The 138,004-nt window shown below is 43.7% G+C and overlaps 1 protein-coding gene across 2 annotated transcripts; it reads right to left on the bottom strand.

The window, feature by feature from the left end:
* Nucleotides 1-45,792: 45,792 nt before the first annotated feature.
* Nucleotides 45,793-133,354, bottom strand: Trank1 (tetratricopeptide repeat and ankyrin repeat containing 1). 2 transcript variants are annotated; one of them, XM_076577217.1, is made up of 22 exons: nucleotides 132,975-133,354; nucleotides 101,801-101,927; nucleotides 98,396-98,546; nucleotides 97,483-97,601; nucleotides 94,696-94,779; nucleotides 94,339-94,477; nucleotides 92,363-92,494; nucleotides 89,620-89,790; nucleotides 79,480-79,734; nucleotides 77,810-77,986; nucleotides 74,345-77,218; nucleotides 70,301-70,500; nucleotides 69,873-70,010; nucleotides 65,480-65,623; nucleotides 64,160-64,316; nucleotides 60,041-60,129; nucleotides 56,705-56,808; nucleotides 56,470-56,602; nucleotides 53,125-53,270; nucleotides 49,045-52,094; nucleotides 48,173-48,271; nucleotides 45,793-47,238 (listed from the first exon to the last, which is right to left on the bottom strand). In XM_076577217.1, the coding sequence occupies exons 1-22, from the start codon at nucleotides 133,064-133,066 to the stop codon at nucleotides 47,138-47,140; spliced, it is 8,682 nt and encodes a 2,893-aa protein (XP_076433332.1). In that variant the 5' UTR covers nucleotides 133,067-133,354; the 3' UTR covers nucleotides 45,793-47,137. The 2 variants fall into 2 exon arrangements, with proteins under 2 accessions (XP_076433332.1, XP_076433331.1); XM_076577216.1 differs by having other exon boundaries at nucleotides 132,489-132,997.
* Nucleotides 133,355-138,004: the final 4,650 nt, after the last annotated feature.

Below are 138,004 nucleotides of genomic sequence, written 5' to 3'. Positions count from 1 at the left end.
GTAGGTGCCCACAGAGTTCAGCAGAGGGTGTCAGATGCCCTAGAGCTCAAGTTATAAGCATTTGTGAGCCATATCATGTGGTGTTGGGAACCAAATTGAAGTCCTCTACAGGAGAAGCAAGCACTCTTAACCACTGAGCCATCTCTCTAGCTCCCTGAGTTAACCACTTGAAATGGAGGGAATACTTGGCTTGCCTCACAGTCTCAGAGGTTTCAAATCATGCTTGCTTGGCCCTGGGGGGTGGCATGTATGTCATGACAAGAACACAAGGAAGAAAAGCTCTATTTCTATCATGATAGACAGGAAGCAAAGACAAGAAGGTGTGGGGCCCCAGTATCCCTTCAAGGATGTGATGCCCATGACCTAACTTCCTCCTACCAATTACCACACCCAAGTGGTCCCCCCACCTCCTAATAGCACCACAGACTAGAGAACAAGCCTTCAACTCCTAGACTTTTGAGGGAAATCCCAGATCCAAATGATAACAACATCCCTTGTCCTTCAAACTACAGCATTTCTCTGCATCTTGTCTTTAATTGTGGCCGTCTTATTTACATGGCCAATGGGATGCTATTGGATGTGGACCCTCCAGGATTCACTCCCTAGGATCTGTTCCTACCAATAGTTGAGTAGCTACTGCCCAAGGAGAATGTAGAGAAAGATGAACCAGACCTCATTGTTAGCTGGCAGCTAACATTTGACATGATATGGGACTCCACAAGGGACTGTAGACCCAGAAGTGACACCGATGGACAAATGCCTATAGTCATAAACAACTAAGTTCTGAGCTACTTTGTCCCTGAAGATCATTTCAGCAAAAGCTAGCTAATATGATGGACAATGATGGCTGAAGCTCCAGCAGCCTTCTTGAATTATATGGTAGCCTTAAAGTTTTAAGACAAGCCCGAAAAAATTACAGAGCAATAAAACAGAGGCCCAAGTCCCTTGTGACATAACAAAGCTATGTCAACTTTAAATTTCCCTTTTAAGAGAGAAGACATCTTGTCTGTTTAAGCCACTACAGTCTTATTACCTGAGAAATGGTATTTGTGTCAATACTTAAAGAAAAGAATTTCTTTTCGCACAAAGAGAAACACTGAATACAGACATAGGCAGTCATTTAAATGCAAACTAGAGGTCTAGGAAGGAACACCATGCTCATGGTGAGCCACTGAACTAGAAATTATTTAGTGTAGCTCAAGGGAGTGGAACAGTAACCGTGGAACCTGGCCAAGGCATAGTACTACTTTGGTCATAAGTGAGGAAAACTCACTCACAGAGCCAAATTAGATGGAAGAGTCAAAGGCATTGTGAAGGTGTCTAAGGAAAGTCCAAGGGGTGGAGAGAAAGGTCAGTGGTTAGAGCACTTGCCACTCAGGCTGAGGGCTGGAGTTTGGATCTCCAGAACCTCCCTAAGTGCCAGGCTAGTACAGCGCTTCAGAGACAGAGACAGGGGACCCCCAGAGCAGCTAGATAACAAGACTAGCCATATTGTCATTGTTGAGCTAAGTTCTAGGTTCAAGAGACTCCACCCCCAATGAATAATATGAAAGAGTGATCAAGAATGATTTCCTAATCAACATCCAGTCTCTACATGCATTTGAAGCCTCTCCCCCTCCCCATACACACATATGCCAACACATACACACACACACAAGAAAGTAAAAGTAAATCTCGAAATCATTCAAAAGCAGCACGGTGGGACTCCATGGCCTTACTCTGAAATGCCCCTCACAATTGCCATGTTTCAGGATCCACCTTCTCCAAGGAAAGAATACACTCACTGCAGCTCATTTATTCTAACTAGCCAGACTCTGGCTCACCTCCTTTAGAACAGAGAGGTCCCTCTCTGTCCAAAACATCCGTAGAAGAGTGGGAAAGAAGAGAGGAATAAAGGAGTGACCATCATACTGAAATTCTGGGGCACTTTAAGACCTGAGAGGAAGTTACATAAGTGAGAAAATCAATAATCAGATCCAGGACACACCCGTAGACTTTGCTGAGGAAGAACCTGGAAATGTGTCCAGAAAGGCTGCCCTGACTGGGATGCCACTGTGTGTTTAAGGGTGACTTGGAAGAGAGATTTTGATGGAGATCATGAAATCTCTGAGAGAAACTTCCCTATTTTTCCCAGAATCACATGGGGGGAGGGCCTAGGTCACAGTCTCTGTGAGCCCCTATGAGCCCGGGTTAGTTTATCTCATGAGCCTGCCTGTGGTGTCCTTGACCCACCCCTCTGGCTCCTACACTCCTTTCTCCTCCTCTTCCTGCAGGATTCCTGAACTCCACCTAAATGTTTGGCTGTGGGTCTCTGCATCTGCCTCTCTGATAATAATTGGGTCAGGCACCGATCTGGTCACGGGAAACAGCCAGTTCAGACTACTTATCCACTATTGCTAAGAGTCTAAGCTGGGATCTTCCCCATTGACTCCTGGGAGATTCCCCTGTGCCAGGCTTCCACCTGACCCAGAAACGCGCCCCCCAGCAGTCTCCCTCAGCATTCTCCTCCTCTGTTTCACCCCCATTCTGATTGCTCATGTTCCCATCCCCACCTCAAAATCTCTTCTGTTTCCCCTTCCCAGGGAGTTCTGGGATTGTAGCATAGTTATACTTTATTTTACAGCTCATATCCACTTATGAGTGTGTACATACCATGTTTGTCTTTCTCGGTCTGGGTTACCTCACTCAGGATGATTTTTTTCTAGTTCTATCCATTTGCTTTCAAATTTCCCGGTGTCCTTGTTTTTAACAGCGAGTAACACTCCACTGTGTAAATGTACCACATTTTCTTTATCTATTCCTCAGTATAGGGATATCTAGGTTGTTTCCAGGTTCTGGTTATTACAAATAAAGCTGCTATGAACATAGTTGAGCAAGTGTCCTTGTAGTATGCTTGAGCATCCTTTGTGTATATGCCCAAGAGTAAGTAGGTTGATTCCCAGGGGCTAGAAAATTCTTATATGCCTCCTTCCCCACAACTACCATCAACCTCTCCTCCCCAGGCAAACATCTTGAGATCTCTCTCTCTCTCTCTCTCTCTCTCTCTCTCTCTCTCTCTCTCTCTCTGCCTGAAACAAGGACTCATGCATATATCCCAGTCTGGCCTCAAACTCCCCATATAGCCATGGATTGCCGGTGGCCATGTCAGAGGAGCAGCAGATGGCAAATGAAGTTTGTGTGTCAGCCCACCAGGAGGAAAATCCCTGAAGGCTGAATCTCAGATCGGAAAGACCCCGAGACCATAGACTCCAGGATGCCTTTTGCCTCTGCTGTGCCTTCACGTGTTTGCTGCTGCTGTCTTTCTCTGGTGTCTGGCATGGTGTGAATGGGTGTGGGGAGACCCCCACTGCCTGTAATGTAGTGTGTTTATCTCATGGAAACATCCCATTCTATGGGGCATTTTTACCTGTGGATTACTACGAAGATGATTTCTTTCTAAGCTGTACTGTCTAGTTGATAATAATAATGTTAGTTTAAATAGATTTTTGAAGATAAAAAGTATAACAAGGAAGTGTCACACAGCTGGAACACATGAGTTTCTACTGAGGAGCCATACAGACTGTGGTTTGGTTAATGATTAAGGAAAACAACTGAGTTCCAGTAGCCCAGCTAGCTTAAATTCTTTTCATCTTAATGTTGGTAGATATGTTCACAGTTTTTAGAGTGCATCATAGGTGAAACAAAGCCTTAGAATAACTTCAAGTTAGGTCAGATGTTTTGATAATAGCTTTGAGATTTTAAAAAAAAAATCTAGACAACAATCTAAAGTTTACAAGGACACATAGCTGAGTTATAGATTCATTAGATTGGGGTTAAAAATACAAAGCAGCCCAATTGTTACTAGCTGATGTACTTTCCTTACTAGGGTTGGTTGATGATCAAAGATGATGATTAATCCTTATACCCATTTCTTCCCTCAATCTCCTGATATAAAAAACTATTAATGAGTGGATATTCACCCTAAAGATTTAAAGTAGACCTGACTCTTTTTCATGTAAAAGTTTAGAGTTGTGGTTCTTTTAAGATTTCTTATAAGATTACCTTTTGAGATAAGTAAAGAAGTGATTGGTCCTTTCTTTGTAACTGAGAAACACAACTTGCCAGTAAAAGACCTCACTGAGAAAAATATCTTGCTTGCCTACATGGTTAATCTATAACAAGTTGCTTGGGTATGGATGTACAAGGGTTTGTAGGGATAATTTGTTTTTCATCTGTAACACATAAAATGTTTAATCATGTAATAGATATGGATAACATGCTGTTTTTTACTTATATTCATTGTAATCATTCACTTGAAAAATAGAATGTAACCACATTGTAATTTTTATATTGCTTGAAAGATTTTGCTGAGGTATATAAGATGTAAGGGCAAAATAGAGAGAAGGAAAACATCAAGAATGAGAGAACTAGGAGGAAAACATCACGTTAGAATGAAAACACCAAGAAAGACAGAGGGGACATTTCTGGATAGAGATAAGAAAAGAGAATTTAGAACACAGAATAGAGAATATAGAAAGAGAATGCAAAAGAAGAATAAAGAAAAGGTCTGAAGGAAATCATTAAGAGAGTGTGTGAGTATCTTTTCCCCTAACCCCCTCAGATAAAAAAGTCATAGTACACTGCCAACTCCGTGGAATTCTTTGAGCCCTACACTGTTGGAAGCTGGTCCCCCAGGCAACAAAAATGGATGGCTTTGAACCTCTGATACTCCTGCCTCCACCTCCCAAGTACTTGGGATACAAGCATGCACTACATGGTACAGGAGGCTAGAGATATGACTCAGTTTATGCAGTGGTGGAAATGAAACCCAGGGCTTCCCACATGCTAGACAAGTGCTCAATCAACTCAGCTGCCTCAGCAGCCAGGCATCAGCCCAGGATCCTCCTCCTTCCCACTCACTCCTGTTATCTTCAGACTGGCTGGGATGGACTCTCTGTTCTGTCTCTCTGGGTTGCCCCGGGAAACCACTTCGGTCCCTGTTTTACTTCACCCCACAGCTCTGACCAGTCTCCTCTCATTCATAAAGCTCTCTTCTGTTCTCACCTTCTGAGACCTGTCAGTTTTGATCCCATCCATCTTAACCAAGCACAGTGGCTGAGACAGGATTTCTATAAGTTTGAAGCCAGACTAAGTTATAGGAGATCCTGTCCAAAAACTAAAGTAATAAACAAACAGGGCCTCAGTGGTTAAGAGCCTTTGCTGATCTTGCAGAGGACCCAGGTTATGTTCCCAGAACCCACATGATGACTCACAACTGTCCTTAACTCTAGTTCCAGGGGATCCAACACCCTATTTTGGCTCCTTGGGCATCAGGCACACACATATATAATAGGCAAGATGCAAAACATACATACACATAAAAGTAAAGCAATCTTTAAAAACAACAACAAATAAATTCATATCTTGGGTTATCTTCAGCCCCCTTCATGGTCATCCACTGTCCACCTCTGTGTCTGACCCAGAGTGCTTTTCATCATCAGACAAAACTGTTGGCATACATTAACTTAGCAGACCATAGCTTCCACCAACCCAAGAGTTAAGAATGTCGCCAGATGGCATCTGAAACCTGCAGCAGTCTCCTCTGCTTTGTGGTGACCGCCCACCTGATGTTCTTACTAATGTGTTTGGGAAATGCCTTGATTTATGACTTTCATCTGTGACTATAAAACTTTCATGTACCTGTTTTCCCATTGGCTCATGTCTATTGGGAGCAACATGAATCCGTGTCCCCAGGTCCTGGTCATTCATATTTGGTTCAGAAAAAAATTACCGTTTACTCCTTCTGAGGTGAAAGCAGTATTTTGAGTTGATGTTTCTGATCTAGAGGTTGCTAGATTTTTACCTCTTCCCTCATGAATCTGCTATTTTTCTTTAAAGAACAAACAGATAAATAAATCAAAAGGAAGACAATAACAAAAACAATACTGTGTGACTGGGTGAAATCACTAAGAGATCCTGGCATCATTTTCTTGTGCACAGTTGGATCTATTTTGCTACATCTAATTTTCTTCACAGTTTACATGTAGAACATTTGATTTGCCAATGTTTATAATCCATTTTCTTTACTTCACATAGCTGTAGAGATTCATGGAGAAATACAGGGGGAAAAAGCTCTCCCTTAAATAATCAGAGCCACCACTGGAAAATTCAGAGGCTTTACCAAGTTTACAGAGTTAGCATCCTCTTTTTAAAACATTGGGAGAATATTTTATTTTGAGCATAATGTCCAATTTAGAACCTATTGCTTTAAACCCAGACTAGATGGGACTGAGGCAGGAGGATGGAGAGATGGAGGATAGCCTGGACTATGCAGTGAGGTTGTCTCAAGAAAATTAACAGGACTGGGAGAAGGGTCAGTGGGTGAAGGTGCTCTCTGCACAGGCCTGGGGACCTGAGTTTATATCCCCTGAACACACATGAAGATCTGGATGTCAGGGCACACATCTATAATCCCAACACTGCTACTGTGAGATGGGAGACAGAGATAGGAGAATCACCTAGAAGTTCCTGGGCCTGCTATTCTGGAATCCACAGCATGGCAGAAACAAGAGAACCCCACCTCAAAAAAGGGGGGGGGAGAAAGAAAAGATGGATGTCAAGAACTGAATCCTGAAAGTTGTCTCTGCACACATTCTGTGGTCTGACCACACAGAAATAATCACACATACCTCATACACATATGCACATCACATCATACACACCACCACCACCACCAAAACCAAAGAACAAATGGATAAACAACAACAAAAACCTAGCAGCAGGTCGGACTTGGCTTTGAGGTGTAGGCAGTCTTCAGACCCGAAACCTAGCAGAGCAAGCCTCTTCAGCTACGTGACAGGCAGGAAAAGCTGTCCTCTCTCTCTTTATATTTGTGCAGCACACATAGCTTGGGAAGAACATGAAGAGTTTATCAAAAGCCAACTGAATCAAGGATAAATGTGTTAAGAGAGCTGGGGGGACTGTTAGCATTTGCAGCTCAGTGGATCTCATAGGTAGGGGTGAATTAGATACAAATGTCTTGTGTGTGTGTGTGTGTGTGTGTGTGTGTGTGTGTGTGTGTGTGTGTGTGTGTATGTCTGGTTTTGTATCCTACATACTTTATTATGGGATGTGGGACTGGCAGTCATTTTCTTGTGATCTTGTCACTTTTTGAGGATAGGCTTGGTAATTCAGTAGGATAAAATATATTATTGTACTAGTCCAGCTTTTTCAGGCTTACATCTAGTTTGTTTTTCAGCCACAATGTTCAACTGTAGGCAGTGTGTTTGTTTTTAGATGTGCAGACTAAGTTTCAAAAGTATGCCAGGAGCCTGAAATACCCAAAATCTTGCCATGAATCCATCACTACATGATAGAGACTTGAGACTGCTTCTACTTTCCTGTTGGCACTCCACGTCTCAATATTGGATAGCGGTTTTGAAAACTGCCTTTGTTTTTATTGCTATAATACAGTACTGTTGTAGCAAGTAGTGATTTGTACCTTGTGTCCAGCACTGTGTGTGTGTGTGTGTGTGTGTGTGTGTGTGTGTGTGTGTGTGTGTGTAAAATTGAATTACTTGCACTCATATTTGGACAAACCCCTGTAAGGCATGACCCAGCTCTTACCACATGTAACAGATGAATGAGGAGCCATGCTTAAGTGACTCTCATGCCCCTGCAGAAGAGACGGCATGGAGGATATGTAGAATAAACTGGAGAATAGATAGAATAGATGCTGAGGACAAAAGCTGATGGAACATCAGCCACACACCAAAACAAAGGAAGATATTTCCACCCACATAAGGGCCTGCTGCTACAAGCTAATTGATATGGAAGGAACCATGTTGGCAGAGAACAGTCAGAAGTTGGAGCTAGTGTGCCCTGTGGTCACTGTACCATACCTGAGGGAGCCATAAACATTATGACATTCATCAAATTGCAGCTAATGTCTCCTTTCCCAGCATGCTCCGAGGAGAAACAGGCAATAAGAATGACGCTGCTTTTCCCAGTCAGACACAGTTACAGTAATAGGTCCACTTACATAAGTAGAGCGATGAAGACACCTCCAGGGTCTGCATGTGGCTTAAACCAGTCACACTGGCATTGTTTTGTGTGTGCATCTTTAACAACCAAAACAAAACAATAAAAAGACACAATTCCAATCAAGGAGCATTTATTGATAAACTCTGACACTTACCGTCTGGACTCCGAGACCATGTGACTATCAACCCACTTTGTGTGGTCTCACACAAAGCCGCCTGCTCCATAAGTTCTGTGGAGTACTGTGGTGCCAGTACACAAACCAAATTCCGGCATCAGCTGACACCTGCTGGCACCCTGAGGACCCAGAGGACCTAGAATTGTGATTTAGTAACAATAAGCATGAAAGGGGATGGGAGGAAGCTTTGAGAGAAAGAGCTCCATTGCTCAAGTCAACAGACAGAGAAGCCAGGACCTACCTCTCCCACTCCACAGCCGAAGCTACTGTTGTTACTAGTGTTGAATTTTTCCTTTAGCATTGTACACTATGACATTTAACATTTGTGACTATTTCTTTGAAACGAAGGGTGGTAACGTTGATGGTCCAAAACTCCCACGAGTGATCTAAGTTTTTTAAAGAACAAATTTCTGAAGAAATGGGTTTTTAAAAGAAATGACAGCACATCTCCATTGCAAAGGATGCAGGCCAGTCAGCCAGGATGGGCAGGCATTCTGTGGTTTTACGAGTTCACATCTTTGTCTTTCGCACTTGCATAGAAATTCCTCCTTTAAAATTTCAAGAATTTGCAACTATGCACTGAGTGCTGAGAACATCCCACTAAGTGTGGTTGGAGCATGCCAGACCCAGTGTCAGAGAACACAGTACAGATCTTTTCTTTAAAAGACCCCCCGGCCCCCAACTTTTCTCTGTTTACTTATAATCATGCTGTTTCTTACAGCATTGTAGCACCAAGAAAAATCATGCCAAGAAAGAAAGAAAATTCAAATTACCCATAAGTCAGAGAAGGTAGCAAATGTAGACTTTTATTTTTAAAAAAAGTAAGAAGAAGAAGAAAGAAAGAAAGAGAGAGAGAAAAGCTATTTTGAGAAAAGCATTTAAAAGTACAATTATCTAGCAAGCAAAACTGATAATTATATAATTCCTCAGCTTTTGGCAGCTTAACTTTTGCTTAAAGGAACAGGTTGGGATTCATGTTGCAGCTTACTATCTGCAACACTTTGTGCTCCAGATCTCTGGAGATGGTCAATGAAGAAAGGGGTGTCGTCAGTCAAGTGTCCTGCAGGGACAAGCGCTATTTACCTTAGTCTTTAGGGGAAAAGAATAACTTAGAGAGCAGATGTAAAGTGAGGGTAATAAAGAGTCAAGAGAATGGTTAAAAGAATGTTTTCTCTTACAGAAAAGAATGTGTGACACGCAGTCAGTGACAAAAGACTAGCTTCCCAGAATAATGGCACCTCCTACACCTTGAACTTTGAGAAGGTGTCACCTTGGCTCTGAGACAGAGACCCAATTGTTGGGCATCTATGATGTGCTCGGCTGTGTGGCTGGCTGTAAGCGAATTGTCTTGTGTGCTCTAAATTAGCACAATAGATGAGTTCTGATACAAGTGAGGGATACTGCTTCAATAATCAGTTAGGGGGTGATCAAAGAAGACATGAGGTGCCAGCCTCTGGCCTTCACATGCATGCACACTTGCATACACACATAAGCTCACACATGTACAAACACACGTACATATGAGCATACCTAACCAACATGCACACCATAAACAACATGAACAAAACACTAACTCCAAGATCCAGTGTCATAAAATCACAGCCCATATTTAGTCCATTACTTCATGATGTGGTTAATGATGTAGGCTCAGATGAGCTCCCTCATGCTCTTACAGTTAGCTGATGTAGTGGCTAGATGCTGTCTGGTCCAGGGGAGCTCTGTCAGGCAGGCTTGTCTCTGCTGCTCCCTCAGCAGGTTGATCAAGGTTGGTATGCAGTGACTGGGCAGTGTCCTGAGAGAAGAGCTGGCAGTGTGCACAGGTTTTGGTGACACCGGCTCTAAAGTAATGTAACATCCTTCTTCTCACCACATTCTGTCACCCACAGCAAGCCGCAAGCCCAGCTCAGCTCCAACAGGGAAGGCTGAGACTTCACCTCCTAAAGAGAGGAGAAGCGAGCAAGCTGCACTATGCAGGGCATGGTCACATTGTATTGTGTATATGTATACAGTTGTCAAGAGTAATGAAAACTTACCTTAAAAAGAAACAATTGCCGGTTGTAGCGGAGCACACCTTGAATCCTGGGAGGCAGGCAGATCTCTATGAGTTCGAGGCCAGCCTGTTCTACATAGCAACTTCCAGACCAGTTAAGGCTACGTAGTGAGACTCAGTCTCAAAAAGAAAAGAAAACAAAGAATTTTTAAAGTGACTAAAATGATGGCAAATGGAAAAAAATAGTGAGCTGCAGTGACTATCAGAGTGATAAGGTGTAGTGAGAACAAACATGAACAGTGATGAGGACCTCTGGCTCATACACTCAGCACTGGTGAGCATGTGATGAGAAGGACACTCATGGTATTGCTTCACAGGGTCACAGTGAGGAGTGATGGGCTGTAAAGCTATTTACATATTTTCTCAATAATTGCCTTTCTAAGAGACTCTCTCCTAGGAAAACACTTTTAGATGCAAAAAGATGGGGGGAAAGATGTTTACTGAATTCCTGCTGCTAGAATTTATGTTGAGCACTCTGACCTCGGAAAGCTGTGGAAATGAGATAGACATAATTTATCCCATTTATACATTAGACACCTGTCCAAGAAACTTAGCCAGCATCATGCAGCTAGTCTAATAATGAAAACCATGTTCTCTGTCTTATGGCTCCTCATCTTTTCTTCCTCTTGCCTACAGCTATGTGTTAGCTACTTTTCCACAGCTGTGATCGAATACTCTGACAGAAAGCAAGTTAAGGATAAAGGTTGGGCTTACAGTTCCAGAGTGATACAGTCCACCATGCTGGGGAAGGTACAGGAGCAGGAGCATGAGTGATCACATATTATCTGCATACAGGAAGAAGAGCGAGAGAGAGAACAGGAAGTGGAAGCAGGCCACAAAACCTCAAAGCCCGCCCTTCAGTGATATACTTCTTCATTGATATTCCATTTCCTAAAGATTCAATAACTTTCCTAAACCAGCAACTGAGGATCAAATTTTCAAATGCATGAGCCAGTGGGGAACGTTTCTCCCTCAAACCACAAGTCACAATGGCCGTGATGGCTAATCTTCATTGTCAGCTTGACTAGAATCACCATGGAAACACACCTCCAGGGTGTCTGTGGAGGATTTTCTAGTGGGAAGATTCAGCCTAAATGTGAGTAGCACCATTTCATGGGCTGAGCTCCAAACTCCATGAAAAGATAAAGGCTAGCTGAGATCCAGCTTTCACCTCTCTGCTTGCTGACTGTAGATTGCTGACTGCAGATGCAAGGTGACCAAACGCCTCCCTTCCTGATGCTATGGCTTCCCTGCCGCGGTGGACCATATTTCCTCAAACTGTAAGCAAAAATGAACCTTTCCCAGCTTGAGTAACTTCTCTCAGGTATTTGGTCACAGCAATAAACCAAGTAATTAGTATAATGGCTATGAGGATTTTGAAGTGGATTTGAGGCCCCAAAAGATGTATCTTCAGCCCTCTGCTGAAGGATACGGGAGGATACAGACTAGATTTTAAGCAACTGTCATCAGATAAAATTCTGAGACCAGTTAGAAAATTCTGAGGAAGAACCTAAGAGTGAAATGATGAGAGCTCATGACACACTTCCAGTTCCCAGAGAACTTGTCCTCCATCAAGGGCATTAGAGACAGATGTGAAAGCATCACGGGAATTGTTCACAAGAAATCAGCTCAGTGGAAAAAAAATGTGTCCTGGAGACATAGAGTTGATGCTAATAGACCCCCAATAATTCCTCTGGGACCTAAGTCATGGGACTTCATGACCCAGAGACATTCTGAAGAACAGCTAATAAGACTCCCAAGGATGCCGCTTCCTGCTCAGTCCCCCTGAGCCCAAGGAAGCTCCATGGGGATCAGGAGCCCTTGGTAACCAGGGCAGCACAGCAAGGCACTCCCTCTAGGGAAAAGACTCAAGTCAAGGGCCTCTGGATCAGGCTACTGTCTTCAGTCTCTGGTCCAACCCAGAGGCTGAATAGAAGCACCATGAGTGACAGCTGATGTATGCCATTCATGTCGTTCTGGTGACCAAGGTGCATTCCGTATTAGAATGGTCAAAACAATGACCTACTTACCCGGTGAAACTGAACAATTTACAGTCACCACCTTTCTGAGGGCTCTCACCAACACCAGCATGAATGGAATTGGGTATCTGAGTGTGCACTGCAAAACTTCATTGATATAAAATACAAAGCAGCCAAGCATATGTATGTAGCTAGAGTTTTCCTGCCTTGCCCACAGTCAGGACAAATCTCTGTCACCCGCCAGTCCCACAGCTGCTCAGACCCAAACAAATAAACACAGAGACTTATATTGGTTACAAACTGTATGGCTGTGGCAGGCTTCTTGCTAACTGTTCTTATAGCTAAAATTAATCCATTTCCATAAATCTATACCTTGCCTCATGGCTTACCGGCATCTTCATATGCTGCTTGTCATGGTGGTGGCTGGCAGTGAGTCCTTCCGCCTTCCTGTTCTTTCTTTTCTCCTCTCTGTTAGTCCCACCTATACTTCCTGCCTAGCCACTGGCCAATCAGTGTTTTATTTATTGACCAATCAGAGTAATTTGTCATACAGACCATCCCACAGCATTTCCCCTTTTCTTTCTTTCTTTCTTTCTTTTTTTTTTTCTTTTTAAAGAGGAAGGTTTTAACTTTTACACATCTCCAAAGCCAGCTTGGTATATTTGGGAATTTGGGCGTAGCATCTCTTACTACTTCCTGCTGGAGGGGGGCACTGTATCTTAAGCTATAAGAACAGTTAGCAAGAAGCCTGCCACAGCCATACAGTTTGTAACCAATATAAGTTTCTGTGTTTACTTGGTTGGGTCTGAGCGGCTGTGGGACTGGCAGGTGACAGAGATTTGTCCTGACTGTGGGCCAGCCAGGAAAACTCTAGCTACATATGTATGTTCTAGAAATCAAAATAGTGCTTATTCTCAGAGCAAGGGTGCAGAGTAGTCCTCCTCCTAGCTATGATCTAGTTTCATGTGAAGCCTCTGGTTATTATTACAGATATATGGTTAGGAAAACTCAGCAAGCTGTGGGGTTGTCTTAGAGACCCTTTTCTCTATTTTTATAATTAAATTTTACTAAATATTGAAATTAAATTACCTGGCACATTTCCACCTCTTCATCCTTCAAGAGCTACAGTGGCCTGGAATCAACTCCCGGTGAAGTCCTCATTACATCTTCCCTTGGTGCCCTTACACCTAATGTTCCCTCAGCCTACAAACGTCAGTGGCTGCCAAAGTATAACCCACACACCAATCCCATTTGCCACTTGTTTTTGTAAATAAAGTTTTATTGGTGTTCAGACTATGCCTATTCATTGAAAAACTCTCTGTGGCTGCTCTCGTGCCCTAACATCAGCAGACATCACGTGGCCCACAAATCTGCACATGTTTACTATGGCCCTTTGCAGGGAAACACTGCCAAGCCCTGGCCTAGAACACTGTCAGATGCCTATTCCATCTACCCCATCTGCCTAACTCCTACTCACTTTGCAGAATTCAGGGAAATGCAAACAGCAAAACCTTTGTTTGTATCCTTTGTTTAAGAAAGCCTTGATCAGTACTCCTGAGCCTTCCCTCCAGGGCTGTCCTCTGCCTCCTCCTCCAAATGGCTTCCCCTGCATCTAGGATTGCATGCAAGCTTCCTCATGGCCCCCAGCTCCTACACAACTTGGTCTGCTGTGTTTCCTCTCTGGCCTTTTCCTCTGGCTTTGTTCACTGGAATCTGATCACTCTGACCTCGTCCCGAGGTTTAGCCCAGTTCGCCTGTGTCTCAGAGCCCTTGTACAGTCTATACCGGATGCCTGTTCCCATTTATTCTTCTCTCCACCATGTGCTGTCCTTCATGTGTCAACCACAGAAGAAGTCATTCTGTGAGTGGCTTTAACATAGTCACATCCCTGGAGGCTACTCCCCCAACTCGGGGTCTATAGGGCCCACACCTTTTGACTGGGGCCTTTATTAACACCGTCCATGTCGGTCCTTTAGGCTCCACACACACCTTCCCTTCCCAGAGGCTTCTTACTCCCCACGCTTCACGAAGAGTCCACTCACTCTCCCAGCAGATGGCTCCACCAGAGACAGAGTGCTGCCACCACACCAGGCCCTCCCCTCTTCCCCAGGCTTGGAGCTTAGCGCCCCTCCTCACTACGGAAGGAATGGACTTACATCAAGGAGATACTGCAAATCTTGCTGCTCCAGGCAGAGAGATCAGCCACCAAGAGCCACGCCAAGGAAGCTCTACCATCACTCTTCAGAAGCAACATCAGCTGCAGAGAGCTTTCTCAGGGAGGCCAGGCCCTCGCTAGAACTGCCCACGTCGAGGAAGGAGGGCGTGGAGGCCTTGCATTCAGTGAGCCTCAGACCAGCTCCAGATGATTCCACTCCAGAACACCCAGCCTGCCCCTCAGGACACTTCCCAGTGTGGTGGCATTGTGTTCCCTGAAATATTGTGCACCCTAATAAACTTATCTGGGGTCAGAGACAGAACAGCCACAATATTAAACATAGAGGATAGGCAGTGGTAGCACACGCCTTTAATCCTAGCATTCCACAGACAGAGATCTACCTGGATTTCTGTGTGTTCAAGGATACAGCCAAGCATGGTGACTCATGCCTTTAATCCCAGAAAGCGAGCCTTTAATCCCAGGGAGTGATGGTAGAAGGCAGAAAGATGTATAAGGCGTGAGGACCAGGAACCAGAAGCATTTGGCTGGTTAAGCATTTGGCTGGTTAAGGTTTTAGGTTTTGAGCAGCACAGTTCAACTGAGAGCCATTCCGATATGAGGACACAGAGGCTTCCAGTCTGAGGAAACAAGATCAGCTGAGAAGTTGGCCAGGTGAGGTTAGCTGTGACTTGTTCTGTTTCTCTGATCATTCAGAATTCACCCCAATAATTGGCTTCAGGTTTGATTTTATTGATAAGATTCTCTAAGATTCATGCTACATCCCAGCCTCTGCATCTCCTTTCCCTTAGTGGATTTTGATTCCTAGTGAACAGCTTGTCTGTTCCTCACATTCTGCCTCAGCATCTGCTTCCAAAGAAGCCAGCCTATAGCATTTGTTTATACAGTTTGAAGAGATGAACAGAGTTCCCAGTCAGACCTGGGCTAGCATTTCTCTCAAGCACTCATCAACCAGAGGCCTCAGTCAGACCTGGGCTAGCATTTCTCTCAAGCACTCACTGACCAGAGGCCTTGAAGGTATTTGTTAATTTCCCAGGTTCTGTCTCCTTATCAAATGGAGAGAGAAGGTCCTCACTACATGGCTGATTTTGGGGTTCACTGAAGGCACATTCTAGGACAGGATGTTCAAATGGGGTTAAATATAAATATATATTTATGTTTATATAAACTTAATTATATATGTGAACCACGTGACCTTGACTCCTTGTTTATGTCCATTTATAAGCAGCATACGGAAGCATGTGTCTCAAAGGAGAGTGACCTTGAGATGTTGACCTCACTTCCAGAGGCAGAGATGCCTCATTCTTTTCATCTGACTTCAAGAAAGACTGGCTTCAGGAAGCCGACAACCCCCGGTATTTGTTCTCTTCCTTGTCTCGCTGACCAAATGCCTGAGAAGAAGCAACTGTGGGGAGCAAGGGTTTATTTCAGACCGCTGTTGGGAAGCCATCAGTCTACGGACTTTGAGACTGTTGATTCAGGCCTCTGGTGGAGAATACAGAGAAGGCTCCCCGCCCTCTGACTGAGGCACCAGGCTGAACCTCAGCCTCTCTAACATGTCCCCAGGTGATGTGAATGCTGAACTCTCCCCCACTCAACAGAAGCCCACCTCATGGACCTTGTTTCATTGTGAGATCCATATCCCATGGACTTAAGGTGAAGGAGGGTTTGATCTTATCAAAATCAAATTTACCCAGATGCATGAGAATAACCAGCTGCTTCCGTCTGTCCGTCCTTGGAGATGGCTTGTCTACTCAGTCCTGGACCATCCTCCCAACTCACCTTTCCGCTCCTCAACCCACAGGCTTGCAGCCCTGCTGCTCTGCTGTTAGTTCCTCTGAAGGGCTCCAAGTGCTGTGTCCAGTTGGAATCATTGCCATCAATAGGCCTCATATTTTACTGAGCACTTAGGTCTACACCTGCTGCCTCGGTTTCCCCATGTTCCAAGACAAAATTAGAGAATAGAAATTGGTAAAGAAAAGTGAACTTATTTCTAGTTTTCAAAGGAGGGGGGCTCTCTAACATGCATGTGGTGGTTAAACTTTATAGAAAACCATGAGACATGGCTAGAGAGATGGCTCTGTGGCTAAAAGCCCTGGCTGTTGTTTCAAAGGACCCGGGTTTGGTTCAAAGAACCCACATTAGGTGGCTCACCCTCACCCATAACTGAAGTTTCAGGGAATTCAGCACCCTCTTCTGGTCTCCTCAAGCACCTCCATATACGTGATCGATATACCAGACACAGGGACATCTGCACACCGTGAGACAAAGGCCAACGGGTGTAAATACTCAGCTTTGAGGTAGTATAATGGGTGTTTTTCTAAGAGGTAAGGTCACTGGGCCCCAGGTTGCCTCCATTGTCTCAATTCTTGGCATGGAAGGGCACAAGGATCTTTCTTTAGAATACTTCCCATATCCTCTCCAGCTCTCCAGAGTATTCTTTCTTAGCATGGGGGTCATGATTATAACATTCTACTGTATGGACACCAGGCACTCTACCACCACCCAAACCCCTCCATATCTGTCAACAGTAGTTTGGTGAGGATGTTGACCTAGCCTCACACCATGCTGTGACTAGCAATAGCCAGGGGGCTTCTTTACAGAAACATCTGCTAAGGCAAAGGCAGGATTCATGCCTAGGCCAATGAAGAGAATTTCAGGGGGCTAGAGAGATGGCTCAGCAGCTAAGGGTGACTGCTTGCTGTTTTTGCAGGGGACCCAGTTCAGTCTCCAGCCAGGTCCAGTGTTTCACTTGTAACTCCAGTTCCAGGAGAGCCCCACTCCCTCTCCTGCCCCTGAAGGCACCTTCATGTACACAGTGCACAGACGTACTCTCAAGCATACATGCCTACACATACATTATTAAAGGAAAAAAAGAAAAGAATTTCAAGGGTAGCTGATATGGAGTTGGAATTTTTTTTAATGGAAAGCAAGGTGTTCCAGGAAAGAATAAATCACACTTCACAGCATGGATGTGAACTTAGCATGGACAAATTACACTCAGATGTCTTTACAACTGATGTCTCTCTCCTCTCTGTCTCTCTGTCTCTGTCTCTGTCTCTCCCTCTCTCTCTCTCTCTCTCTCTCTCTCTCTGTGTGTGTGTGTGTGTGTGTGTGTGTGTGTGTGTGTGTGATTAAATCTGTCTTTCTAAGTATCATTGTCACAAGAATGTAACTTACTACAAGGTTTAAAGACTAGAGAATTTTTCTCAAACAAGTTGGAAGGTAGATTTATGCATTACAGCTTTGTTTTGATTTAGGAATGGTTACACATCATTGGTCCTGAGTAAGCCCAGTCTATTTACAGTCCTTGACACTCTTGACTTAGGTATCTTTAGAAATGTGTCACTTGGCCCTATAGAGAATTTCTTTATTATCTTTGACAAGAATCCTTTTATAAAACACGTTTGGTCCCCATGGACAATAGAACTTTATCAATGCAATCTGAAGTTCCTGCCTTTCTCAGCAGAAAAGCAGGTCAAATCCTCAGCTGCAAGGCGTCTTTTCTTTCCATGTCGCTGTCGCTTCCCTGTCTTCATCCTGCCTCGTACCCTTGACATTTATAGTACTCACCTTTCTGGTCCTTCTTTCTTCTTTCAAAGAATGCACCTCCTCGCCTCCCCTTTAAGTACCATTGCTCCAGGGGTCTCCCTTTTGCTCACACTCTTCAGAGATCCTTCTGTGCCTATCCCTGCATGCCATCCCTTCCCCAAGCTGGATACCCACTGATCAATTTATCACCCACATAACTCCTATCTGGATACCGCAGAAGCATCCCAAATCCAACCTGTTCCTTCCCCAGCGTTCCCTGGCTCAGTAAATGATGCCAACATCAATTCAACATTTGGGAGACAACTGTGATCACCCACCTGCCTTTAGCTGCAGAGCCTGTCAGTTCCTGCCTATGGGCCTTTGCTGAGGTGGGTTTTATAAGGAATTCTCTTTTCTGCCTCAAACTCTTCACATGCTACTCCACCTTGAGTCTTAAAGCCTCATCGGGGGAAAAAAATGTAGTTCAGCCTACATTGATCTAGGCCCTCTGGAGTCATCAGTGAACAAAAGAGATGGGAACCTCTGCTTGTGTGCTCCTTGCATCCACAGCAACCCCATTCCCAGGGCCTAGTCCTCCATGGAACACTGGTTCAATAAACACTTTTTTTTAATGTCTTCATCTCGTGAAAGATAATACTCATCCTTTTCTAGAGCACAGTTACAGGAAGGAGATGAGCAACAGGGGTGTGTGGAAGTGGGGAGCCCCAGGAGACAGCAGAGGGGAGCAGATAGCTCCTGAATGGAATCACACAACAGTTTCCAAATTAAAACCTGGTTGAAGAGTCCTCGTGGAGCTCTGGCTCTCCCCAGGGGAGACTTCACACAGGCCGAAAGCCAGCTCTGTGTGTTATAGATGGCTTCTGTAAGTTTCCAAACAGCAAGATGAGACACAGACCCTGAGAAGCAGAGGGACAGAACCAGTCTGCATGCTTAGGCATCCAACCTCAGAAAGCAGAAGGTTAACCAAGAGCTGCAGCAATGGCACAGGCACCCACAAATGAGGATAACAGGGATACAGCTCTAGTATTAATTGAATTATTATCCTGGCAGGAAACATCAGTTTGGAAAGATAGACTGGTACTGAGACTGAGAAAGCAGTAGTGATTTTTCTTAATGCCTCTTCCCCATATTGATCAATGATTTTACTTCACTATATTTAATCTTACGTATCAACTCTGACAATATTGATTTTCCTTGATTGTTATGACCACCCCTAAACATGGAGGCCCCTTCTCACTGCCTCAATACCACCCACACCTCTTGTCAAGAGTAGACTAGAAACTGAAAGACAGTATTCTCCCTCTTTTGTTTTTGTTTTTGTTTTGTTTTGTTTTGTTTTGTTTTGTTTGAGACAGGGTTTCTCTGTGTAGTTTTGGTGCCTGTCCTGGATCTTGCTCTGTAGACCAGGCTGGCCTTGAACTCACAAAGATCCACCTGGCTCTACCTCCCAAGTGCTGAGATTAAAGGCATGCACCGCCACCCGGCCTATACTAGACTTTTCTATCTGTGGGAGGGGAGGTTAGGGAAAAGACACTAACACTCTCTCTTGATGGTTTCCTTCAGACCTTTTCTTTATTCTTCTTTTGCATTCTCTATTCTTTATTTTCCTGATGATTTCCTACTCTCATTCTGGATGTTTTCCTTCTAACTCTATCTTTATTCTCGATATTTCCCTTCTAGTCCTTTCTAACTCTCTCATTCTTGATTTTTTCCTTCTAGTCCATTTTAACTCTAACTCTATCTCTGTTCTTTCCCTTACAGCTTACATATCCCAGCAAAATCTTTCAGGAAATATAAAAATTACAATGTGGTTACATTCTATTTTTCAAGTGAATGATTACAATGAATATAAAACAAGCAGTAAAAAATAGCATATTTTCCATATCCCTTACATGATTAAACATTTTACATACTACAGGTGAAAAACAAATTATCCCAAGAATCCATGTACATTCATACCCAAGCAACTTGTTATAGATTAACAGAACATAAGCAAGCAGAAAGTATTTTTTCACAGCCAGCCCTTTTGTTGGCAGGCTGCATGTTGCAGTTACAAAGAAGGGGCCAATTACTTTACTACTTATCTTGGAAGGTAAAGGAATCACAAACATAAACTTTTATATATGAAAAAGAATCAGTCAGCTCTATTTTAAATCTTTAGGGTACATACCGACTCATTAATAGATTTTATATCAGGAGACTGAGGGCAGAAATGAATATAAGGAATTAATCATCACCTTTGATCATCAACCAACCTTAGCAAGGAAAGTATGTCAGTTAGTAACAACTGAGCTGCTTTGTATTTTTTGCCTCAGCTATGTGTCCTTGTGAACTTTAGATTGTTTTCTAGGGTTTTTCATCTTAAAGCTATTATCAAAACATCTGGTCTAACCTGAAGTTATTTTAAGGCTTTGTTTCAGCTAATGATGCACACCAAAACCTGTGACTGTGTCTTTCAGCATTAAGAGAATTAGAGCCAGCCTGGCTCCTGGGGACTCAACTGATTTTCTTAATCATTAGCTTGAGCTAAAGCCTATGCAGCTCCTTAGGTAAAACTCATAGGCCCTGACTGTGTAGCCTTTCCTTGTATTTATTTTTATTCACCAAAACTCTGTATAAGCTAAAATTAATGTTATCAATTAGACAGTACAGCTTAGGGAGGAATCATCCTCATGACAATCCACAGATAAAAATATCCAGTAGAGTAGGATGTTTCCATGAGATAAACACACTACATTACAGGCAGTGGGGGTCTCCTCACATCCATTCACACCATGCCAGATACGAGAGAAAGATGGCAGCAGCAAACACGTGAAGGTACAGCAGAAGCAAAAGAGATTCCAGGGTCTGTGGTCTCCGGCCTTGCCTAACTGAGATTAACCCATCAGAGAGTTTCTTCCTGGTGGGCTGACACCTTAAACTTCAATTGCCACCTGCTGTTTCTCTGACATGGCCACTGGCATTTATATATGTGAATGGATGCAGTCAGTTCTCACTGGTACTCTGTCCACCTTTACCGATCAAAAATAGCCCTGCTTGAGGCCCACCTGCTGCTGCACCACAATGATGTGCAAATATGGGGTGGAGAAGTGGGAGAGAAAGAGAAATGGAAGCTGTTTATGTGCTGTGGAGAACAGCAGAACTGGAGATGAGATGGCAGTGAAGAACAGGCTGATGTGAGTGGCCTGAGCAGCCACTTGAGGCCATGTGATGTCTAGGCCTCTGCTGCCTCCAAGAGCCATGTCTGGGTCCATGGCACTACCACAGCCAGAGTCTGTGTTGATGTTCATGGCCCCTTTTACTACCAAAGGCCACGCAGATGTCCTTGCTCTGGACTGTGTTGATGTCCAAGGGCTGTGTTGAGCGTGGCGGCACAGAAGAGCTGATCCCAATGGTGTGGGCTCAGGAGAGCTGGCTCTGCCCCTCACCTGAAGGGGGAGTTGTCCCGGTGGAGGCCTGGGCTAACCAACTCAGCTAACACCCAGGCTTTTGAGTTGGCCCACCCCAACATCTACCCCATCTATGGCCTGCTGGAGTTCATGTGGAATCCTGTGGAATCATAGCCATTACATCTCCATGACTCAGGGCAAGAGCAGGATATCAGAGAGGAGTTTTGGTGAGGGTCCAGAAATGATGGTGTAACAGAAGCCAGGGGCCTTGAACCAGATCAACAACTCATGCAATGAACATTTGCAAGTAAAGCTATTTGGGCAAAAGGTTATACTGCATGACAAACAGCAGTTCCCCATACCACCACGACAAGTGAAAATGTGATGGAGAGGTGGGTAAGATGGAGGAATGAGATGGGTTTTTTTTTTCAATAATTTTCTTTTAATTTTTTTTCTTTTTTGTTTTGAAGGGGAAGCTACAAGGGTGGAGGGTAGACATGGAAGAACTGGGAAATGAGTGGGATTGGGATACATGATGTGAAATTCCCCAAGAATCAATAAAAATGTATATTAAAGAAATAGTCCTGCTCACCTAAAGAGACAAGAAGAAAGTACAAGTTCACTGTCTCCTGCACATAGTGTCTGTTCTGCAAACTAGTTCTCCTTCCCTTGTCCTGATAGTTACTGACCACTCATCTTGACAGCCTCACAGTTAGGAGTCTGCATGTGGGACCAGAGGCAAAGAGACCTTCTTCCTCCAAGCTGAGTGCTTCCAGAACCCTTTGGTGTAACCAAACTGGATGTCCTTCATCCTGCCTTGAGCCACCCTGAATATCCAGCCCCACTCAGAGCAGACCTGTATCATCACACATCACACATCACACACGCATGAACACACACACACACACACACACACACACACACACACACACAGTGCACACACTGGGGTGAAGATATCAGCTTCCGTTGTGAATGCTGTGTAAAACACAGAACAATAGGATCTTGATGGAGATGCACAGGAGGGGCTGTATCTGGCAGGCATCTGGACTTGTCCAGGGAATGTCCATTGATGTGCTTCCCTATCTCACTTGGCCATTTTTCCTATTTCTTCATTCTTCCATATTTGCTATCTTCTAAAAGTCTCTAAACTCTGATGCTTCCAACTGCTGCCTCAGGTTGCCAGATTCCAAATGCGATGTTCACTGTGGCAAGCTGCAGAAAGAGGCTCTGGTCCTGGACCCAGCAGGGGCCAATCCTGAGCTGTCAGCCCTTGCGGGCATCTCAGCTGCACAGACTTGTCAGGACAGCCCACACTTTACTGACCCACTTGCTGGCAAGCCTGGCCATTCTCACCCGAAGCCATTGGGCATCTTTGGGGCTCTGGAGTTCCCCAGCAGGTCACTGAAGGCTTTCATTAGTTCTGCTCTGCAGCTCAGCTTTTCTTTGGCCCACTTCTGCATCCTCCCTCTCCCTTCCATCAGTGTTGATCCCAAGGGTTCTATTTAATAGACACACTGCAGGCTAAGCTCCTTCTCAACATGAGTTTCCCATGGAACCCAACCTACAAAGGACAGTAACGCCAAAAAACACTGGTATGTTCACAGGCAATTAATACACACATACTTGGTAATTCTTTATTTGGCCTCCTCCTGCCATCCAAAACAAAACCATCCAAAAGTATATTTTTACAGCTGAATTTTTTTTACATTCATTTGTGTGTGTGTGTGTGTGTGTGTGTGTGTGTGTGTGTGTGTGTGTGTGTGTGTGTTTGCATGTATACAGACACAGTCATGTATATGAAGATCAGAGGACAACTTATGAAGTTGATTCACTCCCTCTACCACATGGGTCCTAGAGTTTGATCTCAGGTCATTAAGCTTAGAAGCAAGCACCTTTACCTAATGCTCAGCCATCTTGCTGGTCCCTCAGATAATCCGTATTGTGGAAGCAGACCTGTGCACCCACTCAACGACCTCCCTACCCCAATTATCCCTGTGGTACGGCTGACCTGTGCATCCCACACTGTTCAGCGGTGCTGCTGACATCCACAAGCTAGTTTGCAGTAGTGTTCCTTCCTAGTTTTTGTTGACTTGACACAAACCTACACAGACCTGAAAAGGAGATCATCTCAATTGAGGAATTGCTTCCATGAGATCCTTCTGTGTGTATGCCTGTCTTCATTGCTGGTTGACATAGCAGGGCCACTCACGGTGGGCCATACCATTCCTTAAAGCTGCTGTGTAGCTGAAGCTGGCCTTCAACCTCTGAACCTCCTACTGAGTTGACAGGGACATGTCCTCATACCCAGCTATCCAAGTACATTACCTGCCAATGCTGTGTGCAGAGGCTTCACAAGTGAACCAGATAGGCACAGTCAGGGTTAGGATACAAACCAAAATACCCACTGTCAGCTTCCTCTTTTTTCTTCTTTTTCTTCTGTGAAGGAGAACCTGTCTGTGGATCTCTAACTTCCTAACAGACTACCCAGTGCCCAGACCAGGACTAGGCAAGTGTCATCCTCATGTCCCCAGGGAAGTTTTTAGACTTCAGTTTCCCAGACTCCAGGACATCAGAGGGCTACTGGTAGTGACACTTCCCTCATCTCTATAATGGGTCCACCTCAGCTAGTTGTATCCCTCCTCCTAATTCCCCCATGTCCTCAGAGTCACACATTCTAGACCCACCCTCCCTTCCCCTCGCTATCTTTAAGGGAACCAAGACACCCTGACTTCATGAAACATTCCTTTTCCCCTGAGACCTGTAAGGAAGGACACCCCTTCCACCCCCACCACTCCGCTTAGTGGGCTGGACTCTCCTGAGAGCCCCTCCCTCGGGGCTGCAATCTATTTGGGTATACATGGTGTCAATAACTCTTCTAAGAAACCTTCTACCCAAAAGAACAATCCACCTCAGTTTCCCCATTGACTCCCAAACCACCCCACACCTTTTCATCTCCAATATAGGGCACTGGAAAGTACAGTCTATTTTCTGGGCACAAACAAGTGCTCAGAGCTAGTGTTCAATTGGATAAACGGTGATCTCCCCCAAAGAGGCAAGATGGCAAATAGAATCAAAGAGCCAGAAAGGATGTGATATGAAATATTCATAACTACAGTTTCAAATGTGTTCCACATATTATCTGACCTAAGGGATGGTCAATGCTAAATAAATTCTAATACCAACTGGCATATCACTCTTTTTGGCTACAGCAATAATGCTTCCTTTAGAGATCTCTCTCCAGGGGCTATAGACTGAATATGTTCCCTCAATATTTGTATATTGAAATGATTTTGTTTGCTATAAGCCGTTTGGTCTCTGCCATTTTTGCTTTGGAAGCCACTAGGCATTGTTCAGCTCCCAATAAAGCAAATCCAACTTTTCCTTGCCTTGCCCATGGAGGCCATATAGGTGTTGGGCTAAAAATCCATCTTCCAATGTGACAAAGCAATATCCTGGGGATTTATCTGTACTGTCTCATAAACAGTTGCTATGGCAACAACAAAACACAGCCGTTACCAAATGTGCACATCTCGGCAGGCTTTTCCAGATCCATTTGCTCTGCACAGGCTCCCAAAAATGCTCTAGGGACTTGGTGTGTGGGATGTGGAAGAAGGAAAAAGAGAAGAACTCGGGATTTTTGAGTAAGTAACAAGCAATGAGAAATGATGGGCTTTCATCTCAAAGTAACAAGTTGAAGGGCTAAGGAAATGGCTCAGCAGTTAAGAAAGGGCACTGCTCTTACAAAGGGCGTGAGTTCAGTTCCCAGTACCCACGTCAGACAGCGCACAACAGCCTGCAACTCCAACTCCAGGGAATCGTTTGTCCTCTTCTGACCTCCATGGGCACCCAAACACTCTCGGCACTTGCACACATGAGTGTGCACACACACACACACACACACACACACACACACAAATAAGTCTTTTTTTTAAATTAAAAACAGTAAAGTTTAATGTTTCTGAGGAGTACTGCACAGAAGCCAGCACAAACTCTAGGCTTGCAGCTGTCCTTCCGAGTTTTGACAGTTCCACTGTTTTCCCTCCAACATTTGATAAAGGAGAGAAACCATATGAGCTGAAGATGGGAAGATGAAGACATATGTCTAGCTGCATTCCAGTGGGAGAAAACAGACAGTGAGGAAGAAAGTAAAGATTGGCATGGCTTCCCGTGCCTGTAATCCCAGGGTTCAAGAGGCCAAAAGCAGGAGAATTGTTTGAGGCCATCTAGGACTCTTAAGTGAGACCCTCCAGAGCTGCATAGGGAGGCCTGTCTCAAACAACTAACCAAGAAGGGGCTGGAGAGATGACTCGGCCATATAAGCATGAAGACCTGAGTTCAGATCCGCAGTGTCCACAGAAAAAGCCCAGGGCAGCAGTGTGCTTCTCTAACCCCAGTCCTGGGCACCGGGAATCAGGTTCTTATAGCTCATTGGCCAGCCAGACCAGCCAATCAGTGAGGTCCAGGTTCAGTAGAGACCCTGTCTCAAAAAAAAGTAAGGAGGACAACTGGTGGCAATTTTTGGCCTCCACCTGCGTGCGCGTGCGCACGCGCGCGCGCGCGCGCACACACACACACACACACACACACACACACACACACACACACATTAAATAAATAAATAATAAGCAAAAATAGTGGAATTGAGAGAATGACAGAGAGTAACCAGTAAGAGTTTCTCTCCTGACTGGTCTTACAACAGCCGCTCTCCAGGTAAAGGAGAGGACACACAAGGGGAGACAAGCAGAGGTGGGGTCCTCTATCAAGTCAGCAGACTGTTGTTGCCATCGGAACTAGGTTGCTAGGCAACACAGCCATGCCACAGGCAAACCTGACAGACAGCGTCCAACCCAGGTGGGCAAAACTGACTTTTACCAAGTAGGAGAGCTCTCTTCCAGGACGATCCCGTTTTGGTTGGTTGGTTGGTTGGTTGGTTGGTTTGTTTGTTTGTTTTAATTTGGTTTGTTTTTTTGTTTGTTTGGTTGGTTAAGTTTTTTGTTTGCTTGTTTTTATTTTTATTTTTGTTTGGTTTTTCTAGAGACAATGTTTCTCTGTGTAGCCCTGACTGTCCTGGAACTCGCTGTGCAGACCAGGCTAGCTGCCTGCTTCTGCCTCCCAAGTGCTGGGATTAAAGGCATGTGCCACCACCATCTAGCTAAGTTTTAGGATCTTAAAGGAGAGAAAAGACATGCACATGGGAAGAGGCAGCATCAGTGGTCCTCATGCCAGAAACAGAAGATAAGAATAAAACATCTTTTTTTTTTTTTCAAAGCTTGCCTTGACCTCACAATGTAGCCAAGGATGACCATGTACTTCTCTGAACGGTGGGCTTCTCTCTCCTGAACGCTGAGATTATGTGATAGCATCCAGTGTAAGCAGTGCTGCTGATAAAACCAGGGGCTTTGTGCATACTAGAGACTACTGACTGACCTCAGTGCCCAGCCACTGAAATGTCTCAACAACATCAAGAGCAGCAATGGTCAACACTGACTAGGGCCACTGTGTGTCTCTGTGTCCGTGCCCCTCTCACACTGGAGCTGGCCAATGGACCTTGTCCTTCCACTCCACTGATGGCCCAGTTCAGTGCTTGGAACTCAGCCTGCTCAGTCCTGGTGATCTGAGGTGCCTCTCCTTGGCTTGGGTAGAGAACAATGTATGAAAAAGTACTCAGAATCTGCTTCAACCTGTGATCAGTCATGTCCTGTGCCCTGCACTGTCCAATGCAGGGTAAATTTAATGACTGTGTTTGGGTCAAGGTCAGCAAATCTTTCTCTTCATATCTGAGAACTTTGGCTTTTTCTAGTATGTATAGAGGTGGGGCATGGCGCATGTGTGCCAAGGGTGTCAGAGGACTTTGCTTGAGACAGGGTCTCTTGTTCACCATGGCACATGCCAGGCTAGCCAGTCCTTGAGCCTCTGGGGATTCTCTGGTCTCCACCTCCTATCCTGCTATAGGAAACTGGCATTACAGGTACATACTACCATACGCCACTTAATATGGACTGTGAGGAACTGGGCTCAAGCATGACAAGCACTTTACCCACTGAGACGTATCTCCAACTCCCAAGACTGTTAGTTCTGATGTCATGTGGTCACCAGCCTTGGGTCCTTGTGTAGAGAACCAAGTCTGGCCCTCCTGGCTGCCTGTGTTAACATGTGAGAGCAGAAGGGAGCCAATGCGTCAGAGAACATGTGGAAACATTTGGAGAGATCTTAGAGCAAACAAGGGCACCCAGGGCCAGAGAAGTTTTTCTTCGGTAACCAATTCTGAGGCCAAAGGTCTGCTAGTAGAGTGAGTTATATTCTGGCCTTTTTGTGGGTTGTGGTAGTTTGAAAGAAAATGGCCCCCAAAGAGAGCAGCACTATTAGGAGGTGTGGCCTTGTTGGAGGAAGTGTTCACTGTAGGGGCAGGTTTTGAAGTCTCGTTTTCTCAAGATTCCTTCAGTGTGACACTCAGTCAACTTCCTGTTGCCTCTGAGTCAAGATGTAGGACTCTCAGCTCCAACACCATGTCTGCCTGCATGCTGCCATGCTCCCTGCCATGATGATTATGGACTGAACCTCTGAAACAGTAAGCCGCCACCTCAATTAATGTTTTTGTTGTAAGAGTTGCTGTGGTCATGGTGTGTCTTCACAGCAATAAAATCCCAAACTAAGACATTGGTCTAAAACACAGAGTCAAGAAGCCACCAAGGCTCAGAACTTTTATATCCCACAGTTAAAGACAAACTAGAAGTAAAACATTCCTTGCAAAGAAGCCATCTGGGTGGTCCAGAAAAATCTAATCTTTGACAGTGTCATGATGAATAATAAGGAGGTTCCTCAAAGAATTAAAAATCAATCTGCTGTATGCTCTAGCAATCCTGCTTCTGGGTAGATACTCACAGGAAATGACATCAATATGTCACAGACATTGATGCACTCATGTTCACTGCAACACTAGCCATAATAACACACACACACACACACACACACACACACACACACACACACACACACGGAAACAACTCTCATCCACCAGGTGATGAATATGTAAGAAAACGTGGTACATAACATACATAATGGTATATCATGCAGTCCTAAAAACCCTCTTGTGATATTAATTCCAAGAAGCATTTATAGAGATGGCAGCAGAGTTTGAAAGGGGAGGTGATATGCTGCTTGATTTGAGCCTGACAAAGCTTAGAACTTCCCATGCATGGCAGAGGACCTGTAGCCTGGATTTCCCAGGAAACCAGTTTGCTCTTGCTGCCTCTGTTTGAAGCTCAGGTTGACACATAGCTGAAGATTTCCCAGACTTGGGTGGGGAAAAACCTGGAGCCCATCTCTTTCCCCCATTGGCCATGTCTTATTATCTCAATAGAATACCAATATGCTTCCCTTTCAGCTCAACTCAGGGTGTGCTGGTCCCCCAGGAATCCAGCCATCTGGATGGGCAGGGCAGAGGAGCAGAGAGGAATAAGGAGCAAATGAGACAGCCTTCCTCAAACATTTTGACAGTCTCCCATGTACTCACTCAAGTGCACACTCTTGGCCCTGATCCCGTGTGAAGCTGTGAATGAAAATGTGTTTCATCTAGACAAGAAAATGTGTCTCAAATAGCAACTGTTCATCCCCAGCTCTCCATCAAACTTGTGGACATGATGAGCATCAGATGCTCTAATCCAGGACACTACTCCCCCTTCCACCCCTACCTCTGCCCTTTAGGGACAACTGTAACTTCACTTTGGAAGTCTTCACAGCAGGTCCAAGGACCCTGAGACTTTATTTTACAACTGGCCTCAGGATCTCTTACTTCTGAAATTTTAGTTCAACAAATATTCATTGGGAACTTATTGTGTGCCAGCTGTATGCTTAATGTGGGGTCAGGCAGCCAGGAGCTGGCCTTCAGGACTCTAGCAGTAAGAAGAATGTTATCTATTCTGTACCTGCATTGTCTGGCATGTGACCACCAGATACAAGTGTCTCCAGAGCACTTAAAATGTGGTTAATGCAACAGGGAAGCTGAGTTGTCCATTTGATTTAATTTCAATTTATGTTGCTGCATGCAGTCAGTGCTACTGTTGTGTTGGATAGTTCAGGGAAGGAATAAGCAAGCCATACTCTAGAACTCTATTCTACCTTCAGCTCCAAAGTCCTACAACAGAAGCCTGGGGACTCCGAGGCTGATGTCACAAAGCATAATCCCCAGGGCAGAAAGGATTGGGAAATTCCTCTTGGAGTTGGGTGCCTAGGAGAGGAGCATTCAAGGAGGGAAATAATGCTGCAGGTGAGTGGAGATGTTAATAGGGCAGGAATGGAAGGACAGACAGTGCTCTGTAGTCACAGTAGGCTTTGGAGTCCCCTTAGTATTTTAGGAACCTCAACCGGGGGAAAACTGGATCCTTGGCCATGCCATGGGAAAGTATTTCAGGACAAGCCAATATAAAGCAGGATTAGAGTTTACTAAAAGTATAATGACACTTAGGGAAATAATAATTCACACCAGAGTGTGTATGTGGACTTATCAAGAAGAATTGCATTTCAGTGTCTCAGCATTAGCCATTTGTGACATCTTGGTGGCTCTGAAGTTACATCTCACACTCTCACACGGTGTGAGAGAATCTCCTCCTCTGTCTGTCTAATAAGTAACTGTTGAGGGATATTTGATCTAACTGTGAAGCTCTGAGACTGTGTTAATAAACTTAACCTTGGATCAAGGGGCAGAGCCAGCAACAAGTTTACAAGAATTAACTACAGAGAGCATGGAGGACCCAGCAATACAGATAGAGAGACACAGGAAGGCGTAGGGAGGGACTTAGAGATTCTCAGTCTTTTTTATTTGGGATGGTGTGGAGAGCCTCTCTTTCTTGATGAATCTCCAGCCAAAAAGAAAGGTCAGTGGTTGCTTCTTGGCTTCTCTGATTCAGCAGGTTTTCACCCCAAAATCTGACTCTCAAGTCTTTATTGGCAAATAGAACAACTTAGATAAAAACAACATTTGGCAGACCAAGCTGGTGCTGGCAGGACAGAAATCCCACCAGGCTGCAGTCTGGGAAGCAGGGTGCTGACTGAAGGCCACAAAGTGCAGATGGTAGTTAAAATATCAGTAGCTCCAGGTGCAGCCACTAAGCAGACAGAAAAACAGTATTTGGCACCCAATATGGGGCTGTTTAACATTCCTTGTGGCAAGACCCTCCACTGGGATCTTCTAACAGGTTGAAAATTATTATAATGGGCATCATAAATATAAATTTTTCTCTATTCTGTTCTTGTAAAGATATAGTAAAAAAAAAGAAGTCTTTTAAATCAATCACTATAATAGATCATCCCTTTGGTAATAAAGAAGGCAAAGGAACCCCAATTGTAAAGAACCCATTGGCTGGATCACATTAATAGCTTTCAAATCTGTTTCCATTTTCTAATAACAAATATGGAATTCTGAGGACTAGTTGATTCTTCAATATGTTGAGCATTTAGCTGCTCCTGTACCAGCTGTTCTAGTGCCTATAATTTTTCTCATGTCAAAGGCCATTGTTCCACCCACACCGGTTTGTCAGTTAACCATTTTAAAGGTAGGGCTGTTGGTACCTTTGGAAGACCAACAGCTAGCTGTTGTGCCCTGCTTATGCACAACCTGAGTGGTAAGTGACTATTCTTGATAATATGTTTTTAATATTTCTCTCAGAAGTATTCTTTATTTTATAGTTTGTTTCTGAGATTGGGGGAATGCTAAGCTGTGTTTTCCACTGATGCAACAAATCATGTCCCCATAAATTCACTGCTATGTCAACCACATATGGCTTTAATTTTCCTATCTGTCCTTCTGTCCCTATATACATACTCAGTCCATCTTGGACTTTGTTTTAAATGAAATAAAGTTCCAATTCCTAGAAGTTGAACATTTATCTCCTGAAGAGGCCAATCCGGATGCCAAGATTTTGGTGAAATTATTCTTACATCCATGCCTGTGTTCAATAAACCTTCAATTCAATGCCACTTATATTTTTAGTTTTGGTCTCTGATCAGTTTAAATTTGTCAAAATATCTGTTTTATGGTCTCTCCTGAATTTTTTGTTCTATCTACTGAAGCTGTTCTGTTCTTGATCACATCCAGAGCAGTATGGTTTTTAACAATAGGCATTAATTCTTTTAATTGCTCTGTGTATTAGTTTCTCCAAATAACATTATAAGCAAGCCTTGTGGGATTATAACCTGAGATAAAACTATGGCTGCACAGAAGAGTTAGGAGATGTCTATTTAGGGCAACAGAGGTGAAAGACTTAGACAATTTATAGTTGGCAAAGAAGAAAGAGCTTCAGCAAGTGTTGTTAAAGTTATGTTGGAACTCTTTCTTTTTAAAAATGATATTTATTTTAATTGTACAAGTTTTTTGCCTGCACACATGTCTATGCACCACATGTGCCTTGCCCACAGAGGTCAGAAGAGGGCATCAGAACCCCTAGAACTGGAGTTATGGATGGTTGTGAGCCACCATGTAGGTGCTGGGAACTGAACCTCAGTCCTCCACAAGAGCAACAAATGCTCTTAACCACTGAGCCATCTCTCCAGAATCTGTGTTGGAATTCTTGATTCTTAGCAGGTGATATGATTTTAATGTGCCCATGGGGACTGCATCAGAGTCTCACCTTCAGTTAATTTTCCACTTCCTATATACACTAACACTCCTCCAAGACCAATTGTAGATTCAGGCTGCTTGGCCAGAATTGAGCCAAGTGTAAGGGCTGGGTCAAGCTATAGAACAGGACCAACAACATCAACAGCAACACAAAGCTGAACTGAAGTCCCTGGAGCAGCTGATAGTTCTCTGTTAATTCCTTCTCTCTCTCTCTCTCTTTCTCTCTCTCTCTCTCTCTCTCTCTCTCTCTCTCTCTCTCTCTCACACACACACACACACACACACACACACACACACACACACACACACACACCGTGTGTGGTGGTGGTCAGTGACAGGTAGGTAAGGCCATTGCCTTGCAGTGTGTCCTCTTTTTATGGGTCCAGGTGAGCATGTTGTACCTGTTCCTTGGGGTCTGATGTGTCTGATAACTTCTTGAACCTGACTGTAGATGTAACCAACCATCTTATTAAATAAGAAACACAGAACCAATGCAAAGAAGAAAGCCAAGAGATCAGAGCTAAGAGCCTTACTGCCTGCTGCAACTAGCCTCTTCAGCCAAGAGACCTCTCTGAAAAGGACCTACTTCCTGTGTTTGTCTTTATATAGTCTTTCTGTTCTGCCTTCTTTGGGTTTGGTTGTAAACCCAAACACATGACTGCCTCGTCACTGCCTGTCTGTAGAGACTTCCAGGTCTTCTATGGTTGGTATTGAAATTAAAGGTGTGTGTCTCCAATGCTGGCTGTATCCTTGAACACACAGAGATCTACCTAGCTCTGCCTACCAAGTGCTGGGATTAAAGGCATGCACCACCACGCTCTTGCTATGGCTCTAATAGCTCTGACCCCCCGGGCAACTTTATTTATTAACATACAATTAAAATCACATTTCAGCACAAATAAAATACCACCATACCCGACTTTTCTGATTTTAACATATCCATGTGCATAGAGTGCCAATTTAGTTTGGCAATGTATGGGGCAGCACCTTTTTACTTCCAGAACAGGTTATTTGATCTATCTGTGCCTTGTGGGTGGCGACAGACAGATGGTGCTGTTTACTTGGTCATCAAGGTGCAGTCATCCTAACATTTAAATTCAAAAATGGAGTCAAATGCTGTTTGTAAGATGGAGTCTCTTTGGGCAAGGCACAGCCTTAAAGCCAACTTTTACTCAATATGGAGTAACTGAGGGGAGTCCGTAGCTAGGTGGTAACATGGGAGAAGTTGCTTTATCCCAAACCATGCTTAAAGGGGCGTTGGTTATATATGATAGGGTAACTAACTGTTGGAGCAGTAAGCCCCCTATTCTTCCCCTTGATGCCAAGGACAGGCATCCCATCCAACACTGAGCAGAATGTCCCTCTCCCTGCATGACCCTCCCACGTACACCTACTCCCATCAGCACAAAGACGGCAAAAGGATTTTTAGATCCTTTCATATTGCATGCTCCCACTTCACTTTTTAAAATATCTCCAGTAGCGAGGGTAGACGAAACAGAGTTCGTTCCTTGGCCAAGACTGCTTCTCAGAAACATTCCTAGACTCTGGTTCATTTAATCTACAGTGGATTTAATTCCATCTGGACATCCTCAGGAAGCCTGTGCATTTTTGAACCTTTGAAAATAATGTAAAGAAGGAACAGAATGGGCAAGAAATTCACTTATATGCACCCCTCCTGCATGCCCCAGCTCCCTCACGTGTACGCGCACACGCGTGCGCGCGCGCACACACACGCACACACAGAATACAAGTACTGTGCCTTCTTCACAGCTTTGCCCAGGAGCCATTCCTGCCTCCTGCAGTGCATGTGTCCTATGAGCTTTAGCATCTTTAGAATCTATTTTCATTCTAAAAGAATTTATTTTGCTTTAAAATGTTTACATGTTGGTTTGGGGGTGGCTGGGGGATGCCTCATGGTTTAAGAACACTGCCCGCTCTTCCAGAAGACCTGGGTTCAGTTCCCAGCAGCCACATGGTGGCTTTACTGTCTGTAACTCCAGTCCCAAGGAGTTTGACACCTTCTTCTGGCCTCTATGGGTACCAGCCACATATATGGTTCATGAACATACATGCAACAAGATATGCGTGCATATAAAATAAAAATAATAAACTGCTTTTAAAATGTCAACTGGAAATCTCTATTAATTAATCTAATTAATTAGAGGCCACCTTCAATCTTACCTAGTGTAACTGAGGATAGCCTTGAATTTATCCTCCTGCCTCTACCTCCCAAGTGCTGGGGTTACAAGTGTACACCACCATATCTGGTTTTATGCAGCACTGGAGAGCAAACCCAGGGCTTCAGACATGCTAATCCAGCACTCTGACAACTGAGCTACTTTCCCAGCCTCTTGGAAAGCTCTTGATAGCAGAAATAATAGGATTCTGGGGAAGTGCAACTGTCGCAAGCCCAGGCCTCCCTGGAAGCACTAGCTAACCTGGGTTCTTCAGGGCAGTGTTGATAAGCCAGCACAGCAGATCAAGGGCATTACTTTGGGCTGCCAAGGAGGACTCTGATATTTGTCACCAAGACCACAAAGTCTCAGAATGACAGGCTGTGTCCTGCCTTCTATACAGCCATCTTCTGACACCATGTAGCTCCAGGAAGTCTTTTTGCCCAGCTCTGACTAAATTGAAAAGTCACCATCTATAGTTGCATATAGTTCTAAGTCCCCCTTGTAAAATCAGGAGCAGATCGTGTGAGTGATGCTTTCCACTCCTTGGAGGTGCCCAATGCTGTTATTCTGGGGTCTCGCTTCAGGGCCAACAAGACTATTAGATGACAGAATTCCATCACTGGGCTCATCTCTGAGCTCTTCTACGGGAAAATGGATTCTGTAAAGGGCTCAGCCTGCACCTGGGCAGGTAACCAGAACTCCTGGGCAGTGCCTATGGGAAAACAGGTCCTCCCACTCACATTAGCACCTGCAAGAACAGCATGAAAAAAGCCAAAGGAGGAGCTTGAGAAATGCCTTGGTGGTTAAGAGCATGTACTTGCAGAACACTCACGTTTGGCTCCCAACTCCCATGTCAGGTGGCTCACAATCACCTGTAACTCCAGCTCCCAGGGATCCTACACCTTATCCTGGACCCATCAAGCACCTGTATGTGTGTGTGCATACTAATACACACACACACAGAGAGAGAGAGAGAGAGAGAGAGAGAGAGAGAGAGAGAGAGAGAGAGAGAGAGAGAGAGAGAGAGAGAGAGAGAGAGAGAGAATGTGCTGGCATTGCTCAAAGGAGACTGGAGGAAGGAAGAAGCAGATGGTGGAGTGGAAGATGGAAGAAAGGCATGCTTAAAACTTCAAGAACACACCCATCCTGCGTCCACACTGTCCCAAGTTATATGGAGTATGGCTAGAGAGGGAATGCTGAGCATCAAGGCTCCATAGAGTTCTCTGAACCCCCATCTCCACCTGCACAATGGATACAGTAGTGACATTCCTCTTGGATTTGTTGTAATATTCACTAGGAAGAGACTGTGTGAGCCAGTATGAGGGGCTCAGTTCATAAAGGGCAGTTATTACTGAAGGAAACCTAGGGGAGGTAGAAGGAGGAACTGGCAGCTGTGAGACTCAAGGGCAAGGATGCTCTCAGGCAGGAAGGTAGAAAGGAGAGTCAAGATTACCCAGAGCGGGACATAAGAGGATCCGGCGATGAAGAAGGGTTGTAGACACAACCTTAGTGGTAAGGCTCCTTCTTCTTCACCAGAAGCTGCGGATGCATGCCAACTGGATCAACTGGGTGAGAATCCAGTTCTGTGTGGAACTCAAGGGTGTCCCCAAGAGTCGCTTTTCCTACTAGTTTGTCAATGCCATAGAACACATGACAACCTCTTCCAAGGCTTTGCTAACACCCTTAGGGTCTCTTTATAAGCATCACAATGAATTCTCTCCTGACCATCTCTTTGAACAACAAGCATTTACTTTCTTGAACCTCTCTCCAGTTTGACTCCCAGAAACATTTCCATTGCTCTGTGTCAACAAATATAATACAAACTATTTTATAAAATCCACCTCTTACAGAATTCTCAAGGTCAACAACATCAACAATTCTGGACTGTGCTTTTACTTATTTTTTGACAAAAGTGTGTTGAACTACCAAGTCTTTCGTTCAGCTTAAATTTCAGTGAGTGATTGATCTTTGCCAACACCCCGTAACCTTATAAAAGGTGGTTCAAATTTTGCATTCTCCAAGATGACCTTGAAGTAAGCATCTGTTCATCAGTTGTAAAAGTGTTTCTCTGACATGAATCCCTGAGAATGAAGCTGATAAGTACTTACGTGTCACAGAACTATAACCCGAAGAAGGGAGGGCATCCTGGCACATGTCACAATGTGTATAAACCATGAAGACATAAAACCAAGTGAAATAAATCAGACACACACAGACAGAAACTGAAGGGTCCCACTTGTGTGAAGCATCTAGAGTAGGCTTCCAGGGCCTGGGGAGATGGGAAAAGGGGAGTTGGTGTCAATGGGTGATTCCAGTTATAGGTCTGTAAGTTCTGGAGGTAGGTTGTATGGCAATGTGCATATACTCAACACTACTGAACTGCATGCTTAAAACAAAACAGTAAATCTTAGGGTTATATGAATTTTGCCACAATCAAAACTTTATTTTGAGTTGGAGAGATGACTCAATAAGTGCTTGTCTCTTAACAAATGCAAAGATCTGAGTTTGATCCCCAGAATTTATATGAAATTAAACCTGGGCATGGCACACATTTGTAATCCCACCATCAGGGAGGCAATGACAGGTAAATTCCTGGGGCTCAATGGCTAGCCAGCCTAGCTGAATAGGGAAACCAGTGAGCTTCAGGTAAAAGTGAGAAACCTTGTCCCAAAAAGACAAAGTGGATGGCTCCTGAGAAATGATAGCTGAGGTTTCCATTTGGCCTACATGTGCATTCACATATACACAAACATATGTATACACATGTACATATATAAAGATGAAACCACACATACATACATACACACACACACACACACACACACAGGTACCTGCACACACACATACATAAAAAATTAATTTCTTGCAAAGAACAAAAAGAGTGCTGGGTCTGAAAGTAAATCCATGTTTATTTTGGTAGATACTTTCACAGTTTTCATTCCCGTGCAGTGGATAAGAGGGCCCTTCTCCCACAGCCTCCCAACATGGGCCTGGTCAGTCTTCTCCCAGTTATGGCTTGGTGATGGCAAATGAAGGGGAAAAGAACAGAAACCAACATACTTCACTCGAAGTGGAACAAAAGAATATTCCTCCTCCAGGCCCCATGCAGATCCTCCAGACGGTGCATCTGGGTGGTGGCTTTCCGCAGGGTGGGTGGAGATCTCCATGGACGCCTCCAGAACTCCAGAATTACTTGTGTTCTCTTCCCCCATCTCACTCCCTAACCTTAAAAATGATGACTCCCAAAAATCACAGACTGACCTACATATCTTCCTGAAACAGCTGGCCTGCAGAATCACTAAAACTAAAGTTAAAAATAGTCTCTGGCTCTAAAAGAAGGATGGGCCCTTGGTAACAAAGCCATCTTACAAATGTTCCCCTCTCAACAAAGGGCACACAAAAGCTGACCCAGCTTTGTCCTTCGAGCTCGTCCTTGCTTGTGAGCGCCCCTCCCTGCTCTGGAGACAAATCCCTACTTGGAACCATTTCAGATTCTTGGTTCATCTATGGAAGGTGGGCAAGGAGGAAAAGGCATTTACAGCCAGACTAGAAGCTGGGTCACTATTTCCATGTTACAATACCCATCTGGACTCGAGAGTTAAAATGAGTTGTCTGGATTCACACAGAGTACAGAAAGCCACGTTTTCATTGTAGGTGTCACTCCACATACTGCAGTGGCTGCAACCCACTCCTCTGCTGCAGCCAAGGTCCCAACAGAGACTCAGGTCACAAGTGTGCATGCCCCAAGCAGAGAGCAGAATTCTAAACAAGGTTGGAGTCCTGCAGGACCCAGATGCACCTCTAAATAGCTCACCTAAAGAATGTCCAGCAGGATGGTAGAGCTGAAGCAGGGGTGGAGTGGGAGAGCAATGAAAGAGATATCTTGATAGAGGGAGACTTCATGGGGATAGGGAGAAACCAGGTGCTGGGAAGTTCCCAGGAATCCACAAGGATGACTCCAGCTTAGACGACTAGCAATAGTGGAGAGAGTGCCTGAACTGGCTTACTCCAGTAATCAGATCAGTGAATACCCTAACTGTCATCATAGATCCTTCATCCAGTGACTGATGGAAGCAGATGCAGAGATCCACAGCCAAGCACCCGGTCAAGCTCCCAGGAGTCAAGTTGAAGAGAGAGAAGAGGGATTCTGTGAGCAAGGGGCATCAAGATCATGATGGGGAAACCTATAGAGACAAGCAAACCAAACTAGTGGGACTCATGAACTTTAGCTGTGGAGCCTCCGTGGGACTGGACTAGGCCTTCTGCATAAGCAAGACAGTTGTGTAGCTTGATCTGCTTAAGGGGCCCCCTGACAGTAGGATCAGGATCCATCCCTGGTGCATGAGCCGGCTTTTTGGAGCCCACTACCTATGGTGGGACACCTTGCACAGCCTTGAGACAGGGGGAGGGGCTTGGACCTGCCTCTACTGAATGTACCAGGCTCTGCTGACTCCCCATGGGAGGCCTTACCTTCTTATAGGAGGTAATGGGAGTGGGTTGGAGGGGAAGAGGCTGGAGGGACGAGAGGAGGGAAGAGGGGGATCTGTGATTGGTATGTAAAATGAATAAAAAAATTTCTTAATAAAAAAAAAAGAATGCTTTGTATTGCTGGGGAGATGGCTCAGCAGGTAAAGCACTGTGTGAGGACCTGAGTTCTCAATTCCAAAACCTACAGAAAAATATGGGTGCAGTAGCACACACATCTGTAATCTACATAGAGCTCCTATGAAAAGTCAGGAGGCAAAGGAGAATCCCTGGAAACTTGAGGGCCAGACAGCCTACAGAATGTAGCAGGTAAGAATGACCCTGTCTCAAACAAGGTGGATGATGAGTACAGGCAACCGTCATTGTCCTCCACACACTTGCTGGCACAAAGGTGCACACACACACACACACACACACACACACACACACACACACACACACACACACATCCTAGGTGCCTTGCTGCCTGATGGCTTCTCCTTCCACCTGAGTTAAGAAGAGCCTTTTTGAAAGCATCTTCAACAAATGGTGCTGGCATAACTGGATATCAACGTGTAGAATGCTGCAAATAGATCCATATCTGTCACTGTGCACAAAACTTAAGTCCAAGTGGATCAAGGACCTCAACATAAATCCAGCTACTCTGAACCTGCTAGAAGAGAAAGTAGGAAGTAGTCTTGAACGTATTGGCATAGGAGATCACTTCCTAAATATAACACCAGTGGCACAGACACTGAGACAAACAATCAATCAATGGGACCTCTTGAAACTGAGAAGCTTTTGTAGAGCAAAGGATACGGTCAACAAGGCAAAGCAACAGCCTACAGAATGGGAAAAGATCTTCACCAACCCCACATGTGACAAAGGACTGATATCCAGAATATATAAGGAACTCAAGAAATTAGACATCAAAACGAACAACAGTCTAATTGAGAAATGGGCTTTAGAACTAAACAGAGAATTCTCAATAGAGGAAACTCAAATGGCTGAAAGACATTTAAGGAATTGCTCAACATCCCTAATCATCAGGGAAATGCAAATCAAAACAACTCTGAGATACCACCTTACGCCTGTCAGAATGGCTAAGATAAAAAACACTGAAGACACTTTATGCTGGAGAGGATGTGGAACTAGGGGAACTCTCCTCCACTGCTGGTGGGAATGCAAGCTTGTACAACCACTTTGGAAATCAATATGGCACTTTCTTAGAAAATTGGGAATCAATCTCCCCCAAGATCCAGCTATACCACTCCTGGGCATATACCCAAGAAATGCTCAATCATACCACAAGAGCACTTGCTCAGCTATGTTCATATCAGCATTGTTTGTAATAGCCAAAACCTGGAAACAACCTAGATGCCCTTCAACTGAAGAATGGATGAATAAATTGTGGCACATATACACAATGGAATACTACTCAGCAGAGAAAAACAATGACATCATGAGGTTTGTAGGCAAATGGATGGATCTAGAAAAAATCATCCTGAGTGAGGTAACCCAGACTCAGAAAGACAAATATGGTATGTATAAACTCATAGGAAGATGCTAGATGTGGAACAAGGATGACTGGACTGCTACTCACATCACCAGTGAGGCTACCTGGAAAACGGGACCCCAATAAAGACACGGAGAAATGGATGAGATCTACATGAACAGCCTGGACATGAGTGGGAGCAATGAATGGCATGGGTGGAGGGAAAGAGAGCGGGAGATCCTAGCTGGATCAAGAAAAGAGAGGGAGAACAAGGAATAGGAGACCATGGTAAATGAAGACCACATGAGAAAAGGAAGAAACAAAGAGCTAAAGAGGCCCACAGAAATCCACAAAGATACCCCCACAAAAGACTGCTGGCAATGGTCGAGAGACAGCCGGAACTGACCTACTCTGGTGATGGGATGGCCAAACACCCTAATAGTTGTGCCATAAACCCCATCCAAGGACTGAGGAATCTGGATGCAGACATCCACGGCTAGGCCCCTGGTGGAGCGCTGGGAGTCTAATTAGTGAGAAAGAGGAGGGTCTATATGAGCGAGAATTGTTGAAACCAAGGTTGGATAAAGCACAGGGACAAATAACAAAATGAATGGAAACACATGAACTATGAACCAAAGGCTGAGGGGCCCCCAACTGGATCAGGCCCTCTGAATAGGTGAGACAGTCGATTGGCTTGATCTGTTTGGGAGGCATCTAGGCAGTGGTACCAGGTCCTGGGCTCGTTGCATGAGTTAGCTGTTTGAAACCTGGGACTTATGCAGGGACGCTTGGCTCAATCTGGGAGGAGGGGACTGGATCTGCCTGGACTGAGTCTATCAGGTTGATCCCAGTCCTCCGGGGAGACCTTGATCTGGAGGAGGTGGGAATGGGGGGTGGGCTGGGGGGAAGAGAAGGGGGGCAGGAAGGGAGAGAACAAGGGAATCTGTGGCTATTATGTAGAACTGAATAGTAATGTAAAAATAAATTTAAAAAATAAGTAAAAAAAAAAGAAAAAGAAAAAGAATAAAACTAAATCAAAAAAAAAAAAAAGCCTTTTCCTAGGGAGGGTGAGTGAGTGGGTGGCCAGGAGGGAGGACCTACTATCTCACTGCCAAAGACCTAGTTTCTCCCTGCAGTGTGGAGTCAAAGTTATCGATGAACTCTTCATCTCTGTGCTGATGGGAATAGGGGCTGCTGAGTGGGAAGATGGCACCTCACCACCCAGCTGGCATTTTGTTCCAGAGGCATAATCTCTGAGGTAGATTTATAGTGACAAGATCAGGCTAAAACCAGTTTCAGCCACCTAGAAAAAAATTCGTATCAGAGACAGGTATCTGCTGCATTAACTTATCCACCCTCCAAATCCTGAACTTGAGGATGACCCCAGGGGACAGAGAACTGTGACAATTATAGATATGGATCCTGGCACACATTAAGGTAGCCTAGGCCCAGATAAGCCTGCTGGGAACAGCTTTGAAAGATGTCTTTCATTTTGAGAGGTGGAGAGGTTAGGGAGAAGAGGAGGGAACTGAGAAAATTTTTGACAATTTCATGACTGAAGAACCTGTGGATTCTGACTCCTCTGGCACAAAAACCCTAAGGAGACTATGCCTGGGGAGAAATGACCCAGAAGAGGGGACACTAGTGCAGCACTGTGCCCCACATCCACAAAAAGAAAACATCCATTGTACTGGCTAGTTTTATGTCTACTTAACACAGCTTGTCATTTGGGAAGAGGAACTCTCAACTGAAAGGAAAATGTCCCCATAAGAATGAACAATAGGCAAGTCTGTAGTACATTTTCTTGACTAATGACTGATGTGGGTGGGCTCAGCTCACTATGGGCAGTGCCACCCCTGAGAAGATCCTAGATGGTATAAGAAAACAGGATGAACAAGCCATAAGAGCAAGCCACTAAGCAGCACTCCACTGTGGCTTCTGCTTCAGTTCCTGCCTGCCTTCAGGTTCCTGCCCTTACTTCTTTCTGTGATGGAGTGTGACCTGAGAGTTCTAAGATGAAATAAATACTTTCCTCCCCCAAGTTGCCTTTGGTCACTGCAATAGAAACACTAAGACACCAGGCACATTCTAGTTTCCAGGAGCCCCTGCCTGCACAGCTTTGAGTCTCTTTCCCTCTGATGTCCTGGGTTGGGGACAGGAGGCAGTAAGTCTGGCTGTTTGGAGAAGAGAGTGCACAGCCAGCCAATGGGTTTGGATGCATGACTGCAATACACACACACACACACACACACACACACACACACACACACACACACACGTGAGGTCTTTCATAATATAGTATGAAGTAGAACAAGGTGAGAGTGGTAGGGGTAGGAAGCCTTCATCTATATTGTTTTCTTTTTAAAATGTTTCAGGGACATGATCTATGTAATTCTGACTGGACTGAAACTTACTATTTAGAACAGGCTGGCCTTGAACTTGTGGCCATCCTCCTGCCTGTGGCTCCCATGTGCTGGGATTACAGGCATGCACTACCACATCCAGCCTCCATCCATACTCTTCCCCAAGCTTCCCCAAATGTTAAGCCTTATGCTGGCTGCCAGAACCAGATCTCCAGAACTAAATGGAAAGGACTGGTGACATTGGTCGAAGGGGCTCACCCATATTTCAAGATGCCCTGCAACTGAGTCTCTGCCTGCACAGCCATCTAGTTGCCAAGAGCCAAGACAGCGAACACTTGACTCCAAGGGAATGTTCTGGGTCCTTCAGTCCCAGGGCCTTAGGGCCTAAGGTGCTGTAGTCCCCAGCAGGCCAGGAAGATATGGGGGAAAGTTAGCCTTCTAACAGCAGGCTGAGTATATAGGTTCCAGTTGGGAGCTCTGTTCTGCCAACCTCTCCTGCTTGGCCTTGAGCACCCCTTTCTTTACATATAAAAAAGCGGGTGTCACTCTGGACTTGAGAGATGTAAGGTTTGGAGTTGGTAGAATAACATTCCTCACAGTATCTTACATGGAACAGGCCCTCACTTTAATTCCCTATTTCTGTATAACAAACTGGCTACTTTAAGCCAGGAGGGACTAATTCTATGATCTGGTGGTGAGGATGGGGGTGCATACATTCAGGCAGAAGGTTCTTCTCTATTCAACTCAGCCAAGGGCACTGACCTAGTCATGCTCAGCAGGCATCTCAACACAAAGAACTTTTTATTCACATGAAAGCATGTGGGACTGACTCCCCTTGGCTTCCACAGGCTCTCCTCATGCTAACCTGGGTCCATCACAGCATGTGTCTCAAGAAATTGAGTCTTCATGAGGTGGCTGAGTTGCCCCAAAGCTGTCAGGCCTTTAACAGGTAAGAGTAGAGGAGTAGAGTTGGCACACTGCTACCTCTGCCATCTTGGCTAAAATTAAATCCTAGATGAGGGGGAATAGACTCCATCTTCAGCTGAGTAGAGTGGTACATGCATACAGAGAAGGAATGAAGGAGAGTGACTATCCTTGGGAGTCTACTTGGCCCTCAACTCTATTCATCTGTCAATATGTGCTTATTCAACTTCTCTCCCCATTCCAGGAAAATAGCTAGGACTTCAGTTCAGGGGCCAAGAGGGTGCCACGGTGTGCTGTGACCAGTACAGCAGACCTATGCTCATATTCAAAGCAATAGAGTGGGTCATGAGAAAACCTCAAGGTTAGGACATGATAGTTCAGCTACAGAGCCTGGAACACAAATGCTCCCACGGCTCCCAGCCTCACATGTGCTCAGCTCCAAAGGAAGATGGTCACCAACTGTCTCAAGACTGTGCCATCTCAGACAGACCTTGTGTCAAGGCAGATGTGACATACTGAAGAGGGTCTTCCTCACTTCTACATTACAGAAGCTGCCTAGTCCTTAAAGTCTCCAGAAGTAAGAAGGGGGCTTCTCAATAAGGACTTGTGTTGAATTTCCACAAGAGGAATGGGGCACAGAACATGATCTGAGTCAAGTTAAGTAAAAGAGACATTTCACACACAAGCAAGATCCATGTGCATACCCTATTATCAGGCCATTAAACCCAAGGATTATGAGAGACTTAGTGCTATAAGCTGGAAACAAAGGAAGTCACAGTCAAAGCCAGTAATGTTTAAAAATATAAACTGAATGCTTCATATAAGGATTGCATAAAATGCAGAAGTTGCTTTGTTAAGATTTTGAGAGAGTGAAGGTTTGGGTCATTTTCCTGGGCAGTAGGATAACCCAGCTGTTTGGCCTGAAGGTCACTTCTGTGAGGGAGGAGTGTAAACCCTACCCACCCATAATCGTCATCCCTTTCATCAGCCCTAGCCCATATGCCCATGCAACAGCAATGACTACAGTGGCCCAGGAAAGCTTACTTTGTCACACTAGAGAAACTGATAGCTGATGTACTCTAGTCACCAATGGGGAACTTCATGACAATCAGGACCTAGGAGGGCAATCATTCTCTCTTTGCACACTACTGATAGCAAGTATACCATGAGCTGTTACCAAGTGAGCTGTGAGCTATGCTCTTGCGGCAGCCACTCTAGACCAGAGTGCCTAGCAAATCTGGGGTTCCTTTTGAACCAAAAGCTTCCACTTGGGAAGCTTAGGCAGGCTGGCTAGGAAAAGGCACCTTCAGTCCTTGTTGAAGAGTTGGATACATCCTTAGAGACTCTTGCACCTGACACCCCTAACTTTGCTCCACCTGCCTTTCCTGTTATAGGATATTCTTGGGTTGCCTTTGTGAAGTAAATTATCATCGTAACTACTGTTTCATGCTGGATCCTTGTGCCCTCCAAGTGTTTGGATTTGGATGTGGGGGGGGGGGATGTTTTGTTTTGTATCCTACAATGGTCTTGGGACCTTGATAAATGCCCACATCCTGTTTTTCCAGGCACACCTGGGACAGCAAAGCTCCTGCCACAGGACTGGGCTCTTGAGCTCAGGTCACTGTTGGTATTCCTGACCCTCCTGCTGACTTCCATTCTCTTCTGGGGACTTTAAAAGTCGTGGAGAAGGACTGTTGGGGAAGGGCTTTTGGTACATACCAGATGCTACAGGTAGAAAAGGCAGTGGGATTATCTGTCCCTGTGCTGAGACCCTTGATCCTAAATCCCAGGATGAAACACTTGGCATGCTCCAGCTCAGATGTCCTGCCACTTCATGTAAGTGAACATGAATATCACAGCACCAAGACCAGAGGGTATCCAAATCCCACAGCTTACAGGCCTACTCTGCCAGGTAGGAAGGGATCTTAGTCCAATTTCTCAAAGAGTCAACTGAGGCCCGACTGGGGTAGACAAATGCTGTTGCCCCCCTCACGCACTATGCCTCTCTGTCACCGCTGTTTTCTCATGGCACCAGATCTTCTACACCAGGTCACAAGGCTCTGTGGAAGGTGGGGCACTTGAACACTGGGTTGAACAGATCTGGCTCATCTCAGGTTATTCAGCTCATGGGCAGGAAAGGAATCTTATTCCAGGCCTTCTAGGGCCATGATCCAAATCCTACTGTAGAGAAGCAGACAGACTGAAAAGAATTTGTACACGGCTAGCCCTCAGCAACACTCCTAAGCCTGAGTGCCTGCACTCAGCTGCGTTTCTCTGACCTTGCATTTCTTTATCTCAGCAGACATAGCTGAGTGCATGGGGAAGCATCAACCGGCAGCCCCAAAGGAGCCAGCACCAACAGTCATACATTTGTTTTCAGTGGGAATTGTAAATAACCAAAAGACAACAGCAGGTAAGAGAGATGCTATAACTTTATATAAAAAAATGTGGTAAGACAGCAACATTTGATTAGATTTTTTTCTGGCAAGTTTATAAAAAAAATCTGGAAAATGAGAAAGAAACATAACTTAATTACCAAACCAACATTTCAAGGAAACACATCTTTAGAAAGATGATGGAGGGCAAGTGGGCAGTGAAAGCAGCAGCAGCGTGAAAGAAAAGCTGGTTCTGTGGTGAGACAAAGCCTCCAGAGACAGCAGGACCTGGGCGGAGTGGCGAAAGAGCAGGTAGCGACCATCCAAGGAAGGAAGGCTTCCCAAATGAGACCAGGCTGAGAGCTGCTGGCAGTGAGTGGAGGGGAACACAGGCCTCATGCAACCCCTCTGGTAAAGCCTACAGGCCACATGGCAGTGATCCACAGCCAAATCCCAAAGACGCACCATTAGAAGGCTGGTTCCTCTTCTGTCCATTGTTCCACACCTGAAGAGCCCAGTGGGCAGAAAATGGAGCTGTCAACCTGAGCATGGGTGTCATATATAGTGGGGAGAACCAAAAAACATAGATGTACAAGGTATACACAAGGCGCTTCTCATATCATCTACACAAGGCAAAGGCAAGACCACCTTGGAGCAGGCTGGAAACACCCTCAAATGCTCCTTGAATGAAAAAGATGTCCAAAGGCTGCTAGGCAGAAGCTTGACTACATTCTGAGGTAGCCTAACCATGACTTGCACACATAGCTGAGAATGATCACGGGGGGGGGGGGGGGGGGGCATTGAGAGGGCCAGAAAAGTCACCAATGAGAAAAGGAAAATATACCCCAGAAGCCACTCAGACAACCAGAAGGTAGCCTAGGCTCAGGGGCGGTTGATGACAAGGCCCAAATGAACTCTGGGCACAAATAGTCTTGGTTCTGCTTGCTGATTTACAGCAGTGTGGCAAGAGATAAGGGATCCACAGAGGGATTTCCCCGCCCAGAGCAGGGGCACTCCAAGATGAGGTGTGCCATCTTAAATGCCTCGTCCTCCTACAGTGAAGAGGAGCCAGAGGGGCTGAGCTTTGGGCAGAGAAGTCCCAGCACTCCTTTCAACTACCCCCCCCCCAATAACTGGACATGTATGGTGTCTGGGGGAGCAGTGCTACTGTTAGACCTCAACTTGGAAAACTGGAGGTCCCTGTGTCTGAGGGAGCAGTCTGACCCTACACATCACTAAATGGGCAGTAACAATGAAGAGCAAGGGTGCCTGTCCCTTTGTAACACTGATTCACATCCTTCTTCTCTTCTGCCCCAGCATTTAGAATTCTAAAACAGGATGGAAAGCTCTAAGGTTGAAGAAGCGATAAGTGGGTGAAAATATGTTAGTATTTTCTCTGTTTTCCACATTTCCGGGAACGCCTTCGAGGGCGGAGCTCGCCAAAGTCTTCAACTTCGTTTTCATATTCCTCTTCCTGAACAATACCTAGTTAGGAAGCAAAAAAGCAAAACCCAAGTGAAAATGGCGACTTCCTATTCTACCACGGAGTTTAACATCTGGGTAAAACCTGATGTTTCTGGAATCATTGTTTTAAAGTAAAGAAATAAAACTCTCTGCCAGGGTGGGAGAGAACAGAACTTTTCACTGAGTACTGATGTTGCTTCCCAAGCAGATGCCAAGCAAACACCCTTCTCCAGAATTAAATCTTCATAGGGTTGGCTCCTTGAGCTGACATGCTAATTATCTCTTTTGAAATCATCACAAAGTCATGGGACCCAGAAGAGACTACAGCATAGCAAAGACTTGTACCAAGTGTCTCCAAGTTTTCCTCAGCTCTGGGGCTGGGGTTTGCCAGGAGCATCTGGAAGGGTCTCCGAGCTAGATAAAACACTCCGAGAAAAAAGAAATGTGGTATGGCTCAAAGGAGGCAGCAGTTGGAAAGGGCAAGAAGGAAGAAATTCTGCATCACATAGAACGTGGTAAGAAAAGTGTGACTCCTGCTAAGAAACAAGGTGGAGCCCTCTGCAACTTCCCTAGCCATTTGCTCTGTGTCCCAGGGAACCTCTGGGTCCATACTCATGCTGCGACATCCTAGACATTCAATAGATCCTCACTGGCTAACATGGTAGACTGACATAGGCAAACACTCTTATCAAGGGATGGCTTTACACCACCACCTATCCTTAGGAGTTGCTGTGGTGAGTCTGCACGATGACTGAACATCTATAATAACTCAGAAGCAACTACTATTAGCCCAGAATAATGCCCTTCATCAGATGGAGAAATTCTATCACTAACAGTCTGGCAAATATTCCTGACATCACTGGCAAACCCACCTGACACTCACTCACCTGGAAGCTAGCAGTACCAAAAGCCACAGGATCCAAAGTATCACCTGTCCTAGGAGAACAGGCCTTACCTTCATCTTTTAAGCGGAGCTCTGTCTTCTTCAGCCACTCCTGCGCGTTCTTGACTGACAGGGCCAGAATTTTGACCTGTCGAGTCATTACCTCCTCGGCTACAGAAACCAAAGCACAGAGGCTCTGAGTAAAGAGATGGCTTCAGGCATTAGAGCATCAAGCACTAGGCCAACTTCCCCACATCCCAAAGCTGCCTTCTGCCACCACAAGCACAAGCTGCCTTAAACACTAGCCCAGTGCCACAGCTGTGCATCTGCGGATTGCCAAAAGCAAACCTTTCCAGCAAACTTGTACTCAAAAGGTCATTAAGCCCTAACCTGGGAAAAGTGTCTAAACTACAGAACTTTTTTCAATGTAATTTTGTTAAGTTTATGCTTGATTTCCAGTGCTGCTAAGAAACAGCTAGTAAAGAAGCAAAGGGGAAACTTGACTGTAGAGCAGATGAGAACACTTACTATGAAAGGCTCACACTGAGTGTAACTCAGGGGCTATCCTAAGGAGAGACCTCTGTACTCAGTTTCTACCCTAGGGTTCAGCATCTAGTTGATGCTCAAGGAAAGATCATTGGATGAGTAATACAAAGGCCCCTCAAAGAGTTTTCTCACGACTTTAAACATTCTCCCTGTATCTTCTCCATAGAATCATACAGCAAACCACTTTCTCATCTGAAGCCCCCAGAGAAACCATACCAGCTTACACTAACAAATATTTAACTGAGGATGGCCTCAACAATGAGATTTTGCTGGAATCTGAGAACAGCCTTCTCTTGTCTCTCTGCTAATACCAACATCCCACCCCCACACCCTAAGTCGGCTGGAACTGAGCATCTGGCAGGCCTACTAGTGCCTGGACAATCCCCATGAGCTCTCACCTTCAGCCCAGGCCTTCCGTCTGTAGAGCTCCTCCACCAGATCTGAAACCCTCCTGATGTGCTCCTGCACCTTTCTCTGCAGCATGTGGCTCTGCTCCTTGGAGCCCAAGTGGCCACGGATCCAGATGCTCTGCTCGATGTCCTGCACCACTACTTTGCCTTCTTCGATGGCCGGGTCCGCCTTTTCATGGAAAAACTCTAGATATTTCTGGTAGGCTGCCTGCTGCCTCCGGTGGCCTTCCAAGCGAATGTGTTGCTCATATGACTCACTGATTCTCTCTCGACACTCTCTCCCTTCCAGTTCAGCCCTGGAGATGATCACAGCCTCTGATGCTCCCTCAAATGCTTTGCCGGGACTGAAGTAGCTTTCGGGGCTGCGGGTGAACTTCACCCCACACAGGTCACACTGGGTCCTGTCTACATCGGCCCTTTTGAAATTCCCAGCCCTGAGCTCCCGAGCCTCCTCCCTGCTATGCTCTGTCTGGATCCATCTTCTCCAGCTGATGCACAGAGACACCACCAGGCAGGCTCTGCGCAGCTTGCGCTGGATCAAGGCCTTCCGCTGCTTCTGGGAAAGGATGGCAGCCAGAAAATGATCTCGGTCTTCCAGGGCCAACTCATCTAATTCATGTGTTTCATCTTCACCAAAATCCCACTCTGGGTCAGCAAACTGGTCCACGGGGCCCATACAGAGCAAGCGGTTCAGTCTGACCTCTTCATGACAGAGGCCACGGACCACAGTGCCTTTGGTGTGCACACTGTCCCACCGCCAGTGGCAATCCACCAGGTACTCTTCATCCCGCTCAAAGAGCAGGTCCTGCAGTGCCTCGGCCACAGACTTCACACTGACAGCCATCAACACCCGCTGTACCACCTTCAGCAACCTCTTGGGCACCTGGTCTGGCCAGTTCATGCTCATCAGTTGCAGCCTTGTCTGGATCTCCCGGAAACGGCGGTACAGAAGTGGCTTGCAGAAGGGCTGCAGGACTTCCTCAGCATTCACCAGCATCACCAAACACAGCACCAGTGTCCGTTCTGCTTCCCCGGAGATCACATAGTCTATTTCACTGAAGGCGTCAAGTAGAACATTGAAGTTCATATTCTCGTAACCACACATCACCTTGACGAGGTAGGAGAGGTGGAACCGGAAGTCCCGGATGGCTCTGGCCACATCCTTCGGCTTGTACTCTTGGATGATGGAGAACACGTCCCCAGATTCCCTGTCCTTCTTGCTGAACAGGAACTCCCAGAAGTGCAAGAGTGCAATGTAGCTCTTGGGGAGGCACAGGACCGCATTCTTCCAGAGACGGGCCAGCACCACTCCACAGTGTATGAACTGCAGCTCCAGCAGCACCACTGTGTTGGTAATGCTGGGGACCAGCGGCGCTTTACACCTCCTAATGAGGACGTTCATGAAGCGGAAGAAGAGCCTCTTGTAGTCTTCAGGGTTCCTATGCACATAGAGCTGGTCCAGGGAAGTCTCCAGCAGCCGAATGAAGCACAGATAGGACTTCTCCGCGGTCTCGTCTTCCTTGTTGGGCACCAGCATGCCGAATTTCCCTTCTACGCCTTTCACTCTGCTGCCTCTCCCCTTGCTTCTGTCCTCTCGGTCAGACTCCAGTGCTTTCAGCTCCCGGTTGTAACTGTCTTCCTCGTGGTGAAGCAGCTTCTCAAAGTCCTCTGGGTAGCTGGAGGACAGAAGGAAAGCCTGCATGGCGCTCAGCCACAGGTCTGTGGACTCCCTGCGGCTGTGTGCACTTTCTTTTTGAAACAGGTCATGGATGTACTCTTTCAAGGCGAACCGGTAGGAGCGGAAGGACTTGCAATTTGGCTTGAGGATTTCTTTGCAGGCCATGGGGTTTTCTGACAGCACTCTTTGATGGAAATGCCGAGGGTAGAGGAGGTTTAGGAAGGATTTGCAAAGGCCATACGTATCTAGAGACAAAATACAATCTATTTCTTCAAGTTCTTCAGCTAAGACCTTAGGGAATACTTTCTTGGCTTCCAGAAGCAACCCATTAATTGCTACCAGGTGCATTTTCGACTGAACCATGCACTTGGCCTCACAGCGTCTGAGGGGCCTGTGGAAATCTTCACACTGTTCATCCTCACATTTCAAACCCACAATAAATTTCATGCAGATCCCCGGGTAGTTCTTCCCAAGCAGGATCTGTGTGATCTGACACAGTCTGCTCAAAAGGTGCTTGTTCAGGGCTATCTTCACTTGATCAGTCACTATTAAGAAGTGATCTTTTGTTTTCTTCTCACTCAAGGTCAAATCCAGGTCAAAAATTATTCTTAATATGGGCCCAGGGTCATTCTGGGCTATCTGGCAATATTTAGCATCCACTTGAGAAATCCCAAAAAACTCAAAGCAAGATTTGACCATTTCCTTCTCAGCATTGTTTGTCACATTTTTAAGGGCCCTGACCAGGTTGAGAAGGACTTCCAAGCCACCTGGAGCCAGGGCCAGAACCTTCTGATGCTCAGACTCACACTGGCTGGCTGCTTCATAGAGAGCTTCCACCACTCCTGCTGAGTGGTTGAGCATGTCAAACTTGATGAAGGCATCTCTAAGCTTCTGAAAGTCCCTCAGGATGACACCCTGCAGGAACTGGGCCTCCGCAATGCCGGACAGCTGGCTGGTTTGATAGCAAAGATCGAGTGCTTCTCTCAGAACAGCCTTTGTATGCTCTATGTCGGAACCTCTGGCCACATTGAGGCGGGCAACCCCCAGTAGGCATGAGGCCTGGAAGTCCTTGTCAGCAGTGAGCCTGGCAGCCTCCAGGAGACAGCCATGCTGCTTCATCAATAGGGCAGCCTCTTCTCTCCGACCCTCCTTGTTCAGCAATTCTGCCGCTTCTGCTAGGCATTTCCGAGACTTCAGGAACACCAGCTGATCCTCTACGTCGAGCTTGGAAAGAACAGCCATCATTTCCTTACTCTTGTTTGCACTCAGGTACTTTGCAGCAGCTTCCAAGTAAAACTGGCTGGCAGAATAGGAGAGCTTAGGAATGGGAAAAGTCTTGTTCTTTACCATTTCTTCATATCTGTAAAGACAGAGTGTTGTGGGATATTTGTACACTGTGTGAGTATATGTTGCTGTGATTGGTGTAATAAAAAGCTGAACAGCCAATAGCTAGGCAGGAGAATATAGGCGGGACTCTGAGCAGAAAGAGAAGTCTGGGAAGAAGAAAGGTGGAGTCGCCAGCCAGATGCGGAGGAAGCAGGATGGGCAGGCAGTACAGAGATGAGGTAACAAGCCTCATGGAAGAATGTAGATTAAAAAACATGGGTTAATTTAAGTTGTAAGAACTAGTTAGGAACAAGCTTAAGGTAGGGCTGAGCTTTTATAATTAATAAGAAGTCTCCTGTCAGTATCGGCTTGTGGGCTGGCAGTCCTGACAAAACAGTACAACTACAACAGAGGGTATACACGACAACTTGTTATCACCACGATAGGGAGGTCCTTCCAAAATGCACTACAAAGCAACACAAATAAAGCTCCCATGAGCCGATATTAGAGAAAAGATCCAAACCTGTCTGGCACTCAAACATTTCTAGAAATGTTTCATTGTCCAGCAAAATATATGGGTACTGAAAACCAAAACATAGTAACCATGCTGGGTATTGAGCTTTGGTAAACACACTGTGGTACTGAAAAAGGACACGATGGTGGCTGTGTGTAAACACCAGCTGTGGCAGCAGCACTCTGTTTTTTTATCTAGCTTGTGATTCTTCTCTTTTGCTAGGTGTGCGTGTGACTGGAATCACGCTACACTGACAAAGCTCTCAGGGGTCCTTGCACTCCACTGGCTGGAGTCAGTACATCCTATTACAAACACGCTGGGATACATCCTTCATCTTTAGCCCTCTCCTGTGATGACGGTCAGAGCTTAGCATGAGCCTGAAAGGCAGAATCCACTCTCAAGGAGCTCTGGTACTGCACTGAAGTGTCCTCTCCTGTGAGGGAGATTGACATGGCCAGGCACTTCAGAAGCAGCAGAGTGACTCCACAGCAGGCCATCCTGAGAGAAGGGAGAAGAATGCAGAAAGACGCAAAAGAATAAAGCCACCTACTTTTCCACTGCAATAGCGGCTTCCTCAAATAGCTCCTCTTGGCAGTACATCCTGAGTGCGAGGTCAAACTCCTGAATCTGCTCAAAGCATCGGAAAGCATCTTTGAAGCACTGGCTTCGCTTATAGAAATAGGCAGCGTCTCTTATCTAGAACAGTAAAATTTTACTGTTATTTAAAGTATTCTAATTTTTAAGCTTAAAAAACTATTGCATGGATAATAAAAGTAATTATATATCTATTTCTTAGAATCCAGTTAAAACCACTATAGTATAGATAAAACTAATTCCTTTTAAAATAAAGTGGGAGAGTTAAGTCCCAATGTCACTTCATATACAAAGATGGAGTCCAGGTGGATTCAATTTAAATACAGGGGCTAGAGAGAAGGCTCAGCAGTTAAGAGCACTTGCTTGTCTTGCAGAGGACCCAGGTTCAAAACCCAGCACCTACATGGCAGCTCACAACCAGCTCTACCTCCAGTCTCAGGGGATCCAATGCCCTCTTCTGGCCTCCTCAGGCACTGCATGCATGCAGTGCACATATATACATGCAGGCAAAACACCCACAGACATCAAAAAAAATTTAAAAAGTTTAAAGCTTTAGATACAAAAATTATTGAGGAAAAATGTATGGGAATATCTGTGACCTGTAAGTAAAAATGTTTCCAACAAAACATAAAGATGCAAATCTTAGGAGAAAAGTTAATGAATTTTATGACTTCAAATCTGTTCAACAGAGATCTTATGAAATAAAGCTAAGAATAAAATTTCAATTTCAAGGGCTGGAATACAGTTCGGTGATGGAACACTTGCTTAAGATGTGTGTAAGGCCCAGGTTCAATTCCCAGCACTGGAAAAGGAGGAAAAGAAGGAGGAGGAGGAAGAGGCAAGGAAGAAAGCCAATGTCAGCAGTGAGAACAGCACTGTCCAACAGCTCCATGAGAACAAACCTGCCTCACTACTGTGTGATCCAATCTACTGGCCACTAACTAAGTGTGAAGAGAGACCTTGCTATGTGGGGTACTGTATCCTAAAAACTGAAATTTAAATTTTATTTCATTTTAATTAATCTTACGTAGCCATATCTGACTAGAAGCTACCATATAAAAATTGGCAGGTCTAGAACATAAAAAGAATTTCTGTCACCACAAAGTAAAGACTTTTTTAAAAACAGAATTTTAAAGATTAAACCACCATTTACACCAGGAGAATGTGAACAGCTACATGAAGGTGTTCAGCCTCAGTAACAGAGGATGAAAATTTAATCCACAGTGAGATACATCTAGAGGCTTGCGAAAATTAGAATCTGCTAAACATGGCCACAGGCATAGGGAACACAGAATCTTTACACACAACATGGCATGGCCATTCTGGACAGCAAGGCGGCCGTACCTAGTAAAATGAGATAATAGTACTGAAGACCCCAGGGCTGCAGGCCACTTCTAGCAACACATCATAAACGGCTCCAGTGGGACTGCTACACCACAGTGTTGTGTGGCAACCAGGAACTAGTAGTGGGCAGCCTGAACTTTCATCACTGGAGAAATGGGGCAGTGATACATACAGAGAACACTCACTCTGGGATGTTAACCATGGTCGGAGACACAGCTTAACACAAAGGAAAAAGTGGGAAAGCCAAGGCACAGAACCAGACAAGTTTAGACAAGCTTAAATCCATGTGTACAGGAAACACCACTATCTAATCTTCAGCAGTAAGTACCAGCATGTGAGGCTGAGGAAAGGTTAAAAAGACAAGTGATGCCTGGCTCCTTTCCCATGGCCGGCACTGGGAGGCAAAGGGGGGAAGTGATAGGCGATACCTGCATCTTGTAGCCTTCTAGGGTTCGAGATGGTAGCACCAAAGATTGAAGGGAAGAGACCAAAGAAACTGGAAAGCCTAGAAATTATCTTAATTCCTAGAATGTAGGATGTCTGTTCCCACTAAAATGTAGTATCCCTATTCTACCCCATCTTCCATATAAGTCACATCCCATAACAAACATGGAGTCAGGTCTGCAGCATTGGGAGGGGCTGATCTCTTTCTTAGACACTGACCTGGGGCCCACAACTCCAACTTCTCAGTAGGTCTCATTTGCTGTTCCCCACTCTGACTTCAATATCCAGGGTGTGCCAGGGACCCTAGAAACTATCACACTGACACATAGACACAGAAACCCATGTTCCAAATAGAGGGTAGGAAACCTGGGTAGAAAATGTGACAGTTCAGTCTCATGCTTTCTAACCCAGTTTTTGCAACTGGCAGACTGTTTTAAAATTCTTACTCCACCACAACTGATACACTGACAAGGAATTGCTGGGCTGGGGAGACAGCTCAGTGCTTGCTATATAAGCCCCAAGATCAGAGTTCTGATCACCAGAACTCACTTAAATGCCTGGTGAGGAGAGTGGCTTTGGAAAGTAAAGATGGAATCCCAGAGCAAACTAGCAAGCAGAACTGGCCATATCAGTGAGTTCTGGGTTTGATTCACTGACCCTGCCTCAATGAGTAAGGTGAAAGAGAGACAGAAGATGATTCCTGACATCAACTTTGGGCACAGGGCAGACAGACAGACAGACAGACAGACACACACACACACACACACACACACACACACACACACACACACACACACAAATGGAAAAAGAAACAAAGGAACTGCTGAGAAAATGACCACCACTTGGGTACATATCAATGCAATGTACCTATGATCAATTTCTAACTGCTTACTTTCTTCTCCTGTTTTAATCTTGCCACAGACAAGCAGCCACTTGTGGCCACTGCCAGTTTGCTGACCACTGAGAAGCTGTGTTCCAGACTAGAAGTTCTGCCCAACAGAGTTTTGGGCAATGATTCCATTCTGTAACGATGATAATTCACACTGTGGCTAGTGACACTGAGGTTCAAGCTTTTAACTTTACTTCCTTTTAATTAACTTTATATCAAGTAGCTGCACGTGGATGCTGAATTAGACCATAATGATCTAGGTAATTACTGGGAACACAAAAATGTCTTCATGTATACACCAGACTATTCACTCAAGCTGACTCCAGACTGAACATATGGAAAGAGAAAGCAAGAATATCCTAACATCCATCTGGTTTGGGTCTGTGACTTAGCCTCCCAATGGGTGACTTCAGGCCTTGAATATTAACACAGATGAGGATGAACACAAAGATACACACACTCTGTTGAGCAAGTGGAGAAAGGGAGATCACAGATAACAGGGTCAGCTTCTCCTCCCTTCAAGGATTGGAGTCTCTTTCTGCCACAAGCAGAGGCTGAGGGCCCACCCCTCCATTTGCTCAGATGAAGCCCCATTCTTCAAGGAGCACCTCTGGGGAGCCATACCTTTCCCAGCCTCTCACATAACTGGGCAGAGAGCTGGAACTCCTTAGCGTAGCTCAAACACTTAAGAGATAGCTTTGGCTCATTGCACTCCAAGTAAGTCTTAGCCAGTTCCAAATACTGCAGCTCCTTCTCCCTGGGGGAAGGGGAAAAATCATCATTGTCAATGAAATATGGCTAGTATATCCAACCTCCTGCTCTCATCAGAGAGCATCTGAACTAATCCTGGGACACTTACTTGGGGCTGACTTTCTTTGATTTCATATTCAGAGCAGTGTGGTGGGCCAGAGCCAACTTCTCCTTCTCAACTGCATCTCCTTTCTGGTAACACTTAGCTGCAACCTGGAATGGGTCAAAGGTTTGATTCCCAGCAAGGTAATGGAGGTAACAGAACAAGAATTAATGCATGCATTATGTTACTATGGACAGAGCCCTGTGTCTGGCCCAGCCCAATCTGACAGGGAAGAGCAGGAAGGTGCAGGTGATTTAAAGTGGGGAATCTCCAAAAACAGAGCCCAGCTGTGGGACCGGCTAACACAACCCAACGGTTTCATTAGGAAATAGCCAGTAGCCATGAAAAAAAGGTGACTACAACATATATATCTATAGGCCACCACAACACCAACTTTGTTTAATCTTCCAACAGCCACGTGCAGAAGGCCTACGCCTCCTCACTGTATATAGTAGCAACCTTAGTCAGAGCCATCGAGCAATGAGCCCAAAGTCACCCAGCAGCTTTTCTGGGCTTTGACATAGTTGCTAACTATAGTGGCAGCCTGTGTGCTGGTGGACAGCAGTCTAGACGTGGTGGAGTAGAAATGCAATAGAGATGGCATCAGAGCACGCTCAGATCCTTGGAGCATGCAGATCTGTGTTAACAAACCTCTGACTATGAGGTGTGCAAAGGAGTGTCAAAGGGTCTCCAAGCATAACCCAAATCCTGGCCAGCAGAAAGCTGCTCTTCTGAAACAGGAGGTCTTGCATTGTCTCACAGTACGAGCTACAGAAGCAGTAGGCTCGCACTGCACCGGCATTAGCTCTCAATGTTGGGATGGGAGGCACTGAGTGGTACTTTTTGGTGAATCAGAGACAACAACCTCTCCCACTCATGCTCTTTGCTCCCATCATCCCAGCCCCATGGGCCTGGAACCATGCCACCCTCCTTCCCAGGTGGGGCCTTTGCATGCATTGTTCTAGCTGAATTGCTCCCCCTTCCTTTCTCTGCCTAGTTCACTTCATTTAGTCTACAAATCTCAGCTCAAGACCCCCTTTCTCAAAGAAGGCTTCCCTGACCAGGACAGGTGGCTCTGGGGACAGCTGGCTCTCATCTGTGACACCTGCAACCACTGAACTGTGCCCTTGTCTATGTGCCACTGTTGCTCACCATCATATTTTTAGGATCTAAATATAATGTCTGGCCCATAGTTCAACAAGTATTTGTTGGATGAATGATCTTGCATGGTTGTTCTGACACATTCATTGACATGCAGCCAAAAACTCAATAAGCCACCTGAGTCCTGAAGTCCTTTAGCGGGGGTCAAAATAAAGTCAGGCGAGGAGAAGGCTTTTTATAACATTCTCATCTGTGCCGGCTCCCCTAAAAAAATTTTAGATTCAAACATTCAAAAGGTATTTTTAAAGGGATAAATAATTGGAAACCCATGGACAACACATATGGGCAACATCAATGATGTTCTGAAAGGAATGAAGGGTAAGACTTCATATTATAACTCTCCGGTCTCGTGCCCACACCTGCTGCTGCCCATCCTGCCTTGCCATTCCCTCCCTGTTGCCTCCCTCCACCCTGCCAAAAAATATTTTGGTTTTACAACAATAGCCAAATGTTCAGTGCTTCTTTCCAATTATAACAAGGATCAATAGTGAATAAAAGTTTGGAGCTCTATCAGTTTCTACAGCTAAACAGTACATATTTTGAAAATGACTTTCCATACATACCAGGTCTATAATAGCATGTTTTTTTTTTTCTTCACCTCACCGCTAGAGATCAAAAGGGGCTGCAGCCCTCATACCTCTGACCTCTGCCACACTCCTATGAATACACCTTTGCTGCTTCTACCCCAACATTCATGAGTCTGTCTGTCTCCCTGTCCTTTAATGTGGGCTGTGACTTATCCAGCCAAGGGAACTCAGCAGAAGTGCTACAGGGTTAATTCTGAGACCAGGCCTCCAGGACTGACATGTTTCTTTGAACCCTGGCATCATATGTACTAGCCCAAAGTGACCTGCTAGAGGATCAGAGACAAGTTTTCCAAGAATCCTAGAGATCCCACACCCACTCCCCATTACCAGAGCCAGTAACCAGCCAATCACCAGAAACAGAACACCACAACTGAATGGCAGCTAAGTGTCAACACACGATGCCCCTAGGTGAGTCCAGAAGCTATTTAACTGCCAGCCCACAGAACTGGGAGCAGCACAAATGGCTTGTGATAAGTTACTAAGTTTGGGCAGGAGTATTTGTTATGCAGCAACAGGTGGCTGAGAAACCCAGATAGGAGTTTTCTGTGCTTGTAAACTACTTCCCCTGCCACAGCAAACATAACTCTTCTAGGAATTGAGGCTAAGGAAACTTGAAGAGCTCTGTCTCTTGTCTACACTTCATGGCAGCTTTAATCAGTTCTGACCTACAGCTCTAGGGTCTTCACCACTGCCTAATTCCTTCACTCAGGCCTAGCTCTACAGACTCCAATAAGAAGGGTTGCTAGAGGAACACACTGAGCCCCACAGTCTATTTAGACATGGAGGGGAAACTGCAGGCATCTTTCTGGGACACTTGAGAAGCTGGACCCCATACATGTGGTACAGAAGGAAAGAATGCCATCTGCCAAACCCAGCACAGCTGCTTTCAGCTGGAGTCATGGGTACCCGGTCACCCAGGTGCCCAGGCAGTCAGCTCCAGGAGGTGTGAGTTTCCTGAGTTCAGCCTGTGGTAGTAGATACTGTTGCTACCCACAGCATTCTCCTTCCTTTCTTGCCAGATCAAAAAATCTAGTCTACCTGCAGGGCTGAAGCTGTCAGGCAGGATATACTCCTGGATGACTCTGCAGAGAAGAGGTGCATATGACCTAGTACTGACCAGAAGAAGTATGGGCAAGTCCACCGGGGACTTTGGATCTAAAAGGAGATCCTAAAGAAGCAAGTGTCTGCTCTCCTTCCTGCGTGGGATGCTGCTGAGTGGGGTGCCCAGGATCACTGAAGCAGCCCTTGTGCAGTTACAGAGGGGAGCATTTCTAACAAGCTGCAGCTGACAAGAAGAGAGAAAGTTTTGTTGAGCTGCAAAAATCAATCATGACAGGGAACAGGCCATGACACTATCTACTTATCGGTATGTGCTGGCACTTTGCTGAAATGAAGGATTGCCATGTCTGCACTGACTGGGAGGGAACCAGGCAGAGGGCTCTACTGTCAGGATAGACTCAGAAGTGGCACAATCACTGCCATCCTCACTATGTCCTAGTCACCAGTGTGACAGTGGGAAACCTTCCCATGAGATCTGCCAAAGCCAGCAGTCACAGGCATCCCTCACCCTTGGCTTCTGGCCCCAGCTCCTTACCTTCCAGCACTGGTGCTTGGCATAATAGTCTCCTTGTGTGATCCACTCACCAGGAGTTGAGGTCTTAACAAACATGCTATCGTCAAAGTCTAAAATGAAAGTGGAAAGTCAGTTTGTTTCTCTAGGCAGTAAACATCAACTTATATCTGTTTGGTGCCTAAACTATATCCCCCCCCACAATTCACTTATTGAATTCTTAATCTCTACTACTTCAAAATAGGGCTTTATTTGTAGACAAGAGCTATACAATGAAGTTTTTAGGGTGGGCCTTAATCCAGTCTCACGGTGTCCTTGTAAGAGATCTGGATACATACACCACACACACACACACACACACACACACACACACACACACACACACACACACACACACCACAATTGCACCACATAAAGGAAAGACCATGTGAGGACACAGTGAGAAGGTGTTCTTCATCTGGAAGCCCAAGAGAGGCCTCAGAAGTAACTAACCCAGCCTACTCCTTGACCTTGGACTTCTAGCTACTAGAAATGGGAGAAAATCACTTTGGTTGCTATATTGCAGGCAAATGCACTGTGTTGACCTTCTAGACTTCATCAAGATGTATTTTAGCACCAAGACAGGTTGGTGTAGGTTTCAGAAGGAGGAGGTGGAAGTGAGAAACAGACATAATTTGCTTTTTAAATTCTGGTCTACTTTCCTTGTCTGTAGCTGTGAACTAGAAGACACATAGTAATTATTAATTCCTCATTGGAAATAAAAAGCCAACTAGTTGTTAGCAAGCTCCCAGAATTCAACAAGGAACAAGGTAACAAGAGTTTACAAAATACATGCTATTCAGCTTCTGATGGTGTTGCATCTCAATAAACCCCACAGTAAACTGGAAATATCATAATTCAAAAAAGCTTTAAAAACAACTAACCTACCAGACGTCATGGCTTAACAATCCAGCACACTGTGGTTGCTAACTGTACCCACTTATTACCAGCTGAGGAAAAGGTGAAAATTCAAAATATGATTTCTACTGAAGTATATCAATTCTATAGCACTGTGAAGTTGAAAAATTCTAAGCTCAACAACACCCATTTTTTGTGCTTCCAACTGCAGACGTTGTCCTCATCAGAGCAGACAATCTAATACACTGCTGTTGGTGGCACACACTACTGTAGCCATTTACAGTCTGCCCTTTCTGTTCCACACCAGCCTCCCTCTAACTATTCCAGTCCTCCCACCCATGGCCCTCAGTACGTCACCAGCAACAAGCAGCAATGCACAGCTCATGAAGGACCAGAGATACTGTGAACACCAAGACAATGTCAGCAAGCCAGATCAAAGCTCAAGGGACCAGAGATGCCTAGACTAACGAGTAGCAACTAGAGAAGCAAGGCAACCGTGTTCAGAAGGAGCAAAACCCAGACAGAGCTTCACAGCCTGCTCCCTCCCTGCTTTCCTTCCAGAGTCTTCTGAAGCACAGTGCAGCAATGACTGCAGCCTTGAGTGTGGACTCCATGTTCTCCAGGTGGGAGTATATTCCCACAGCCAAACCCCATCCTACAGCTGAAGAGGACAAGGTGAGCATGCTAAGGCAGCCCAAAGTGTATCATCACCACACTCACCTCACATTCCCTGGACTGGAGAGACAGACGGTCTAGAAGAGTTTCCTGTGTTCAACTACAGCTTGTGGTTAAGCCTGCCCTTGCTCTTGTGCTCCTACTGCTACCATGACACAGAAGGAACTGTCATTCTTGAACATTTTAACTTTGCAAGTAAAAACTACTCATCTTAATCATCTCTTCCAGTGGGTATTAAAGCATATTTGGTGATTAAAAGGAATATGAGTGAGCAGGGCAGTGGTGACACCCGCCTTTAATCCCAGCACTCAAGAGGCAGAGGCAGGCAGATCTCTGAGTTCAAGGCCAGCCTGGTCTCATTCCAAGACATCCAGGGCTACATAGAGAAACCCTGTCTTGAAAAACCAAAACAGAAAAAAAAAAGATAAATTGAAAATTATATACTAGGCCAACCCATTCCTTTTCTTTTTAGTGAGGGAAAAGGGTCCATGAAGAGGAAGTTGGGCCTAAACAAGGTCATGTGACTACTCAGATGGCAAGGCCCTTGAAAAAATGAATTTTTAATTTTAAGCCTTCAACTTTTCTCACATAGCACAACAGTTGGACCCTAGGAAAAGAACATTGGATCCTGGTCCCCACTTGAGCTATGAGCAATAACCAGGAATAGCCAGGCAAGCAGCAAGCCTCTCTACAGTAGGTAAGCTCTGATGAGTAGATAACCCTCGAGAAATTAACCACAGTCTAGAGGAACCAACTCATTGACTAGTTCTCAAGAAAAAAGGCAGTTTTCTTCTCCATAGAGGGAAGGTTGTTCTTCTTCATGGTTCTGTTACTTAGAGAACTTCATTTTTTAATTAGCTAATCTTTGTAAATTACAATAATAATAATATATGATCATTTTTAAACCCTTCTAATACTGCAGAGTATCTAAAGGAGAAGGAAATGATGTACACATCTACTCAACAAACACATATCCACAAGGCCTATACAAAGGGAAGCATTGTAAAGTCTGCTTCAGAAGTAGCAGCTGTGCAAATGTGTATTTATGCATTTTCTTTATCCAGACCCGCTCACCATGGGGCCTTTTGTTACTCATAACCAGAAGTTGAATAGATACAAATGATGACTCCCTTGCGTTCTGAAATTCTTGGTCCTTGTGCTGTGACATTCAGAAGCCAGAGAGTCAGACTGTCCGATCAATCTCACTGTGATGGTTTGAATGAGAATGACCCCTATTGGCACATATGTTTGAATGCCTGATCCCCAGTTAGTGGAACTGTTTGGGAAGGATTGGGAGGTGTGGCCTTGTTGGAAGAGGTATAGGGATGGGCCTTGAAGTTTTCAAAAGCCCATGCCAGGCCCAGTGTCTCTCTCTGCCTGCTGCCCGCTACTTATAGATCAGGATGTAAAGCTCTCAGCTACTACTCCACACCATGCCTGTCTTCTTCCTACCATAATGATCACCAACTATTCCTCTAAAACTGTAAGAAAGCCCCTAATTCAATGCTTTCTAAGAGTTCCCTTGGTCATAGCATCTTTCTTCATAGCAATAGAACAGTAACAAGACACTCAATAACCTAATCCTTAATGTGCCAGTGTGCAAAATGAGTTTGGTTTGACAGTTATAGGCACACAAACAGATTTCATATGCATATTTACATACATATGTACATGCAAATGTTCTATTCTGCTATATGCTAATGTACATACAGTTTTTATATTTGTATTAACATAAAGTTCTTTAAAATTGGATCATTCTATACAGTTTGCATTTTGCTTGTTTTTATGTATCACATTTTGAATATCTTTTCATATCAATAAGTAGAAATCCATCTTAGTCTTTTTAATAATTGCATGATATTTTAGCCTTTTCCATGCTGAATACTTGAACTACTTCCATTTTCTTATTATTACATATAGGGCTATGTGATCTTCATTTTGATAGGCAATTTCAATCAAGCTGCCCACAAGCTTATAGTAACTTGTATTATAACATTGTGACCTAGTTCCTGCAGCCCTTACCCAAAACACTCACTTTTAAAGGACAAATAACAAAACTTCCCTAAAGTAGCAAAGTGTCCCCAAATGTGCAACACTCTTTCCAGACACCTTAACATAAAAAAGTTAAAATGCTTTTTCTGAGAAAATCATGGAGAAGTTGCTATTAACCAAAACAGAACTCTATACCCAAGACCAGAAGCATAAATCAGTGGTAGAGCATTCAGCCTCACATGCATAAGGGCCTGGGTTTAATCTTCAGCATTATAAAACACAAAACAACAAAAACTACCCTTTCAGCCAGGCGGTGGTGGCGCACGCCTTTAATCCCAGCACTCGGGAGGCAGAGCCAGGCGGATCTTTGTGAGTTCGAGGCCAGCCTGGGCTACCAAGTGAGTTCCAGGAAAGGCGCAAAGCTACACAGAGAAACCCTGTCTCGAAAAAAACAAAAAAAAAAAAAAAAAAAAAAACTGCCCTTTCTACATGACAATCAGAACAGTAGAGAGACACATCTCTCCTCCGACAGCAAGAATATTTTAATGAGTTCTTACCTATATCTTAATGAGATCTTACCTTTATTTTCATCTGTCTTTACAACTTGGACAAAATCTCTCCTAATGAAATATTTGAAAGCAGGAGCCCGTTTCTCTAGGTTTTCATCAAAGATCCAAAGGTTGACCCGAGCCCGTGTGATGGCGGTGTACAGCTGTTTCAGCTCTCCATTGAGAAGCTAACAATAAGATTTAGGACACAGATGATGAGTCTTGTGTCAAGTGACAATGTGAATATGGTTTAAGGAGCTTACTCTGACCTTAGAAAAATATAAAAAACTATGCCAAGTTTTAATTTAACTTTATTTATTATTTGTATATATAGAATATGGGCATTGTGAGCACATGTTACAAGTCACAAGACAACTCTGTGGAGTAAGTTCTCTCCTTCTCCTTATATGTAGGGTCTAGGAATTAAACTCAGGTAGTCAGCTTTGCCTGGCAAGCATTTTGCCCACTGAGCCATCTCATTGCCCACAAAAAAGAAAGAAAAAGAAAAGTTTTAGAGACTACAAAGTTTGTTCTGCAGTTAACATCACTAGCTGCTCTTGCAGAGAACTGAATCCCATTCCCTGTCACGAAAGTTCCCAGCCGGTAACTCATGTATGACAGTAACTCCAGCTCCAGTGAATCCAACATCCTCTACCAGCTTCCCCAGTAACCCAAACACACATACATAAGTAATAAAATAAACCTTTTTTAAAAATTAAGTTTTAAAGAATTATTGCAAACCTTTGAGAAGGATACCAGGACCTCACAAATGCTTTGACTTGCTTTTTCTTTAAGTTGTGTGTGTGTGTGTGTGTGTGTGTGTGTGTGTGTGTGTGTGTGTGTGTGTGTGACTTGCTTTTTTTTTTTTTTTTTGGTTTTTCGAGACAGGGTTTCTCTGTGTAGCTTTGCGCCTTTCCTAGGACTCACTTGGTAGTCCAGGCTGGCCTCGAACTCACAGAGATCCACCTGGCTCTGCCTCCCGAGTGCTGGGATTAAAGGCGTGCGCCACCACCGCCCGGCCGTGACTTGCTTTTTAAAATTAAGACAGTCATGCCTTGTATGGCAACTATCATTGTTACTTAACTACTTCAGACACATTCTGTGATTTTATCAACTTTTCTGAATAAAGTTTAGTTCTGGAGGAGATGGAAGGCCCTTCCACCTCCATCGGGTCCAGTGATCTGTAGAGAGGGAAGGGGGCTGACAAGACCGCCTTTCCTTCCCCATCCCACTGTCAATGTAATAGAAGGACAGTCAGGTGCAAGGCTCCATTTTTCAGCTCATCTTCTCTCCAAGTCTTATTTGCAGGTTCCATATTAAATCAGTGTGTGGATAAATTGCAGATATTCACCTTGTACATTTCTGGGTTCACCATAAGGGACCGAGCCTGAGAGGAGCTTGATTTCTCTAGGGGAACTTCAACCAATGGCCAGTTTTCTTCTCTGGAGTCAGATGATGGTATGAATGAGGAAATGATCTTCCATTCCTTATAAGCCTGAACAACAACAACAAGTTGAAGAACAACAGCATTTGCTTATGAAGTGCCTCTCAAGCTTCTTAGAAAACTGAGCCCCAACCACAGGTGTGGAGCCTTCAACACAAGCCATATAGGGATACATCCCATGGCCTCAGAATAGATGGGAGGAACTGAGGCTGCACAGGCAGGAGTCAGAGAAGCCACCATGAAAATACACCAACACTTGGGTAAATGACTGAGAAGCCAGACAGAGGAACCCTCCATGGGCAAGAATGCTAAGGGCCCAGGGTGTTACAGTAATTCAAAGAATGTCAGCAAGTAGTAAGGACAGAGGGAGCCTTACTCCTTCTCACAATGTGGTTAAGAAATACCACATAGGGACAACATTTAGACACAGGTGGCAGAATTATCTAAATTAATCAACCAATGAATGGAAAAAAAGCAGATGCTGCATGTGACATGGCATAAGGTAGACAAGGCATATTAAAAACTAATTTTTCTACTTACTATCTGACCTTCGACACAATGTTCTTAAAATAGTGGATAACAGAACAACTCCATTTGTTGGTAAAGAAAAGGAGATGATGTTGAGGGCATAGTACTTGCTTTTAATTCATTCTTTCTTTTACCCAAACCTCCAAAGCTAAGGTGGTTATATGACTAGGGGATGGTAAGTTTTCCTCTAAAGAAGTGGTTCTCAACCTGTAGGTTGTGAAACCCTTGGAGGGGGGGTCAAATGACCTTTTCACAGGGGTTGCCTAAGACCATCTAAAAACAGATATTTACATTATGATTCATAACAGTAGCAAAATTACATTATGAAATAATGTAATTCATTATGAAATAATGAAATTTTATGGTTGGGGGTCAGCACAACACAAGGAACTGTGTTAAAAGGTCACAGCATTAGGAAGGTTGAGAACCACTGCAAAGGGTCATACTTGCATGTAACATGGTCTTTCATTGGTCAACCTGCCACAGTGCTTAAGTAACCACAGACAACATGTGAATGAATGGACATGCTGTATTCCAATAAAGATATTGGTCAATGCTAATCTGAGTTTCACATAATTTCCATGTGCCATGAGATATTATTCTTTGAGTTTTTTCTAACCATTCAAAACCACAAAATCCATTTTTAATATGAAGATATGAGAAATAGCCAATGGACTGGAATTGGTCAGCAGGCTTCAGAATTGGTTTCTGACCCCAGCAAGGCTGAATTGCCCAGTACATGTGGTACTTAAAATGCAAAATTCCAAGGAGTCTCAAATTCCACAATTCTCTGTGTCCTCTAAATGCAGCCACTTTATTCTCCTGGCCTTTCATTTTTGTAAAGCGGTGCCAACTGGACACCTTTGTGATGTTCAAGGATGCCCAAAGCACGGAGTGGATAGAGCTGATAGATGCTTGCTTTAGGTTATTCTGCTTAACTACATGATTAAACTAAGTTAAATGCCTAAAACACTGTCTACTAAACAGGGCTGGTTGTTTTACTATTAAAATCAATTATGGGATTCATTACTATACTTCAAAAAATGAAGTCAACCATAGGTGAAGTCATTTGAATAGCTGAAAGGTTTAGAAAAACTCTTTAGGACATACTCATGACATCCTCTTTGCAAAGCTACTTAGCAAGCAGAGTCAAGGAAAGCAGGTAAAAATGCTGGCATTCAAGAGGACCCTCCTGGCAGGCAAAGAGGCAAAATGGCTGCCAAAGGGGCCAGGGAAGCGCCATATATGTTCAACTGCTGGGAGAGAAGCAAACCTGCTCAGATGGTTTGTGGCTGCCTATTTCTAGGAAGCAAACCTTTTTTATTTTCAAGATGGAGACAGGAAGGTGTATGTGTGTTCATAGCAAAAATAACAGGCCTGCAGCACTTGGGGCAATGAAAAGAGCTGCTTCTTCCAAGAAAAGGCCTGGATTCCACTAGCAAGTCTCCCACAAAATTCGTGGCTCAAGGTCTCCCCATCCCTTTCACATATGAGTGTGAAAGAAAGAATGTCCTCAAAAATAGTGTAAATAGCAATCACCCTTCTAAATTCCCAAGGAAGATAGTGTATGGCTGTCTGAGAGAGTAACTTCTCCCCTAAGGTGAGGGTCTGGCAATGACCACCCCTTGTTGCCTCCATACTCCGAAGACAACCTGGGATTGTGTTGTTGAAGAGCAAAATCAGTCTACAGAGAAGAACTACAGACAGTGCCCACCCATGTCCATGCACATCCAGGCCCAAACCCCCACCCAGGCCCAAATGCTAGATGTTCCAAAGCAATGCCTGCCTGGGACACTAAGAGGGACAAAGACAGACGATCTCCACTGTCCCCCATGTCAAACACTGATCACTGTTCAGCAACCTTCACCCAGCCACCTCTAAAGAAACCTGAATTCCAGACTATGGAGGGGGTGGGGAGGTTTGATCTGCCTTCCCTCGCCTCTTTTTTTTTTTTTAATGCATTTCCTCTCCCTGTAGCATTTTTCTGGTCTAGAGATTGTAAAGGATAAATTGGGGGCATACTTTGCACCAGGGAATGCACAATTGCATTACACCAGGAAACATTGTATCAAAATCTCACTAGAGGTCTCATTATGTACACAGAATAAAGCAAATGCTACCAAAAGATTCGGTTTAGGTGTTTGTGCTTTTGTATTTCTGAATTTCACAGAATTCTCAGTCGGCAGCAGGAGGACAGAGAGAAGCCTGTGACATTCCCAGGAGCAGGTGAAAAGAGTAACTTTTTTTGTAAAGCAAAGCTCCCCCACATAGATCCTTAAATCTTTGACCTTTGACTTTATCACTGGCATGTGCATACAAATGGCACTTAATAAAGGACAGGAATAACAAATTCTTACCCCTTTCTCTTTCAGGAGAGCCTCAGTCCAACCATGACCAGTGGATGTGTTATTAGGAAAAAAAAGTTAGACCTCAGAGATGAACAATGGTAGCAGGGTTAATGAGCATGCATCTGCTTTTCTTAACAAGCCTCCCAGGAAGGGGTGGACATAAGAAATGGCATGATAGAGCTATTCATTGTGGAAGGTTCTAGAAGTCAATTCACATGTGGAAAGGAAGGGAGGACAAACAAAAAGTATTTGGAGCTCAAAGCATTTGGGTTTTCTTCAGATTCTGCTATGAATATTATAACTTTGGACAACTTACTTAACCCAGTAACCTTTGGCTTTACCTACCGAACAAAGGCCATAAAAGTACTCAGGCCCTCAGAGCATTGGCCGAATGAGACACTGCATTCAAAAAGGTCTTTATAAACTGTGAAGCACCTGTTGCAGTACCAGACATAAATATTGTTAAATCAAATATGACATTTAAGAATGATCAGAAAAATTTAAGGAAAGATTCTATTTCAAGGGTCAGATCAGAAATAGATTTTAAGGAATCATAGTTAAAGGTGCTCTGATTTAGGTGTAAAATAGCCTCTCCAAGTATGTAACAGAAAGTCTGCAACAGGGACCAGAACACAGCCAGCTATAGCACAAGGAAGACCCATAGCAGCCAGCCTGAGTCCCCACCAAAAGACAGTGTTAGTGAAAGGAAGCCAGTGGCTAGACACCACAGGCAATGGTCTTGACTTAGTGGTTCTCCAACAGTAATTTGGAGACTTAAAAAACAAAACACAACACATGGCAAGGACCCAGGAACTACATTAAGGCAGTGGCTGACAGAGAAGTCACTGGGGGTCAATCCAGGGACTCTGGCTACTGTGGTCTACATGTGTGAAGCTGTGATAGTGAAGCATGCCAAAGGGAGCTAGAGACAGGGTGTCTGTTTGTGTCACCCACTTTACCTGATCCAGCAGACTGGAACCAAGCCTCACTGTCTTCCTGGAGTTGTTTTTCTATCCACTGATTTTGCCCAGTTCTGTCCTCATAGAGTGGACATTCCTAACCTTGCCTTCATGTATGGCTCTCCTTAGAACTTGATGCTACTTAGGCATGCATCCCTGGGAGCCAATGACAACAGCAGCTACAGAAAACTGGTCCCTGAGTTCTGGCCATTCAGAAGACACAAATACAAGAGAGCCAGGGATGTGTAGAGGGAAAAGTAGCCTGTGACACACTGTGGAACAACCCACAGCTATTCTCAACCCCCCATTAACTCAGAAACCCCCACACTGAATTCAAGATGCTCTACAACACACACAGGCACCTGTGACAAACTCGCAACCTTAGCTCCAAACTGTCTTCCGCAGATCAGAAGTTCCGCTCAGGCACAGACCTGGACTGTGTGGAGAGAATTCCATGTGACATACCTCAGAATCAGTAAAAAAGTTGTAAAGGAGGACATCATCAAATTCCAATCCTTTTGCCTCATAAACAGTTAGCACAAGTGCTAACCCCAGCTCTTCTGGAATTTTCTCCTTTGCCGTTTCATTGGCGACAAGAATCACCTAAAGTAAAATAAACCCAAACAATATGAGAGTCGATAAAGACAAATAAAGGAAAGTGTCATCTGTTCCCCTAGGAAATGAGTAACGGTTTTAGAGAGAAATGGCCAGGGTGGACATGGTCAGCAAGGACTGGAAAGATAGTCCCAGTCCATGGCCTTTCTCAAGCACTCACCCATCCTGGATCAAGAGCTACTGGATTCCTGAGCAATAATTCAGCTGCGGTTTCTTCTTCTTCATGACTGAAACTTCAAACTGACTTATTTCAGAACATACAATCCCAACAAGCTTACCTGGTGGGCACCAAATTCAATGGGCTGGGTTTTTCTTTTGTTTCCTCGCAGCAAAATTGCCAAGTCGCTTACACTGCAAGAGTCCAAGAGAGTTGGCTTGGGACCATCAAAAAGTCCAGAATCTCTTGGAAGGCGATCAAAGGATTCTGGGAAGTAGAACTGAAGTAGGTCCACCACTCCAGATGCAAGATTGAGGATTCCTAGGATGAAGGAGAAAGCATCTGTCAGACACTACATAGCATGGCTGAGTTTTTTTGGTTATTTATTTCATTTTCCTTTTCACAAATGAGGCAGTATACATCACTGACCCAGCAGAATACTTCATTTCAAGCTTATATTTAGTTCCCACTTGGGTAACAATGTGGTCCCAGACCATCTCACTCTGAGTGTAGTGGATGAAGGTAAAAATGTGCTGCTGTACTGAGATCGCCACTTCTGATGACAATCGGAAGATCACTGCCTAAAGAACTCAAGGAAGACAAGTCTCTACAACTACAGATACTGGAATGTCCATATGAATATGGTAAGAATATAGTAAGAAACCAAGAATCCTTGTCTCCTCTCATTGGTCCCCACAGCACTGGAAGAAATATTACCATGGTAACAGCATCAGTAATTGTTAGCTGGAGACAACCAAAACCTTTATCATCCTTTTACTGCTGAAATAGTACCGCACAAAGAAAAATTATCAGAGCCAAAGAATATACTTTGCAAAAAGCTTTTTTCCACCAGGTCTCATTTCTTATCTACACTCTGAAGCAATACTGACTAAAGCCTGAGAGACAATAGTCACTCTCATGAAAATCACTCCATGGAATCCTTACAAGAACCCAATGGGGCAGATGAAACGATGGAGATATTACTAATGGACTCTATCACCTTAGAAATAACTGAACTCCTCTAAGTGATGGGATCTTAAGTTAGACTGAATACCTATCTTTCTGGGTCTCTCTAGTTCCCTTAGAATCCATATGTCATTTGCCTAACACCAAATAGATTACAATGATCAAGGCAGAACACCATGAAATTCCATGTGTTATCACAATTATCATCAAATAGTAAGAAGAAAATGTATTATTTAATTCTTTAATTATTACAAATTTCCAATATAGAGCATTCATGAACATAATTTGTATTATTTAATTCTTTAATTATTACAAATTTCCAATATAGAGCATTCATGAACATAATTAGTAACTGCTGTTCCTAAGAAAATCTGTTGCCAACTGTGATTCCCTTTCATTAAGATCTAGCAAGGACCAAAGCTTTGCACTAATGGGGGCATAAAAAGGGCACAAAAATACCATGGTGAACAACTGGAATTCACTTAAATATCATCCAGGAAACTAGCTAGGTAAGTAATTTTTGCTATCACCATATATAAGGAATACAGGCCAACCATAAAAGGGAAATACACACATGCATGCTATGCTTGGATATAACTTGGGTAAACCTTGAAATATTAAGTAGCATAAACCATACAAAATAGCCACATACTATATCCTTCTACTCACATGAGACATCCATAATAGGCAACTCCATGGAAACAGAAAGATGAGCTGTTGCCACGGAGTAAAAAGAAGAGAGCAATGAGGGATGGCTGCCTCAATAAATAAGTTAGAGAAGGATCAAAAGTGACTTCTAACTTCAGCCTTGGGCCTCTATACACACATGCATGTACACGTATCTGCACACCCACACGTGTGTACCAATACACTTATGGACACACACACATACGCGTACACACACACACACACACACACACACACACACAACATGCAGATACATGAAAAATGCAAAAGGAAAAAAAAGTGTTCAAGTGTATATTATTTCCCAATTGGCTTATTTGAGTGAAAAGCTATTTTAAGGACTGATGAATTATTAATCAAATATTACTTACTCTAAGCAGGTATTTCTGAGATAGATAAAGTAGACTTGCCTTTTCTTGATGGCACTGGACAAGTGTTAAGTATTGTTAAAATACAAAGTTTATCATTAAGAGTTAATAAGTCCTTTTTGGGTTTTGTTGTTGAGACAGGATCGCACTATGTAAACCAGGCTGGCCTTGAACTCAAAGATTTGCCTGCCTCTGCCTACAGAGTCCTGGAATTAAAAGTGTGCACCACCACATCCAGCATTAATAAGTTCTTTAATGTCTTATAAACAAGCAAGGAAGTTGGGAGGTAGGGCACTTTGATGCCCTAACTGACAGCTGTTGGATTCTCCCTTGCTGCCCTGGCCATCTTGAGCAAAAGGACTGTCAGTCAAACAGCCAGTGGACTTACCCTTGTGCCAGCACCAGCCATTTGGAATTCCATGAATGCCTTGAGAAAATTATGAAATGGTGGCAGCTGACTAACCCAGCTCCTGAAGGCACAGCCTCAGTCAGGACTTTTTCAGTTTCTAGGAAACTTTGCTATCACTAGGCTCAATGAACTCTAGATGGCCCTGCAACAATTTCCACCTACACCAGAGGAAGAGTAATTCCCCTAGTGACTTAGCAGAAGGGCAGCTGGGAATGGTATTAAAGAGACAACCACGGTTTACATTCAAGGTGTGCTGTGATTGGTACAAGAGTATAAGCAGGCCGTTTGGCTCAGGTAGCTGAGAGACCTCCTCCTGAGCTGCCTCCCTCCCTCAGTGTCACAATATTAGACACAATACAAGGCTTCTAGAAGTGAATGATTTTTTTCTCCTCTATTTTGAGTCCACTGAACTGGTAACATGAAGAAAGAAGCAGTCAGTCAGCTGAGTGTCATGAAGACAGCGGCAGGAGAGAGGCCATGACGGTAGAGGTGGCAGCAGCTGAGCAGTTGACACGCAGCTGGCTGATGAAGAAGCACTGAGTTCAGCAGAGCAGCCAGGACAGGGAAGTGGGATGGAGAAAACAGAAGGAGAAGAGAACTAAGGCTGCAGAAGGAGAAAGTCCATTAAGGAGCCAAAGAGACACTGTAGGCCCAGGTGGCTGGAAGGCCTCCAAATAGCTGGATAGTTTCAGAGACCCCAGGCTTGAGAGTTAAACCACTGGCCACTGTCAAGAGCTGAAGAGTCCTGGTACTTAAACCCACCTGGAAGGTGCAACACCAAATGTAGCCAAGGGTAAAGAAATCCTGATTTTCAGCCTTGTTCCCTGAACAATGCTAACACCTACAAACATGCTAATGAGGAAGTGGGAAAGTGGGCCTACCACTACTGCTGGACTACGGAGAGGGATAATTGGTCTTCCTTGAGGATAAGTCCCTACAAACAACATTGGACAGACTGAATAGGGCGTGTGTATTGTGCACATGTGCACGTGTGTGCGCGTGTGTGCGTGCATGCGTGTGTGTGTGTGTGTGTGTGTGTGTGTGTGTGTAAAACAATAATAATTAAAAAACAGGAAGCCATGAATTTGAGAAGGAGGGGGTAGATGGGAGGCTTTGGGGGAAATATAATGAGGGGTAAAGTGATGTACCTGTATTTTAATTTTTTTTATTTCAAATAAAAGAAAAGAAATTCTGACTTCCCAGACCTACACAAGAGCTGCAGCATTTGTAGAGTTAAAGGTTCTACTCCATGGTGCCTGCACAACTTCTGTGCCAGTCAACAATGCCACCTGCTGTTGCTCCTGCCTGCCTGCTGTCACTTCCTACTACTGTAAAATTCTGAGAGATACAAAAGCTGTTCAAGACCAGCATATGAAGAATTGCTCCTTGTCATCAACAATCTCTACCCGGTTAGAGCAGACGCACCCTGGCCAGATGACTGGTGTCACTACAAAGGAATGCTAGTTAGCAAAGGTTTCCAGAGCACTTTAAATGTTGCCCTGAAATGTCTGCATCACAAAAACTCCCTGGAATACATGGTCACTTAGGATTCATTTCTGTCAAACCACATTTTCAGTGATCCATTTACAGACAAGTGGAGGCAAAAATCCTAAGTTCTCTTACTCATGAACATATTTACTAGCAAACTACAAACCACTAGCTCTTACTTCTGATACAGACACAGCTCAAGGCCAATGCTCCAGCCCCTCCCCAGCAGATGAGCCATGGCCTGAGGTACCTGAGTGAGATCTGTAATTCTGGTACAGCTGGTGAATCCTCTTGGGCTTTCTGACAGCACACTGCTTATCTACCGTGTTTCTGCTGGCATAGTGGAACAGAGAGAGCAGATCACTGAAGCGGAAGGCCACACCCTTCATGATGCTTTGGGCAGTGTCTCCAGTGAGGAACATGGCATTGGGGTCATTGATGCATTTCATCAGCAATGCCAGCTCTGCTTGAGTGAAATCCTGAATCTCATCACCATAGAGCTCGTGGATGGACCAGGGAAGTACCCTGAGCTTAGATAGCCTCCAGGACAGGTTGTACAGGACATCTTCTTCATCAAAGTATCCTTTCTGGGACCTTATCTGCTGATACAGGCAGAAGAGGTTGTAGATCTCACTCCTGTCTTCTTTGAAATTCGGGGATCGTTTCCTTCCTAACTTCTTATAGGCTTCCTCAGTCAGTCTCCCATGAGGACAACTAAGAGCCTCAAAAGAGCCCTTCAGAAATGATTTTATTTCTTTCCAAATCAGTGCCGGGTTGTAGGAACTTCTCCCTTTGATCATTTTGGGCCATATCTCATTGGTGAACACCTCAAATGTCACATAGACTCGGGGATCACTATCACCTGCATGTGTTTCTGTAGCTTTCTCCTCCTCACTATAGTTCCCATCAGCCTCAACCTCTTCATCATCCTCTTCCCAGCTGGGGATGCTAAACTCTTCCTGTGTGGACCATCCTACAATGGTTCTTTTTAAGCTTCCATCTTCATTTCTCAGAAAAAATGGTTTGGGCAGAGAAGCGTCAAGCAGGAGGAGCAACTGTTTGGAAGTGACAAACAGCGGGAAGTTCTCATCCCTCAGGTCCTGGAGTTTGTGGACACTGGGGTCCAGGGGTTTGTAGTGACTGGTGGCCTTGGTAGACTTGGTGAGCTCAATAAAGTTCCTTTGCACCTCCTGACACAGAACGTGGTTCTTGGTCACGAAGATCTGATGAAGATGTTCCAGCTGGTGTGGGTGTTCTGGCACACACCCTTCTGCCATTTGGCTGTCCCCTGCTGGCTCTACTGGGGCTCCCCCAGCACAGCCTTCACTCTCCTGCTCCTCATCTATGTTATCCACTGTCTCCACTTTGATGGAACCCTCCTCTTCCTCATCTTCTTCTTCCCGACCTGAACCTTCTTTTCCAGGCTCTACTTCCAATCTTCTCTTTGGCACAATCTGTTTGGACAGCAATGGGCTTCCTGCCTGCTCAGCTTTCTCCCAGTAAACGTGGAATTTCTTCCAAAGCCTGTACAAGCAACAGGTTGTTTTCCCAGTGCCACTCCGCCCAATGAGGATGATGGGCTCTAGAGGCCTAGGGTTGAGGTCAATCACAGCGTACTCAAGCTCACCCACTCTGAAAGGATACTCCACCGTTGCTGTCATGTCATTGAGGATGTTTAAGGCCATGTTGGTGCTGAAGCTGTGGAACTTCATGATGTTGTACTCTGTCTCCACAGCACTGGCTGGGGGAAAGTACTCAGGATCTACCTGCTCTATGCTCTTCTCAGCCTCTGTGTCTTCCACATAGCATCGGGGTATTCGCTTTTGGATTTTCATGTTAGCTGATACCTGCCCTTTGTTGATACCCTTCAGCTTCTTCCGAAGGACACAGGACAAGCCCCGGGTGTAAGCACTGCAGATGGCCATGATGGAATCTGACAGCTTGCAGTGATCTAAGACAATGTCCCAGATGCGGATGATCTCTGTATAGACCCGCCCTGATTTTTCCGGAGAGCAGGTGTTCCGATCTGTACCCATAATTTTCTCAGAGTTCTCACTGCACCGAGCAGAGAAGTCAATGGCAAGCTCCCACAACATCCTGGCGCCTTTGTCCAGCTTTGCTTCAAAGAGTTGGATGTTTCCTTTTGAGTGTTTCAGCCTCTTCTGCAGGCCCTGGGTCCATTCACCATTCCCCAACTGCTGGATGGCAAGGATTATTTTCTTCTTTATAACTTTGGTCATAACCTTACTGGACAGCTTCTTTAGCATTTCTGAAGTGCACTCTATCTCCCAGGTCATGTTATCAAAGTCCTGCAAACAGGCCTCAATCTCCTGCATGGTCCAATTTTCCTGATTATCACTGGCCACTCCCAATCTGTTACCTACAGGAACAAGCTGTGAGGCCCCTGGGCCTGCCTGAGCATGCCCATCCCCAGCCTCGGAGACGACAGAGTTGTTTCTACTACAGCCAGAGCTCCCTCCACTCTGGGCTCCCTGGAGTTTGTCTTTCTTTCCTTCTGTGCCAGCTGCTACCTTGAAAGAGCCTCGCTGGGGATAGTCCTCTGGTAGAGACATATCCAACTCAACCTGCTGGATCAGAACTGTGATGTCCTGTACAAGGCGGTCTCTCAGGGAACGTGTCCTGATGGCTTCAGGCTCATGCCTAGTTACCTGAACATCAGGGAGAATCTCTGTGACTCCAGAGGAAAGGGTTTTGTCAGTGGCACCACATGGCAGAGACCTGAAGGAAGTTTGGGACTTGAGCTGAGACATATGGCCAGGGGCAGAAGACCTGGAGAGCCTCCCCAGGTGGGCAGCAGGGTCTTGTCGGTTCTTCCGGCGGCTCTCTGTCACAGCTTTGTTCCAGGCCAAAAGCAGAGCATCGTTTTTCTTAATACGGTGCCTTACGCCTTTGCCCTCTTTGTTCTTCAGGTTGAAATTGATGTCAAACTTCACCAGCAGATCTATCAGCTTCTTCGTGCGCTTCAACATGCCCTTCTGGAAAAGGAGGTGCATCAATGTGTTTCCATTGCTATCTTGAACGTTAGGATTAAGGTAATAAAATTCAGAAGGGTTGGACAAAAATAAGTCCAATAGGTGGCTGAGGAAGTTAAAGCCAATGTCAGCTGAAAGACACAAACAGAATCCTGTGAGTGCAAAGCCATTCTTCTCAGGGGACAGCAGACTGTGGGCATGAAAGCAGTGCCAGTTTGAGGCATCATATAACACTGACCTTCTCGAAAGAGGTAATACTCATTAAATGACCCAATGTTCTCAACTAAGGTAATTTACCCATGGGAAATCTGGCAATGTGGAGGCAGTTTGGTTATCACAATCAGGAAAGTATACTGGCAACCAGTAAGCAGAGGCCATGCACAAGACAGCCCCTGTCAACAAATAACTGCCAGCCCGGCTATCAGTGGTACCTCCTAAAATTACCTGATGATATTACAGCAAGATCCTGTAAGTCAGGATTCTTTCAAAATTATGAAAATATATGGAAAGTATTTGTAAGCTATATACAGCCAACTTTAGAATTTAAGCCCCACTCCCACTATAATCTGATCATTCACCATGATATACAATGACCATTTCTTCAGACCTGGTCAGGAAACAGGCCTTTTTCAGGTGGCTTTTTCCCAGATACGGGAGCAAAGCATCATTTCTAATATCCAGCTTCTGTCTCCAGAAACAGACTGCTTAAGAAAGAGGCTCACCATTGATGTCCAGGAAGATGTGGAGTGCTGCATGCAAAGGAGTGTCACCTTCCCTGAGAGAAACACCGCGGGGGTCTGCACCCTTGGTCAAGAGAATAAAAGCCAAGTCGAAGTCCTCGTGTCTCAGGCACATGAGCAGTGGCCTGTCCTGGCTCTCTTGGAGACCCTCAGGCAGTGCTGGGAGGGGAGGAGAATGAGAGAAAGAGGCAAAAAAGAGAGCATCATGACCCTGGAAGGAGGCAGAACCTGGCTCACTGAGAGGGGGAAGTTGCTGATCTGACTTCCAAGACGCTCCCCGCCACCACACACACCCTTTCTGAGCAGTAAGGCTTCCTGGGCACTCAGAGAAAACTCTGCTCCTTCAAGGGTGCTGTTCTCTGGCCATACCCCTCCCATCTCTCGTGTCCCTCCTCTAGTCTTACCACAGTTCCTACCATAGAGTGAGGACAGGGCACTGGAACAATGGAAACCTTAATGCTTTCTAACAGCGTCTGCCTGACAGTCAGGAGTCAGGACCTGAGTATACTTCCTAACACTTTGCTTCTCCCCTCCCTGACACGCCTCCACTCCACTCACCCCCTCACCTTCTTCTGAGCTCAGTCCACACTCCCTTTGCACTGCAGCCTCCATAACCTCCACCCGGAGGCAGCCCATCCCTGTAAATCTGCAGCCCTGCTGTACTAGCACCTGATGCTGGAGAGGCTCTGTGAGTGTTGGCTGAATCAAAGAATAAAACAGAAATTCTGTCACAGCAGTACTTTCTGAGATAGCAGCACACACAAGGAAGAGGCTTGAAGAAATAACTTGTAAATGGCATTCCATCTCCCTGTGAGTGGAGCCAATACCTAGAGGCTCTGTGCTGTGTGCAGCACTCACTGTGAAAGACGAGGATCAATGTGTTACTACTCTTTATGAAGGGTTACAACTCAGAGGGCAAAACCACACAGCCAAGGTACTCTTCAAGAGCCTGCACATATAAGTTCATTTAATGTGCAAAGCAACTCCAAGAAATACAGACTGTTGTTATTCCCAGTTTATAAACAGATAAGGCATGACAGCCTGCTCAAGGCTACACATCTAGTAGGGCAAGAATAGTGATGTAGGGAATTTGGGGAGGAAGAGGCTGGTATTTCTGAATTATTTTTTTTAAATTAAATCCAATCTAGCACAATGTCCTGCACATTCTCGACACACAGCCAACCACTGCTCTTATTGGAGCATCCAATGTTTCCGCCCACGAACTACTTGGCTATTTCTCTATAAACAAGCACCATAAAATCCCAGTCTACTGATTAGAAAAGAATGCCACAAGAGTGGACAAAGGGCCACATGATATCCAAGGCAGAAAATGTTTAACCAAAAGCCAGGTGGAATTGACCACTGTGACTAAGCCAAAGCCAAGGGCCCTCCATGTACATGGTGCTTCCCACATAAGAGAAAAATAGGAAAGGACTAACAGGCGTTCAGAAGAACGCAGCATTCATTCCTCAAGGCCACTCACTTAGGGGTTAAATGTTCTTTAACCCCTCACTGTTTCCAACAAGAAGACACTGGGAGAAAAGGATGCAAATGTGCTCGTTTCTCCACAGGAAGGAATAGATAGGCTATAGTTGAGACACCGTCCAGACAATTCACAGGGCCTCTGGCCCATTATGCCCAGGCACACTCACCTCCTCTGTCAATCAGGCGGCTCAGAAGCTGGGTCTTCCTCTGGTCCCAGGAGCTGAGATGGGGAATGACAGTACAGATGTCCAGGTCTGAGAGGTCACAGTCTTTCACGAGGCAGTTTCTGAGATGTGACTGCCCATTGACTTTGCGGGTGAGCAGCAGAAGTACTTCAGGCCACTTTTGTCTCTCCAGTAAGAACTTGATGAAGGTGTTGGCACAATCTCGATTAACGTCACAAACCAGGCCAGCAGGAATTTCTTTCAAAAATAAGAATAAACTATATACCAAAATTGTTCATATGATTTCTCTTCCTCACCCAACTAAAACCCAACATACACACATAATTAAAATGGTTTATAAATCAACTTTTAAGCACTGTGACCAAGATTGAAAACGCCCAGTGGAAAAGATAGAGCCTAGCCCAGAGTTAAGATGTTTGAAGACAGAATGTTTGGTTCAGGGCAAATACTTGAGTTAGGAAAGGTCTGCCTTCACTTTTTCATAACGTTGGGAGGATACTCTACTCAGAAACATTGAATTACAGGGAAATATGAAAGAAGAGCTGTAAAATCCAAAAGGTGTTAGAGATGAGCCAGAGGACGTATTAGTCTTTAGTTTCTAACTGGGTCGTGGTACATAAGTATTGGGCCCTACAAGGCCCGGTGTAACTTCCTGAGCCTAGCTCGAGTTTGGCGACCTGTCCTGGGACATGACTTCCGCATACGAGTGACTTAGCACTACCTGACCTAGAATCGGCCTCTACCTAGTAACTGCTGAGACGGCATCATCTCATTGTCCCGCTATCCTCACTCCATCTCAGCAGTTACTATGTAAGTTCACTCCTGATACAATAAAGCGAGTTCCTGCTTCGACAAAACTCCCGGCCCAGTGTGTTCCTCTCTGGTGGAATGGGGAGGTCTGGGTCGTTCAGACACTCATCATCCTGCTCAGCCCCAGGGAGAGACCAGCTGGGCGGGTCCTGCCTCCGCCCTACCTGTCAGTCAGACTGACACATAAGTATTTCTATCTGATCTCTGATATCTAGAGATAAACCAAGGACTACCCCCCTTTCATGATGTTGGTGAGACTTAAGATTAGCAAAAAAATTTAAATAGGTCCCTCAGTAAGGAGACTGATGAATTTACTGTGTAAATGTACTGTATAGATGGTCCTAGGAAGTTGGCTCGGTAGGGGAAGGCATTTGCTGCCAGACTTTATGATGTGAGTTTGATCTCCAGAACCCACATGGGAGAAGGAAGGACTCCCACAAGTTGTCCTCTGACCTCCACATGCAAACCCCAACCAATGAAGAAATATAATTTTAAATTATATTATTATATTATTTAAAATATAATTACAAAAAAGAAGGAATCAGATTCATTTTCATTCATTCCTTCTTTTCCTTTTCCTATCTTTCCCTTCCTTCCTCCCTCAACCCCCCTTCTTTTGTGGGTTTGGGGGTGGAACCCAGAGCATTGTATATATAGGTGGGCACTACCACTGAGCTATATTCCTATGTTTTTTTAAAAAATTGAGGAGAGGAGGGAGGGAAACTGTGCCTGGGATGTTTTATATATATATATTGAGATAGGGTTTCACTGAGTTATACAGGCTAACTTTGAATATATTATGTAGCCCAGACAGGCCTTGAACTCAAATTCCCCTGCCTCAGACTCCTAAGAAGCTGGTATTTATTACAGGTATGTGCCACTGCTCTTGGCTAAATTTGAATTTCAAGTGAACAAAGAAATTTTTTATTAGAGCTCATGTAATACTGGGGATATATTTACACTGAAATTCAAATTTACTGGGCTTTCTGTACTTGATCTGACAATCCTATCACTAAAAAAGTAGAATAAGGTTAAACCACTCCAAAAAAAAGGTTCCCATGATTCCTCTTTCTCCAATTAGAGCACATGGGAGAAATCAAAGATTAACCAAATAAAAGAAACTTGATTTGCTCTTACTGTCTTTTGCTTCCCATCTTTTTCTAGATCTTTGAAATGAATATTCATTCTAATACAAGAGAAATTAAATATAGGCTAGTCTGTCATCTTACTTTAACAAGGATCAGAACAAAGTTTAAATGCAAACTTTTAAACAGATTTCTGCAGTTCTGACCTTCAGAAGCTGCTCATGTCCTCTGGTAGCAGCACACTCCCTGCCGAGAGTTGAAGGAGTTAGGTCTCAGCTAACCAAGACTATCCCCTGTCACAGGTTCAGTTGCTGTGATCAAAAGTGGGGGTATTCAAGTGTTGTGAGAGAGAGATGAGTCCACAAATCCAAATATGCTGGACAAGTCAGAGATTAGAGACCTGGAATAATCGCACTGAAAGTTGAAGATGAAAGCTGGCCAGGGGACAGACTGAGCTGAAGATGCAAGACATGCGTCCAGGTGACAATGACGCCAATTGTGGGATTTCTAACATATAAGTCAAAAAATATTTTAAAAAACAATTTAAGCCAATTTGGGGGGGGGGGTTTAAGCACAGGAACATACACTCCTCAGCAAAGCCAGGAGGCCTGAGGCCACATACCATACAACACAGAGCCTTTGGGAAGATTTTTGCCAGATTTCAGTAATTGAATTTTTACTTTCACAACCTTGAGTAAGTTTACGTGAGGACAGTTCAGGTGTCATGAAATTCAAGCTCAAAGGCTCCCTAAATGCAATTTGCCCAAAATGTCTGCATCTAATCTCATGGAGGTGGTCCCATCCTAGAGTCTGATATGTGCCTTTTATCCTTGACCCATTATTATATAAAACTAGGCTGACCTTTTAAATAATCCAATTTACCTAACCTCACTCTAACAGCTACTGGGCATGAGCATTTTAGTAAAGGATGATGAACTGTTTACTATACTTTGTGCAGTTGGCTCTTGCTGAGGAAAAAAAAGAGGCAGGATAACAGCACCAGAGACAACTGATCAGCCCAAGTCACACATCTGGCAAATGGTGGAGCCAAGATTCCAGGGCTCAGCTGCAGTGGTAACCACTGTGATATGCTACATACCCTGAAAAGAATTTGGGGTTTCTCCAGGCGTTCTTTCTTGAATTCTCTGTAAAACTGACACATCCCCTTACAAAGCCAATCTTTCTAGTACTAGGGATTGAACTCAAGGTCCTGTACTTGTTAGGGAAGCATCCTACCACTGAGCTACATCTCTAGCCCCCTCCACCCACCAACTTTTTTTTAAGATTTTTTTTTTGTCTCACTGTGTATCCCTGGCTGGTCTGTAACTCACCATGTAGACTAGGCTGGCTTCAAACTCACAGAGATCTGCCTGACTTTGCCTCCTGAATGCTAGGGATAAAGGCATGTGCCACCCCCAGCCCTCAATTTTTAAAATGCTAAACTTTAGTTATTTAAGAGCTAAAATCTTCCATAATTATCTAAGGTGGATCATCTAAAGTTCTTTTAGGATAGTTTCCTGATTTTCTCAGAAAGAAAATAAATAAAACAGCATTCAATTCTACAATAGCCTATACATTCACCTCAGCCAGTATCTACAGAAGAGAGAAATGATTATGGCATTGTGGTTTGAAAGAAAATGGCTCCCAAAGGGAGCGGCCCTAATGAGAGGTGTGGCTCTGTTAGAGTAGGTGTGGCCTTGTTGGAGGAAGTGTGTCACTGTGGAGCTCTGAGGGCTCATATATGCTTAAGCCAGGCCCACTGTCTCAGACCACTTCCCCATTGCCTGCAAACCCAAGATGTAGGACACTCAGCTACTTCACCACGTCTGTCTGCCACCATGTCACACCATGACGATAATGGACTAAACCTCTGAAATATAAGTCACCCCAATTATATGTTTTTTCCTTTATAAGAGCTGCTGTGGTCATGGTGTCTCTTCACGGCAATAGAAACTCTAACCAAGACAGGCATATAAAAAATTATTACAGTACCAGCTTTTATTGCCAGCACTACAAAAACCTGAAGGAACATTAGCAAAACAGCCTCCATATGCCCCAAGTCAAAGTAAAGGCACTCTAACGTCAGGGGCACAGAGAAATGGTAAAAGAGATCTGAGGAGGTCCAGGAAGAGTCACAACATTATTTGATGTGCCTTCTAAAGTCAAACACCAGAAATATAGCTACACCAATGTCTGTGGTAAATACCCATAGGCTTATAATCCAAGAGCCTGAGCTGTGAAGCTGCAGGAGGAGCCACCACCTCACATACTACAGGGAGGACACGGCAACCACTTGTCACTGAGACAGAAACCATGCATAGTGTTACAGAGACTGACTTTGACTCCTGGACTTTGCCTCTTCCCTGCATCCTAAAATACATAGGACTACACTGAAACCACAGGAAAGAAGGGAAGAATGGCCTTTGTAAGAGGAGACTTCATTCCTACCTGGCTGATGGGAGCTTGTACTGGTCCCCCTGTACCACACACTTAAAAGTCTTCCTGAAAGATCATTCTTCCCCCAAGAAAATTAGTTTAGCATAAAAGTCACATGAAAATGAACAGGAACAAAGAGATAACGCTGTATAATAAACACATGACTGCATGACACAAACTAGTTAAGAAGACAGCTGCAGACTGGAAAACCTCCAGCGTTGGGGGAGGGTTCATAAAATGTTATAAACAACACAAAATGCTTAGAAGCAGCATTCTATATGTGACAAATGGTGTCTCTGGATGAAGGCTTCAGGTGATTTTTTATTATCTAAGTTTTCTGTTCCTTTTTTCAAATGTCCACAAGCTTAATAAGAGACAAAAGAAACATCAGAAAACAAAGTTGCTTGTGTCCCATAATCACAGATTTTTTTTTTAAAAAGATGACTATTAACTGAAACATAGCAAGACGGAATAAAAATATGCCAAAGTATAATTAACAATAGATTGTCATTGTTACACAAAACTCCAATTTTATAAAATATTTGAAGTCAAAATTAAAGGGAGCTTCTGAAGTTGCAACAGAGCTCAGAAGTCATCAAAAATAGAAATAAATCATTTCAAAAAGAGACTTCTGTTTTACCCAAATACTATCACTCAATGTGTAAAAGATAAAACTAGTTAAGTTTTATTACATACAATTCAATCATCAAGCTAACATACCAATTCCATTTTATAAAAGAAATATAAAAATACATAACTATGCTTAAAATAAAAGATTAAATTTTTAATTTAAATTAAATGATCAATTCACAGATATTTTAAGTTTTCCTGGTAGGTAAATCTGTAGAAAATTTAGTATTTTCTTTCCTACATTTCATGTATTTTCTTTAAAATACTGACTTACAAAAAGGAAGAAAATATAACTGACATCCGAGGTCAACGCCCCAGCCTGCACTAACTGAAAAGAAGAAACCTCCCTCCCAGTGTTGACAGGTCTTAGCAGAAAACATCCAGCTCTTCCAGAGCCTGGATCCAAGCTCACTAGGCAAAGCCTCAGGAGCAGGGAAGAGAACACAGGCAGCAGCAGACAGGCTCCATCTTACTCCTGGTCCTAAGAAAAGGCCTAGCAACAACAACCAAAGCAAGTGGACATGGTGCCATCTGGTGGTGGCCACCAAGAGCTGTCAAAGACAATTTTATAATCTTGGCTAACCAAGATTAAAGCTATATTGCTCAAAATGGTGACTGGTGAGAAAAATGCAGAATCTAGGGTCCCCTCTGAACCTTCCAAATCACAATCTGCATGCACACATTGAGAAATCTCTGGTCTTGAGAACAATATTTGGCAAATCATTTGTTTCTCATTTGATGCCAAAGGCTACCCTATCCAACAAGATTAATGTCATTACCAGGAAACAGGGTATACGACTTTTGGAAAGAGTAAATGGAGAAAGTACCTTTAATCCTATCCTGTAAGCTTGTTCATTCATCCAGGTGGGAAACAAAAAAATTGGCCCAACAGCGCGGAGCTCAGGACCACATGTATAAAAACCAAAACTCACCAGATCAGAGTGATCAAGATGAAGCTACAAGCAACCTAGGGGTGGGTCCTCCACAAATTAGGACTTATATTTGTCCTTGCAAATGATGAGAATGAGGAGGTAGGGCCTATACAACTAAAGTTAGATTCATCTTCATGTCTGTGCCCTAACACTCTCTTCCTTTGGTTCTTCCATCTTCTCAACTTCTGCTTGAACAGAAAGAGGAAGGGCTTCGCGAGGAAAGGCTAAAATCTGAAAGTAGCCAGATACAGTGACCCGTAACTTACTTACATAAAATCTAACTAAATCAAAGTAAATTTTCAGTTCTCAGATACATTAATAGCCAGATGTGACTAGTAGCTGTTATGTCAGACTAAAGGGATGCAGAACACTTCCATCTCCTCAGATGGTACATACATTGCATGGAGCTGATCTAGAAAAAATATCCAACTGTCACCTTAGTTTTTAAAAGTGTACATCAGGAAAAATCTTAAAAACAAAATAACTGTATACAACTCCATGCAGCTATATACATTCAAAGGGACCATGTGATACATGATCCCACTCAGAATTACATTCAAGGATAGCCTTCTAGGCTCTATCTAGGAATACTTTGATAAATATAGAATTCAACTTACAGTCCCTTCCTGCCACTGACTTCCTTTTCTTGTTCCATTGTATCCTGTTGTTGTTGTTGTTGTTCACTTTTAATTCTGCATTCACAATTGTCTTTCACTATTCCTTCAGCATAGCAAGGAATATTTTCATGATCAGTGTTCTGAAACATCTCTGCATGGTCAATATCTGCCGATGAGAACTGGGGCCAATGAAAGCTGGAGCCAGTGAGAGCTGGGGCCAGTGAGAGCTGGGGCCAGTGAGAGCTGGGGCCAGTGAGAGCTGGGGCTTTGGACTGGACTGTAACCACTGTCAACTGGACTACCTGGGAAGCGAATAAGCAATCTTGGAACACTGCACATTCGTTCCTCTTGTGTGTGCTTTTCTGCCAGCAAGTCCAACTTAACTCTGATGAGCACAATGGAGACCAGCATAGAGTCCACTGAGCTTCTTCTCTTGGTTCCAAAACCAGACTACTTAGTTAATGTCAAAGAAGAGGAGGAGGAAGGCTGTCTTAAGGTTAGACTGTGGCTCGTACATGGAGCACTTGCTTAGCAAGGACAAGTCCCTGGCTTCCAACTCCAGCATCACAATAAGTTAATTAATTAAAGCCCATGTCAGATGAGATGTCTTTAGGGTTAGAGGATATAAAAAGGCTCCATTAAAAAATATTCAAGCTATTCTAAGAATAAAGGTGAGAATTAATAAAAATTTTGTAAATATGTCAGTCACTTCCTACCTATTAACTAATGTTCCTGTTTTTTGTTGTTGTTGTTGTTGTTATCTTAAACCTTCTAAATTCATAGGCAAAGTAACCTCTTTGGTTACTTTAGATTTCTAAAATTGTGAAGGCCATTCTGAAACTGGGATTATATAAACAAGTTATCAGAAAGCGCATCACAATGGCTGGCTAATTACGCTACTCTATGGGGGGAAATCTTCATTTGTTATAAAAGATGAATACATTTCAAAACAAAACCTGGTATATCACAGTCTGAAGTCTGAACATCCATGGGGCAGGGGAGTTGAGACTCCACAAACAAGCTTCCCTCCTCTCATCATCATGGCCTCATGGGAACAAGAGAAGAGAGTTTAGGTTCACAAAAGTGAAGAGTGTGAAGTTGCTAGAGGGTGTTACATGAAACTCAGCTTCGGTCTCCCCAACATAAAACATAAGAGCTGGCTCAGGAGTTAAGAACACTTACTGTTCTTCAGGAGGACCCAGATTTGAGTCCCAGCACCAACAGGTCAGCTCACAGCCACCTGTAACTCCAGTTCAAGGGGATTTGACACCCTCTTCTAGACTCTGGGGACACTACACATATATGGTGCACTTATAAAACACTCAGAGCCCTAAAACAAAAATAATAAATCTTTTTTTAAAATATCCTGCTGGGTGGTGGTGGTGCACATTTTAATCCCAGCATTCAGGAGGCAGAGGCAGGTGGATTTCTGTGAGTTCAAGGCCAGCCTGGTCTACAGATCAAGTTCCAGGACAGCCAGGGCTACACACAGAAATCCTGTCTCAAAAACCAAAACAACAACATTTTACCAAACTCTGGCAATTCCAATAATCCCGAGATGACATGGGACTATCTTCCACCCCCAGCAACCCACTCCCAACAGTTGCCTTCATTTACCCATTCAAGGGAGTGAGTCTTTCTGAGGAACTGAAATAGCTGCAGGATACAAACACTAGCCATTTCGTATGCATTATATCAATCTCGCCTTTCATTTACAAATATAAATGACAGAAAAGCCAGGAGCTAAAGGAAAGCAACGGTGCCAAAGAGAAGCAGGAAAGGGGGTCAGCAAAGCCTCAGCAGTAACAGAATACTTGGGTGGGGAGGACATTCTTCAAATGTATGTAGCTACAGTGACATTCTTAATGCAGTCTGAGAAGACGAGGCAAATGAAAACCGTCAGCACTGCAGTAAGAACAGGCTGGAGAGAGGGCTGAGCGGTCGAGAGCACTGGCTGCTCTGCTGGAGGACCCAGGTTTGATCCCCAGCACCACATGGCAGCTCACAATTGTCTGTAATCCAGTTTCAGGGGATCCGACACCCTCTTCTGGTCTTTGAGGGCAGCAGGCACACCATGGTGCAATGACATCCATGCATGCAAAACAATAAACATAAAATAAAAGGTTTTACAAAAAAATAAAACAAGAAAGAGTTCTTAGAAATTAAAACCATGGTTTTCCAAATTTTAAAATGTAGCAGTAAACAATGGGAATGACACAAGGAAAAGCTGAAGACCAAATTAAAAATATATATATATACATATATATATATATATATATATATATATATATATATATATATATGAAAAGTAGAGAGATACAAACCCAAGCTATTTCCCCAATGACTTAATAGTAGTAGAAAAAATTGGAGGGGAATAAAATGATAGGAGATATTTTCCCTTAGCTAAGAAAAAACAGATTAAAAGGAACCAGCAAGTTCCACAAAAGAATAAGTAAAGAGCTCCATCCTGATAAATCCAAGGGAAATTTTAGAACTTAAGGCCAAGAATATTCTAGAAAAAGAAATGAAATGACTAACAGACTTCTGATCAGTGGCAATAGAGGTTAAAAGGAAATTAAATAATTTTTTCAAGTTGTCACACAATTTTATATAACATTGTATAAACCTAAAGATACTATAGATTCACAAATATACCAGAAAAGGCTGCCACTAAATGATGGCAGGTTACTGACGGTGAAACACAGCCTAATGACAAAAGTGCTAACAAGAGGGGACAGGGGAAAGGCAGATTGCTGTCAATAAATAGAACAACTATCTCCAAATTATCAAGCAATGTGATGAATATATGGAGTTTCAAAAATTCCATAACTTTACCATCCACGCCTCCTCAATGAAAAACTTAACTTGAGTAGGTACTCTCGAAAATCAAGAAAGAAATCTAGAGGTAACAGGAAGTATAAACGTCATAGATGAGTTCAGGAGGTATTAAACAGCACTGCTTAAAGAGGTCACACTGAAAGAGCAACGGTTTCAAGACAGTTGGTGATTCATTCCTATGGGCCCAGCCATGCCACTTATGGCAGGAAGAGTAATATTTTACACGATCACACTACCATGAAAACGCCACCTACTGGTTTCCAATTTTAGAATCAACCCATAGATGAAGCAGGGAAACCTTGAGAGTTCAGGACAGGAGGTAAGGGGTACAAATCGCACTAGCACACTAGCCCGGCAGCAGAACTAGAACAACCATCCACTCTGTCTTACACAGTAGTCTCTCCAAACCAATGGTCAAGAAATAGAGATGCAAGTGTATTCTGAATTGTCGGCAGTGACCGTTTCTGAGAAGTAGGCTTAATTTTGGTTGTCTCCTATTCTATATGTTTTTTCTCCCTTGTTCCATGTGAATACTTTGGGGGGGGAGTGTCACCCATACTCTTGAAATGTAGACCTGGAAATGTTCCAAGGACATTGTAGATGCTCTCTAAGAGTTATCTCATTCTGTTTTTACAAACACATTTTCTGAACATTGGAGGGGAAAGGTCTCACTTCCACCTACATATGAAGAAAAAATAAATCAATTTGCATCTACTGTAACAGAACCAGTTCCCCAACACCTCCCCACAAAAAGTAAATTCACTGGTGCTGTACCTGACAGGCCCTTAGAACTCGAAGCCAGCTTTTCCAGATGACTGTTGATTTTCTCAATAGCTCTGAAGTTCTTGTTCCTCTTCAGAACATCCACAGCAGACCGAGAGTGTCGATCTAGCAGAGTAGGGTCTGCTCCAAAGCTCAGTAGCATCTGCACATCTTCTGTTTGTCCTGGGGCAGGCCAAAATGAGAAGAGGGGAGGCTCATGGTTCCTTCCGTAAGGAGATGTCCCCATGAGTGCTCAAGGGATTGGGGGATCCTCTTGTTTAAGGAGCCTAACTGACAGCCTTAGGCAGTCCACCCAACTGCCCCAAAGCAAAGATCCTGGTGTGGAGTGGGAAGGACAATAGCTTTTAAGAGGTTCAGAAGTGCACTCCTCTCTACCTTTCTCCCCTCTCCTTGGCAACAAGCAAAGAGAGGGGAAATCTGGTTACTAGGCAACAGTTATAGCTGTAAGGATAAGAGCAAGCTGTGACTTCAGATTTCTTTATCCCCCAGAGAAGAAGCAGAATATTGTTCCAGAAAAAAATTTAAATAAATTATTTGTATAATATATATAAATATAATTATATATTACATTATTTATTATATGCAACATTATATGTAATAAATTTTATACACACACACACACACACACACACACACACACACACACACACACAAGCCTGTCTGGTGACAGAAGAAAGAAGTAGCAATTTCTTTGGCATCAGGGCTTTTGTTGTTGTCATTGTTACCACTCTCTGGTCCCAACCTACCGGGTTATAGCTCACTTGAGCTCTGATGGACCTATATGACAAGCATCAAGGTGTCTCAGTGATCACAGGTTTGATTATTTTCAGATTGAAACAGGTATGTCCCTGGGGTACACAGGACTTAGGCAGGTACAGAGAATTAAATCAATGCTAACCTTCACCTCCCCTGTGTAATATTTACTAAAGCTTACTGTCTGACAAGCATCTCTATGCCAAGTGTCAGGCTGCTCGCTGTGCTGTCTTCTCCCACCTCTGTACTCACAGCTGCTTCTCTCACTATACAAAAATTAAAAACTTATACTTCCTACCCACTGAGATCTTACTGTGGTAGGCACAATACTAAGCTCTAAAATTCCAGACCCATGGTATATGTACACCTAATCATATATTAATCTAGGTACTAAGCAATGAGACTCTGTAAATCCAAAACCAGCTAACCTTATGACAGATTATCCAGTTGGGCATGACCTAGTTATGAGAGTCAGATGCCAAAGTTCTGGGGAACAGAGAGGAAAACCAATCATCAAAGATTCGAAGATGAGAGGGCCTTGATGCACAGGAACTTCTCCCCAGCTGGTTTTGAAGGTAGAGGATGCCAGAGAGTGACTGCGGGTGACCTATAGAGGAACTTCAGGCAGACATTCAAAAAAGAAAACTGAGACCTTAGCCCAGCATCTTAGATTCTGTCCACCAACTATCTTGAACACAGACCTGTAATTCCAGATGAGAACAAGCCAAAGTCAACACTTTGAATTCAGCCTTTCTGAAAAATCAGCAAAAGACCCAGTTGTATCACGCCAGACTACAGGCCCACAGAACTGTGAGCATCAAGCAAAGGGAGGGAATGGCATTGCAAGCCACCACACTGTTGGTATGTTGTTACACGGCATAGGAAACTAAAGCAATTATAAACAAAGGAGGTAAAAATCTTCCCATCTGCAAGGTAGCAAATGGTCAATGAAAACTAACTGGTGCTTGTTTTCAATGGCATTGCATGAGCCGGCAAGATGATTCAGCAGGTAAAGGCACTTGCCACAGAGGCTAACAACCTTAGTTCAACTCCTAGAACCCATGTGGTGGAAGAAAGAGCATCAATTCCCAAAAGCTGTCTTCTACTTACACACATGCACACAATGATGTTTTTTTTAAAGAAAGAAATCCCTATTTCCAATGTTGCCTGCCATCAGAGGATCACAGCTCAGCCTCGAACACCGCATCTGCTCCAGATGACACCACCACCATGCATAAGCGCCAACATTCCTGTCACCTTCATTCCACTGACACTGGGACTTCATTACCATTGTAGAAAAAAATGTTCAGTGTTTGAGGCAGGATCTCACTATGTAGAGCAGACTGGCCTCGAACTAAAGAGATCCACCTGCCTCTGCCTCTCCAGTGCTAGGATTAAATGTATGTGCCACCACACATGATGAAAAAAAAAAAGAATGTTTTCTTATATAACCAAGAGAAAACAAATAATGATGGGTCTGAGAGTTTGGGGAAAGTGAGTCATCAAAGAGCTCCATGGGAGTGAACAGAGTCTAACAAGGCTCTGTCACAATAACCAGCCTCTCTTCAGCTGTGCCAGTCTCTCTTACATGCGGCCTGTACAGCACCGTGTGCATGACAGGATGGAAGTCCCATGTCAGGTTCTAAGGACCATAAAGACCATGTCGGTTGCCTGGTTCACATTCTATCTCTGGCATAAAATAAAGCACTCTGTAGCATATAGTAAGGGAGTATGGGGCGGGGTGTGGGGTGTGGCCAGAAGCCTATGTTCTTGCCTCATTTAACCTCACAGAAGCCACCTGAAAGAGCACAGGAGCCCAGTGATTCTCCTCTCACCCATCTCCCTCATGCTTACAGCCTGTTTTCTCAATCATATTTAATTCAAGGGAAGGTTTGGTCCTCTGAGCCTGCCGTGTGTGGGTTTTCTAATGTCTGCAGTCACTGGACCCCAACACGCCATCCAGCACAGTCTCTCTACTCACGCTTGATGGAGTACCCTGGGAAGTGGGCAGCAGCCACGTGCAGGACCGTGCAGCCAGCATCGTCTGTGTAGTTGATGAGGCCTTTCCACTCAGGCTTGTGTTCCATTATCCATCTGAAGAGCTGGCTTTCCTCTGGACAGAGATAAGTTGCAAATATTATTTTCTACATAAAATCAACAAAGCAAATCAACTATATGTCCCCTAAGGATCAAAATGGAAACTCTAGCACACACTTTTACTCTCCAACAAAAGGTGTGAGGAGAGGCAGGCATTTCATGATAATCTCAGACCAGGTCCTCTTGAAGGCTGACAGGGATTCTTACCCATTTAACTTACTAGTGGGTGTGGTGGAATTCTAATTGTACTGAAATGTGATTTTGATTGTATGTTAATAAATAAAGTAGCCCGGGGGTCAGAGCTATTAGAACCATAGACAGAGTGTGGTGGTGGTGGCGGCGGCGGCGGCGGCGGCGGCGGCGGCGGCGGCGGCGGCGGCGGCGGCGGCGGCGGCGCACGCCTTTAATCCCATAGATCTCTGTGTGTTCAGGGATACAGCCAGCATTGGAGACATATGCCTTCAAGACCTGGGGGGCTGTACATACAGACAGTGACGAGGCAGTCACGTGTTTGGGTTTACAACCAATGAGAGGGCAAAATGACTATGAAACGACTTACACACAGGGAAATAGCTCTCTTTTGGGAAGCTGAGACCACCGCAGGAGGAAGGGTGAGATTTTAGCTCTGAGCTCTGACCTCTTGGCTTTCTCTTTTACATTGGTTCTGTGTTTCTTATTTAATAAGACGGTTGGTTACATCTACAAGTGGGGGAAGAAACTCAGGAGAAAAGGGATGAACCAAGCAGGGTAGGGCAGGGGAAGGAGTTCAGCAAGGATGTGGCTCCATCTGGTTCCCCTATTGTAAAGAGGAGACGGACAGGGTCTTGACCTTCAGGACACAGGCAAATTTCTAATCTTCACCAGTCTCCTCATTTGAAAACGGGGTCCAGGATTAGACTGCTTTTAGTCAGGCTTTACTTTTACATGTTTGTCTATCAATCCCTGTATAAGAGGAAGAATAGCATCATATACAAAATCCTGAGCATATAAAATGGATAATGATGGAACACAAATAAAAGATGGAAGAATAAAGCCACAACATCTGGCCACCCCACCCCCTCCAGGAAGATGACACAGACTAGAAGAGCAAACAGAGCTCTCTTGGCTCCTTTTGGTCCAGGAAGATGTCAAACTTACCCCATCAAGAAAACACAAGTTTCTATCTGAAGTGTTGTTACAAGTATATGTGTATAATGACAGACTCAAATACTTAATTTTGTAAAACAAATGATAAAGCTTTAAAGAGTCTATTTTATGAAAATGGAAGGTCTGTTAGGTCTAGTGGTACATGCCTGTAGTCCAAGCTACTCTGGAAGCCAACACAAGAGGAACACAAATCTAAGGCCTGCCTGCATTACACCGTGAATTCAAAGCCAGAGAGTAACTGGCAAAACAGTCTCAAAATTAAATGGGTGTGAGAGTGAGAGTAGCTTAGTGGCAGACAGCATGCCCAGCATGTGTAAAGGTTCTTCTTTCTATCCTAAAAGAGGGGAGGAGGGGAAGAAAAGAACGAGAGAGAGAGAGAGAGAGAGAGAGAGAGAGAGAGAGAGAGAGAGAGAGAGAGAGAGAACACAACTGTATCAGTATTAGTCCATGTTCCTCTCAAGGATCCTCCAGCTACAGTCCCAAAACACAGTTGTAGACCCTCCTACCCTTCTGTCTAGACTCTAAAAACACAAGATCTTTGCAAGCTGGATCCCTGGTAACTACTAGGTGCCAGGAGAGATAAAGATGCTTTGTCTTTGCTGAAAACCAGAATCGCTTGGACAGTCTGCTTTCAAGCGGCTCAACTCTGGGCAGAGCCCTCAGATTCTGAGCTGTCAAGCAGCTAGGTGGGTGTGTGAAGGGGAGAACACTCACTTGCTTGGATGCAGAGCCGCATGAGGGCATGGAGAGGGTAGGGTCCTATGGTTTCAACATTTGCACCAATGGAGATGAGCCACTGAACCAACTTGGGCACTTGTTCCATTTTCTCATAAAGCCCAATGAAGACATACTTCTGGAAAGAAACAACATACACAAGCAGAGTCATAGAGGTTACTACATCAATACAAAACTTAAGCTCCCCCAACCACACATTTTTGAATCAGTAAAACATGAATGAACTATTCTCAGCCTGAGAGCTGCACATCTACAATGAAGCAGGTACTGGGAAAGTCCTAAACACAAGTAACATGGCCTCCTATAAAGGCACATTTCCAGAATCACTCCCCTTACCTCAAAGAGGCTTTTCAGTGACAGCTCAGAGACATAGATATCGCGTGGCAGTCGATCTTTCTTTGATGACAACAGTAGAAATGACTGCTTGTAAGGAAGAACAAGAAAACGTTGGCATAATAATCTTCTCCACAGCTTATTGAGCAGAAAGGTTATTGTATGGCCCAACAACAACAAACAAAAAACAAGCTTCATCTACTTTTTAAGCTACCTACAAGGTTTGTCAGCCTGAGCCATGGTGACCAAAGCCTCTCTGTCTAGCCACCTGCCTGGCTGACTGTAGGCAAAGCTCTTTCCACAGTCCCTCACAACCTGCTAAAGACAAGACTCTAGTATCAAGTATCTTGGCAGGGGATGAGGGTAGTCTGATGTCACACACCTAAAATTCCAGGCTCTGTAAGATCATGCCTAGAGATATGGCCCTCATACACATCCCTGCCAATGGACTAGGAGCACAGAAACTGAGTCTAAGGCCATATTTTGCTTCTAGATCCTTTCAGTTTGATGTACAGTCAATGCTCACCTTTCACAGGCCCACTGTCCATGCTCAGTCCTAGATAATGAATTCAGGGCTCTGACAGTCATGACTGCTGGCCTGGCTTTTACAAGATGCCTCAGTCTCCAGTACTTGAAAACTACCTAGACATCACACAGCCAGGATGTTGGGTCTGCCTCCTTGGGCTGGATTCCTGAGCCCTCCATTGATTGTGTAGGATGATAATGTCAGATTATTTTAAATCTTAGCTCAGCAGTTAGATAGCTCAGTGGCTAAGAACACTGGCTGTTCTTCCAGAGGACCAGAATTCAATTCTAAGCATCCACATGACAGCTCATAACCATTTGTAACTCCAGTTCCAGGGGACCTGATGTTTTCTTTGTGTAAGCATGTAGTACACATACAAACATGCAGGCAAAAAAAATCATACACATTTGCTGTGGGATGTTCTGTATGTCAAATGTGTTGCTCTGATTGATTAATAAATAAAACGCTGATTGGCCAGTAGCCAGGCAGGAAGTATAGGCAGGACTAACAGAGTGGAGAATTGAGAGAACAGGAAGGCAGAGAGAGAGACACTGCCAGCTGCTGCCATGACAAGGGAGATGTAAGGTACCAGTAAGCCACGAGCCACATGGCAAAGTATAAATTAATAGAAATGGGTTAATTTAAGATATAAGAACAGTTAACAAGAAGCCTGAGCCATTAGGTCAAACAGTTTAAATAATATAAGCATCTGTGTTTATTTTATAAGTGGGCTGTCAGACTGCCGGGGCTTGGCAGGACCAGGAGAGAAAACTCTTTAGCTACACACATTTAGAAAGAAAAAAACTTGTTAGCCCAGTGCTTAGCACATTGTAAGACTTCAACACACAGTAGCAGACTATCACTAGATGCTCTTAACCATTCTTTTTAAATTCTCAGCCAAACCCTAAGAAAAATTGGTAAAGTGATTTTGTATGCTGCAACTTACAAATGAAAATCTGCGATTCAAAAGAGAAATTATTAGTCCAAGTAGTAAATGGAGGACAAAGGTCAAGGATACCCCCAGCCTCTTTTAGCTGTTATTCACCAATCAGTAATTTCTTAAAACTACACAGAAACCTTGAGTTGTGAGAATGGCTGCCTTGGAAAAGTGCATGTTATGTAATTACAGGAATCTAAGTTCAGGTTCCTGGCATCCACTTAAAAAGCCAGGCACAGCCGGGCGGTGGTGGTGCACACCTTTAATCCCAGCACTCGGGAGGCAGAGCCAGGCAGATCTCTGTGAGTTCGAGGCTAGGCTGGTCTACAAAGTGAGTTCCAGCAAAGGCACAAAGCTACACAGAGAAACCCTGTCTCAAAAAACCAAAAAAAAAAAAAAAAAAAAAAAAAAAAAAAAAAAAAAAAAAAGTCAGGCACAGAAACAGACATCTACAACTCCAGTGGAAGCAAGACAAGACAAGTCAATCCCTGAATCTCACTGGCCAACCAGCCTAGCTGAATAATGAGCTCTAGGTTCAGTGACAGATCCTGTTCAACAAATAAGGTAGAGAGTGATCGAGGAAGACACTCAACATCAACCTCAGGCCTCCACACATAAGCACACACATGTGCACATACATCTGCATGCACATATGCACACACAAAGAAGTGCACACCATATACAATATACATAACAGAGGCACATCTATGGTGATATTTTATTTGTACTGAAATGTGATTTTATTTGTATGCTAATAAATAAAGTTGCCTGGGGGTCAGAGCTAATAGCAAGCTATAGCAGAAGCCAGGCAGTGGTGGCACACACCTTTAATCCTGATCACATGACAGGCAGATCTCTGTGTGTTCAAAGATACAGCCAGCATGGAGACACAGGCCTTTAATCTCAATACCAACCATAGAGACCTGGAGATCTGTATAGACAGGCAGTGACGAGGAGGTCATATGGTTGGGTTTACAACCAATGAGAAGGCAGAAGAGAAAGTCAATAAAAAGACAGATACACAGGAAGTAGGTCTTTTGCTAAGGAGAAGGATGACAGCGGCAGGAAGGGTAAGAAGGAGGTTTTAAGTCTCAGCTCTTAGCTACTGCTCTGACCTCTTGAGCTTTTAACTGCATTTGGCTCTGTTTCTTATTTAATAAGACAGTTACATCTACACACATCCACACAGAGAATAAATAAATGTTTTTAAAAAGGTATTCTGGTATGAAGATAAAACACATAATACATTACATTCCCTTGGTATCTAGAGAAGATTTTACTTAATAGAGTGTGTTTTCCTAGTAAGGGAGCCACCTCCTGTACTCACGTGCCATAATCCTTTCTTTGCCAACTTCTCTATTACAGATTGCCACACTTCCGTTGAAAATCCAGCAGTGAAAATATGATCAAAGCAGGGCAAGAAACTCTGCAAAACAATGGAGTCACCTGAAAGAAAATTGCATAGTTTAGAAACTTTCAAGTGAGGGAAATCTAGAGCCTTGAGGAATGTTTCCCCAATGAAGACCACATAAAGTCAAATGTAAGTAAAAGATCTCAGGAGGAAAACTCATTTCAAAATGTAAAGTCCATTATGACTGAATGGGGTGACAAACATTTTAAATTTAGCCAGGGTCCTGGATACTATCAGGGCAGTAGACTGCATCATCTCTGGCAAGAAATGTAATATATAAGGTCTCTCTGAACCCTCCTGGAAGGAGTAGTAAGGCCTCTGATCCCTGGGCAAGGAGTGTTATAGCTGTGATGCCAAACACACATTGTGAGCTGTCACAGGACCCTCCATCGGCCCTCTAGGTTATTTTCATAACAAACAAGGGGTCAATGAAATGGCGCAGCACAAAAAGGCTTGCTACCATTTGAAAACTTAAGAAAGAAGATTAATAACATTATTAAAAAAAATAAATTTTAGCAAATCAGAGAAAAATACTTGAAAGTCATGGGAAAGAACAAAATCATCTAACACAAATAGAATAAGCAGGAAATCTCTAACCAGCAACAAAGGACACTTCAGGCTATAAAGCAAAATAAGTCATTAGTGTAATCAGACTTCCCTGTTTTTACAAAAACACAAGTCACTGAAGCTTCCAAAATGCTTTCTGGTAAGACCAGTTTCTTTCCAACTGAATATATTAGCCCCAAATGAACACTTAGGAGTCATTTTCCCATGAGGCATTCTGGGTAAGTAACAAAAAGTGAAAATACTTTCTCTCAGTCTGACTTACTGCTCATAGTTGTGAAGATCCCAACAAGGAAATCAGGAACCTGCACTTGGTCTTGGCTTCTCTGCAAAAGTCGAAGACCCTCAAAAAACATTCGAGCGGCTTCGTAAGGCTGGAGCAAGTGCAGCAAGGAGTAACCAGCTCGGTAGTAACCCTGGAAAAGGACAAAGTAAAGCTGGTGTTCCCACAGCCTGACCTGGTGCTGGGGAGAAAACAAGACCACGGTGTGGGGATATCAACTCCAGAGGCCTCACCGTGCACAAAGAAGCTCTCCCCTCTCTCTTGCACTCACTCTCTATCTGTGTTTGTCTGTGTGGGGGGAGGCGGGGGCCGCTTGTGTGGAAGCCAGAGGTCAACTTCAGGTGTCTTCCCCTATTGCTCTCCGCTTTATTTTTTTAACAAGAGCTCTCATTGAACCATTTCTGTGAGATTGACCAGCTGGCCAGCCAGCCCCCAGGATCCACCTGGTGCAGAGGTTACAGGTATGTGGGTACTGGGTTCCAAACTGAGGTCCTCATGCCTACACAGCAAGTACCTCCCCCACTCCCGTGTCATCCCCCAGGCCCAAGAAGGACTTCTGAGAAGCAGCAGGCGCAGGCACAGGCACAGGCTTCCCACACTGTACTCTGTGTCGAGCCTTTCTGATACACCTTAGCTGTCAGGAAAATGTGTGACCATGCCCAACTCTATCACTCTGTAATATCGAACGTGGCAGACAGAGAGGGAAGAAAGCAGACTGCTTCAGTCATGAGTATGGCTTTTGTTCACTGCTGATCACAGTCCGGGCAGGAGAAGGAAAAGTGTCCTGTGGTTGGTGTTCAGGAAAGAGTGAGACTTGTGTGTAAACACAGAAGTTGTTCCTTTTGCTCAGAGTAAACACAATTTTCAGTGTGTGCAAGGAAAAACTGCAATGACGAGCATTGAGAGTTACTCAGCTCTGTGTTATAAGCAACAGGAACAAGAGGCAACATTGTTTTCTGTAAAAAAGAAGAAAATCACAACTAAAAGTGGGAAGAGTCCAAAAAGATGGCTCAATGAGTCAAGTCACTTAATGACAGGCCTGATGACCTGAATTTGAGTCCAAGACCTACACGGACAGGCAAGACCAACTTCAAGTTGTCCTCTGACTACACACACACACTATATATATATATATATATATATATATATATATATATATATATATATATATATATATATAATAACATTGAAGAGGGAAAATGGACCAGGCTGCAGTGGCACACACCTTTAATCCAAGCACTCAGAGGCAGAGGTAGGTGGATCTCTGTGAGTTCGAGGCCAGCCTGGTCTACAAAGCGAGATCCAGGACAGGCTCCAAAACTACATGGAGAAACCCTGTCTCGAAAAAAAATAAATAAGAGGGAGAATGGTCTGATTTTATAAACACTCAAGTGCAAGGCTCCACATAAGAGTGAAAGGACACTGTCTCTCCCATTCTGTCACCTGCAGTGGCAGGGACCCACCAAGACTACTACTGTCAGAATTAACAGAAAATGTTCACAACCTGGGTTCATGCAAAAGCAAACATTTAGAAATTCCACTTAACCTTGGATCTCTCAGTATTTATTGATCTGAATTAACTTTTCTTTGAATGTCTAAAGAGCTCAGGTAACAACTTGAAACAAAGGGAAAACTATATCTGCACTGTGTTGGGTTCTTTGGGGTTTTGATTTTTTCCCCCAACCATGTGAGCTAGCACAGAAGTTTCCATTTATTTGTTTCCTCAGATCTAAACTTCATTTTTTTATTCTGTAGGGGTGAAGAGGATGGAAATATTCTATCCCCAAACATGTTGCTTTGACATAAAGATTATTTTAAGATGTAGGCATTTGTGATTCAAAAGAGTAGAGTAAAGCCTTCCTGGAGTATCCCTCTCCCTACACACCGACCATCAGCCCTGCGGTATCTGCTCACAAACCTGCTTCCTAAAACAGCCCTTACTTTCCATCTGTTTCCCTCACAGGTTGCAGCCCCTACACCTAGGGTCCATTGTCTTTTCACTCTTGTTAAAAATAGCATCAACTTTCCGTCTTGTCTCCTTCATTAGAATCTTCTAGGGAATCCCCATTAAAAACATAGCAACAGATAAAACTAAACTGGGAGTATCATTCATAACTTTCTCAGGCCACAGCCAGAACTGTGGGAATGCATGCCAAGCCCAACTACTCCCCACCCTAGCATACCTCTGAGCAGAATTCTCAGAAATGTGCTTCCATTTTCAAGCTCAATAACTTCTAAAGTATCCATTCCCCACACTAGGGATGTAGCTCAGTAGAGGAGTGCTTTCCTAGCATGTACTATGGGTAAATGCCTACTTATAATGTAAAATATTCAAGCCTCTCTCTTAATACTTGAGTCATTTGTGGCTCCAAGCTCCCCACATCTTCCCATTGTGTTCTGTTGACAACTATTTTGTTTAGTATCTCCTTAATTCTTGCTGCCCTAGGCATCATCTCATTTTACAGTTGAGGAACCTGAGTTTATAGCTAGAATCTCTCATGCACATCACAGCATGTAACAGAAAGGCTAATGTTTGGTGCTATTCCCAGTTTATGGAGGAGCCTTTCTCAACTACTCAGACCACTAATTTAACACTCCATAGTCTGTTGCCTCAGATAGATACAGACTACTGTTTAACTTAAAGCCTCATATTTTATTTCCAGGCTATTCTTCTCTTCAGTTTGGGAATGAATTACTCAGGGTCTGACATGACGTCTCTCCTTCCTTTTGTGTGTCTTGAAAGTGCATTACAGGGTCAGCACTTGGGACATTTCAACTGAAAAAGCCTCAAATTAGTGCTTACCAAACTGGGCATAGTAGTGCATGCCTTTAATATCAGCACCCAGGAGGCAGAGACAGGTAGATCTCTTGGAATTCAAGGCTAATCTGGTCTATATAGTGAGTTCCAGGCTAGCCAGGGCTGCATAGTAAGATCCTGTCTAAAAAATAAAAGAAAGGAATGCACACACCACCACCACCACCACCACCTACTGATCTTTGTTAATAGCCTTAAAGGGTCTCATTAGCCTCTCAAACTTTCCTGATCCCCTCAAAGGGTCTGCTTTCCACTGACCTGCCATCTCAAGTGGAGTTTTGCTATAATGAGGTTCAAGCATCTTCGTCTAACTACATCAGGTCTAAGGAGCTCTCCAGCCTCTCACTGAACTCCATCTACCAGGGAGTAGGGTTCCACTCTCCCAGGCAGCATGTCTCAACACTCACCACCCCTGTACCTACTCCTCTTGAGGCAAGGCCCCCCCATCCCATGGACCTCTGTCTGAAGAGCAAGTGCATTCAGGGAGAAGCATTCCTAGAACATCCACTTTGACAAGAAAAGGAAGAAAAACAAGCAAAGTAAGAGAAGGAAAGCAGACACTGCTACCATACCTTCACATAGGTCGGGTCCCATTGGAGACACTCCTTGGCAGTAAGAAAAGCCTCGTTCCATTTCCCAAGGCTGTAAAATGCATTGGATTTGTTGCACAATATCACAGCCAATTCCCGAGGGGGAGCCCTGTGAGCAAGAACAAACCAGAAATCAGCAAAGCCATCATTCTGCAAAATTAGGGCACAGTCCTCAAAGGCCACCACTCTGGAGCTGGCTGCTGGCTAAAACCAGGCAGAGGGTTTTAGCAGGAAATACCTGTTATGCATATAATATCTGTCTTTTGTAGCCCCCTAAAAAGGCTGGAGTATTTACAATGTACAAACCTGTGTTTCCCTGCTCCCAAATACTTTGTTCATACTTTTAATTATAAATGCTTTCAATATCTTAATTCCATCCCCAGACTGATCTCTACAAATGTCTTTATTTGTAGAGAACGTTGGTAAAAATATAAAAATGATGATGCCATATAGATGGGGATGGGAAGGCATTCCTACCAAGACTTTAAAGAGTGCAGATGTGGCATGCACACTATATCATAGGAAGAACCTCTCAGAACACATGATTACACAATCTCCATTGCCAACCCTGAGAATAGGCTAGTGACAAGTGGCCTCTGCAGGCTTGAAGGAAGGCTCTATGGGCAGGGAATTGTAGTGGGTAGCCATTCCAGCTTGGATCTGGAAGTTCCAACCCCCATTGAGACTCTGGCAACTGTCACGCCTACGAAGTGGGGCCAGGGGAGGCGCCTGGAGACCCGAGAGCTGGATGGGCCAGCGCTCTCTCTGCACGCACGTTCTCTGTGCAGGGACCCTGAACGTTGGAGGTGGACTGAGCAGAGCTCCAGAGAACACTGCTGGACTGAGATACACCTTCCCCAGACCCTGCGACCTACCTATCATTTAATTTGTGAGTTACGCCATTAAATAAATATCCTTTTAACTATGTGGAGTGGCCATAATAATTTCACCAATATCTGGTGCCCAACGTGGGGCATGAACCCACGACCCTGGGATTAAGAGTCCCATGCTCTACCAACTGAGCTAAAAGGAACAACAGCTGCAGAGAGACATTGGACGACAGACAAAACTCCTGAGCTAAACCAACTGGTTTATTTCAAGGATGTGCTGACCTCAGAATGGAAACCTGGATATGTTCTACGTTGGGGAAGGGGTTTTGCCTTTGTTTCTGCAGGAGAAGAAAAGCTATGGATACCAACAAAATTAATAAAAATTCAATTTGAACAGGAAAAACCCCTTGATGAAGAGAAGTAAAAGATCATCCACCAATGTGACATCTCTACAAGTTGTAAGAAAAATTTAACAATCAAAGGGTGGGGTAGGGTTCTGTTTTTGTCTTTCCAGGATAATAGAAATACCCATCTTCCAAAACTCATAAGGCCTTGGATATCCGGATGTTTACAGCAGAAAGAAAGAATCTGTTGGTACCAATCTACACATGGTAAAAATCTCACTGTCTAACATGTATCTCTCTATCAATCTAGAAAAGTTGTGGTTCCAATTCAATTATAAGCCAGGCTGGCATTGGAGATGGAATTGGCTCACTCCTTCTCTAAACCCAAGCATATTGCTAAAAGAAAAGTTTGAGATATTCTTCAGTCCCGTATCAGAAGAGCCCTCTGGTGTGAGACAGAAGGAAACCAATAAAAAGAGACCATTGTCTTCTAAATTCTAATTCTCTCCATGCTTACTCTTGATTTCTCAGAATCCTTTCTTACATGCTATGTCCTCTTTAAATCCAAACCTCCCATTTTTGATAACAAATAAGTTTTTCCAATAGCAATCTCAGAAAGTCTCCAGAAGGAAGATGGGGCCCCAACAACAACAACTCTACCCAATCCAGAATGATGCCATGGTAATCGTCATCATACTACACTTCTTGCCAGAATTTCAGACAATCTTACCCATTACTCTAAAACTTGCTGCAGAACCTACAGTTAGTCTAACTGAGATTTAACTATCTGAGCTTTCTCACAGTACCCAACAGAGATAACATCACCCCCTAAATGGCAGGAAGCAATTCTAAGAAAACGATGTCCCTTCTCCCTTAGGTTTCATAATTCTCAGGGTTATGGATGATGGTTATAGGGTTGGGGTGGAAGAAAATATTAGAATCAGTATTCTAAAAAAAAAGGGGGGAGAAGAAATGGAATGGATAGGTATAAGATATGATGGTAAATCATTGTATATACTAGTAAACAAATTTAGTAAAATAGCAACCTTAGATAATTTGCACTGTAATTTGTACTGTTATGGATTCTTATATGTTGATACAAATGTAAACTATTTTTTACTCCTGTTTAAGATAATTTGTATATTGATACAAATACAGAACTATATCTGTTATAATGTACATATATTTCTACTCTTATTTGAAACATTTTTATATTGATACAAATGTAAATTTATATCTGTCATACTTTTATGTATGTTCTACTTCTGTTTAGGATATTCAGTATATTGATATATATTTAAGATTATTGTCATATTGCATATGGCACTATATATTCCTACCTCTGTTATAAATATCTTGTGTATTGTCACAATTTTGAAGTCATCGTTCTTCACGATACATTTGCTTATAGACTGTTTACCTTGTTTACGTGAAGCCTTAGTCCTTAGGTTATTTCGGTAGATAAGTAAGACTTATAGATTTATAGTCACCTATGCCTGTCATCTCTATAGTTACGTTTGTTAGGTTATCCAGATTTACAGATACATAGGTCAGATGGACAGGTAATCTTCAAACACTTCATAGACCTAGAGAATATGGCATTTAAATAACTTAGAAATCTGTTGATGTGAGACACAATTGCTCCTGGCTGCACCAATTTGATCCCGAGAGAATGTTGGGCTTCTAAGACATTTCCATTTGGAAGTTTGTCTTCTTGGCACAAAATGGCCTAATGGGCAAAGAACTGCCCTTGCCTTGACGGCTGACAGTACAAATGCAATGCTGCCCTTCCTGGACAAGTGGGACACAAGGAAAGCGACCACTATACTCTGCCAAGACAGGGTAAGATGGTCTTTCAGAATTCCTGCTTCTGAAAATGGTCTGCCAGATATTCTAGGCCTGTAGCCAATTTGAATGCACCAACAATGCTGAGAAACATTAGGTGACTGTCCAGGCTGCCAGCTGTCTTGGTCTACTCTTGCAAGATTCCCGAAAGTTGCTTGCATCCATCTACCATTTCTCAGGTACCATTATGTTCCTTCTCAGGTCTTTGATGTGGTTAAAGACTAGATAGTTGTAATTTCCTCAGTTATGATAAGAGATAAGTTAGATATAAAACCTTAAACTCACAAATATAAGATAGGTATGATATCTTCTTTAATATTGTAACTGTAATTCTTGCTTGATAATTGTTTTGTCATATGTAATTTTACCATATTAAAATTAAAACCTTCCTTTAAAAAAAAAAGAAGAAAAGGGGAAGTGCTGTGGATATCGCTCTATATAAATAAAACACTGATGGCCAGTGACCAGACAGGAAGTATAGGCAGGACAAGGAGAGAGGAGAATTGGGGAAACAGGAAGAAGCAGGGGGACACTGGAGCCACTGCCAGCATGTAAAGACGCCGGTAAGCCACCAAGCATGTGGCAAGGTATAGATTTATAGAAATGGGTTAATTTAAGATATAAGAACAGTTAGCAAGAAGCCTGCCACGGCCATACAGTTTATAAGTAACATAAGTGTCTGAGTGATTATTTTATACTTGGACTGTGGGACTGCAGGGCTTGGTGGAACCTGGAGAGAAGCCCTCCAGCAACAGGGAATTCCAGAGTACTTGTGCCCATTGTGTGGATTAAAGGGAAGACAAGAGTTTTGGGTGAATGAGGCACCAGCTCCTAACTCCTGCTTGTAAGGAGGGACATAGTTGGAAGACAGCCAAAGAGGAGCCTTCTGAAGCACTGGGGGGCGGGGTGCAGGGAGCAAGGGCCACCATGCCTGCACCCAGGGCATACAGAGCAGCAAGGTTAATGCTGGAAGCAGCCTGGAAGAACAAAGAAGGTTCCAAATGCACCAGTATCAGGGGAGCCCAAGTGCCACTGGGATGTTAGACACTCGGAGGGAGAAGACAAAATTTGAACTTTGTAAAACAAATTGCTAAAGGTCTTATAATAAAAAATCCAGAGCCTGATATTGGGGTGAAAGCTGAAAGATCATAGACGCAAAGCAGGCCACAGCCACCACCTCTTACTTCACCAGCTCCTCAGCCTGAAAGGGCTTCAGTCGAAAGAGCTTCCTCTGCCTAAAAGGCTTTAGTTCCTGTCTCCTCACGCCTTATATACCTTTCTCTGCCCACCATATCACTTCCTTTTTAGTGCTGGGATTAAAGGCATGTGACTTCTCAAGCAAAGGCATGAGATCTCAAGTGCTGGGATTAAAGGTGTGTGCCACCACTGTCTGGCCTCTATGTTTAATCTAGTGGCTTGTTCTGTCCTCTGATCTTCAGGCAAAGGTTATCAGGGTACTCATATCGCTCCAGGACTTCCTTTTCATTTTATAAGTGTAAAAATAACAAGTCACTATGCAAAAGAATTATCTACATATTATAGACAAAAACAAAACACTGCAAAAATTATCTCGGTTACTGCCTCCATTCTCAACCTTCTGTATGTCTGCCTTCATTAACTCCCAACTACCCTTCCACGTGAAAGGATGCAACCCCAGACACAGGAGGCAGTGGAGGAGCAGCAGATGATAAGCAAAGAGAGAAAGGAATAAAAGACAAACATGGGAAATCTCTCACAAAACAGAGAAGGCTTTGGATGAGAGAGACCCCCACTACACAGGTGGCATCTACCTGTAGGAGGGACACAGTGCTTCCTCTCAGAGCTCCTCTCTGTGCCCCTCCCCGCCCCCACCAGCAAAGCAGAAACCCTGCTAACCCCAGACTTCTGGCCTCCAGAACCCTAAGAAAACAAATCTATAGTCTTAAGCCACTAATTGTGTAGTGATTTGTCCCTGAAGCAACAGGAAACTAATAGAACAATAATGCTGAGGCACCGTGTGCTTTTTCGTGCATACAGAGAACTTTCCATAAATGGCATAATAACAAACTAGATACAGAAGCAGGCAAGATTTACAAAAGCAAATTTCTTATTATATTGTTTCTTTTGAGAAATATATTATTCAAAAAAACATATCTCCGTGCATCTATTGTTGCTATTTTAATTTTTATTTCTATGTGAAATGCACTTTTGTAATTGCTATTTCAGATGAGCTTAGCAAGCTAGAGGTTTCATCCTATTGTTCATGTGTGTGCCGCTGTTCTTTGTTCTCCTGCTTCCAACTGCCCTCCCTGTATCCACAGCCTACCCTGGCTAGGTCTCTTCCTTCACCTAGATAGTCCCCCAATATTTTATACATCAGTATTTATTTTCTCAGTTTTGAGTTCTAACCAGACTATATTGACAGTTATAGCCTATAGAAATAAAGACTCTCTGGCATTCTTGGTCATTTATAAGCCTGTGTCACATAGTATTACTATGTTTGAAAACAGGTTTCCTAAAGCTGAAGAGTGAGGAAGGCCCAGTGAGCCTTAGAGCCTGTAGTGTGGCCCTGTGGCCAGGGGGAAATACAGAGAAAACCGACAAGACAAAAGCGATGACAATGAAGAAGCTTGGGGGACCAGTCACCCCGAAACTATGACCTGTACCCGATGGGAGGGAAGAAGTTCTGTTGGGTTTCCTAGCAGACTCCGTTTCCCTGTCCTAACAGCATCCCTTGACCTCCTGTACTAATGAGGAACAGAGGACAAATGGGAAGTGCTATGAGAAAGGAACCAGAAACTGGGTGACAAGGCACGTGGAGAAACCATTAACAACAAAGGCCTTCTTTAGTCAAAAGGAAACAAAGCCTAGAAAAGCTGAACACTCACCCACACTGTATAACTGCCAAAGAATCTGGATGGCTTCATCATACGTTTAAGAACCTGGGTGCCAGATTCTTTCAACAGATGAACATAAACAACTAGGCCCACCCTGTAGAAAGTGGAAGGCTGGCCACCCTGCTTGCTACCAGGCCCATGTGGGGTACAGTCACCTTCAAGCCTATTTTGTGGAGTCCACAGAAGCAATTCATTCTAACCCCACCCACCTTGAGAAAGTACACCCTACCCACATCGCCTGCCAAGGCAGGATGTCTGAGAAGACCTTTCCTTTCTCAGTTTCCCCATGGCAAGAAGATTCCATTTACTCAATGGCCTGCTAGAAGCTGCTTCCAAACACAGGACAATGCAACCCTAGAAGGTGCTGAGCACTAAGACAGTCACATTTACTTGTCACCACAGCCCATGAGGAGATCTAGTTCCCACTGTTCATGTGTGAAAACAAGCTCAAGGAGGTTCAAGTCACTTGCCTATGGATCTGCAAGTGATACTGTTCATTTTTTTACCCCAGATCTGATCAATTCCAAGTTTCTGACCTAGATCCTATGCATGTCAGGACAAGTAAAATTCAGCTGACAGTCCTTCTTTTGCTTATAACACACTGACACAGAAATGCACTGTGGCTCTGAAGACCTCATCTGTACATGGATAGGTAATGTTCCACCGCTTCTCCAGCTCCTTCCTTCTTAAAATTCTAACACAAGCCTGGGAACATTTGACCCAGAAGTTGCTTATACCCTCCAAAAAGTCCTTCCTCTTTCCAGTCGTAGCCTCTTCTGCTCACTGTTACAGCTCTGTGACCTCGCATCCAAGGCCACTTAAATAACTGCTAGATCCATTTGAATGTCAGACTTGGAAAGGGTATAGATGACCACCTCACATTTGTCTCAAAGGTTGGGGAAAAGGGTCTGATACCCCTGGCTATATGATGGGGACTCTAAATATGCTGAACAAAGGCAGGAGCAGAGAGGCCTGAGAAAGTCTTAAGAAGCGACTACCAAGGATACAGGGAAAAAGTGGGGAGGGGTTCAAAAGAGGTAGCCCTTCCAGTACAGTAGTAATGAAGGCGAAGTGGTGGGGAGAGTATTAAATAATGACAACACAGGCATCCATGGATGCCATGTACCTATGGGGTCATAAAGTCTGTTGAGTGTCTTGTTGGCCAAATAACTTCTTGGTTCTGTAATAATTCTCATTGCTTTTATCATTTCAAGTCTTGTCAAGGAGTTGGAGGAAGGACCAGAACTGAGCAGATATGATAATGGCTTAGTTTAGACACACATGAGCTGGCTGGGAAGGACATTTCTGAACCTTTCTGCATTCCTTAGGTAGAACTTTATGAAAATGAAGCCCATGACTCCTATACAAATCAGAACACAAAACTCCACCCACACTTATTCTGTGATCTCCAAATTGCATGACTTGCATTTATTAAGAAATTACTAAGGGGGATGTGAGAAAATGTCAAGAACTGATTTAAATGGTAACAAAGCGGTATGTTTCTCTTCCAAATACTGCCAGCCATTTGCCCAACAAATATTTATCAAACCGGCCATTACCAGAGAGCTAGAACATGAAAATCCCCACAACTGATAAAGGGCTAATACTTGTCCTTTAAAAATACCTTTCTATTGCTAGAAAAGTCCAACCAAGCAGCTGTGGTGGTTTGTTATAATGACAGCATTCTAGATGCTAATGCAGGATAATGAATTTGAGGCCAAGTCTTTATCACACAATGAGACAAAAATTATTTCAAATTTGAGAAATTTAATTCAAATTTGTTTACAGAGGAAATAGCCTCATGGATGTTTACCATAGTGATAAATTGGAAATAATCCTAAATGTTTCATCATTCATAACAGATTTAAGTCAATTATAGATTATCCATGTAATAGAACACCATACATCATCTATTTTAAAAATCATGAAACAGACATTTAATGACAGAGTAAGTTAGTAAGGAAAAATATGGGCTAAACAAAGTCATACAATCCCAAACGAAATTTTCACTAGATAATGTATTGAAAATATGATAAAATGGCAGCAGCCACACCACTGAGACTTAGGTAGGGTTTTAGTTTTCCTCATAGTTTTTCCTAAATTTTCAACACTTTACAATGCATGACCTTGATAATCAGACCATAAATGTTATCAAAATGAGAGTGTAAGAGTTTAGCTGGATCCTAGCACAAACGTTTCTTGGATATTTAGAAGTACAATGACATTTGTCATTTCAGAATGCTTTCACAGAAACCTACAGAGCTCCAGATAGGTGCTGCGTGGGCAAATGCCGAAGACAGTTCCACGCCACCCTCTACATTACCTCCATGTACCACGTCAAAAGGAAAGATGCTGACTACAGCAGAGACTGCAACTTCAGACAAAAATCTCTCAAAAGGTTCCTTGCTAGGCAACTTCCTGAATCTCTGCTATGGGACTGACCTCCAAGGTCAGGATGATAGGACTCTGGTTCCTTATTAAAAAATAATAATAATAAATTGAGAACACAAAAATTTGTGAGGCTGGAGATACGGCTCAGGATTAAGAGCCAGCGCCCACATGGCAGCTCCCAACTCTCTGTAATTCTCGTCTCAAGGGATCTAACACCTTCTTCTGACCTCCTCTGGCACTGCACACACAGTATGTACGGACATACATAAAAGCAAAACACCCATACACATAAAAATAATAAATCATTTTTAAACATTTTGTCAACTAGTTCTTTAGACAAAAGCAATATTTTGGCTATGAGAACTGTGAATCTGATTTGCTCTTTTTCCTCTGAGACAGTCTTTGAATTCTCTTGTCTTCGTGTCTATTTGTCACAGAGTGAATCCACAGGAAAGAACACAGGGTATGTCTGAACTAGCCTATTGCAGCTATCCATGCAGACTGGGAGCTCTGGTTCCCATCAAGCCAGTGTCTGTTTAAACGGAACTTTATTGTGGATTCCTGAAACAACAGCAATGAAAACTGAATGACGCTACCTTCTCACCTGGTCTTATGCCATACAAGTTTGGCTTTGTGACCAAAAATCACGTAGTCTCTATTCCCTGCTATAAAAAGACAGAGGTGTGTTAGCCTATGTCTTCTCAACCAGCCAAAAAGCTGAGAATTCAGGATCCCAAAGATATTAAGCAGAATTCTGCTCTCAGGAGACTGTCTTAAATAAGAGACTCCACTCCAGAAGGAATGTCTATGCCCTGACTTTCGTTAGCCTGGTTTGTGCTGGGAAACCCTCAGCTCAGAATCACGTGCCAGGTGTCACAAATTAGTGGATCTGTAGTTCAAGGTATCTCCTATTTCCATGTGTGGACAGAGACATTTGCACCTAACTTTAACCACTTGTGGCACCACGTGTGGCAACAATCGACTTTGCCTGGACTCTCCTAGTGTGTCTCTGAGAGTAAGTTTGGGGTGGCAGCTGCCACAGCTTCTACAACTTCAAGAACACCTCTGGTTCTCCGACCCAGCTGTCGCTCTAACTTCACTGCCTGCTGACAGCCTGTTGATGACAATTAACCTGTTTGGCTTTGGTTTTGATTCCTGTATACCCTGACCTACAATTCTCTTTGCACTTCATTATGCCTGCCCCAACACAAAAATGTTACATGCTACTGAAAAGTTCTCAATGAACTTTGACCAGCATGGCCAAATGTTCGAAGCTCTGCTGTGCCCTGCCATATGAATTTAAGGATAAAGGGGGAAGTAGGGATGGAGAAAGAAAGGGAAGCCCTTCAGTTCTTCTCAGTCAAATCTTGTATCTTTCAGTTGTACTTCTAAAAACCATCCTACATTCCATTCTTAGTAAATTCTTCTTAGTCCAGAAGAAAAAGGGTTAAAATTGTTCTGAACTGTTCATAGGACTCCTAAATTCAGCACACCCATTCTAACACTTTCCTCTTCCACTGACAGCTTCTGATTTGCTCATCTTTTGGTTTGGTTTGGTTTGGTTTGGTTTGGTTTGGGTTGGGTTGGGTTGGGTTGGGTTTGTTGTTTTAAGAGGGTTTCTGTGTAGCTCTGGCTGTTCTGGAACTCACGCTGTAGACCAGGCTGGCCTTGAACTCCCAGAAATCTGCCTGTCCCTGCCTCTAGGGTGCTGGGAATTAAGGTGTGTGCCACCACCACCACCGGGCTAATTTGCTCTTAGCAGCTCTTTCTGACCTGTCACCTCTAAGGAGAAACACGGGTTACCTGGCCTTTGCATAAAGGCCATTGAAGGGCTAGAGCCCCAGAATATGGCCAGACCAAACTCTGAGTTGCAAGCAAGTTTCAGCTAGCAGAGGCTGCATTCCTGCTCCAGTTGTAGAAACCCAGTTTCTTGTCTGTTTTGGTTTTGTGTGTGGCTTGGAGTTTGAGCCATCTGCTTGGATATGCCTTTGGTTTCAAACTTTGGTTAATGTTTAGAGCACTACATCAACTTTTGTTCACTTTTTTTCTCCTGAACTGAAACAGAGCTATATATCCAAAAAGAAGGCAGCAAATTATTTAATACATTTCAAAGACAAGCCACTGAAATCCAAATCTGGCAAAGAGAAAAAAATTTAATTTTCATCTTGGCTACAAATCACTCCACATTATGGAAAAATGCAATACAAGTGGTTAGAAAGCTCAGCCCCTCACTATCACTCATGCTGTAGCACAGATGTGAAGAGAATTAAAAGTGACTGAATCTGTCTTACAAACTATCCTGAATATACCTCTAAAAACTATATGAAATCTGTCTATTGATCTCAGAATATAAGAGGCCTGGCAGGGATGACGGTATTCTAAAGAGTTACACAAGCCCCTTCCTTTGGTTATAAGACTACTGAAACAATGGTCTCCAAGAAATTAGAATTTCCCAAGGAGTCTCTCCCTAGGAGAAGGAAAAGGCTGAAGCCTGGTGCCAGCCAGATAGGGAACTTGCCTCTGTGAAAGAAATTGCACACACTTCTGACAATATCACACCACCTGGCAGCAAGAGAGAAGAGCCAAACCAATGAGTGGTCAGTGAAGGGTGTGTTCACACCCTGACTGCAACTGCATGGCTATGCATACCTCTAGTCCTCTACATAAACCACCCACAAGTCAGGACACTGGACACTTGGGCAGAGGCAAGAATGCCTGTGGATACTTTAAAAATGAAAAAATAGAAATAGATTAATATATCAGGGCACTAAAAGTGACACTGTCCTGCTCTAAAAGAAAAAAAGAAGAAACATTTTACTAGTGTTTACCCTAGATATGTAATCTTCACATATGTTTCCCAAAACTTCTTGGTAAAAGCATATAATTTCTCTCCAATCTTAAGACATAAAATTCCCAGTCTCACTTAAGAAACTTCCATAATGAAAACCTTGATGATTGTCAGGAGAGGAAAAGGCTAAAAATATTTGCTGTCCATCTCATTTAAAGCCTGACAAGGGTTACTTATGTGTTGGGGGGGTTAATTTCTTATTTTTATGTAGATGAGTGCTTTGCCTGCATTTATGCCATATACTATGTGTGCATAGGGCCCACAGAGGTCAGAAGAAATTATCAGATCCCCTGGAACTGGAGTTACAGATAGTTGTGAGCTGCTATGTGGGTGCTAGGAATTAAACTCAGGTCCTCTGGTAGAGCAGCCAGTGCTCTTAACCACTAAATCATCTCTCCAGCCCCCCAATAATGAGATAATTTTGAAGGTTAAGGTCTTTTTAATCTCTATGGTCAATTCAATTTAACTGAAAGTTGATACTCAGTAAGGTAAGCTTACAATAGAGAAACCTGCATACTGTGTTTACCATGACAGTTCAAAATAGTCATGTTATAGAATCTGCCTAAGTAACAACAAGAGATGAATGGATAAAGAAAATGTGCTAGAGAGGCTACAGAGATGCCTCAATGGTTAAGAGCACTGGTTGCTCTTCCAGATGACTTGAGTTTAATGCCTAGCACTCACATGATGGCTCACAACACAACCATCTGTAATTGTAATTCCAGGAGATCCAATGCCCTCTCCTGTTCTCCACAGGCACTGAACACACAGTGTAACAAACATACATGCAAACAAAACACTCGTATACATAAAATAAAAAAATAAATCTTTTTTAAAGTAAACAACTTTTTATCCACTGATAAACGAACAACTGTGTGAGAGATGTGTACAATGTAATGTCAGCCTTTAAAAAAGAAATTCTGACATAGTCTATACCATGGATGAACCTTTAAGGCAATATGTTGATGAAATAAACCAGATACAAAGAGACATACAATGTATAATTCCACTTCTCTGGGGTACCACTGTAGTCAAATTCATAGACACAAAAAGCAAAGCCGGGCGGTGGTGGCGCATGCCTTTAATCCCAGCACTTGGGAAGCAGAGCCAGGCGGATCTCTGTGAGTTAGTTGGAGGCCAGCCTGGTCTCCAAAGCGAGTTCCAGGAAAGGCGCAAAGCTACACAGAGAAACTCTGTCTCGAAAAACCAAAAAAAAAAAAAAAAAAGAGGTTGCCTGGAGTGGGGAAAAGGAGAAAGGGAGAGTTGTTAGGAACATGGAGGTTGTTTTATGAGTGAAAACATTCCCTAGATCAGCTGGACAAGATGAAGATGATTGAGATCCTGTCTCAAAATCGAAAGGTAAGATGGTAAACTATGTGGCTCTTGTGCACGTGTGTGTGTGTGTGTGTGTGTGTGTGTGTGTGTGTGTGTGTGGCAGTGCTAGTGATCAAATCAGGTCACTGAACTGGTTAAGCACTCTACCACTGAGCTTGCAGCTCCAGCCCTTGGTATTCTGAGACAGGACCTTGCTTTCTAACTTGGGTCCTTCAACTGTGGATACCACTAGCCTCCATCTTCTGAATGCTGGGATTATAGAATGGGCCGCCATACCCCATCTGTTTTGCATTTAGTTTTTGTTTGTTTTTTTAAATAAAAATAATAAAACAGAGGTTCAGAGAAAACACTAGTACAGTGTAAAAGAGTATTTTCTTGACTTGTATTTCTACTTAAAAAGTATTTATTTCCTCATGTACACTAAGCTATGCCAAGATACCCAGAAGCTGACAGGATAGCAAGCCTCCCCATCTCTGATAGTGCTGAATGACATGCACCTCAGGAAAGAAAGGGCAGGAAGACACTAATTGTTTCTGAGCCATGCTGGGGTTTCTGCCCCACTGACATGACCGCAGCTAAAACCTATCCTGTAGCAGGCATCACATGCTAGGCTTACAGTACCCAACATGTACCTCCAGTGGTCAAGAAAATGAGCACATTATATGATGTGTTATTAGTAAGTGTATATTATCACCAGATAATACTATCAACAATTATTGGATAATTATGAAGATTTTATAACTGTTTTTGTACGTGTCTTTCAATAGATAAGTCTGCATTTGTGAGTGCATTCCAGGGAATAGAATCACTGGGTCATGGGGGGAGAACACACTGTTTAGTTTCAGTAAATACTACCTGTTTTCAAGTTAGTTCAGTCTATGCTCTCAACAGGAGAATATTAGAAACATAAATCAACAACACTTTTTTGATGCTAAGTATTATCAGTCTTTTCAATTTAACCTAAAGTGGTATCTTGTGGTTTTAAAAAGTATTTTCCTAATGACTGATACTGTGAGTCTTTTCCTGAGTATATTGGCTATATGAATCTCACCTTTTGAAGTTCCTAACTGACCCAATCATAGGGCCATGTTGGGTTTGTGTTGCTGTTGTTAGATTTTTAAATAATAGCATGCCTTTGGTTGTGTTGTTTTTAATAAATAATTATTAGCTAACAGTCTATCAGACCTGTGTTAATTAATTTTGTCAGGAAACAGTATCACTACTAGACAGCTGAGAGAGAAGTGGGGTCTGGACAGGGACTTGACACCTGTCATTCATACAAGCCCTAAGCAGATCAGGAAATAAATTATCTAAAGACACCTATTACTAGTAAGTGGCTTAGGAGATCTCATTACATTATATTTTGTTAGATAGCATGGTGCCAGTGTGTGGTTTTGTAATTAAAAACTAAAAATAGATTAAACTTTTATGGCAGAAATGTGACAGTTGACACTTAACAACAATGATGTTTGGAACTTGGGAAGCTGACACGCTCTCCATTTGGCTGAAATGAGCCATTCTCATGCCCTTTAAAGTAGCTACTCCTGCTTAACTAAGCCCAATTTTGCTTCTGTTATCCACTTCCAGTGCCAATTCCCTTGGCATTAAGAGAAGCTGGCTCGACTCTAGTTGCCAAGGGTTTGATGAGCAAACTGTATCTCCCTGCCAGACTGGTTCAGTACTGAGTGTAGATTTTTCTGAAGGACTAAAGAGATACTTTTTGAAGGACTCTGAGACAGTAGGGGTTATTTTTTCTTGTGGGGGGGTATGCATGTTCATATGCACAGGAGTGGGTATCCATGCATGTGTGTGTCAAGGGAAAATTATGGGTGTTGTTCCTTAGACACTGTCCACCTTGTTTATTTTTTTTAAGACATGATCTCTTAGTGGCCTGGGTCTTACAAATTTAGCTAGACTGGCTGGCCAGCAAGCTGCATGGATCCATCCATCTCTGCCTCTTTAGGGCTAGGATTACAAGATGCAGCACTGGGTCTGGATTTTTTACATAGGTTCTGGGGATGGGCCCCAGGTCTAATGCCTACAGTGCAAGCATTGGCTGTGGGATAAAGCTCTTGTACACTGGTTTAATAAAACAATGATTGGCCAGCAGCCAGGCAGGAAGTATAGGGGGGTGAGCAGACTAGGAGAATGCTGGGAAGAGTGAGGAGACATCAGCACCACCAGAAGAAAGAAGATACTGGTAAGCCACAGCCACGTGGCAACTTATAGATAAATAGAAATGGGTTAAGTTATAAGAGCAAGATATCAAGAAGCCTTCCATAGACCATACAGTTTGTAAATAATATAAGCATCCATGTGTTTACTTGGGTCCGAGTAGCTGTGGGACTGCAAGTGAGAGAGATTTGTCTGAACTGCTGGGAGGGTGGAGGGGGCAGGCCAGGCAGGATCAGAGAAACCTTCCGAATACAAGCATTACATCTCCTAAGGCTACCTCTCAATCTCAACCTCTCAATCTTCCTAATGCTGTGACCCTTTAACACAACTCCTCATGTTGTAGTGACCCCCATCATAAAATTATTGCTACTTCATAACTGTAATTTTGCTACTGTTATGTATCATAATATAAATATCTGATATGCAGGGTATCTGATATGCAACCCCTGTGAAACAGTCAGTTGGTCCAGGAGTTGCGACCCACAGGTTGAGAACCACTTCACAAAGTCATCTTCCCAGCTCGGCAGCAGGATCTTTTTTTAAAAATCACTTTTCTAAGTTTCCAGAGAGCAGCTATCTGCTACTTCGGGCAATATGGAAAGAAGGCAATGAACCTACCTTGAGATGTGTAGATGTGTGGCTCTAAATGTCCTTCTGCATTAAGCAGAAAGCCAAACCTTGAAAGAAGAGGACAGAGTCCAGAGAATCACAGGGCAGTTGGTGGGAGACATTAATCTGAGGAATGTAGAAGTTCTGGACTTATATTTATGAGTGTGCACCAGTTAGGAATCCTTTTGGTTCCCAGAACATATGACAGTGTTTGAACCAAGAGGGGTAATTTTCTCACAAAAACAGAAGCTAGACAGGAAGAGCACACCTCCTCATCTTTCTGTGACAACTGGCTTTATGTATGCCATCAGGCTTGTCCTTTCGAGGATGAAGAAACTCTAGGCATTATCCTAAAGGCAAGAAGAGGGGGACGAGAAGAGCTACCTGGCTCCTGTCACCACTCAATGTTTATAAGTGAGTAAAACTTTTCCCAAGCCCCTCAAGTAGACTTCCTGAGTCCCACTGGTGAGAGAGAAATGGGAGTAGAGGGAAGGAGGAGGTCAGTATCTGGCTCTATAATGGTAGCTATTCAAAGAGAAGATTAACAGAAGCTGTAGGGTTTCCAACAGCAAGGTGTCTCCAAATGAGCCAGAGTCCTTACTGCCTACCTATTTCTTAAGAGTTAACAGCACAGTAGCTTTGCTCTGGCTGCTGCCATTCTATCTAGCTACTATGCTGTTCTAAGAACAGCTTGTCCAATACGGTACCACTAGCCAAATATAGATACTAACACTTCAAATTGGATAAAATACAATTAAAGCACCCATTATCTTTTAATATGTATTTTTATATGTGATGAGTGTTTAACTGCATGCACATATGAGCCTGGTGACCAAGATCAGAAAAACATATCCCTGGAAAAAAGATTCCCTGGAACTGGACTTATAGATGGATATGAGCTGTGGTGTGGGTGCTAGGAATTCAACCCAGGTCCTCTGCTAGAGCAACAAGCACTCTTAATATCTGGGCCATCTCTCCAGCATAAAGTTCCCATTCTCCAATCACTCGAACCACATCTCAAATGTTCCATGGCTACATGGCTAGTAGCTACTACTGTTCTTTTAAGAGTGGTTCTAAACTATTTCCACCATAGCAAAAAGTCCTACTGGGGAGTGCAGTTCTGGGTAGAACTGTCACCAAGGTGAAATGTCAAAATATTATTTTACTAAGTAGAAAATTTAGTCTCCACCCCCTGTACAACCAATGTATGAACATCCAGGGCTGGATATTTCTGTGCTCTCTGAACTATCCTGTTGCCATCTTGAGCATCATGCTTCTTTCCATTCTGACCATCCCTTAATGTAGAACAAGCAATACCTGTGATCATGGGCTAAGTTCTCTTAGAACAACTCCTTGAAACACAGTTTGGACTAAAATGTGGGGGTATTCGGTTGTGCTAAGCAAACTTAACCCACATCTCCTAGAGCATGCCCTCTCTGTCTCCAGAGCATGGCAACTAGAAATGTGTTGCTTCTCCAAATTACTAAGTGTCTTTTCTACCCAAATCCAAAGATAAGCAATGACTAGCAAAACCAAAGTGCAATCCAAAAAACCACTGCTGACAACGCAAAGCAAACATGAAGGAAATGTCCTGACATGATTTCATCGGACAGTTTGTTTGTTTGTTTGTTTGTTTGTTTGTTTGTTGTTTGAGAGCAGTATGGGGAAAGGCCTAACATTTTACTGGTTTGTTCCAGACTTAGCTTGTTGCTGTGCAGATTTTCAATACAGTCAATTTTTAGATCATAAATGTCCCCTGACACTCAGACTAGGACTTGACTCAACTCAGACTGACTCACTCTTGTCCCTTGGCTAAGCAGTACTTCAAAATATGTTTTTCATTAAATTTCATTTTACAAATGGAACAGCTCACCCTGTTAACTTGACACTGCTGTATGACTTGGCATTTACAAGCTGAAATTAACACAGGACTAAAATAACTTGTATCTGTCCAACCTGAGGAAAGAGATTTTTAAAGAAAACTAGAATATCAATATACTAAATTTAGTAAACATATACATGTAATCCTATAGGAACTTTTAAAGAGAATCTTTATTAAATATCTATGAACACACTTAAGTTTGCAAGACTTATAGGAAAAGTAAACTAAATTTTTCTCACCTATCACAGTCTCAACTTTTACAAATACCCTGCATTTCTGTCTGGGGAAATTGATGACTATAAAATGTCAGATCTTCCTTTATTAATGATTATACTTCAACAAAATTTGATTTAAAATTTAATTACATTTATTTATCTATGGGGGCTGTGCTTTGGCACATGCATGGAAGTCAGAGGACAACTTGCAAGAGTTGGTTCTCTCCTTTCAGCATGTGCCTCCAAGGATCACAGTCAGGTCAGGAGCCTGACATTGCCCTTACCTGCTGAGTCATCTCACCAACCCCAATTTGATCTTTTAACTTTTACAAAGATGTATAAAGAAATTAATGAAATATATCTCAAGTTCATCTAAGAGATTCAATAAGCCAGAGTAGCCAAGGTATTTTTAATAAGAGAAATATTAAGGTAAAATATTCTTTAGCATTTTTAATGTATTTGTAGAAACTTACCTACATTTTTTTGAAGTGGTGCTAACTTATAAAATAATAAGCATGTGAATGAAACAGCACAGAATATCCAAAAATAAATATATGGCATCAAATAATTCCCTGTGGATAAAGGTAGCTTTTAAATAAACTGAAAGGAATAACTCATGACTTGGTAGAACCTGGAAAAGGAATTTCCCCTTCATACTCTGTGGTAGGCCAAATAATGGATGCTTCAAAGCTATCCATACCCTAGTCACCAGACCAGCTCCTGTGAATACATCACACAGCCAAAGAAACTTTACAGATTTATTTTTGTGTACCTTAAGACAGGAATATTCCCCTGCGTATGTGGACGAGCCTTATCTAGTCACAAGATCTATAAAAGCAGGGAACTCCATAGCTGCAGTAGTAGAGATACCAGAAGACAAGAAAGACCCACAGCTTCAAGCCTGAAAGGTTTCTCCTACTACAGGCCTTGAAGATGAAGGATCACAGAAAATAGGTTCCCAGGGGCTGGAGAGACAGCTCAGTGGTTAAGAGCAGTGTCTGCCCTTGCAGAGGACCCACATTCAGTTCCCAGAACCCACATGGTATCTCACAACCATCCGTAACTCCAGATTCCAGGGAAACCTGGTGCCCTGTTTTGGACTCCATGGCTCTAAACATGGACATGACTACAGACCAACACTCATAGCCATAATGTTTTTAATAGAGTAAAGAAATAGGCTCCTAGGTGATAGAGCATGGAAGTTTAGGTCTATGGCCACAGGGAACAAATAGATCCTGCCAACAAAGTGACTGAGTAAGCTGTCTAGACCACACAGGTGTACATATTTGCCTAAGGTCATTCAGTCAGTGCCTTTTACTACATCAGTTGTCCCATCTTCAATGAAGCATTGAGAATATGTAAGCACAAATTTGAGATCATCTTCCATGTTCTAGGGAGAAATCTCTTCATATCTAGATGATGCATATAGACAGCTTCAATCTGGGACCTACCTACCTCAACACCCAACAAGGAGCTTGTTTAACAAACTAAAGAGCAGTCCCTGACAAAAGCCACCTACAGGAGAACTGGTTTCTTTTAGCTCACAGCTCACATTATATAGTCCATCATGGCAGGGAACTCAAGGCACCAGGAACTTGAGGCAGCTGATCTCACTGGTCACATGGCACCACAATAAGGAAATAGATGGGGATGAATGCATGCTGCTGTTAAGTTCCCTTTCTCCATTAACACAGTCCAGGATCTCACCTAGGGAAATAGTGCCACCCACAGTGGACAGGTCTTCCACCCTTAATTAAAACAACAAGATAATCCACCACAGGCATGCCCAGAAGCCTATCCTCCCATCTCCCAGATTCTGTCAAGTTGACAAATAACATTAGCCATCAGAGCACCCTCACAAAAATATACTATACAATATTTTTTACAAAAATACTTTAGATGATCTCTATGTGCTGATATGGAATCATTTTCAAAATATATTTGAAGAAATCAGGTGCAGAATACTGTGTGTATTATGCTCCATTTTCTGATAAAATAAATAATACATAAATAATAAGTAGACAATTGTTGACTAAGAATATAAATATGCATTTGTTTATATATACATAAATTCTGGCTCAGTCAGTAGAGTGCTTGCAACACAAGCATGACAAATTAAGTTCAGATTCCAACACTTCCATAAAAGAGCTGGAAACAGCACCAGTGTCCAAAACCCTAGCATTGGGAGCTGGAGACAGGCAGATCCCTGGAGCTCACTGGTTAGAAAGTCCAGCTGAATTATTTGTAATAGCCAGAACCTGGAACAACCTAGATGCCCCTCAACCAAAGAATGGATAAAGAAAATATGGTACATTTACGCAATGGAGTTTTGCTCAGGAGTAAAAATCAATGATATCATGAAATTTGCAGGCAAATGGATAGAACTAGAAAATATCATCCTGAGTGAGGTAACCCAGACTCAGAAGGACAAACAAGGTATGTACTCACTCATAAGTGGATACTAGATGTAAAGCAAAGGATAACCAGACTGCAACCCATAGCTTTAGGGAGATTATCCAGCAAGGAGGACCCTAGGAGGGATGCATGGATCACCCACCAAAGGAGAAATAGATGAGATCTACATGAGCAAACTAGGGTGGGGTGTGGGGTAAGAGAGGACAAGGGACTGGGGATGTGATCATAGGGGACTGGGAGTTTTGAGCTGGAAAAGGGACAAAGTGGGAGAGCAAGGAAAGAGATACCATGATAAATGAAGACATCATGGGAATAGGAAGAAACAGAGTGCTAGGGAAGTTCCCAGGAATCCACAAGGATTACCCCACCTTAAACTACTGGCAATAGTCGAGAGGGTGCCTGAACTGGCCTACTCTGGTGATCAGATGGGTGAATACCCTAACTTCCGTCCAGTGACTGATGGAAGCAGATGCAGAGATCTACGGCCGGACGCCAGGCCAAGCTCCAGAAATCCAATCGATGAGAGAGAGGAGGGATTCTATGAGCAAGGGACACCGAGATCATGATGGGAAAACGTACAGAGACGGCCAGCCAAACTAGTGGAAATGCCTGAACTGTGGACCAATAGCTATGGAGCCCCCATGGTACTGGTCTAGGCCCTCTGGATAGGTGAGACAGTTGTTAAGCTTGAACTGTTTAGGGAGCCCCCAGGCAGTGGGATCAGGATCCATCCCTGGTGCATGAGCTGGCTTTTTGGAGTCCAGTGCCTATGGTGGGACACCTTGCGCAGTCTTGGTGCAGAGAGGAAGGGCTTGGACCTGCCTCAACTGAATGTACCAGGCTCTGCTGACTCCTCATGGGAGATCTTGCCTTGGAGGAGGTGGGAATGGGAGGTGGGTTTTGGGGGGAAGGCTGGGGGGTGGGAGGAGGGAGGAGAGGGGGATCTGTGGTTGGTATGTAAAAGGAATAGAAAATTTAATAAAATTTTTTTTTTTTTAAAAAGCAAGTCCAGCTGAATAGTGAGCAACAGGTTCAACAAGATAGTGATCAAGGAAGAAACCCAATGTCCACTCCAGGCTCCATGGACACATACACATAACACAGTATTAACTAACTGATTAACTCAAATACTTTTAATATCTCGAAGGACCCATCAGAAGTAAAATTACTTAACCTTACTGGAGACAGGGAAAAGAGTAGAGGAAGTAGCTTTATCTTCATAACCATTTTATGTTTTACAGATTCCTAAATTACCAAAATTCAAAATCATTTTAGTAAAGAAGAAAAAACAAATTAGTCTTTTCTCACATTTGAGAAGGGGACTCTAATGACACTAAAAGCGGCAACCCTGAGGAAAGTGACAGACATGAGTCCATCAAGGGACCAGGAAGTCACTGACAGCACTAAGGTCAGCAGAGTGTGGCAGTCATTCTCACCTACACTGGTGGCCAGACAAAGCATCGGTCAACAGAAACATTCAATGTTCAAACCTGGAGCATAGCTTTCAGTTGTTGGGAATTTGTTCTTCAAATATGCTTTATTCACTGTATGATTCCCTGTAAAAGCAAAAACCATTCAAATGCAAAATTAAACAGATAAATTTATGTAAAGTGTGGGACATCTTAGAGCAGAACAATACTAAGATATTTAAAATAAGAGGTACATCTATATAAAGTGTAAGAACTGTCAAAATATGCCATTAAAGTGAATAAGGCAAATTGGAGGGCAATTTGTAGAGCAACTTGGCAACTTGGAGAACAAGTGAGAGAACTTAAAGGGTGTGTGTGTGTGTGTGTGTGTGTGTGTGTGTGTGTGTGTGTGTGTCTACAAGGACATTTAAGAAATAATAAAATGGGGCTGGAGAGGTTGATCCATGGTTAAGTGTTCATACTGCTCTTCCAAAGGATCTGAGTCCATTTCCCATCACCCATATTGGGAAGTTCACAACTGCCTTCAAGTCCAGCTCCAAGAGATCAGACACTCTTCTGATTTCCACAGGCACTGCACTAATGTGCATACATACACACACACACACACACACACACACACACACACACACACACACACAGTAAAAAATAAAATAAAATAATCAAAGTAGCGGTCTTCATGAAGGAGATATAGCAATGGGGAGAGTGTTCCTGGACTGTGAGAGGTTAAGCTTCTGTTCAGTCCCTCCATTTGTGGTAACTCGTTCCTGTTGCTTTAGGAAGTGAATGTGCCACCTTGCTAAATATATCCACTGAATCACAGAAAAGGCTTAATAAATGATGGTTGGACTCCAACTGCTACAGCCCACAAAGCCTCTGAATGTGGTTCAGGCTGGCATTTTTTTCCTGCTCACTACTTTTATGAGAGTAATCCAAAGCAGCTGCAGAACAAGAGGAAAAATGTGCTGCATACTTCCTATCCAACAACCCTGTGCTAAACCATTCTCAGCCATTTTCCAGGAAATATGAATGAAAAAAAGTCAATATAGGAGACATATAGTTATTTCAATTTGACAGATCAGGAAACAGGCTTACATAGGAAGGAGCCTCCTTGAAAGGTACAAGCTCAAGTCTGAAACCAAACTCTGTGCTCATGATCCCTCGGCAAGACAAGGAATACAAAGGGTGACAGTGACTAGAACAACATAAAGGATGAATTTCAAAGTTGAATGCAAAGCCTCAAAAAAATCAACCCAAAGAAACAAAAAATGTGCATCCATACCTATTTCAAGACAAACAAGAAAGTGGGCATGGGCCCAGCTACATGGTATGTTCATCCACACTCCCACAGACACACAATGCTGATTTCCAGAGCCCATAGTTTATACACAGGCTGGTATAAGATAAACTATTATTATTGATGTTTCTGGTATAAACATCAATAACACATTGACTAATAATATGTTGACTAATACCCTTAATAAACAGCTAGCCTTATAATCTAGAATCTTCCTCTCTCCTTCCTGATGCCTCTCATCCTGCCTACCTGAATTCCTCTTCCTCTATCTAGATACAGCTTAAAACCAACTTCCAATTTTTCTTCCTGGGAGGACTGAGCTACAACCTGAGTGCTTGCTCACATCTCCACTCATCTATTCTCAAAGGTCAACCCAGGATGAAATGTGCTCTCTCCCCATTAGCAAAGCTTATCAATTTATACCCTCAACCCAGAATCATCAGGGCATCAAAACTGACTCAAAACAAAAAAAGTCAAACATAAGTTTAAAACAAGTAAAGATGATATATCAGAGAGGAAGTTCAGAAGACAACTTAGTACTGATCAGCGTGCTAAGTCTTAAATTAGCAATGTGTATACCCCCAGGTAGGGTGGGCCCTGATGGACAGAGAAGGATCTGGTCCAAGGCTAACCAAAGTTACAGGCTCACTTCACAGTGTACTATAATACCATGCTTGCACTACTGTGGGAAAGAAACCATATGTAGTCCAGCACACACTGCTAATGGTTTGTTCTGAATTAACTTTCAATCTAGATGTCATTCATTCAAATCCTCCCCCAATATAGAGAACGGATAATGAGGGAACACAGAGCCACAGAAACATGGCCAAAGGCCCGATCAGAGGGTTACAACTAAACTTTGGTGTGATTGGAAGCCTTTGTTTCCCTTCTCACAATAATCTGGCTAAAGATGAGGTGGAAGACAAATCTTTGGGATGGTGAGCCACTGTTTTCTCAGACTGCTGGCTTTCTGAACAAAGTGCAGTTTAAAGATCACTTCCTGGGGTCAGTGAGATGGGCTCAATGGGTAAAGACACTTGCCACCAAGCCTGACACCTGAGTTTAATCCTCAAGACCCACCCACATGGTGAAAAGAGAGAACTAACTCCAGGGAGTTATTCTCTGACCGCCACTCACATGCTATGGCACATGTGTACTACACACATTCACACTATCTATCTATATAAATATATATTTATATATAGTATATGTACATTTATGCATAGTATATATACATATATATGTGTATATATATACCTTTATGTATAAAGATTTGATTCCTGGTTTTTGCTTATGTGATGAGTGATATAGGCCAGTTACAAAGGAGAGGGCCCTGGAAGCACCCTGGACCATGAAGAAGGAACCTACCCTTGTTCACCCCTGGTTATATACAAGCTGCTGAACATTCTTATCAATGAATCCCATGTTTGCTGTATTGTGCATCCTTAGTCTTGTTTGCTCCCAGCTATCCTCCTTGTTTCTCAGGCTAGAAATCCTGCCCACTTTCAGTACTGCCCTCAAGGACAAGAAGACCCAGTGCTGAGCAAATCAAGAGTCTACATAAATGGTACTTGACCTTCAAAGGCTGAAACTGATAAACTCAGAATTGCCTTGAGCACAGAAGACACACAGTCCCACCAGCTTACCAGGTTCATGGAGTTTAGTTAAGCACGCTATGGTGAGTGCAGAGTAGGCAACATCTAGGCAAAGGATGGAGCTAATACAGGCAAACTGGGCCCAGGATATCATAGGTAAAGGTCATTTACCCTTCCATTTCTCAATTACAGAAGCAGCTGTTTATCTAATGCAATGCTCTTTTTTTTTCCCAACACTTTTCCCAGCTCTGCCTCCACTGCTGATCTCTGGTTGTAACTTAAAAGTATTATCTTTGCTGTGTGGTGTGTGTGTGTGTGTGTGTGTGTGTGTGTGTGTGTGTGTGTGTGTGTGTTTGCCATTCTTGCATGTAAAGATTTCTTGTAACATTCTGCACTCTTAAGGAAAACTATTGGAAAAGTGGTCTTTCTGAGGCTAAAGCACTGGCCTTTTGTGGTTGTTGTTTTGGGGTTTTTTTGTTTGTTTGTTTGTTTTTTGAAACAGGGTTTCTCTGTGTAGTTCTGGTGCCTTTCCTGGATCTAGCTCTGTAGACCAGGCTGGCCTCAAACTCACAGAGATCTGCCTGGCCCTGCCTCCCAAGTGCTGGGATTAGTGTGCACCACCACCACCCAACTAAGCACTGGCTTTTCAGCTCCACTTCCCCATCTGAAAAAGCAAAGGGGATCTTGTCCCTCACTGTTACTAAAAACAATGGCCAGTAGAAAAAATAAAAATAATTTAAACATAAATTGTATAAAAGTGCATATACACATATATGCTATAAAAATAAGTTTTATGTATGATATAGCTCATTACACATAGTACAGCATTGCATTAGAAAATTATGTTCAAATGCACATTTCAAAATTATCAAATAAATATTTGGAAAAGAGAAAAAAATAATAACCAGTGCCAGAAGCCAACCTTCAAGCTCCACTTCAGTTCTTAAGTGTCCTCAGAATCTCTCTACTGCCCTCAAATAGAACACCTGCAGGCTCTATTTTCACAGCTAAGAGGAATTTCATCCCAAGAAGCAAAGATAAAATAAGAAGAGAGCACAGACCATAGAAATGGTCTTTGATAGTAACCATGGGAAATGAGGAGCAACCAGCAAAAAGAAATTTAAGAATTCCACAGGAATAAAGCTTTTGTTGTGGGTTGGTAAGTTAAGAGAACAGGTGTTTAATCCAGATGCACCCATAACTAGTTATCAATGCCTTTATTATACAGCGATTGTGATCCTGTTAGTGAATTATGACTAGCTTTTGAAAAAGGTCATCTAAAAAGTCAACTATAAGCATCATTGTAAAAAAAATTACTATACTGAAGTTCTTGGTTCTGTTTCAGGCTCATCTAAGCATGTAGGTTTGTGGAAATGGCTCTGTGCAATAGGCCTTGGCTTAAAAAAAAATAGACTTAGAATCCCATAGGCCTGTGGTAGTGAGATCCAGTTCTGAGTGGGCATGAAACATATATTCACCCCCATCTCTCTCTCTTCTAGAGGATTTAAACAACTACAAAATATACCTAGACTCAAGAACCCAACCTGGAAACCTGAGGATAAGGTGGAAGATTAGAAACTGACTCACATGACATGGTACATGAGAATCTGGGTTAACACAGAAAGTATCATACTCCAAAGATAGTAGAAAAGCATCGGAAATCACAAAGGTAGAGATAAGGCATCTGACAGGTGTGGATATACAGAGAGCAACACAGCAGAAGGAGACGGGCCTCACAGGGCTCCAGCTGCATGGTGCCCTATAGGAAACAGGCACAAAGGGTTTATCTGAAAGGGAGCCACGAAACACTGATGCCACAAGATTGGCAGTTCTACCTACAGGACAGGCCCAATTCATACGTGAGAAAATCAGTGCCATGGGAGAGAAAGCAACAAGCATGGAGAACCTAGCAATGAAATTGAGATTTTTGAGAAAAAAAATAGAAATATTAAAAATGTGGGGCTAGATATGGCTCAGTGGTTAGGAGCACTTGTGGTTCTTGCAGAGGGCCCAAGTTCTATTCCCAGCACCTACATAGTGGATCATAACCATCCGTAACTCCAATTCAAGGGGATCTGATGTCCTCTTCTGATCTTCGTTGGCATCAGGCACACATATGATACATACATGCAGAAAAAAAAAACAGTCATAGACATAAGATTAAAATAAGTTAAACTAAGTCTAAAAAAGGAAATGTTAGAAATTAAATTTCAGCCAATTTTGTTTTAGGTAGAAAGAGTCACCAACAGACTAATGGAGACAGATGGAAGAATATCAGGGATGGAAGACAAGGTCTGGGTAATGCAGTATTCAGATAGAAAGAGAAGAAAAAAATACATAAGCATAACCACAGTGTCCAAGAACTCACAGCACATTCAATATACCAAGTCAATGGAAGCCACAAGCAAGCTAGTATGAATAGTCTGATATCAAATAAAGTAGACTGCAAGACAAAATTCGATAAAGAAGCATAAAGAGGAAACAATTCATCAAGATGACAGAATAATTATAAATAGAGTGAGTCCCAAACACTGGGCTTCCAATCTCATGAAACAAATACCAACAGACATGAGAGATAAGAACTCAAAATAATAAAATTAGAGATGAAAAGGGACATATTATAGGAGATACCAATGAAATCCAAAGGTTCATTAGGAAAGGCTTTAAATTTTTCAACTCCAAAAGACTTGAAAATGTAGACGAGATGAATAAATTCCTGGAGAGAGACAGATGACTTATGAAGATAAAAATTAAGAGAATATAAGCAACTGTAAAATATCCATAGCGCAGTGAGATTCAAAAAGTAATAAAGAGTCCCCCAACAAAGAAAAATAATCCAAGACTGGACATATTTACTACTGAAGTTTCACAAACCTTTAAAAGGCTACTATACCAATGCTCCTCAAACTGCTCCGTAAAATGGGAAGGGAAGGAACACTCCCAAACTCATTCTATGAAGCTGGAATTACTTGAATTCCAAAACTAGATAAAGACACAAAGAAAACTATGGACCAAATTCGTGACAAACATAGATGCGTACTTTCTCAATAAAATGTTTGCAAACTGGATCAAAACTTTAAGAAAATGACCGTGTTGGTTTCATCCCAGAAATGCAAGGATGGTTCAACATACACAAACCAGTAAGTGTAAGAAAGCACATAAATAAACCTAAGACCAGAAATCATACGATGGTCTCAACCAATGCAGAAAACACTTCAGATAAAGTTCAATATCCATTTATGATAAAAAAAAGCCCTAAGGAAATAAGAATAGACAGAACATATATTAAAAGCTATTATAACATTATACTAAGTGAGGGGAGGTTGAGAACAATTTCTCTAAAATCTGGAATGTGAAAGGAATATCCATTCTTTCTGCTCTCATTCAACATAGTACTCAAAGTCTTAACTAAAGTGATATGAAAAAAAGAAAGAAAAAAGTTACAAATGGGAAAAGAAGAATCATAATATTCCTATTTATAAACAACATCATCTTATACTTGAAAAACTGATACCCAATAAATTCAGCAAAGTAGGACACAAAACCGACATTTAAAACTCAGTAGCTTTTCTACATAACAATAGTGAACTCACAAAGAAAGATACCAGAAAGGGAGAACCCATTCACAATGCTTCAAAAATAAAAAATAAAATACCTAAGAATAAACCTAACCAAGGAGGTAAAAGACCTTTATAATGAAAATTTTGAAACACTGAAAAAAATACTAGAAGATGGAAAGATCGCCCATGGTCATAGGAGTGAATGCTGCTATATTACTGAAAGCAATCCACAGAGTCAATGCAATCCCCATCAAAATCCTAACATACTTCACAAAAATTTTTAAAAATTCAAAGGTTTATATAGAAGCACAAAAGACTCTGGATAGTCAGAGCAATTGTTAGAATGAACACAATGATTAAGTATTATCATAATACCTGAGCTCAAATTACATTACAGAACCAATGTAACAAAAACAGACCAACTGATTAGAATAGGGGGCTCATAAATCAACATACTCAGTTACAGCCACCTAATTTTGGCAATGTACATGTCAAAATGTACATTGGAAACAAAGAAAGGTTCCACAAATGGTGCGGGCAAAACTATATATTCATATGTAGACACATGAAACTAGATCATTAACAGGATAATATAAGCCTTGACACTCTGAAAGGCAAGAACTTTCTGAAAAGAGTGCCAATAACTGAGAAAATAATTGTATTAATTGACAAATAGGACTGCATGAAATTAAAATGCATCTGCACAGCAAAGGAAACAGCAGAGTGAAAAAACTAGGAGGAAATCTTCACCAACTACACAAATCTGATAAGGAATTAATATCTAGAAATCAGTAAAGAACTCCAAAATTAAAAATTTAATTATTTTCATTTTTGTGTATCAGTGTTTTGTCTACATACATACATACACGAATGTGCACTGCCTGCATGACCAGTGCCCAAGGAGGCCAGAAGAGGGCATCAGAAGCCCTGAAACTGGAGTTCCAGAAGAACTACAGAAGGGGCCAATAAATATATTGAATGCATTCAACATTCTTAACCATCAGGAAAAGCAAGTTAAAACTACACTGATATTCCATTTCACTCCGGTCAGGATGTGTATCATCAGGAAAATTCTTGACAGAAAAAACTGGTAAGGATGTGGGTGGGGTTAGAGGAACCCTTAATACACTGGTGTCAGTGTAAACTGGTAGTGTGTGGCCATTGCAGAAATCTGCATGGAAGCTTCTCAAAAGACTAAAAAGAGAGCTACCATATTACCCAGATACTCAATGGTATCTACCTGAAGGAACTGAAGTCAGCAAACCACAGATACTTGCACATTCATGCTTATTTCTGCAGTATTCACAATGTCCAAGATAACGGAACCAGCCTAGACACTCATCAAGAGATGTGGATAAAGAAAATGGTACACATACACCATTGAGTTTTTACTCATCCATGCAGAATCCAACGACGTCATTTGCATGAAAACGAATGGAACTTGGGATCATCAAGTAAAACAAAATTAGCCAGACTCAGAAAGGCAAATCTTGTTTTCTCTCACATGTACAATCTAAATTTAAAACACAGAGAGAGAGAGAGAGAGAGAGAGAGAGAGAGAGAGAGAGAGAGAGAGAGAGAGAGAAGAAGAGAGGGAGGGAGAGAAGGCAGAAAGGGACTATTTTAGCAAGTGGAAGGTGACTGGTGGGAAGTGAATATAAGCAAAACACAATGACATGTATGAAAACTCTTAAACCCACTGTGTACACTAAAAAATTCACCAAATACTGAAATAATAAACTGTTCTATGTTAAATGAAAAAAAAAGACAAGGCTTGTATATTTCCTCATATGGAGAATCTAAATATATATATATATATATATATATATATATATATATATATATGAATGATGTGAAACAAAGGGGGCAATTTGAGGGGAGCAGAGACAATCAAGGGGGAGCCAAGTATGGGTAGAGTACAGTAGTAATATTCATGTCATCATGAAACTCATTATTTTTGTACAGATTTTTTAAACAATTTTTTAAAAGACACAAAAAAGGAATTTATCCTGCAATCCTACAAAACAGGTCTTTAAAAAAAAAAAAAAAAGCCTGATAGAAAAACAATTAAAATACATTTCTGATCCCTCTACAAGGTACTTTCTAGAAAGCACCAAACAGGCTGTTCAACAAAAGACCGTGCCAACTGGGTAATAGCCTTTCCTCAGAATCAAAACGATGCCTGGCAGGGGAAAAGCTCAACACTAGGTAGGCAGCTGGAGATAAATACTGGCGTGCGCGGGGAGCCTGGCCTCTTCGGCTCCCCCTCTCCAGCTCAAGAATCAGTGATTGGGACAGTGACAACTGAGCTGATGAAGCAGGTCCCAAGCCTGCAGATCTCACAACCCTCTCTTCCTTCTTAAATTTTTCTATCTACTGTTTTTCAAGTTACACATCTCCCCTAAGAACTGTCTGTAAGCAGCAGCGCCCGAGCTTGGCCCGCCTCTGAGAAACGCCCCCAGCAGGGAGCAGAGGCTGCGGGCCAGGGAGTCCAGGGCTGCGGGCGGGCGGGCGGGCTCCAAGTGCGCAGAGGCCCCGAGGGCAAGAGTGCCGCCAGAGGCCGAGGATGAGCCAGGCCAAGCCCGGCGGAGCAGCAGGCTGAGCCCGCGCTTCTGCGCAAACCGGCCCGCGCGACTCGGGTGGGCCGCGGAGGCCGCAGGGATGGAGGACAGAGGCCTCCTCCCCGTCAGGGGGCAGCCCGCGCCCCGCGCTCCCCGCCGAGCCCGCGCTGCCACTCCGCGCACCTCGAGCCCGGCCGGAGCGCGAGGCGCGTCCGGCCGCAGTGTGACACCGAGGCGCCCCCGGTGGGGGGGGGGTGGTCCCCGCGGGGAAAGCTCCGCTGGGCCGCACCGCCCCCGGGCCCGTGGCCCGTGTCGCCGCGCGCGCGCGTGCGAGCGCGGACGCCCTCCCCGCGCCAGGCCGCGGTCCGGGGGCGGACGACCCCGCGGGGGGCCCCTCGGGGACTTGCGGCCCGCACAGCCCCAGACGCCCCCCACCACGCACACACACACACACCAGCTACGCACCTCGCCATGCGCGGGTCCCACATGGCCGGGGGTCGTCGCCGCCGCCTCGGGACGCGCGCAGGTGACACGGAGGCCCCGCGTTCCGGGCCCGGGGCCAGGCGGGAGGCTGCTTCCCGCGGTTCGTGCGGGACCGGCTGGGGGAGCGCAGCGCAGGCCGAGTCCGAGCTCCCACGCGGCTGCGGGGGCCCGAGAGCCGTCACGTGTCGCCGCGCGGCGGGAGGGGAAGGTGTCGCCTTGGCTCCGAGGAGCGTGTCTCGTCCCGCACCAGCGCGCGGGAGAGGTCCGCGGCGTGGGGGCCCGGCCTCCGGGGTCGGGAGCTTCGGGCCAGAAGTGCGGGGCCGCGGCGCGGGGCCCCGTCGCGAGCTGCGTCTCCGCGGAGGCCAGCGGCGGCCCGCGGTCATGGAAGCCATCGCTCCGCACGCACACGGCGGCGCGCTCCCCTCGGGCCTCCCGCGTCGTCCCCTCAGACGCGGGCGTCGCACTCACCGCGCGCCCGACGCGCCCGCGCCGTCCCCGGAGGTCGGGAGCGGACGGGGCAGCGAAGCCCCGAGCTGCGCGACGCTCGTCGCCTCGGTCATGTCGGATTCCTGTCACGCGGGCGGGAGCCGTCCAGGCGCCCGGCAGCAGGGCCGCCAAGGCAGTCGCGGCGGCGCGGTGCGGTGGCTCCGCAGCTCTCGGGAACCAGGATGCGCACTGGCCCCCCGCCGGGTGGTCCTGGAGACTGAGGGGACCCGCCGCGCGTTCCCACCCTCCAGGGGGCCCCCGGCCCAATCAGAGGGCGCGGCGGTGGCACGCTGCCGCCTGGTGGCTCATGGGTCTCCTGGGCCAGCGCCCGGGGCGCCTCGAGGGGCGGAAGACAGGAGCCCGGGGGAGGCGGAGGGGCCCGGAACACCTCGGTCCTTCCCAGCAGCACACGTCAAGAGGAGGGTCGGAACCAGGCAGTCCTAACTTGCCGCCGCCTCCTGCCAGTCTTCTCCCAGTTCGACCCCCCAAAACTGTGGCATCATTCCTTTCCTCCTTACACTCCTTCCGTGGCACCCCATCGCCTCGAGTCGGACCATTAGAATCCTCATTTTCAGCCTGTGGTTCCAGGCACATCCCTTACACAAACACTGTACTCCAGTAATCCCCGAATTCCGTGGCATTTTTAAAATACTGATGCCTGCCATTTATCCAGTTTAACTGGTATGGTATATCTCGAGAGTCCGATTGTTAGAGCCCTCCCGGTGATTACAGCATGAAGTAAAATTTTTGAGAAGCTTGCTGTTACCAGATACTGCTAGTCCTTTCATTTTAAAGAGATGGTATATATCCTTCCTAGCTCTAACTTGTTTTGGTACACACACACACACACGCACACGCACACGCACACGCACACGCACACACACACACACACACACCTTTTATTCAGCCTCATAATCTCCATCTCCAAAAAGCCCAGTGGGTTTCCTACATCAGAGTAAGAGATTGCAGAGCCAGTACAAGGTTAAAATGCGCCTCTGGCTTCTCCATCCATTTCCATAGCTTCTCTGACCCCATCACACTTTCCCCTCCAGTATCTTTTGTTACACCCTTCAAACTCGTCACCCAAGAAGATCTTGCTTTTTAGATTTTTTTTTTAATTTTTATCAAAGTGAGATAAAAATGTATGTGGCCTTCCTAACTCCCCCTGAAGCAGTCACCTTTAAGTCTTTTAGCTGATGCTTATTTAATTGCGGTGCTCATGTCTGTAAATGTGCTTGATTACTACTTGTTGGGATTTTTCTTCCCAGTTTTATATGCTAACCCTGTCTGGTAAGTATTTTGAGAGTGCTCATCGAAAAACCTTCATCCTTGGTATTCTAGTTTGTCTGGGTATAAAATTCTGAGTCGTAAATCATTTTACTCCCGTGACTTCTAGCTTCCAGAATTATTGAAAATGCTGAAAGCATTTGTTACTGACCTCTTTTATTGTTTCTTTGCCTCTTCTTCGGTGTTTTGGCGCTACACTGTGCTTTGCAGAGATGTGGGCTCACTTGTCCATACCACTGGCTACTGGGGGTATTACTTCATTCTTAGCATTCAAGCTCCTGAATTAACTTGTTGATTATTTCTTCTCCATTTTCAATATTTTCTCTTCTTGGATGGCCCTATCATTCAGATATTGGACTTCCAGAACTGCACCTGTGACTCTGTACCTTCATTTTCAAATCACCATTGTCCTGGCTGACATTTTTGTTGTTTTTCTTCTCGGTTTATTTGCTTGTTTTTTCAAGACAGGGTCTCACTATATAGCCTTGGCTAGCCTAGAACTCACTGTGTAGACCAGGCTGGCCTTGAACTCACAGAGATCTGCCTGTCTCTGTCTCCCCACTGCTGGTAATACTGTAGCATATAAGCTGTGTCCTTAACTTTATTTTCCAGTTCATCTCAATGACATTTTTATATCAAACTTGTACTTTTCCAAGAACTGTTCATACTGTGAGCATTACTTTGTTGGCATGCCATTTTCTTTTCATGATTGTGTAGCTTTTCCTTGTCTCCCTCTACAAACTAATGGCCATTCTTTCTTCTCCGGTGTACTGTGTTCCTCGGGAGCTTCTTTATCTGGGCATGCTTATAACACGAATTGCTAAATGGTCTTATTAATAGAAAAACCCAGAGCCAGATATTGGGGTGAAAGCTGAAGGATCAGAGAAACAGAACAAGCCAGCCATGTTCTTACCTCTACAAAATCCTCAGCCTCAAGACAGTGAGTCCCTGTTTCCTCACGCCTTGTATACTTTTTTTCTGCCCTGCCATCTTACTTCCTGAGCTTATTAAAGGCGTGTGTACTTCCCAAGCAAGGGCATGAGATCTCAAGTATTGGGATTAAAGGTGTGCACCACACCTCACTCTGTTCCCAGTGTGGTCTTGAACTCAGAGATCCAGACGGATCCAGATCTCTGTCTCCCGAGTGCTAGGATTAAGGGTGTGTGCCATCTCTGTCTGGCCTCTGTGTCTCATCTAGTGGCTGGCTGTGTCCTCTGATTCCCAGATAAGTTTTATTGGGGTGCACAATGTATCACCACACATGCTTTCTTTCATTATGCTTCCTATGGCCTCTGTATCCATGTCTGTTGCCTATGATGAAGACTAGGGAGAAGGATGTCCATTGGTAGAGAACAGAGTGAATAAACTGTGCTATGTTTGTACCTTGGGGAGCTATGAAGCTATACTCAAGAATGCAGGGCATCTCCATGCAACTCTACAGGTTGGCAGTCAGGAAATATTAAGTGGCAAAAATCTATGTAGAACTGTGTATAATATGCTGCTTTTGATTGGTATCACTTGTTAATGTATTTTTAATTATGTGTGTTGGGGGTGGGTATGTGCACTGTGGGCACTTGAGTGTAAGTGCTCACAGAAGCCAGAAGAGCATCAGATCCCCTGGAGCTGGAGTTACAGGCAGATAGATGGGTTGTAAGCTGACCAACATGGGTGCTTGGAGCCAAACTCTGACCCTCTACAAGAGCAGGACACACTCTTAACCACTAAGCCATCTCAGCAGCCCCAGTATGCTACTTTTGGAGCAAGATAAAGATCTGGGTATTTATATTTAAATATATATGTGTGTATATTTACATATGTATATTTAAATGACATTGATGGAACTTTTAAAGAGCAGTGGAGCAGCAAGGAACGAGGCAGGCGATAGACTTTGAACTTTGGATCCATGCAAGTCTTTAACATGATTGAAAATTATATTTGAGTTCTAGAAGTATCTCTAAACATTGGAAACCAACAGAGATAAGTGAACTTAACTGTTTGTCAAATAGGTGTCATAACAGCATGACAGTCTCCTGTTCCTTAAAGTACTGATAAACACAAGCTCCTGAGAGGCTGAGGCATGAGGATCACATGAGCTGACGAGGTGAAGACCAGCCTGGTCAAATAGACCTCAATTCAAAAATAAAATGAAATCTAAAAGAAGGCAATTGTTACATTACAAAAATTTGTAATGCTTTGAGGATTATAACTCAGTAACTACTTCTGTAACCTCAACATTTTATTTTATATGTTGAACAATATTATCCTCAGCAAGGGTTTATCACATTGCTAAAAGAGTCCATGAAACATAAAAGAATAGGAACCCATGCTTTTTATTTCTCTCTCTCTCGTGTTAAAAGAATAACCAACCAAGAGGCCAGTGAGATGGCTAATGGGTAAAGGTGCTTGCAGCCAAACCTGATGATCTGAGTTCAACCCCTGGTAAAGGAGAGAACTGATTCCCAAAAGGAGGGAAGGAGACAGATTTGGCAAGAAAGGAAAGACAGAGGATGAAGGGGTAATTAATAGAATATAAGAGAGTAAAATGACGTACATATCAATAAAATGCTTCACGTTAACCTTGAGTCCTGATTCTTACAAACTAATTGTAAAAATAGATTTTAAGACAGTCAAGGACACTGAACACAGGGGTGGGTTTCTTTCTATATATTGAGGAATTATTGTTAGTTGGGTTATATATGATAATAGCATTATGGTGTTTTTTAATTAAAATTTTAAAAATCTATTTTTCATTATTTTTAAGTGTATGTGTCTCCTCTCTCTCTCTCTCTCTCTCTCTCTCTCTCTCTCTCTCTCTCTCTCTCTCTCTCTCTCTCTCTTTCTCTGTGTGTGTGTGTGTTCCCTTGGAGGCTGGATGCATTAGATCCCCCTAGAGCTGGAGTCACTCCTGGTTGTGAGCCTCTTAACAAGTGTGCCCGTAACCACTGAACCACCACCTCTCCTGCCTCTGGAGATATTTTAAACAAGTTTTTCTGCCAGAAATATGCCTTTTTCTTACAAGCAATGAAGTAGTAATTATACCGTGTTGAGTATTTGATTTAAAATACTTAAGTGGTTCAGCAACTGAAGGCACCTGCTCACAAACCAGACAGCATGAGCTCTGTCCCCACCCCCCTGGTGGAGCGAGAGGACCAACTCAGAAAGTTGTCCTCTGATCTCCACATGTCCTCCACCTCGTGAGCAAATGTTTAAATTAAAATACTTAATCAGAATAGATGAAACAGGATCTATAGGTAAGTTTTGAAGCTGAAGAACAATAGGGCTGTGGGTGTTCATAATCTAGTAGACACCTTCTCCTTATCCACTATTTAGCTTTCTACTAATTCAGTCACCTACGACCAACCACAAAAATGTTAGATGGAAAATTCCTGAGATGAACTTTGTCAGTTTTAAATTGGGCACTGTTCAGCATGATGAAATCTTGGTCCGTCCTGTTCCATCCAGCCCGGAGCATGAATCATCTCTTTGTCCACATTGTACTCACTACCCGTCCGTCCTTCAGGCACTTAGTATCCTTCTTGGTTATCAGACGGATTCTCAAGGCCCTCTGTGCTTGGACTCAAGTAGCCCTTGTTACCTTAATCACAGCCCCAAGGCACAAGGAAAGCGATGCCAGTGATTGCGATATGTCAAAGCAAAGCCAGAAAACGCTCCCTTTAAATGAAAAGGTATATAAATTCTTCACCTAAGACGAGAGAGAGAGAGAG

The sequence above is a fragment of the Peromyscus maniculatus genome, chromosome 7, assembly GCF_049852395.1.
Source record: "Peromyscus maniculatus bairdii isolate BWxNUB_F1_BW_parent chromosome 7, HU_Pman_BW_mat_3.1, whole genome shotgun sequence".
NCBI lineage: Eukaryota > Metazoa > Chordata > Mammalia > Rodentia > Cricetidae > Peromyscus > Peromyscus maniculatus.
Note: the sequence above shows the minus strand (reverse complement) of the source record. Positions and strands in the feature narration are given on the sequence as shown.

Coding starts and splice junctions, on each gene's coding strand:
- Trank1 (XM_076577216.1), bottom strand. CDS start 132,898: ATGGCTTCCATGACCGCGGGCCGCCGCTGGCCTCCGCGGAGACGCAGC. Junction 70,011..70,300: donor TTGAATTTGGTGCCCACCAG/GTAAGCTTGTTG, acceptor ATTTTACTTTAG/GTGATTCTTGTCGCCAATGA. Junction 56,603..56,704: donor TCAAAGAAAGTCAGCCCCAA/GTAAGTGTCCCA, acceptor CCCTTCCCCCAG/GGAGAAGGAGCTGCAGTATT.